The sequence below is a fragment of the Notolepis coatsorum genome (assembly GCF_963971535.1).
Source record: "Notolepis coatsorum genome assembly, chromosome: 4".
In the NCBI taxonomy this organism is placed as follows: Eukaryota; Metazoa; Chordata; class Actinopteri; order Aulopiformes; family Paralepididae; genus Notolepis; species Notolepis coatsorum.
In genome coordinates, this window is record NC_140168.1 from 98461127 (window position 1) to 98605305 (window position 144179).

Here is a 144179-nt window from a genome sequence, read left to right on the forward strand (position 1 = left end):
TTGGGCCCAGAACATGTCCTGGTGGTATGCCATCATCGCCATGGTTCCCTGGAGCCTGTTCGGAGGAGAAAGCCACGTACCTATTTGGTCCAGTCACAGTTCCTTGAGAGGGGCCCGTGGTTGGGAGGGGCCCGCCACCTGTTTCTGTACAAACACGCCCTGTTGTGGATAGATGGTCCCGCTCTACACAGTCCCGAGAAATGTGTCCGAGGGTCCCACACGTCCAACAGTGCACCTGCCGCACACGGTAGCCATTCGGATTCCTGCCTCTGCCTCTACCTTTTCCTCGTGGTTGCCACCTCGTGGGTGGTCTTATTGGGGTTTGTTGTTGTTCCGGCACGGGACCCCCTTGTGGCCCCAACTGGGCCTGTCTCTGGCCATCTGGTTCTCCAGAGGGAGAGGGAGAGAGGCGATTGGAACCTGTCTCCCCTCCGGGCTGTGTGGACTGGAGTAGGCCTTGGAGATAGTCCACTACCCGTCTAGCCTCGGCTAGCTGTTCTTCGAGAGGGAGGCACGTCTGTAACTGGCAGTCATCTGCAACGGACACTTCAGCGTGGATTAACTCGGGTAATACAGCTGTCTCTGGGTCGCTTGCTGCAACGACTCCCTGTGGCGGAGTAAAAGACATTATTTCCAGTCCCTCCGTCTCACTGGACACTAGAGGGGAGTCGATCAAATTCCAGTCAATCAAGTCAACGTCCAATTCGGTCAATGTAATGTCTGCAGAGGTTATCGGCATTATCTTGATTTGGGTACGCATTCTATACCGGCCTCCTTTAACTACAAGGTTCTGTAACGGCCTGAATATCTTTGGCCATCTTTTCGTCACTTTTATTGTGACATCTCCAGTCGTTGAAATAGACAGATTGTCTACCCTTCCTATGGTCAGTGCATCTAACCCTCCGGTTGCTCCTGTCTGTGTATTTTCCATTCTCACCTTACTTAAAACACTCGTAACGACACCGTTTGGAAAGCAAGTTTCTCTGTATTCAAACTATTTTTACCAAACTTGAGTTAATTTCACTCACACTTCTATATTGGTGTAAACAGGAATTGATCATTTCGGTCTTGTGATACTATACCCCCTGACTGTCAACAGTCTCTTTGATTTCCCTGTTGGGGTTCGGAATTGTCAGCGCTGGCCATTCGTCCTGGAGCAGCTGTGAAGAGAGAAGCAAAAAATACACTTAATTATCAGTGACATTTGCCATTCACAATCCATCATTTGTCTTTAAGCATGGAATGTCGGGCATCTCCTATACTAAGATCACTTGAGAGCATTTGTGCAATTTTCGTTTTTGATTTATCAATGACACAGCCTTAATCTTTTTCCAGTTGTCTCCATTGGAAACCCAGACTCTCAATCCTGTTGTCCTGATCCTCCTTAATACCACTCCGGGGAACTCATTTTCGCATCAGCCGTTTCCTTCTGTTGGTCAACCAGAAACTTGTTATTTACAGCCTATCATTTCTAAACATCTGTATCGGACATGGTAATTTAGGTGAATAATCTCACTTTTACTCTAATCGTTCTTTGCAAATGACTATGTGTATGTGTAACTATATTTATTTCTGTCCGTGAAAGCCTAGTATGCATTTCGCTCATATTACATCATACATATCAGTAACATACATATTTTCCATTCATAATCTCTCACACAGCTACTATACTTCCCCCGTAACACCTAACCCTTTAGGTGTTAAAATAACGCGCTTCTCACGGGAACAGAAATCAATTTTCAGTGCCTTATGTCACTGAAGTCCCCGTGCATTTAGAACAGTGTCACACAACCCGTTCATAACCACAGGCGGCGACACCATCCCCACATTGAAAATCCTGCCGACCAATGACATTCCACTGGCCAACTCGTCCTGTGGCCCACGGCATCACCCCCAGTTTCGAACCTGGAACGCGAAACCCCGGGCCCCCTACTCAAGGATAATCAAAGATCATTCCACTCACAACCACTGCCACACACATACAGCACCTCTGGCACCAGTCACCCAAATACCCACACACAATATAATTTGACGCGCGTAGTGTGGCAGCGAGCCTTTGACGAGTGCACGCATAGCGCACCCCCGTTAATGCGCGGTGGCAGACAGCGAGCCCACCCCCGCCACGACGTTTAGCAGTCCCCGTACCCCTGGTAAAATGAAAACTGTGCGCAGTGTGACAGCGAGCACCGACGAGTCGCACACAGCGCACAAAGCGTGGAGGCAGACAGTGAGCCACGACGAACTGTCTACCCACACCCCCATCGCAGGCGCAGCCGAGTAGAGTAATTATGCTCCGACTTACGGCCCACCAACATGAACTGACACGGAGCCCCCGTCCAAATGTAAGGAAAGAAGTACGAGCGCCTTGTCGAACAAAGCGTAGCGCCAACGCCAGCCAACACCACTGCCAGCACTAGAAATTCCCTAAAAATAACAATAAAACTGAATATGGAACAACATACGCATAATAAGTCCCAAACTCAGCCTACCGCCTTCGAAACCTTACAGTAAACAGCAATAAACAATATACCTAGCACTACACCAGCATTTAAAACCCATAAAAAAACCTCTATATACAGGCCCTAAACTAGGAGAGAAAGAGAAGCGTTTCGGGGGGGCCGAGGGGGGGAAACATATGGAAGAGAGGCGGTGTTGGAATGAGGGGAGTGAGCGAGAGGGGGGGGGGGGTAAGAGAGAGAGAGAGAGAGGGAGGGAGAGGGAAAGAGGGGGGGAGGGTGAAAGAAGGAAAGAAAGAGAGGGGGGGGTGAAAGGGAGAGGGAGGGAGGAGGGTGAGAGAAGGAAAGAAAGAGAGGGGGGTGAAAGAGAAAGAGAGAAAGGGAGAGGAGGGGAAGAGGGGGGAGGTGAGAGGGAGAGGGAGAGAGGGGGGAGGTGAAAGGGAGAGGGGGGAGGAGGGTGAGAGGGAGAGGGAGAGAGGTGAAAGGGAGAGGGAGGGAGGAGGGCGAGAGAAGGAAAGAAAGAGAGGGGGGGGTGAAAGAGAAAGAGAGAGAGGGAGAGGAGGGGAAGAGGGGGGGAGGTGAGAGGGAGAGGGAGAGAGGGGGGAGGTGAAAAGGAGAGGGAGGGAGGAAGGTGAGAGAAGGAAAGAAAGAGAGGGGGGGGTGAAAGAGAAAGAGAGAGAGAGAGAGAGGGGAGGCGAGAGGGAGAGGGAGAGAGGCGGAAAGGGAGAGGGAGGGAGGAGAGGTGGGGAAAGGGAAAGGGAGGGAGGAGAGGTGAGAGGGAAAGAAAGAGAGGGGGGGTGAAAAAGAAAGAGAAAGAGAGAGAGGGAGGGGAGGTGAGAGGGAGAGAGAGAGGCGGAAAGGGAGAGGGAGGGAGGAGAGGGGGGGAAAGGGAGAGGGAGGGAGGAGAGGTGAGAGGGAAAGAAAGAAAGGGGGGGTGAAAGAGAAAGAGAAAGAGAGAGAGGGAGGGGAGGTGAGAGGGAGAGAGAGAGAAAGAGAGAGAGAAAGAGAGAAAGAGAGAGGGAGAGAGAGGGGGAGAAAGAGAAGAGAGGGGGAGAGAGAGTGTACAATGAAAACGTTCTGTGAGCAGAATCCAAACATATTCATCCTGACCTCTTCTGCCCCCTGCTGTATTCCTAAATAAACTCCACCTTCCCCTTAACAATGGACGCTTGGTGCCCTCCCAAGATGGACGCCGGCGCCCCTCCCAAGATGGACGCTCGGTGCCCCCTACTCAAGATGGCCGCTCGGAGCCCCTACCAAGATGGCCGTCCGACCGCGCACCCTTACGACGTCACAACCGGCGACCGCTTTAGCCGTTAGCGTGGCTAGGTAGCATTAGCTTAGCTTCTCCCATGATCCCATAAAAACGTTCCCCAACGACCCATTCCGCCGCGCGGGCCGTCTCCTTGCAACGTTAATATAACCCCACATTCCCCACAACAGAATCCTATTTCCCTCAGAACGCCAGTGTAGTGATTTAAATAGAAATATAATAATATATAATAGCAAAACACTAGTTTGACCCCTCCGTCGTCACTACCGGCGAGCTTAGAACGACTTCCGGGTCGGGTTCTAGATAATCCCAATCACCTTAAACATTACACATCTATTTTATCCGCCACGAATATGAAAAAATTTAAGTGCCTTTCACATCCCCGTAATCTCAAGACACTATCGATCGACCTTATACATTTGAATTACGTCTACTTTTCCCCCCGTATTCTCCGGTGCCTCAGAGGCTAAATACAACAGCTAACGGCTGCTGCGTTCCACGGGCCTCGGAAAACCGGCGTTCACCATTACACTTCCCCATGGCCAACCGGTGACTTAAATTACATAATAACATAACTATACTCTCACACGTCCCACCAATCACTCCTAACCATAAACATTCGCCAACTATACATTCATACACGCTTCCTAACACAAAATAAAAAATACAAAATCAGCATTCACGCACATTACCGTCTCTCGAACGCCGCACAGCGGCGCGTAAGTACTATTTTTTGTTATAGCCTAACGCCGTCTAAATCCAACACGCCCGCCCGTGCCCAAGGCTAAAACCAGACCTACTTGTGCTAACTCTCTACTTTAGAAAATACTACGCACGCGTGCTTCAGCCTCTACTCCTAAGACATACAACGCACGGTGTTTACCTTGGTTTAACCCTGAGCACGAATCTAAGACATGTTCCTGTTCCCTCACTTGCTCCGACTGGCAGCGGCGCTCCGTTCATTGTGCTAAAATTTTACTTTAAAATATACTACGCACAGTGATTACAGAGCCGCCCTCCCCAGCCAGAACATTCAAATCAATTTTCCCTTACATCATGTTTACATGAGGTTAAATTCTTAGCAACCCCCTCCGTGGTTCGAATAGAGCACCCAAACATTATCACACTCACCTCCTTAGTAACTTCTCCTAGTTACTTGAAGACGATCGATCGATCAGCTGTTCTCCTCGTCGACCGGCGTGTAGAAAAAAAAATTTCTTTGTTGTGGTGATAACATGAGCGCCCTGATTCACTGAAGTACGGCACCAAAATGAAGTGGATTCCCAAGCTGTTTCGGTTCTGCTCTGATCAGAACCTGTTTGTTAGTACTCTGCGTTGTGATTCAATACCTTAAAGCTCTGGGAATCACTTCTGTTCAAACTGACTGAGCAGGCAGAAGGAATTAGGAGGAAGGTAGTTTAACAGTTGTTTAATCAAAGTTTAAGAGTGTATACAAATTACAATAAGAAAATGCTATAGTTGTAATCACAAACACTATGCCGTAAGTGATAACAACCAGACTAATATTACAGTATAAAGAATGATAGTTGATAAGTTGTTGATGGTCTTTGTCCCCTTGGCTAGTGAACAAAGAGTTGATTTTCCCTCCAAGAAGTTCCTTTGTCCTTCTGCTGACCTGCCCGCCTTGAGTGTGGATGGTGGAGAGGTCTGTCCTGTGGGCTGGTTGTTTCAGAGTCCCTCTCCCCCCATCACACACCCATTCTTATAGCCCAGGCCCAGTGTCTCGGAGTTGATGACATCATCACATTATTGCCCCAATCACAAGCCTGCTAAGCTTGTATTTGAAAAATAGGGGTTTGGCTTAATAGCCCAACCCCCTTCACATAATACTAACAGAGGCTGTCCTTACAGTCAACAATATATACTGTCCTTAAACATTGCATCATTTTCATTTCCATTTATCTATATTTCTTTATCACTAAGTCTGTTGACTTTAATCATTCTTTTAGAATAGAATATAAATCAATACCATATAGAACAAGCTTAATAGAATACAAATCAATACCATATAGAACAAGCTTAATAGAATACAAATCAATACATAGAACAATCAATTAATCATATTGAACATAAATGAAAACAGCACAGACACATTAACTAATTGTAGACATTTAAGTATGACCAAACCTAATTATATTTTAACTTACTTCAATGACTTAATTCAAGATTATAAGTACAATATACCAGGATTTCAATAGTGATCTTCTCTGTGTGTGTGTGTGTGGATGTGTATTTGAAAATGTGTGTGTGTGAGTGTGTGTGTGTGTGTGTGACTATGTGTGTGTGAGTGTGTGAGTGACTATGTGTGTGTGTGCCTATGTGTGTGTGTGTGGATGTGTATGTGAAAATGTGTGTGTGTCAGTGTGTGTGTGTGTGTCTATGCGTGTGTGTGTGTCTATGTGTGTGTGTAATCAGACCTTTGATGGTCACATGTAGCCATCAATATGTGACCTAATCATTGTCTTTGGCAGACCAGTTGGCTCTTTGATGTCTCCTAAAAGGAGACATGTTTCTCTAGAATTTCCTGCCCTTTGTTCTGACCCACCCCCTAAAGGGAAGTAAGTCTTACCCCAGCTGCCACTATATGCAAATGCCCTCCTGGGGTGACAATGGCAATCAGTCTATGTAAACACACACACAATCTATGAATTATTGTTTTGAGAGCCAAGTATTTCTACACATTAGTTAATCATGAGTCTATGTTTGGGAATTTACCACACAACATTATCGGCTTAGACCAGAGATATAACATCAAGGTACCACTGATAGCTGCTTACCTCTTATCATCCTCAGATGTACTGAAGTTTAAGCAGCGCGTAAAAAGCCAGATACCATACGTTGTCGCGCGAGAGAAAAGCAAATACGTCACTTGCTCCTGAAGTGACGATTTCAAAATAAAAGACCTATTTACAATAGCTGGTTGTTCCAAATCATTCAGAATTTACAATAAACTAAAACGGTAAACTAAAACAGCTGATCATTCTTCAAACCATTACACTTATTACAAATGAATACCTCATATGAAGAACCACATAACTATTTTCAGAGTGTTGACAGAGTCACCTGGGGAGCAAAATAACTGGTCATGACAACGAGGTCCTCTTTAGCCTTAACTGGCGTGGTTTATTTCATATGTACATTTCCACCACGAGACCTGCTCTCTGTGAGAGCTAGAGTGAGAGAGACAGAGGGGGAGGGAACATTCCCTTATACCTACCTGACGTCAGCTGCTATAGCTGCGTCTCCTTACACCTATAGCGCCCTCTTGTTGAACAGTTAAAGTGCAGTTATATTCAATCATATTATTACTCACATTTAACACTCCCACTTATGAATGACGTGTATACTGTACAACTTTTCCAAGAAAGAAAATACAGTTCAAAACATCAAAAGAACATGGCAGTCAATATTTTACACACCAAACATGACCCCTGCAAATATTTTCAATTTCAGTTTGGAGACAGGCTTGGTCATAGCGTCTGCAACCATGTCGTCTGACTCTGTAGGACAGTAAACGAGTGTCATCCTTTCTTCTCTGATGACAGATCTAATGAAGTGATATTTTATATCCACATGTTTACACCTCTGTCGGCACACAGGGTTTCTAGCAAGTGCAATGGTTCCCTGGTTGTCTTCATAAACAACAGTTTTCTTATATACATAGGTATCCATTCCTTCGAGAAGTTGTTCTAGATAAATACATTCCTGTATTCTCAAAGCTAGAGCCATGTATTCGGCTTCACAAGTTGATAGTGCCACTGTGGGCTGTTTCTTTGTTTTCCATGAAACCAGTGAGCTGTCTGTACCCATACTCACACAATACCCTGTGGTACTTCTCCTGTCTGTGGCGTCTGCCGCCCAATCTGCATCACTATAGGCTTGAAGCCTAAGCCCTCGCTGCTCTTTCTGAAACAAAGCTGTTTATCTGCTGTGCCTTTGAGATAACGAAAAACATGTTTTGCTGTAATCCAGTGCTCTTCTGTGGGATCAGCAAAATGCTGTGATAATTTACTCACTACAAAACATAGGTCAGGGCGAGTACATGTTGTCAAATAAATGAGGCTACCTACAGTTTCTCTGTACATTTTTACATCTGTCAATTTCTGAGCATCCTCTTTGTAGTCTAGCTTTTGATCACATGGTGTTTCCCTGGTTCTACATTCTTGCATGTCAAAACGATTCAGGATCTTTTCCACATATCTCTTCTACGATATTTTTACACAACTGGCAGACTGTTCGAAGTCCATGCCTAGAAAATCTTTTAACCTACCTAGGTCTTTCATTTTGAATCTGGTGGAGAGCATACCTTTCACCTGCTCTAGGTTTCTAGTGTTGTCTGCTGCGATGATTTAGGGGGCTTTCTCACTAACCATTCAGGGTCGAATCACAGCCGATCGCACCCAAAAAGGGTGTGTCCGTCCTACTGAGAACGCTCCCCCCCTTCCCCCGGGGACGCTGATTCGCTCCAAACCTGGACCGCTGAAATAGGTGGTTCCGGGTGCGCGCCAGTGGGAGCGGGGGCCGTGGTGTGCGAGCTTGTACCAAAACACAGGAGAGGCTTGCTGTATCAACTTGCTGATACACACAACGTCATTACTGTAATGCTTTCATGCTTGCTTGAATTTTGGGCAGATAAAAACATACAGCAACAACTGGACAATACCCATGGCAATTTGGCGAGTTCAGACCTCAACCAAACAAGCATGTTGAGCCTCACGGCTGAAAACATGAAGCCACGTTACAAGCTTCCCTGGCTCGCATTAGGCCTGGCAATTTTTTTTGCCATTGCTATGTCTACTATACATTGGTTTCTTGTTCGAATGCATTTATTTATATTAGACCAGTGGTGCCCAACCAGTTGGCCGTGATCGACTGGTAGATCAATGACATTCAATATAATTGCCGCGAGCGATGGGCTAATGTTAGCTGCTAACTAGTAATAAATAGGCTAAGCTAACTAGCGTTAGCGTAAGCTAACTAGCGTTAACCCTGGAAAACGCTCAAAGCGGACTCCACGACACCAGTTCCATTCGTGAGAAAAGGGGGGTGGGTTATATTGACAAGGCTTGACAACAGAGGTTCAAATATAACTTCATATTTATTGGTTATTTGTTTCTTTATATCAGCATCCAGTTTCCACCACTGTATGTTAACACTTTGATCGCCATGGTTAAATTCATAATTTACCATCCCTAGCCAGCTCTATTTGTCTATGGAGAAGTTCCCCTTCTTTGCAGGGCTATAACTTTTTAAATTCTATTGCTAAATTGACATTATTATGGCCCATTCAATGTCCTATATATATTGTTCAGGGTGTAGCAACGTTATACTTTTTCATTCACATATTCATACTAAAATATGGTCTAAAGTATAAGTATGTTTTTATCGTTTTCTGCAGCTTTCTCCAGAACTTGATTTATAGCCCCAAATGCATTATATTGATGATCAAATACAGTTTGGTAGCAATCGGTGCCAGATAAAAAATTTCAACTGGAGGTACTTCTAGAAGTTACTACGTATCATCTGATGTTGACCAGATGGGCGGGGGTCGTTTATAATTCCGTGGGCAACGTTATATCATTCATCTAGTGTGGGTCATATGATCATCAGAGCAGTTTATATGGAACACGTTAGAAAATAACGCTGGATCTTACCGTATCTTCCTCACGCCGTTGGACGATCAGCTTGGAGTAGACAGTTTTCGATTATGGGATGTTGATCTAGATCAGGGGTGCCCAACCTTTTTTGAACCAAGATCTACTTTTTAATTTGCCACCTAGCCGAGAGCTACCAGCCCAAATTTGTCCTACTCTCGGCTAAGATAAGATAAGATATTCCTTTATTGATCCCCTTGGGGAAATTCAGGCATAATAGCAGCATGGGGGAAGGGGGGGGGGGGGTACAGGTAGTAAAAACAACACAAATGTCAATATAATTTACTATCTAACTAACTGAAAAATATATTCAGTGTCATAAGGTGCATAAGGCTAGTATTAGTAGTAATAGTATTACCCATTCAATATGCACATGACAGAAAATATTATATGCCATATAATATTTTCTGTCATGTGCATATTGAATGGGTAATACTATTACTACTAATACTAGCCTTATGCACCTTATGACACTGTGAATATATTTTTCAGTTAGTTAGATTCTAACTAACTGAAAAATATATTCACAGTATTCAGTGTCATAAGGTGCATAAGGCTAGTATTAGTAGTAATAGTATTACCCATTCAATATGCACATGACAGAAAATATTATATGCCATATAATATTTTCGGTCATGTGCATATTGAATGGGTAATACTATTACTACTAATACTAGCCTTATGCACCTTATGACACTGTGGATATATTTTTCAGTTAGTTAGATTCTAACTAACTAAAAAATATATTCACAGTATTCAGTGTCATAAGGTGCATAAGGCTAGTATTAGTAGTAATAGTATTACCCATTCAATATGCACATGACAGAAAATATTATATGCCATATAATATTTTCTGTCATGTGCATATTGAATGGGTAATACTATTACTACTAATACTAGCCTTATGCACCTTATAACACTGTGAATATATTTTTCAGTTAGTTAGATTCTAACTAACTGAAAAATATATTCACAGTATTCAGTGTCATAAGGTACATAAGGCTAGTATTAGTAGTAATAGTATTACCCATTCAATATGCACATGACAGAAAATATTATATGGCATATAATATTTTCTGTCATGTGCATATTGAATGGGTAATACTATTACTACTAATACTAGCCTTATGCACCTTATGACACTGTGAATATATTTTTCAGTTAGTTAGATTCTAACTAACTGAAAAATATATTCACAGTATTCAGTGTCATAAGGTGCATAAGGCTAGTATTAGTAGTAATAGTATTACCCATTCAATATGCACGACAGAAAATATTATATGCCATATCATATTTTCGGTCATGTGCATATTGAATGGGTAATACTATTACTACTAATACTAGCCTTATGCACCTTATGACACTGTGAATATATTTTTCAGTTAGTTAGATTCTAACTAACTGAAAAATATATTCACAGTATTCAGTGTCATAAGGTGCATAAGGCTAGTATTAGTAGTAATAGTATTACCCATTCAATATGCACATGACAGAAAATATTATATGCCATATAATATTTTCTGTCATGTGCATATTGAATGGGTAATACTATTACTACTAATACTAGCCTTATGCACCTTATGACACTGTGAATATATTTTTCAGTTAGTTAGATTCTAACTAACTGAAAAATATATTCACAGTATTCAGTGTCATAAGGTGCATAAGGCTAGTATTAGTAGTAATAGTATTACCCATTCAATATGCACATGACAGAAAATATTATATGGCATATAATATTTTCTGTCATGTGCATATTGAATGGGTATATAATATAATATGCTATTTTATATATCATTGTAACAGTGTAGTGTAGGACTTACAAGAATGACAAGACTGTAACTGTAACTTCTCAAGTTTATTTCACACTCTGCATACACACTGACAACACACACACTCAGTTCAATGGGCATGAGAAAACATGTGTTTACATTGCCAAAGCAAAAGTGGAACAATACAATAAAAATATATGTACAATAAAAAAAGGAATAGGAATGATGTGTAAACAGAGCTGTCACATTGCAAAATGGAATACAATCAAAAAACAATTCCACAAAAAGGTCTGTCAACAGTCACTGATAGTTCTCCTTTATCTGTTTTTTTTTTTTTTTTTTTATGTCTCTACCTTAGTGAGAACGCTGGCACTGGGAAGAGGTAGCTAGTTTTTCAATGTCTGGGTTGTAGGAGCTGGTTGCAAGCCTCAGGCAGTCCACAAGATGGTCATCTGTTAATGTGGTTCTGTACTTGGACTTGATGATCTTCATGTGAGAGAAAGCAGACTCACACAGGTAGGTTGATCCAAAACATGCTGTTAAGTTCATGGCACATCTCCTGAGATTGGGGTACTTCTCAGGCAGCAGTAGCTCCCAGAACTCTGCCTTCATCCCTTGTGTTGCCCTGGCTTTAATCTCAATGTCAGTTTGAAGTGTGAGGATCTCGTTCTCCACAGCATGGCTGTCCAGATTAAACAGTGTGGCCACTTTGGATGTGATGTCATCCACATCTACAGTTCCAAATGGAAAACACATGTAGCTTGCAACAGGTTCAAGTATTGAAAAGTCTGTGAAGCGCTTATCAAACTCTGACAAGATGCTTTGAACTTGCTCCTCATAATGTGTGCAATCAAACTGTGCGGTGTCCTCACCCTGACGTTGAAGTTCTGCTTGCATGTGAGGAAAGTCACGTAGGTCACTGCGTTGCAGCCTTCTCGCCCACATGGTGAGCTTGCTTTTAAAAGCATTCACTGAGCTGATCATGTTTATTACACATTTATCCTTTCCCTGCAGCTCTAAATTCAGGTTATTCAGCATGCCAGTGACATCGGTTATGAATGCCAAATTCAAAAGCCAGTTGTTGTCCTCTAGATGTGTATATTCGGCATGTTTAGCAAGCTTGAGAAACTCTTTAATTTCAGGCAGCAACTCGCTGAATCTCTCCAGAAATTTACCTCTGCTCAGCCACCTTACATCTGTGTGCAGCAGCAGGTCTGTGTGCTCCGCCCCCGTCTCCTCCATATGTGCACGAAATAGCCTCCTCTGTAGGCTCCTTGCCCTGACAGAGCACACAATCTTCATAGCGATATCCATAACGTCCTTCATATTTAAAATCTTTGCACACAGCACTTGTTGGTGAATTATGCAGTGGTAATTAAGGAAGTCCGGGAAAGCGTCGCTTTTTTTGCACAGTCCGATGAACCCATTATTACAGCCAACCATGGCTGGTGCCCCATCGGTTGTAATAGAGATGAGTTTATGGAGGGGTAGTTTGCTCTGCTTAGCGAACTCCATGAAGGCTTGAAAGATGTCTTCACCTTTAGTGTATCCTTTAAGAGGCAATATGGTGAGCAGCTCTTCTTTTGCGCTCATGTCGTCAAAGGCCATTCTAATGTAAATACATAGCTGTGCCACATCTACCATATCAGTCGATTCATCGAACTGCAGGGAATAACACTCGCATGTATTAATGTCCCTCATGAGTTGCTGGTGGACATCTTCGGACATTTCCTCACAGCGCCGGGTCACAGTATTACGTGACAGCTGAAGGTCTTTAACAGCATCCATAATCTCTGTGTGATACTTGGAATTACCGAAGAGTGAATCGGCAGCGGCAGTCAATGCCTCTTTTACACATTCGCCGTCTTTAAAGGATTTTTTCTTTTTAGCGAGAATGTGACTGACACGATAAGAAGCAATTGTTGCAGCTTTTGCCTTGGTGCTGGGCTTCGTAAAAGTAGACTGTTGTCCCACTAGTGAAGACTTCAGCTGCTGGAGTGCTGTTCTTCGTAGTACTGTTTTTGGAGGAAAATCCGCGCGGTGTTTCTTGTGCATCGTTGTATAATGCCGCTCCAAATTACCCTTTTTCGGCACAGCCACAGTTTGTTTACAAATCAGACATACTGACTTTGCGTTGAAATAAACAAAAAAGTAAGCCTCCTCCCACTCTTCATGGAAATGATATGTTTTTGGTCTTTTGGCTGCTCCGGTTCTGCTTGCGGCGCTGACGCTGGTGCTATCCGGCAGCTCATCGGAGGCGGCGTTGGAGCTGCTCCCTGGCGGCGGCGGTGGCAGGCGCAGCTCGTCGGAGGGTCCTGGCGGCGGCGGCAGTGAAGTCTTGCTTGCGTTGTTGAAAACGAGCGTCCTCTGAATGAACCTCTTTTTAGCTGGTGGTGTTCCATTCATCTTGCAGTTTCGAGTGACTGGTCTCAGAGCCACGTTTATACTGTACCTGCCAGGTGATGGGCCCGACCCCCACTCATGCCACTCCATGAAAACAAAGGCATCGATTTGCATCCCTATGGTGAAGCTCGCTGTCCGGAATGTAGACGGTATCGATTGGCGCAGGCTGCCTTTTATACACAGGACTGCTCGAACGTGTATTGTCCTCCCCTCCAAATCAAATCAAATTAAATGATTTTCCAAAATAATCTCGCGGCCTACTTGAAACCAGCGCGCGACCTACCGGTCGATCGCGATCGACTGGTTGGGCACGACTGATCTAGATTAACCATTTCCAGGTTGTATAATACTATATACGTCCAAATAACGTTGTTTATTTAGTTAGGGCGAGCGATTGATTATCCAGTGTGTCGAGATGGAGTCCGGCTAACGATCGCGAGTGCCCGGGACGAAATATGGATGAGCACTTCCTGTTTGGCGCCTCACTTTCTGTTGGCCGATCTGCCGATCGGCCACCAGATGGCGCTCTTGAACCGTTAGACAGTTGAGTGGAGCTCAGCAGTATATCTCAGGTCCCCGGAGGAGAAATATGATTTCGATCACAGATTTTTGAAATATTGATATCAAAGACGTGTTACGGCGTCTTCGGCAGAATGAGCATGGCGGGGAAAGACGAGTTCCAGCGTTTTCGGCGATTAAAGTGTTAAACTCTTCCTGTGTTGACATTAGAGCGTGACATCATCGCTACGGCAGCTTACACGCTCAAAACGCAAACCGTAAACAAAACCCAGAGCGCACCAAGACTGCAGTGTGTACGCAAACTAGAGGGGGGAGAGGGAGGGGGGAAGTTCGCACCCAAGGACGGAGCGAAGCTGATTCGACCCCGAATGGCAGTGAGAAAGCCCCCTAAATCATCCACCCAAATCACAATTATCACTTTTCCTGACTCTTTTGACTCCTTTGTGTAAACACAGGGGTCTACTGGGTTCTGTATGAAGTGATCTTCAATTAGACATGTATGAAGCATCTCGTTCCAATTTCGCCCAGACTGTTTCAGGCCGTAAATGGATTTTTCTAGCTTACACACTAGCTACTCTCCTTTCTTCTCGTAACCTTCAGGTTGTTCCATATATATCTCTCTATCAATGGGTGCGTTCAGGTAGGCTGTCTTCACATCCATCTGGTGTAAAATCAAGTTGTCTTCAGCTGCCTTCTGCATCACTACCCGTACACTGGTCAGATTGGCTGTAGGGGAGAATGTCTCACCGTAGTCTATTCCTTCCCTCTGACTGTAGCCTTTAGCTACAAACCTGGCCTTGTACTTGTCGTGCCCTTCAATACCCTTCTTGATTGAGTACACCCATTTGCCTCCCACTGTCTGTCTACCCTCTGGTAACTTTGTTAGAGTAAAAGTATGATTGTCCTCTAGGGACCTCATCTCCTCATCCATTGTTCTCTCCCATTTTCCTGACTCAGGGGATATCATGGCCTCTTTAAAGGTCTGAGGTACACCACTCACTACTCTGTAGTAGTAATCTATGCTGGTAAGTGTACTGTCATCCTCGTCACTTTCTCTCTGGGCATAGTCTTTCAGATACTTTGGGGGTTTATGTTCCCGGGAGGGATATCTCCCACTGCATGAGGCACGTGACGTCACCCTAGGGTGCTTCTCGTCATCATCCTCTGGGGGTTGTTGACTGTCTGTCTGCATGTCTGTGCTCAGTACACTAGGCTGTGGTGTCTCTCTTTCCTCACACCCTACTCTGGAGTCCAGCTCTGGCTCCTGTGTCTGTGTCTCGTTCTCACATGTTGTCTTTGTGACAAACTTTACTAACCTGTGCTTTTGCACTTTCCCCTTACCGGGATAATAGACTAGAAAAGCTGGGCTGCCCTTGTCATGCCCTACAAAAAGTCCTTTTTCACACCTGGACTCGAGCTTTCCTCTGTCCTGTTGGTAAGCATAACACACTGACCCAAACTTGTGCATCCTGGCTAGATCACACCTTTTTCCTGTCAGTGCTGTATACGGGGTGGTGCCAGTGTGCTTGTTAAAACACAGATTTCTGGTGTAAGCGGCTTCTTGTACCGCATAGACTCTTAGATAAGTTACCATCTATTAGCTTACACCTATAGCCATTTCGAAAAGAGTGCGTCCTTCCCTCTTTGCTATCCCGTTCTGGTGCGGGGAGTAAGGACAGGACGTCTCGTGTCTGATCTTGTTCCTTCTCAGCAGTGACTGGAACTCTCTATTTGTGAACTCTGTTCCGTTATCGGACCTTAAGCATTTTATGCTGCCATACGGAGCTACATCTGCAAGGAATTTTTCTGTGGCCTAGAGTGTGTCACTCTTTGCTCTGAGAAAGTAAACAAACACTGCCCCTGTACACACATCTGTGAAAGACTGCACATATTTAAAGCCACCTATGGACTCATTATTTACTGGACCGGCTAGATCTGTGTTAACTAGCTCAAGTGGTGTCTTTACCTTTTCCGTGGGACCTCTGTTCCTTGTTTGAGTGAACTTTCCCTTTATACACACATCACATTCTTTGTTAGGTCTATGGTTTTCACCGTTAATGTGCATGGGTCACCGCCTGCAGCTTCAGTATATCCTCGTAATTACAATGACCCATGATCTCATGCCATGTCTGAATATCATGACTGACATTACACATATCATTTTCATTACATTCTGTTTGTAGATAATACATTCTCTTGTACACCTCAATGTTAAACCTCGTACCGTCAGGCTCCACAAGAACATCGTTACCTTCATTGAAGAATACTTTGGCACCGTTTGCAGTAGCAGATTTTACAGAGAATAGTTCTTGTGGGAATGAGGGTATAGGGCGTTCTTCAACGTCACTGTACACCGGCGCCCCTCACTGTCTATGAGGCATACCTGTGCGTCTCCTCTCCCCTGCGCCAACCCGAATGTGCGCTTCCCGTCTGCCAGCTCCATGCTGTGTCTCTCCGGCTCGAAGGTGCTGTCAAAGTTCTTGAATCGGTTCCTGTTGTTGATAATGTGGGACGACGCACCTGTGTCCACGATCAGTCCCTTCCTTTGGACCTGCTGCTTCTGCGTTGACTGGCTGACGTATGCTATCTGCGCCCCGAAGGTGAAGTCCTCTCTTCCCGCTGCTCTCCGGGCGTCGTCTCGACTCGCCTCACGTCCACCGCTGCTGCCATCTTACACACAGCCGCCATCTTGCACGTGCGCTCTGTTCGCACTTCTTTCTACACACTCTGTCCGCGTGTCCCGAAGTTCCGCAGAAACTACACCAAACGGTTTTTATGCACTTATCTTTTCGGTGACCCTTTTCTCCACATCGCCAACACGCCATCTCCGTCAGGGGTCCGGTCTTTTTCTTTGGCGCTGCCCGGGCCTTCATTACCCTTTCTCCCGCCTCTTTGGCGACCGGGTCTGAGTCTTCTGAGGCCTCGAAGTTCCGCAGCTTGGCCTTGAACTCCCCCAGCGACATGTCCACTGAACTGTGTGTCACCAACAGTGTGAATGGTTTATACATCTCCGGTAGTCCATAACCATCGCCATCATTAGTCCATCGCTCTGTGTTTCTCCTGCACTCTTGAGCGCCGTGATGATCTGTTCCGCCCTGATGACGTATTCAGTCACAGTCTCTGTTAGCTTTCTTCAGCGCGGTCAAAGTTATATACAGGGATACAATCCGGGGCCTACCTCTGCCGATGTAGTGTTCTCTTAACACTTTTAGACTCTCTCGGCCTTTGTCCTTTGTGTCCCGTAATATCAGCCCCAAGCTCGTGTTGTCTAGGAGTGGTGCTAGCTCGCAGTATGCGTCAGCATTCAGCTTTGTATCCAGGGCTTGCGCGTCCTCCGTTATTTCTCCCGTGAGGCCCGTCAAAATTGTCTTTTTCAGCCCCACTCCGTGCATACAGCACAACATCCGCTCTTCCCAGAGCTCGTATTCTTCTGCCCTTCCATTAAACGTGGGCCACTTGCTCCTTCTTCTGGTCGCTATCTTTTGATTGTAGCTTAGCTGCGCGTTAGCTTAGCTTTAGCATCTCGCGGTTCTCCCGCTGCTAAACTAGCCTAAACTTTTCAGCTAACTAGCTATCGTTATTTTGCTCTTCCGTGATCTGGGCCCATAACCTGTTGACAGTCACCTGGGGAGCAAAATAACTGGTCATGACAACGAGGTCCTCTTTAGCCTTAACTGGCGTGGTTTATTTCACATGTACATTTCCACCACGAGACCTGCTCTCCGTGAGAGCTAGAGTGACAGAGGAGGAGGGAACATTCCCTTACGCCCTGCTGCGTGAATGCCACCTACAACGGAACTGTACAGAACTGCGTTTCCGCAGTTGCTCTGCATCTCCTTACGCCTATAGCGCCCTCTTGTGGAACAGTTAAAGTGCAGTTATATTCAATCATATTATTACTTACATTTAACACAGAGGAACACCGTTTTCAAACTTTATTATCTAAAGATGGTGAGTTAATTGTGTTCATTCATAGTTAAAGACAGTAGAGGTTGAATACTTTATTATCTAAAGATGGTAAGTTAGTGTTGTGTTCATTCATAGTTAAAGACAGTAGAGGTTGAGTACTTTCAGGTAATATATCACATTCACACTCCCAAGTCATTTGGATTCACTTTACAGCTGAAAATACATGGGCTGTCCAAAAAAATATTCAAAATGGAATTATATGGTTCTTCATTTGAAGAGGTATATTCTAAACAGGTAATCTGTAATTTATAAAGAATGCAGGTTGAAGCCTTCCCAAACCCTCTTTATTAATGCTCGAGTCCTAATCAGTGTACGGCAGTGACAGTCATTCTCACAAAACTCAAACTCCATCTCAATAGATCCATAAACTCCACCATTACATCACTAGAGGTATTCCCAGTTTGACATGTGATTTTATTGGGGGGAAAAAAACAATAGATCATCTTTTATTTATCTTTGACGGCAGACAACTTGATTAAAAACAACACAAACAAGTTGGAAGAAAAACAAAAATCATCATCATCATCACCAGCATCATACCAGGGATACACCGATAGCGATGTTGGATATCGGGGCCGATACCAGGCTAAAACATATCAAGTATCAAGAGAATTCCCCAATAGTAACACCTGATCCATGCACAACATGTCAGAAATCACAACAAAGCCTCTCGGTTCTCTCTATTCTTGGCATTACAGAAAGACGTTGGATCTCTGTGACGGTGGGAAAATGGCTCCTATGATAAAATCATATTGTCCACTGACCCCAAACTAATTCAGTTTGACCGTTCAGTCAAAAGTAATGGATCGGATTGGAACGCGCTATTGGCCCGAGTTCTGGCCGTGACGAAGTGTCATCAGTGCATCCAGACGTCCTAGCGGGAACAGACGAGGAGGGAACACGCGCACAGAAGAGCGGCGCCGGGGGGCCAGCGCTACATCTCGTGCTGGTGGAGGATGAGTCAGCGTGGCCACAGAACCGTTCCCGCAAGGAGAAGCCATTTTGTAACAGTTCTATGACAACACTGACTCATCCTTGCCCTAGAATCCTAGCCTACATCATATTATACCATGTAGCAGGGCTTGGCCTGGAAGCCATAATCGCATCATCTCGGTAACGATAGCGCATAGATATAGCGACGGACAAATATCACATACTCCCATCATGTTGTTGTCCCTCTTGTGAAACATACATATAACATGTAAGTTAACATGTGATTGGTTGTCATACAATTAAAAAAAGGGCACAGAATCAAGCATGGAGGAACACCCGACACACCGATCACTGGCAAAAACGAGGTGATAAAAGATCCATAACGTCTGTATCGGTATGTTTTGGGTTCATCGTCCCATCCTGCTGTGTATTGTACCATTTAGTGCACAGAGCATCAGAGTTTTTTTAAGTATAAAAATAGTCACGGTAACAAACTGCATGTAGAAATACAACTAACAGCGAGACCCAGTTGGAGCCTGTGAAACCACCCAATAAATATGATCCGGGGCGAGCGGGCGTCGTTTTGTGTTCCCATTGGTTTTTCAGTCTTTTGTTTCTTCTTCTTCAGTGTTTTTTCCAACGTGTGCTTTTATTGCTCATCCAAGAACTCGTCGATAAATGAAACGACCTCCCCCTGTGGACGCACACAGACACACACACAAAATAAATTGTATTGAGTTTTAAAAACTTTTTAAACATACAGTTGAAGTACTCAATATTGTAAAGAGAATCAGGAGGTCATTTATAATAATAATAACTTTATTTCTATAGCACCTTTCATACATGGATTGCAGCTCAAAGTGCTTGACAGCAAATAGCATAAAATGAACATAGGCATACAATTTGCATACAGCGAGTTGACAGAATAAAAGCAATGCATAAAGTGCAGACATAAGAATGGGTATAAAATAAGTACAACTTCTTCCTGGACACTTAACATTTTTACACTTCTCACAATCTTCCTGGACACTTTACACTTATTACTGTACATTTTACTGTATATCTTTGGCTGGATAGTTTATATTTAAGATTTTAGAATGTATATACATAGCAGAATGTATCCCGGACCGTATTTTATTCTTATATTATTATATTCTTATTTTAGTCCTATTGACTACCTAAATGTTTATTGTTGTTTAATGTGAGCGATCTGTAGTGCCGAATTTCCCTCTGGATTATTAAAGGATTTCTATTCTATTCTAACAAGTACAGTGTTGCTCGAAAGCATGTGAACCCCGTTGTTCTAGAAACCTGTCTAGAGTGCATGAGGTTCAGAAAGTTGGTTGTCACTAAACGGCCAAGCTGCAAAGTTAAACTTTTATTTTGTATCCATCTCTATTTTAGGTCAGGGTGTAAAGTTCACTCCTTCATCCAAATGATGAGCGTTCTATGACATCATCCATTTGAAGGTGTTTAAAGGTCCAAGGTGTCCCGCGGGAATGGCTGTTCTATCCGTTCAACTTCTATGGCATGTGTGTGTGCCAAGTCCTGATGCTGGATCATTAATGCTGACTTATTGAAACCCTCGGTGTAATACTGCCCCCGCGTGGCCGTCCCCGGTAGTGCGGGCCTTGTAAACACAGGGACCACATTGTACTGCAGGGGGTCATGTGATCGTACAGAGGAATCTGGGTTTTGTACATTTAAGAGGAGCTGGCATCACAACCTGAACCAAACCATAACTGATGGGAATCTGGGTTTGTGTCGAGGCGCTAGATCACCATCCTCACTCCACTCATAACATTCATAACGTAAGATAACATTCTGAGAGCACCTCTCTCACACACACACTGATGGTAAAGGCCAGATTCCCTCCCTCTCCACCCTCTCTTCCCCTTTCCCTCCCTCTGTCTCTCCATCCCTCCCCTAACCCTCTCTTCCATCTCTCTCTCTCTCCCTGCGGGTGCTCGTTGGTATGCGTGACGTCCGCACGGGTGTCCGCGCGTGCCTGCCAGATTTTGTGCCCGCGCGGATAAACCCCATGGATATGCGCGCCGACTGCACACGGACCTACGTGTGGATCACTGGCCTGGAGGGTGATCCTAGTGCGCATGTGTGGATCACGTACAACTTAGACACCAAACATTTACTATAAACAGAGCCGCGTCTGCAGCCGTGTGCGCGTACGTGTCAGCTTTCGAGTATATAAGAGCCTTAACCCTTTCACTACCACACTACAGAAGGTTATACAACGGCATGCAAATTTCTCGATTCTGATTGGCTGAAACAGTCCATTTACACGTATGTATTGCGATCAGTCCACGCTTGCTGGCCCAGGACCCGCCCACAACCGAATCACATCACATCAATCCGCCGGATCACAAGAAGGTGGACAATAATCTTTACAAATGGATATGTTGATAGCGACTAAACGACTAAATATCAAACGATTCTGTCACAGCGAATGTCTTAGTCGTTTAAACAATGTTGGATGATGTAATTGATGGGTCTTGAATAATTGTGTAACAAAAGAAAAATCGCGGATTGATTGATGGATTAATTTGCAATTTTTTTTTCAATTTCTTTTTCTGCAGCCCTCACTCTCACACTGTCCTACGCTGGCTCAGTCTCCACCCACCCCAAGCACACACACACACACTCCTGTCCTGTCTGCAACGTTACGCGGGGGATAGTCAGACTGAGAGAGAACTGGGTGCTGCGCTGTTCTAAGTGAGCATGGCCTATTGAGTTGATTGATTGATTGATTGCTAATTTTATTACTTTACGCTTGGTTTCCAACTGGTTAAGTTTAGGCCCTCTACAGTAGGTTTAAAAAAATTAATAAAAAAATAGGGCGAAGAAAACTTTTTTTTCCTATAGGGCAAAGAAAACTTTTTAATTTGTTTTACCTACTTTCTATAAAAGAAGCATCGAAGAATGAAGTTCTATAGAAAGTAGGTCTGCATCCCCTTAACAATTGTGTGTATTGAGCCGTACTGTATTGTACCCATTCTGCATCTGGTAATAAAATGTTCAATCAATCATTCCAATAATACACAGTTGGATGTGTTAGTTTGTTGGATCCGTTTGATGCACTTCCGAGCTGCTTCCACATGAGGCAACTTCTCTCAATCATTCCAATAATACACAGTTGGATGTGTTAGTTGGTTGGATGCACTTCAAGCTGCTTCCACATGGAGGCAACTTGTCTTTTTTGTAGTTGTGGGAACTACTTTTTCTGGCGGATGGTTTTTTCAATAAATCTTCGATTAATGTGTGTTTATTGTATAGCAATAAGGTTGGATGAATATGGCAGTTGTATAAAAGCATTACACCACTTGCAGTCGTGATTTGTGAACAATAAACCATGCCTAGGGGGGTCTAACGACCACCCCTAGGCATGGTTTATTGTTCACAAACCATGTAATGCTTAATTAACACACACACACATGAATATGTAAATACAGGCAGCACATACCTCATCATCACTCTTCAAACGCAGTATGGAGAACTCCAACATCTGTAGCTGCATTGTGGTCTGATTGTAGTACCGTACAGCCTCCTGCAACACACACACACATTGATTGATTGAAAACTTTATTAACAGATTGCAGAATGGGTACAATACAGGACGGCTCAATACACACAATTGTTAAGGGGATGCAGACCAGAGAAAGACTTTCGTCTTGTTTACATCGGGGTCCCCCATTTTCAATTCATAGTGACATTTATGACATACACAGCATACAGATATATATCATGACATTTATGACACAGATATACAGTACTGTTACATTTGAGACATACAAATATACAGTACTGTTAAACAGAGATCCTAACAGAAAATATATACATATACGAGGGGGAGGAAACTGTACATTAGGATTAGGAGGGGGTGGGTGGGTGGGTTTGGACATTTACGGGGGCCAGTTTCACACACACAAAGATGTGCTTGTAAATGGCAAATGCATTTATATAGCAGATTTGATCCAAAGCGCTTTACAATTCGTTCCTCAGATGTGACCCATTCACTCACACATCGACGGCGGAGACGACCAGCTCATCGGGAGCAGTTAGGGGTTAAGTGCCTTGCTCAAGGACACTTCGACACGCTGTCCGGGAGGAGCGGGGGAAACTAACCCGGGAACCTCCGGATTACCAGACGACTGCTCTACCTCCTGAGCCACTGTCGCTCGTGTCTGTGTCTTGTCTTGTGGTGAAATAAAAAATATGGAATATACACCGTGTTTGTCGTTGTGTGGACATTGGCTGGACCCCCACACACAGTGAAGGGGCTATTTTAGGGTTAGGTTAAGGTTATAGGTCAAGGGTTAGGGTTTGGCATGTAGTCATTAGGGTTAAGGTCAGGGCAAGCGGTTAGGGAATGAATGTAAGGCCGTGTTCACATCTGAAAGTCCACGGATAGTCCGGACTTTCTGGTGGACCAAATGTGAGAATGATACATTGTTTGATTTTGGTTTGAGTTCACAGTACACTGTCCTTTTTTTGAGCAAACCTAATTTGTAGTCGAGTTGAGAGAGAGAGAGAGACTGTCATTACGCGCGCGGCGCGAGTCTGACTACGGAGCGCACACTGCAATGCACTGTAGGCTACTTTGCTTCCTAGATTAGGTACTATAGTTCGATTGTGTTCACACACCAGCAGCAAAACGCACCATGCTCCACTTTGAAACGGACCGAGTCCCAACTTGTCAAGAGGACCATGGTTCGGTTGTTTGGTACTCACAATAGTTTGGTTTGTGTTCACACCTCTCCAAAACGAAACGGACTATTGATTTAAAGGGACCATGGTTCACTTAAAATGGACCAAACAGGGTAGGTGTGAATATAAGTCTATGGAATGTCCCCACCGTACATGAAAACGTGGCTGTGTGCATAGACGCCTGCGCAATAGAGCACGCGAAGCATCTGCTCTACGACTATTGAACATGGGGGGGCAAACGTCTGATTTTGCTCCCCCACTTTTTGATCATATGAAAAATATGATATACCCCCCCCTCCCATATATAAATCTAACCATAACTACGTAATTTCAATCAAATTAATAATACGCAACGACACTTAATAGCAAGTTTTTAAGTTTCCAAAGATTGTGTGACCCCCCACTTTAATGGTTTGATCCAGTGCCCACGGGCCACGGTTCGTCGGCATGACGTATACGACATGTTGGGGGAGGAGGCGGCTTTTTCGAATGCCATTGAAAAATTCAGGCTGGATATTGGATAACATTGTGAGGATTATTCTTCAGCGTTTACATCAAAATGGAGCAAATCATCACGTAAGTCGAACACTGTGACTGTATACTAAATGCGCAAACAGATTGAAACTGAATATTTCTCGTATGGTGAGCCTCCGCGCTGCCTAGATTTACCCTGAAGGACCTAGATTTACCCTGAAGGACTGGTTTTGGCCGAACCGTTCGTTATACAAGTATCACAGAGACATTACAAAAGGTGCTCACAGTTGCACAAGGGGTTCGGACAGAGATACGGGATGGTTTGAAAGCTCGGCGTTGCTAATAAATATTTTTAATATTTTTTTATAAACTGCTCAAAGCGGCATTATTTCCGCCGTTGGGTGATCACAGCGCCTGCGCACCATCCGGTATCTCTGTCCGAAACCCGCGTGCAACTGTGAGCACATTTGTAATGTCTCTGTGATACTTGTATTACGAACGGTTCGGCCAGAACCAGTCCTTCAGGGTAAATCTAGGTTGGTTTCCCATTGAGGAGCAAGTGACTGTGGATTCACTCGGTGCAGCACAGTCACGAAAGGGGCTAGTATGGACCCTGATGTAAACCAGACAAACGTCTTTCTCTGGTCTGCATCCCCTTAACAATTGTGTGTATTGAGCCGTACTGTATTGTACCCATTCTGCAATCTGTTAAATAAAGTTTTCATTCATTCATTCAGCCGCCGCGCTCACTGGGGCTATTGATAGCGTCAATTAATTGTTGTTGTTGTTGTTGGTACTGCCGCTGCGGATGTGAGCGGGGCCGGAGGGGCTTTGGGAGGATGGGAAAGTTATTATTATTATTATAATAGTAATTGGCCATCATACGTGCCTAGCTAGCGTTAGCTAAAAGAGCCCTCGCAGTGAAGTTATTATTATTATAGCTATCATACTGCAATATAAACTTGAGTTTTATAGTGAAAAGAGCAGCTTTATTTTGGTCAAGATTGAAGGCTCTATATTGCAGGAAATTGCACATACAGGTGTTCATTAAATGTAAAAAAATCTGCCGTGGAGGGGGTCGTGCCGGACCCCCTCCAAACCACCCCTTGCAGAGAAAAAAAATAAAAATAAAAAATAATAATAAAAAAAAATCTTGCACCCCCACTTTCAACTATAACTAGGCGGCCATGGCTGTGTGTATACGCACGTGTCAGAATCAGAATCAGAAAAGGTCTTTATTTGCCAAGTAGTTTTCACATTTTCAATTTGCTTTGGTCGTTTTCGGTGCAACATTTAGCGGACAGACATTAACAGACGGATAATACAATAAAGAGGTGGAGTAAAATTAAATGAAATATGAACTAAGTTAAGCACAATAGAATAGAATAGAATTATGAAATAAAATAAAGGCCAGGGCCCTCATTCATCAACGTGTTCTACGCACAGATCTGTGCTTACCCTGTGCGTACGATCATTTCTAAGCAAAGAGTGGGATTCATCAATTTCGATTTGAACTTGACTCCGTGCTTACATCTACGCACAGGTCAGACCACACTTACCTGACGCCCAGTGGTAGAATATATTATTACAACAAGGAAATGAGCTTCTGTGCATAATAACACTGGCATGTTCTGTACGAACCGTAGTTCATTATAGTTCATTGTAAAATAGCAACAGTAGTGTAATTATGGTCAAAACCCTATAAATAGCATTTGGAATAATAGATCTTTCTCTCAGAATGAATGCAGCATGGTTTATATAGCGTTATCGGAATATACGGGGTGTAGGCTACTGACTGACTGCGCTCCGCGTAGCTTGATTGATTGATTGATTGAAAAGTTTATTAACAGATTGCAGAATGGGTACAGTACAGTACAGTACAGCTCAGTACATACAATTGTTAATTGGGGATGCAGACCAACTTTCGTCTTGTTTACATCAGGGTCCCCCATTTTCAATTCATCATAAATCATAAAGCTCAACTCGTTATTATTTTGCGCACAGACCGCCGAAACACGGGAACGTTTTGATTATATTTAAAAGGCTTTACGTTAAACGAAACAAGTGGAATTTCGAAGCTGTAAGCAGAATAAGTCATATGAATATAGTGTTCTTCCCCCTTTTTACTGTATAAGAAAGAATAGAAAACGCATTGCAATGACACTATAGTGGACAGACTATGTATATGATGGGATTCAAGTTCGCGTTTTTGTTGCTCATAGGCATGCTGTCAGAGTATGATATCTTAATCAAACATTCTAGAACATTTGTCGTCACAGATCATGTCCTAATAGAACATAGGCTATGGCATGGATCGTGATATTGTGTGGACTGTAATTATTACTGTACCGGTACCACCCATTGTGACAACAGCCTTGTGAGTCCCGCACACAAACATGATGGAATTCAAGTTCATGTATTGAAAGGCATGCCTACATCATACATGCAGTGAGATTCATTGTTCTTGTATATGCTCTCTATTATTGTTTATATAGGCTACCCAATACTGACATCAAAATAGATTGTAGTATGCCTCTAGAAATCATATGCAGCAGGTAGAAAATTGACGGGAGATCCATCGCGATTTGGAATAGAATTGAGGAGAACTTTAATCCCTGGGTATCAATCAAACAACACGGGAAAAGGCAGTCATATTCCAGCGCGGTCTTTATTAGCCGACAACAAAATAGATGCCTCTAAAAATCATATAGCCAATCGAACACAACTACCGTAATTCCTCTAATAGTAACCCCGGCTTGTATTTGTTTCAACTGTAGCGGGTACCAGGCTTGTATTAGGAGGAGGCCTGTATAAGAGGGAGGCCTATATTTCAAATTTTCAAACGGATCATAATGAATAAATCAACATTTTGTGTCAGTTTGAACCCAGTAAAATGTACTGGGTTCATTTATTGAAACCAAGTACTGTATGAAATAGTAAACAGTGCAATTACAGGTGGTCACTGGTCATTTCAACGTTTTCAAAGTGAAATCAAGTAACTAGCTCAGTATGCAGCTCAGTATATTAGTAACCCGGCTTGTATTAGGAGGCCGGCTTATAATTGCTTAGCTCAAGAGCGCACCCGGCCATTAATAGAGACCCGGCTTGTATTTGAGACCCGGTTACTATTAGAGGAATTACGGTAATAAAGGCATTCATATTACAGCACGGTTATAATGACACACAACCAACGCCAAACAGTGGTCAACGAACGGTCTTTATTAGTATTCTGAGCTGTCCAGGCAGAATTGCAGCAATGGTCTTAGGGAGCCGTTGATATCTGACATCACCGTTTACAAGTCCGCCTTTTATTATTTATCCCATAATACGCGATAGTGTCTTCTTGGTTCGACAGCAGTGAACAATCTTCGTGGAGTTTCTCAGGGTTCCGCTCGGGTCAGTCCATTATTTCACATCCCATGGGGGGTGTTTCCTCATTTTCATGACCATATATGGATAATCATGCACGAGCATTGACGGTAGAACAAAGTGGTATTCATCAACACGGAGGGGCATAGAGCCTGCGTACGCACCGTGTGATGAATCCCGACTTCCCTGTGCGTACACTAGTTCTACATTCCGTGCTTACGTGTGGAAATAGAAATGTTCTACGCACACTATTGATGAATGAGGGCCCAGGGCTGTACAACTGTAAATAAAGAGGTTGAATAAAATTATATGGGATGTAAACTAAATTAAATAGAACATAGTGTGTGTGTGTGTAATAGGCAACTGGCTGTGTTTAGCGGAGATGTTGCTCTTCATATCCTTAACCCTTTCACTACCACACTACAGAAGGTTAACCCTTTACTATCACACTACAGATGGTTAAACCCATGTGAAAGGGTTAAACCCATGTGTGTGTGTGTGTGTGTGTTAAACCCATGTGTGTGTGTGTGTGTGTGCGTGTGCGTTCATATCCATCTCACCGCTCTGGGCAGGAAGTCCTGGTCAGCCAGATCCCACTTGTCTCTATGGAAACGGTAGTACGCCACGTTGTTCTTCATCACCTCGTCGCTGGGGTCAAAGAGCATGTAGCTGGCCACGCAGGGCACCGCGTTCTTCAAGTCGTTCACTGAGGGAGGGAGGGAGGGAGGGAGGGAGGGAGGTGAATTCAGAAGGTGGGTTTTCTTTTGGCATCAATAGTAGGGTTGGGTACGGAGCTCGGTACTTTTAAGGGTACCGACCGAATTACATCGGTACTACTGAGTACCGATTCACACACTAGATCAGGGGTGGCCAACCCGCGGCTCGCGAGCCGCATGCGGCTCTTTGCCCGTCAATGTGCGGCTCTTCCATCCATAAAAAAAAATAAAAAAAAATAAAAAAAGAATATTTTTTTTTATTTTTTTTTTACTTTTTTTTTTTTTTTACTTTTTTTTTTGTATGTCACTCATTCCATAAGGACGTAGAATAAACATTTACAATTTTTTTTTAATGGTCCATTTGCATGTTCTTGGTATCTGAATCTAGGGACATATATGGATCAGTGTCAGAAATAGTGTGTCTGTTACTAGGCTTGAGTAAATTGTAATGAACCAAAGGAGAATATCAATTCTATTTAAAAAAAAAATTATCTTTGACTGTAAATAACACCATGCTAAAATTGACCAGACCTGAAAAATCTAAGCAAATGAATAAAGGGAAGATGATTAAACAGAAGGTTTTGTAGATACAGTACTGAATTCTGCCATCTTTTTTATAATGTAAATTTCTCCACCATTTTTCATCATATTGCAACACCGTTTTTTGCAAGACGTTCACAGAAAGGTAGAGAAACGAACTGCGTTCTGTTTTATGGCAATAACGTTCAGGTTTGTGGGAGATAATCCCAAAAAATACGAGAAATTAAAAAGTAAATCCAGAAGTCAGATGATTGACAGGGGCTGGTGTGAGCTGGGTAGGGTAGTTTTTTTAAATTTGAAAGCCCTGAGTCTCTTCCTTCAAAAGACTACACTCACTTTTGGCTGTGCCACTTCCTCCTGTCAATATGCGCCGGTTTCCGACTCAATGCCCTAAGATTTCTATAATCTTATATTTCACTAATAACAGTTAAAATAATTGGTAAACAAACATAATGCTAAAAATATACACTTTTACTGTATATCTCGGGCTTAAGAGGTTAACCCTGTGAGGCCCAAATTAAAAAGAAATTAGCAACTTCAGAGGCCAGAGGGTGGGACATATAAACACATTTACTATCAAATAGCATTGTGAGGCTGAACAACAGGACCAATTGACTATACATGTGCTTAAAGGGGAACTATCTTATAAATGGCTTTTTTCAGTGTTTACTATTGTTTCTTAGCTATGTGGACTTATATTAATAGGATATATGTCTCTAATTCTCATATTGGCGAATTCTTCCAATTCTCCTCTCACAATATTCACCCTCACTGAACTGAGTCATCTGAAAATGTGCATATCTGTGATGTCAGAGATTTCTCAGCTGCATAATAATGTGGCAGTTGATGTGGCAGTTGGCACCAGGCCACACAGTGGTTGGAGCCCAGCCTCAAAACGGCTTAAGATCTTGAGGTAGAAAAATGCGGTTTTTAGTACTTGATTAGAAATACAAAACAATGCATTTTTTTTGAAAAAAACCTAGGTGTTCCATAGACTCACAGGAATTGTGTAAAAGTGCCCAAATAGTGAAAGAAATAGTAAAATAGTTCCCCTTTAAAAATTTTTAAATAAACATTGTTTTTTTAAATGGCTAAAAGTGATTTTGTAATTTTGCAACCGTGGGTCTCACAGGGTACTTTTAACCCTGTGAGGCCCAAATAAAAAAGACATTAGCAACTTCAGAGGCCAGAGGGTGAGACCTATAAACACATGAAGGGTGCCGTGACTGAAAAAAAAGGTTGAGAAACGCTGGTATATGGTGTGGCTCTTTGTGGTACCACAGTCATTTTTTTGTGGCTCTTAGTCTCTGACTGGTTGGCCACCCCTGCACTAGATCAATCTGTACCACATTTCGGTACCTTTACATGTTTAGTATAAGAGTGTAATATTACTAGACAAGAGGGAGCCTTTTCCACAAAAACATATCTTCCTGTCCCGTCTCTTGGGTCTTTGGAAAGACCAGACGAGGTCAGAGGAGTTTGATCATATTTACTGAGGATGGCCAGATAATGTTGCTATTTATGCATTTAAAAACACAATACATGATCATGTGATTTATTTTATGTGGTGTGTTGCAACGATAAACAACAAAATGTTGAAATTGAGAAGTTTGGACTTTTTCTTTTTTAAGTTAAGTACCGAAAAAAGGCACTGTAGTGTTGGGTACAGATACCGAATTCCAGGAACTGGTACCGGTACCAGTATCGGTTAAAATGTGAACGGTACACCCAACCCTAATGAATAGGTTATATTATCCAACCTACTGAGAAGTATGTGAGAATCACTCGTTCTCATTGTTGCCATTTCTGTAAATCGAGACATCTGTTCAAAGTGTGAATTGATTGACAGAATTGAAAGTGAACCAGAGCAAACTAGAGAGAGCCGGTATAAACTAGAGAGAGCCGGTATAAACTAGAGAGAGCCGGTATAAACTAGAGAGAGCCGGTATAAACTAGAGAGAGCCGGTATAAACTAGAGAGAGCCGGTATAAACTAGAGAGCCGGTATAAACTAGAGAGCCGGTATAAACTAGAGAGCCGGTATAAACTAGAGAGCCGGTATAAACTAGAGAGAGCCGGTATAAACTAGAGAGAGCCGGTATAAACTAGAGAGAGCCGGTATAAACTAGAGAGCCGGTATAAACTAGAGAGAGCCGGTATAAACTAGAGAGCCGGTATAAACTAGAGAGAGCCGGTATAAACTAGAGAGAGCCGGTATAAACTAGAGAGAGCCGGTATAAACTAGAGAGCCGGTATAAACTAGAGAGAGCCGGTATAAACTAGAGAGAGCCGGTATAAACTAGAGAGAGCCGGTATAAACTAGAGAGAGCCGGTATAAACTAGAGAGAGCCGGTATAAACTAGAGAGAGCCGGTATAAACTAGAGAGAGCCGGTATAAACTAGAGAGCCGGTATAAACTAGAGAGCCGGTATAAACTAGAGAGCCGGTATAAACTAGAGAGAGCCGGTATAAACTAGAGAGCCGGTATAAACTAGAGAGAGCCGGTATAAACTAGAGAGAGCCGGTATAAACTAGAGAGCCGGTATAAACTAGAGAGAGCCGGTATAAACTAGAGAGAGCCGGTATATACTAGAGAGAGCCGGTATAAACTAGAGAGAGCCGGTATAAACTAGAGAGAGCCGGTATAAACTAGAGAGAGCCGGTATAAACTAGAGAGAGCCGGTATAAACTAGAGAGAAACGGTATAAACTCAGGGGAACTTGCGTCTTCAATATCACAAAGGCAAGGACAAATATAAAAAGAAATTGTTCTGTTAAAGGGGGTAAAACTATGGAATAACTGTGACAACGAATACTAAAAGTGTAGTGCGATACATACATTTAAGAAATTATTAAAATATAAGGTGATACATAAATATAAAACCTTATTATTATCCTAATTATATTTTATAATAACATAACTATTAAAATTGTGACAAATAAAATATATATACAAAAAAAAAAAAAACGTTTGTAACCTTTTGTTTTTGCTAAATTATGTACTGAATTATGTTTTTTTGTTTTGTTTTTTTGTTAATAATGTAATGTAAAAAGGGTAGGCAATTATAAGCCTCGGCTTCAGCCTACACCTTTTCAGTCATTTACCTTTTTTTTTTTTTATAAATGTCCTACTATAAACTCCCTCCCAGCAGAACTCCGCAAACGCCCCAACTCTGGACTCATTCAAAAAAACTCCTCAAAACCCTATATACAAAAAGCTATATAAAACTACGTTATTATTATTACTACTGTACACTGCTTTGTAAAAGAAGACCGAAATAAAATCATTCATTCATTCATTCATCCTGGCAGCAGCAGTGCCAGCGGAGCCCTTCAGCAGACAGACAGTCAGCGCTCACAGCCGCGGGGTGGAACTACGAGCATGCGTGGCTCTGGGCGTCCTGCACGCTGTGGCTCACGTCCTCCCTCCAGTCTGCCTCGCCAAGAACCAAAGCACAGGAGACCGGAGAACATTACACGGTGCTACCGTGAAATGAAAAGCTTGTTTGTATGTTGGAAAAAGGAATTACTTGCTCATACGAGTTAATTATATTGTTATATTGTTTAATGTTTACACTGCCTATTTTTATTTTATACTTCCCCACTGTACTATAACTGTATGACCTGTATCATGTCTTCTACTATCCCCCTCCTTCTACTATCTAACCTCCCCCGACAAATCAAGCTCAGCTTCTTCTATGCAACAGTTGCGTCTGTCCTTCTGTATGGCAGTGAATGCTGCACCCTGAAGCCCACCCTGCAGAAGTCCCTGGATGGGTGCTACACCATCAACAGGGATGAGCGTGTCGCTAATGCAAACTTGTATGGGGGGGGGGGGGGGGGTGCTAAGGGTGAGCGAGAAAGTGGCAGTCAGGAGAATGAGGCTGGCAGGTCACTGCCAGAGACACCAAGAGCTGCCAGCCAGCAAATTTGTGCTGTGGGAGCCAACACACGGGCATCGATCACGAGGACGTCCGACACTAACGTACGTGGACGTACTCAGGAGAGATGCGGGAGCAGGAAGTACCGGCGAGCTAGCCGGACGCACGGAGGATCGGGATGACTGGAAGCACCGATGGAGGGCCCGTCCGAGGACGACCTAGATAGATAGACTATCACCATGTACCTGTACCTCCCCTACCCCATGCTGCTATGATGTCTGAATTTCCCCAAGGGGATCAATAAAGGAATATCTTATCTTAAGTAGAAAATTCCTAGTTTGGCAGCTTGGCAGACAGAGCCATGTATAGGTAGGCTGGATAATAGAATTAGAAATCAGTAGAATGGCTATTACATCATCAACAGTGGGATATTACGGCTGCCAGACCTTTGGCCCAGATCAGACCCGACAGCTGCACTCCTTGACAACAGTCAGGCCAAACGGACTGGGCTGCACTCTGTCTCCCTCTACAGGTTTAACACTACGTAGAGCATTAATACATCAAAATGTTCAGCTTTTCACCATTTCACTTACTTAAAAGGAACACGCCAACATAACATATATGAAAGTGCTCGACTTAAACTTAAACATAACATACCGGTATATGAAAGTGCTCGACTTAAACTTAAAAGTCTCTTGTAACATACAAAATAACTCAAGTCAGAATCGTCATCATTTTTAAATGAGATCGCATAGGTCTATGAATAGAGTTCACATTTCTTTCTCTATTAATCGTGCAGCCCTAGTTTTAACAATCTTCTTCAACCTCTACACCAGGGGTTCCCAAACTTTTCAGGCCAGGGCCCAGAAAATAAGGCGTCAGAGAGCCGCGGCCCAATGGACATCGTCAGGCTTTTTTTTTCTTTTTTTTTTGCCATGTGACCGATTTTTTAAGCCAAATATCACTTCAATCCTTTTAAGTTAGTTCAAGTTAGTTATTCATTTATATGTGCTATTTATGAGAGGGCTAACTTGTTGCAAAATAATAATGATAATAATAATAGCCTCATTAAGATACTATTGTTGCTTCGGTTGTTTTCAGCGTTTTATGTGCATAATCTGTTATTTAGTTTGAAATGTTCGTTGAAATAAGTAGATTTTTCGTTTTTGTTTATTTATTAAGTTAATATAAAACCATATAGTCACATTTTAGAATACAATAGAATAGAATTTTAGAATACAACTAGAAACACTGTCCTGGCCTGCTTCTAAGTTCAGTGGCCTGAAAAAAAAAAAAAAAAAAAAACAAAAAAAAAATGTAAATCATCTCGCGGCCCACCCGTGGCTGCTCGCGGCCCACCTTTGGGTCGCGACCCCGACTTTGGGAACCACTGCTCTACACGACTGGGCAGTGACTGGTTTTAACTAGGGATGTTCGATGTTGGCTTTTTTACCGATACCGATATTGTCCAACTCTTAATTTCTGATACCGATATCAACCGATACCGATTCCCCCCCCCCCCCCCCCCAAAACACGGAAGAATTAAATTTTTTGAAAACCGATACCGATAATTTCCAATATCACATTTTAATGCCAATATCGGTAGGCCGATAATATCGGACATCCCTAGTTTGAACCCTTTATCCACATAAATGTAGTTCTACAACTTCTGGAAATGAGCTACACCTGGTGTCAGTATTTGGTTATACTATTACTATTACTATATATATGTGGTGTTGCCAGACATGTACATTGTACATGTACACAGGTACTTTATTGTATCTTTTATATTATTTATCTCCTCTGTTTGGAGTCAGTTGCGTCATGTCTGTATGTATGCGTCTGTGGCTGTAGTGTGGGTGTAAGCCCAAGACCAATTTCCCAGCTGATCGGATGAACCATACTGGTAAGTCTTTTCTAGTCTGGTCTTTTCATGTACATTTACATTTAGTAATTTAGCTGAACGCTTTTATCCAAAGCGATTTACAAGTTCTGTACGACAAGTCAGCAGGAAGGGTACAACTCTTACAGCTGAGTAACAATGTTCATCAAACAGTGCTGGAACTTGGGTGCTGCAGTGTTGAGTGAATAGGAATAGAGACATATTAGTATAGTAGGACGAGGACGAGTGCATGATAGTAGAAGACAGTAGTGTTGAGTGCATAGTAGTAGAGACTAGAGACATATTTATTAGTATAGTAGGAAGAGTGCATGATAGTATACGTAGTATAGTATTTTCATAGGCTATGCTGACAACAAGAAAGAAAATGTCATTACACTGTAATAGGTAGTGATGAAGACTGTGATGAAGTACTACTCACGTTTGTAATAGGCAAACTGCAGGTAGTGGTACATGGTGGCCACGAACTTGTCCACGACAAAACCACCGACTACTGGGGTCAGCTCGCTCTCACACCGGACCTTCCTCTCCAGGACCTCTGTATAGTGATCTAGAGGGAGAGAGGGAGAGAGAGATTTTACTACATTCAATCATAATATCTATAATGAGAATGAAAGCGAGAATGACAGAATGACACCGTTAGCGATAGAGGGATAGTGGGAGAAGGAATAATTGGAACAAAACAGAATAACTAGATATCTATTCGTTTTCTTTAGCGACACCTTAAATCAACAGAAAACATGTTAGCCATCCATGTCCTTCATTGGCTGCCTGTGCAGTTTAGGATTTTAAGATCCTGTTGTTTGCATATAAAGCAACACATGGTCTGGGCCCACCCTGCCTCACGAGATCCTGCACCCCTACACCCCATTACGGTCTCCGAGGTCTGCTGACCAGTGACCAGTCCCTCCTTCTGGTCCCCAAAAATCCAGGCTAAAGAACAGGGGGGACCGTGCATTTGCGGTTGCAGCCCCCAAACTCTGGAATGAGTTGCCCCCCCCCCCCCCCCCCATTAGGCTGGCCCCAACGCTCCCAATGTTTAAATCCCATCTTAAAAACACATATTTGTTCTCCCTAGAATTTAAAAAAGATTTACAGTCTGCTGCCGTAATTTGTTTGTAGTTCTGTGTGCACTGCATTGTATTTATGTGTTTTTTTTACTATATTATTGATTGATTGTAAAGCACTTGGGTCAACCTTGTTGTTTTTAAACGTGCTATATAAATAAAGTTGGATTGGATTGGATGTTAGTGGGGGGGCTATAGGGAGGTTTAGATGTTAGCCATCCTCTGCACGTTCTACCAGCAGGTTATGGTCAGAGGCACTTTGTTGCCGTGTGTTGGGGTGAAAGATCAGAGACACTTGGCCCCGTCACCGAGCAGAAACACCCTGGATGTCGTGGCAGAGAGGAGAGGATGAAGTACAACCTTCTCTCCCTCATGAACGCCGCCTGCCGGGCCGGGGGGGGGCCAAAGTAGGGCCAGTGGGTCAGATTTGTCCCTCTGCAACAAAGATCTTTGGCCCTCCGAAGGGTTCCGGAGAATGATAAACAATTTGTTCCTCACATTTTACCCATTCACTCACACAATCACTCACACATTCACTCACACATTGATCTCGCTTTGGTGTCCTGAGGCATGCTGATTTTAATGTCCACCAAAATACTTCTATGATGTATCAAGTTATTGGGCGGCTGGGTGGCGTAGCAGAGATTGCGCTCGTCACCAATGCAAGAGACTCCGGTCTCGACTCCCCAAGTCAGCGTTGCCTGCGGCTTGGGCCAGTCGTCATACTATCTCAATTGGGCGGGTGGAAAGTCGATGGGTGGGGATTTGGACGTCGTGGACAGCGACTCCTACAGGTCGGTTGGGTGACGCCTGCACAGCAGAGACAGGAAGTAGCGGGGGCAGCGTGAGCCTCCCACGTGTTACTCCTCGCCACTGAGAGTCCGCGCTGTTTAGGTGAAAAGATGCGACAGGCTGCCTCCTCGTGTACCGGAGGGGACACGTGATGCAAGGCTTCTATCCTCACTACAGCCGACCAGTGGGAGGCATAGTCTAGCAACGTTCAAGACAGGGGAGGGAAGAATTGGAAATACGAAATTGGGATGGGAGAAAAGCAAAAAATAAGGAGAAAGTGGATAAAAAGAAATATGATGTATTATCAAGTTGTGTATAACATGAATCAGACTGTCTGAGCTTGTCCCGGTCTGCCGTCCACAGCACATACTACTAGGAATAAAGGCATCTTATCTTTGGCAAGAGGAGGAAGCTCAAATGTGCAGCCTAAGTATAGCATGCCCGCAGATCTGGAACGAATAATCTAAATAGTAACCATACTTGGGAATATTATCTATGTTGTATGTATGTAAGTAGGTAGGTATGTAAGCCTATCCTTGTTATATGTTTTGTTTGCCTCGGTTTGTGATCAGGCTCCCTCCAAAAGCTTTAAATAGCTTCTTGGGAGACCTGGCACACGACACAATTCCGAGGATGATGATACCATGATGATGATATTTATTGTATTGTATCGTGTGTGTGAATAAATTCAAATTCAAATCTAAAATACATTCACTCACACACCGACGGCGGAGGCAACCATGCAAGGTGCCGACCTGCTCATCGGGAGCAATTAGGGGTTTAAGTGTCCGGGAAACCTCCGGATTACCAGACGACTGTCATAAGTCATTCTATATGGTCTATTTACACCTTTTTTATTATATTTGAGGAGGGATTTTGACAATTACGAGGTACAAACACACTGACATTAGATCTAAGACATTTAGACCCATTTACTTGGCCCTCTGGTGTCCCAGCGGACACAACTGAGGAGCTGCCCATCGTCGGTCTCCTGTGACGGGGGTCCGAGCCTCAGTCAGATTGAAGCTAGTTCACCTTCTGCCCTCTTCATACATCACAAGCTCTTGACATGCATTATTCTGTAACACACGTACGTCTTCTTCTCTGTGCACAATTCAGTACACAAAAATATCTTAAATAAAACGTTTTAATAAAAACACTAACCTTCTTACCGTCTTATACTATCATGCACTCTTCCTACTATACTAATATTCTACTAGGGGTGTAACGGTACACAAACACCACGGTTCGGTACGTACCTCGGTTTTGAAGTCACAGTTGGGTACAGGGTTTTGAAGTCACAGTTCGGTACAGGGTTCTGAAGTCACAGTTGGGTACAGGGTTTTGAAGTCACAGTTCGGTACAGGGTTTTGAAGTCACAGTTGGGTACAGGGTTTTGAAGTCACAGTTCGGTACAGGGTTTTGAAGTCACAGTTGGGTACAGGGTTCTGAAGTCACAGTTGGGTACAGGGTTCTGAAGTCACAGTTCGGTACAGGGTTGTGAAGTCACAGTTCGGTACAGGGTTTTGAAGTCACAGTTGGGTACAGGGTTTTGAAGTCACAGTTGGGTACAGGGTTTTGAAGTCACAGTTCGGTACGGGGTTTTGAAGTCACAGTTCGGTACAGGGTTTTGAAGTCACAGTTCGGTACAGGGTTGTGAAGTCACAGTTCGGTATAGGGTTTTGAAGTCACAGTTGGGTACAGGGTTCTGAAGTCACAGTTGGGTACAGGGTTGTGAAGTCACAGTTCGGTACAGGGTTTTGAAGTCACAGTTCGGTACAGGGTTTTGAAGTCACAGTTGGGTACAGGGTTTTCGGTACAGTGGGGGAAAGTTGACGTTTATTTATTTATTTGGCTTTCCATGTTCCCCTCAGGGGTGATGATGCAGTAACTGTTAAGTAGGGCTGTCAAAGAATATTCTATATTCAAATTAATAATCGACTTATATATAATATATAAAAATATGCTCGATATTGGCTTTTTTACCGATACCGATATTGTCCAACTCTTAATTTCCGATACCGATATCAACCGATATCAACCGATACCGATATATGCAGGGTTTCCCCGTCCAAAAAACGTAATAATTTCAGGTAACTAATAATTTCACTGGATATATATATATAACAAATATTGTTATTGTTTTTTTTTGTTTTTAAACCGATACCGATATTTTCCGATATCACATTTTACTGCCGATATCGGCCGATAATATCGGTCGGCCGATAATATCGGACATCCCTAATAAAAATATATATTTTAGATTGTGGGCCTGAATGCGCTGCATGACTGATAGGAGACACAACGTCATTGAACTGAATAAACCGCGACCACCATCCCTCAGGGTAAAACGTTATTGAATAGAGAAAGAAGCGTCATGCAGGTCCCTAATGGTAAATACTATTTCCTGTTTCATGCCAAGGAAAATATATAAATTCATGTTTATCACACCTAGAGCTGCCGCGATTACCGCATTACCGCGGTATCGCTGTTACATCACGCCCACCGCAAGAGTAGGTTGAATACCGCGTCACCGCTGTTTTTTTTTTTATAATAATAAAGTAAGAGCTTGCGGCTCTGCAGATATACCCTACTCCTCTATCGAGGTTCCAAGCGACCCTATTGGGTACCAGAAAAGTCATGTGAAACATTGCAGACCACTGATTGGTCAGAAGAGAGACGCGTCACACCTTGGATCGTCTTGCAGTGCTTTTACTTCCTGAATCTCAGCCATTGATCAGAGCTCAGTCACAACACGGCTAATATACGTTAGCTCCCACCGGAGACCGGAGTGGATTACCGACGTACCGTCGCTCCTCAGGGAACGAGGCATAATGATTTTACTGCAACGAAATGTTATAATAAAAGCCCTTCGTTCTATACACTTGTCTGATTGAAAACTTTATTAACAGACCGCAGAATGGGTACAACTCTGCACGCTCTGAGCAAAGAAAGGAACTGAGATATGAATTGAGTAACGCTTGCCTTGCTATGGTCCGGTAAATACGAACGTGTAACTATATAACGTAATGCCACAAAACGAATGCCTTTGTAATCATAAGTAGTAACGTTATAATAATAAGAAGAAGAAGAAACGGTCGGGGGGTAACCGGCGCGCGCGCCGCTACCACCCCTGCCCGCGACACAGAGGGGATACTTCGAATCCGTGTTTCACTTTTAACGAATGCGTGCTTGCCGAATCCCAAACAATATTCATGCTGCAAAGTCATCCTCTAAAGATAGACATTTAGACTAGAGGCAGGCTATATGCTATAAAGAGTAGACTACTACTAAAAAAAAATGCATTCAAACTTTTTTTTTTAATTTTTTGTGTGCGTGCGGTAATACCGCAGCGGTAGGAAATATTTTGCAAATTTGTGCGGTAAGGAAAACAGCAATACCGCGGCAGCTCTAATCACACCTTGTTTGGAGGCGCGTTGCTGTGTATGAATGTCCGTTTTATATGCCGCAAACTATCATTAATTTGATCTCCGAGAGACGGTCCCTTCTCAATCTAGCACCAATCCTCCTCACGCACTGAAAGAGAGAGGGTGTGTGTATACGTGTGTACGTGTGTGTGCCACACTATGAGGCTATGCTAAATCACAGGTAATCTTCTCAGTGTTGTGCGTGGGCTGAACGAACATCCGGCCCTTTGTGCAAGTTATATTTTGGGAAGGGGTGAACTAGTACAAAAAAAGGCTCTGCATGCGTTGGTGGTTAACGTACCGTTGCATTCGTTCAGTACACAGCACGTTCAGTGAGTTCAGTACGGATACGTGTACCATTACACCCCTAGTCTCTACTACCATGCACTCAACACTACTGTCTTATACTATCATGCACTCTTCCTACTATAATAACATGTCTCTACTACAGTATATGCACTCAACACTACTGTCTTATACTATCATGCACTTCCTACTATACTAACATGTCTCTACTATATGCACTCAACACTACTGTCTTGTACCATCATGCACTCTTCCTATTATACTAATATGTCTCTATTACGCTGCACTCAACACTGCAGCACCCAAGTTCCAGCACTGTTTGATGAACATTGTTACTCAGCTGATAAGAGTTGTGCCCTTCCTGCTGACTTGTCGTACAGAACTTGTAAGTCGCTTTGGATAAAAGTGTTCAGCTAAATGTAAAATGTACAAAGCTTTTTTGCACATCAGTCTGTAACTACCAATCATTTTCATACATCTGCCCTGACTGGATGACAGGTTGTTTGTTTTAGACACATCCCAGCTTCCTAATTGGGTACACATAATTCTTTGGCACAGCACTATGGGACATTTCCCAGTGGGAACGTTGGTAGCCTATATTATATACACCATCTGTTCAATGGCTGCATGCATTTGCTACGTACATATGCTCTCTTCCTCGCCCACACATTACTCTGTAAATGTAATCAGCCACCATGTAAATTAGATCATACGGCAGAGATTCCTAGTTTGTGATGAATGGGATCGGCTCCCTGAGAATGTGGACTATGTCTCTTTAACGATAGTCCTTAGGGAACAAGAAAAGAGGGCAGGGTTTGAGATAAGTCAATTACGAAATGAAGTAGATGCAGAGATCAAGACAAAGGAGGTATATAGACCACAGAGGCAGAGAGAGCAGTCGGACAGGGAGAAAGACGAGGACAGACAGACAGACATGGAGAAAGAGGAGGACAGACAGACAGACAGACAGACAGACAGACATGGAGAAAGAGGAGGACAGACAGACAGGGAGAAAGACGAGGACAGACAGGCAGACAGACAGACAGACAGACGAAGACAGACAGACGGACCTGCGATGAAGGAATAGACATCTGGGGAATTATTATATTTATTTTGAATGGAGTGATCAAGATAAAGGAGGAAAACTGATGAACACATTTCCCAGGAAATATACACATTTCTCAGTATATATATATATACAAATTTTTCAGGATATAAACATTTCCCAGGGTATGTGCACATAACCTGGAGGTCAATAGTCTGTTAATAAGCCTCTAATACAGTGAACACATGATGGTTCCTAATCTAACCTTTTTATGCACGTTTGTTTATAAAGCCAACCCTTACCTTAACTCAAATCGTAACCCGACTGGAGACGCCTAACCATGACCCTAAAAGAGATCATTGGTACACCTTCATTTATAAAGCAATTATTGGTCAGCTCCCTCACCATCACATCAAACCCATTTTACAGCTTACGATCCCAGGACTATTTATATGCCTCAGTACCCAGAAACCGCACAGAGTTTGGGAAAAGGGCCTTCATGTTCTCTGCTCCCTCTGCCTGGAATGGACTTAAAAAAAAGACGTTGAAACTGCAGGCCCTCACTACCATATCTGATTTTAAACTTCAAACTACAGGCATTTTGGGGGCGGCTACGTGGTGCAGTGGGCAAGGCGCTCACCACGAATACTGGATACTGGGCTCGAACAAATTCGTCCCCTGTTCGAGCCCAGCGCTCCACATTGCTTTCAGTTTAGCTGGTCGTCCGCACTAATACACATTGGCAGTATTAGGGGGAGGGAAACTGATGGGTGGGGATCGGGCGTTGTGGACAGCGACTCCCACAGGTCGGTTGGTGCGCCTGCGCAGTAGAATCAGGAAGCGACGGGGGCGGGGCCCCTCCGAAGCCCAGACCCCTGACACTGAAAGATCAAGCCGTGCAGGTGGAAAGATGCGACTGCCGTTACCTCGAGTATCGGAGGGGACTCGTGCTATGTATGACTTAGTCCACATTGCAGCCGGCTTGTGGGAGGCATGAAACAGCATTCAAAGACAGGGGAGGGTTGGACGATACGAAAATTGGGATGGGAGAAAAATGGAAAATGGGAGAAAAAGTGGATCAAATTTTTTTTTACAGGCATTTTAAAGAATGAGATGGGAGAATGTCGATGCTTCGCATAATGTGGTGTTATATTTTATATTTATTAACTTGACCTTCTCTCCCCAGCAACCTCCTGCAAAGCATCATCTTCCCTCCTCTTTCTACCTTTTTACCCTACCCTCCAATCTCCCCTAATCCCATTCAATCTAGTTTGCTGCAGCTCAAATGTATCCCCTTGCCCCACTTTGCCTTTTATGTCTCGGTCTGTGTATTTTGTATGTTTGTTTTTGTTTTGCTACCATTTTGGGCAGGTCTTGCTTGAAAAAGAGATCATTGATCTTAAATGACTACCTGGTAAAATGAAGGTTAAATTAAAAAAAATATATATACTGCAAACATTTGGTGGTTAATATCCTAATATTTTTCAATAACAAAAAACTAAATGTGCACAGACTACTATGCCCTGGACACGCGCACATTTACCTACCCGATGGGTAACGTACATAACAGCAGTTTTTGTACGTCATTGTCTGCATTTTTACTTCATTGTACTTAGGTTCTACTTTAGTTTGTATATTTGTATAGTGTTGGGACTTTATTCCTCTTTGATTCACTTTTTTTTTACTGTATGAAGCACATTCTCAGGGGCTCATACAGAACCAAGCATTTGACTGTAATGTACATGTACTTTATACGTGACAAATAAAAGCAAACTTGAACATAACCCGAGAAATGTTTAAGATCATCGCTCCCCCCCCCCCCCCCCCCCACACTTACCGTCACATATAGACAGGGGTGTAAAAAGTACCCAGAAGTTATACTTAAGTGAAAGTATGGGTACCGTCTCAAAATCGTACTCAAGTAAAAGTCAGAGTATCTGGCTAAAAACACATGTGAGTAAAACTAAAAAAGTGTCTACTTTTAAATGTACTTAAGTACTAAAAAGTAGAAGTAAAAACTTTTTTTCTGACCGTCTATTCTTCTGATAGCAGGTGTTTAATCAAAGATTCCCGCTTTCTAGACTTGCACAAGGACCAATCAGCATGGGTATGGGCGGGTTCATTTTCCATTGATGGGGATTTGATTGGCTGTTTTTAAATAAAGTGCGGCCGCAGGATTAATAATGTTAACGTTAGTTCGGCCAGAGAAACAAATATAATATTTTAATATAATTAAAATGGTTGGACCTGCAAGATTTGTACTTGGTAGGTCTGCATTTTAAATGTAAGGAGTAAAAATTATGTTTTTCTCTCTCTCTGAAATGTAATTGAGTAAAAGTACAAGTATACAAACCTAATAATACTCGAGTAAAGTACAAATCCCCCAAAACAGTACTTAAGTATTGTAACGAAGTACAATTACTCAAGTACTTTACACCCCTGCACATAGACCGCAGATTCATAGACGAGAGCGAGAATAAAAGGCGTAGACCAGAGAACGCGCGGACAGACGTACCAGCGATGGAAGGGTAGAAGTCTTTAAAGTCCTTGATCTCCCGCGCGCCCTCCGAGGCGGCCAGACACTCGTCGTACACCTTGAAGAAGTCCCGCAGGGCCAGCTCCATGTCGGACACAGAGGTGCGATAGTTGTCTCCGTTATAGGCCCGCACCGCGCGCACAAACAGAGTCTGGAACAAGAGGATGTAACAAACCATCAACTACACTAGTCACAGCACACACATCCACACTCACTTTAAATAAACTACACACGCACCGTAACACCCACTTTACTCACTTTAGACACTTTATATTTATTGGTAAAGAGATTTGCACTACAATTCATACCTCATTGCACCTTACCCTACCTAAGTTGTACCTCATCCCATTTCTGCACTGTACTGTATACTGTAATGTACTGTAACTCACCGTTACTCTTTTTGACTCTGTATTGTATATTGTATATTGACTGAACACTTTGTTTACGTACTTTTGACTAGTTTCTATTTTATACTTTTTATCTATTTTTATCTAGCACACACCCAGGGGCTCATACAGAAAAAAGCATTTCATGGAAAAGTATTCTGTATTTTACTATGACAACTAACTTGACAAGAGATTTAACGAGACATTTACACCAAGCGTTGCAGGGGCAAGGCTAAGAGAATAGTCAAAGACTCTAGCTACCCAAACAACTGCCTCTTTGCACTGCTGCGCTCAGGCAAGCGCATCCATCTACACTCATTGCACGCGCATCCACATGCACACACTCACTTTAAACAAACACTCACCTTAACACTACACCATATTTTTTATCTATTTATTAAAACGATGCACTACATCCATACCTAATTTTTTTTTTTTTGGTACCTCATTGTCTGCATTTTACTTCATTGTACTTAGGTTGTACTTTAGTTTGTATAGTGTTGGGACTTTATTCGTCTCACTTTGTTTACTGTATGAAGCACATTCTCAGGGGGGCTCATACAGAACCAAGCATTTCACTGTAATGTACATGTACTTTATAGGTGACAAATAAAAGCAAACTTGAACTTGATAGTAACAACAACAACCTTTTACCACCATACGAGGACACAGAGTACCGATTTACCTTTTAATAAATACGATACGGAGTACAGATCCAATCCATTACTTTTATGAAAACAATATTACACTCTTAGACCATTCATTTGGGGTCGCTGGACAGAAAGGATTGAGATTTATTTATTTCCAGTAAAGAGAAATACTGCAGAAAATACTGAAAATCTAAATGCTTTTCTTTGATTCCCCGACAGATTCTAGTATTTGGGGATATTTAGTATTCTCCTCATACCATTACAGATGTTTACCCTGGCATCAGCCCAATATTTATACCCATTTACCCTGGAATCAGTCCAATATTTATACCTATTTACCCTGGAATCAGTCCAATATTTATACCTATTTACCCTGGAATAAGTCCAATATTTATACCTATTTACCCTGGAATCAGTCCAATATTTATACCTATTTACCCTGGAATCAGTCCAATATTTATAAAGATTTACCCTGGCATCTGCCTAATATTTATACCTATTTACCTTGGAATCAGTCCAATATTTATACCTATTTAGTATTTACTGCCCTACAAAGGCAAACTAATAATATATTGTGATCATATTTGGTTGTGATTGTGTCACTTGGGTATGCGTGCCATAATTACTACACTGTGGCTAAAGAGCCTCCTCCTGTTGTATATTCAGAGAATTTCAGACAGAAATAAATGCTACTCGTTTGAACAATGAAGTTTAAGTAAATGTATTCATTTATTACCCAGGGACAGTGCACATCAATCAAATCAAATGTGCCAGAGTTAGCTAATGAGATAGTTAGTTTTCATTCGTAGTCCCTACAGGGTACCTGGAGGAAACCCACGCGAACACGGGGAGAACATGCACAAACTCCACCGGGGTTCGAACCCACGACCTTCGTGCTGTGAGTCAGTGGTGCTGCCCATGTGTGAAAGTGTTCATATACAATCCCTGCTTTCTACTAAACTATTCTATGAATATAAGTTTCCATACAAGCCTGACATCTTGTGGGTCAACTTGACCCCTCCCACTCTGTCCACATCAAACAGACATGCACCCGCAGAGAGCCAAGATTAGGGTGGTGGTGTGTGTGTGTGTGCGTGTGTGTGTGCAGATGCACGGTGCGTTATGGATCTTATATACATGTATGTGTGCTGCTCACCATGAAAACATAGCTTTGGGTCACGTGTGTGAGCTAGCAAGTAATTTAGTAAGTGAGAGTGAATGAGCGAGCTAGTGAGTGAGTGAGAGTGAGTGAGTGAGCTAGCGTATGAGTAAGTCTTAGTGAGTGAACGAGCATGTGAGTGAGTGAGCGAGCTAGTGTATGAGTAAGTGAGAATGAGTGAGTGAGCGAGCTAGTGTATGAGTAAGTGAGTGAATGAGTGAGTGAGCGAGCTAGTGTATGAGTGAGTGAGTGAACGAACTAGTGAGTGAGTGAGCGAGCTAGTGTATGAGTGAGTGAGTGAACTAGTGAGTGAGTGAGCGAGCTAGTGTATGAGTGAGTGAGTGAACGAACTAGTGAGTGAGTGAGCTAGTGAGTGAGTGAGCTAGTGTATGAGTACTGTAAGTGAGTGAATGAGCTAGTGTATGAGTGAGTGAGTGAGCGAGTAATGAGCTAGTGTATGAGTACTGTAAGTGAGTGAATGAGTGAGTGTATGAGTGAGTGATTGAGCGAGTAATGAGCTAGTGTATGAGTAAGTGAGCTAGTGTATGAGTACTGTAAGTGAGTGAGTGAGTGAATGAGTGAGTGAGTGAGCTAGTGTATGAGTACTGTAAGTGAGTGAATGAGTGAGTGTATGAGTGAGTGATTGAGCGAGTAATGAGCTAGTGTATGAGTAAGTGAGTAAGCTAGTGTATGAGTACTGTAAGTGAGTGAGTGAGTAAGTGAGCTAGTGTATGAGTACTGTAAGTGAGTGAACGAGCTAGTGTATGAGTGAGTGAGTGAGTGAGCTAGTGTATGAGTGAGTGTATGAGTGAGTGAGTGAGCGAGTAATGAGCTAGTGTATGAGTAAGTGAGTGAGTGAGCTAGTGTATGAGTACTGTAAGTGAGTGAGTGAGCTAGTGTATGAGTGAGTGTATGAGTGAGTGAGTGAGTGAGCTAGTGTATGAGTGAGTGAGTGAGTGAGTGAGTGAGTGAGTGAGTGAGTAGTGAACGTCAGCAAAACAAAGGAGATGATTGTGGACTTCAGGAGGTCGGGGGTCAAGGACTACAGCCCCCTCAGCATCGACGGGGCACCGGTTGAGAGAGTCAACAGCTTTAAGTACCTCGGAGCCTACATATCCGAGGACTTGACATGGACCACACACATTGACAGTGTTGTGAAGAAGGCACGACAACGCCTCTACTTCCTCAGGCGCCTAAGGAAGTTCCAAGTCAGTCAGAAGATCCTTAAGAACTTCTACTCATGTACAATAGAGAGCATCTTGACCGGCAACATCACCTCCTGGTTTGGGAATAGCACTGCACAAGACCGAAGCAGACTACAAAGAGTGACACGTTCAGCCGAACGCACAATTGGAGGGGGGCTCCCCACCCTCCAGAACATTTACAACAAGCGTTGCACGGGCAAGGCTAAGAGAATCATTAAAGACTCCAGTCACCCGAACAACTGCCTCTTTGAACTGCTGCGGTCAGGCAAGCGATACCGGAGTCTCAAGGCGAGCACAGAAAGACTCAGAAGAAGCTTCTATCCCCAGGCCATCAGGCTGCTAAACGAACAATGAATGAAAACTACACAACAACAACCACCAAACGCACATAGCACACACATCCACACGCACACACTCACTTTAAACAAACACACTGTAGCACCCACTCCACACACTTTATAGCACACACCCACTTTAAACAAACACACTGTAGCACCCACTCCCCACACTTTATATTTATTGATGAAGGATTGCACTACAACTCGTACACCTTACTGTAAATTGTACCTAAAATTAGTGATGTGACGTTTGAAGCGAGGCTCCGGAGCTTGTGTCGAGCAATCCAGCTTTTTTTAAGTGGAGCCTGTATCGAAGCGCGTATCAGGTGACGTACTGATGACGTCCGAAGCCTCGGTCCGGGGGGTACCGCCCCCGAAGCCCCACTCCGGGGGGTACCGCCCCCGAAGCCCCACTCCGCGTCACTGATTCAGGAAATGGCTTCGGGGTTGGTGCGCAACGCGTCTCCAACACGGGATCATCCCTATGTTCCCCGGAACATCCCCGCAACACAAGTGTCGACATAGGAATTCATTACGAGTTTCTTTGCGTTGGAGAATCCCGTGGAGTACTGGGAAAGACAAATAAATGTGTATCCTAATAATCCCAACATATATATATATAACAGATGGTAGCGCGAGGCACTGTCAGTCACGATGGACTTCAAGCGTTGTGAAGTGACTGGCGAGCAGCGGTACTGCGAGTTAAACTCACTCCACTTAAAAAGACACACTTTACACGTCATGAAGAGTGAATTCACCTTGGTGTAGCGGTCTGTGCTGTCACCTGTTGCCCGTGTCACGGCAGACCCGGGTTCTAAACTCCCTCGGGGCATCGAAGAAAGTTAAACACAACTCAAAAAAGGTGACCATATGATATCATCTCCGTTACATATAAACTTGCTGTAATGTCTAAATTGCTGTGCCTAATCTGATCACATCTGTATGATCCAAATGCAGGATGGCATGTCGATTTTGAGTTGCTTTTTCTGAATAAAAATTAATGAAGCAAGCACTTGTCCCTGCCATCATTCTGTTAGAAAAACACACTATATTAAATTATAGAATGTTGTAGTAACACAACTTAAGCACTTTCTCCTCTGTCCCTGCCATCATTCTGTTAGATAAACACACATTATTATTTGTTTATTGGCATCATCATCACTCTGCCTGTTCTACATTTATTGTCCACTTGATGGCACAGTAGAGCAAATGCACCATGAAGCTTCGACACATGTGTGGTACAATTGGATGGAAAGCCTCAATGCTTCATGAAGCTTCATCTCGCCATCACTACCTAAAATTGTACCTCATCCCATTTCTGCTTTGCACTAGATAGTACTGTACATTAGTACACTGCATAGTATTGTATATTATATGGTAACTCAGAACATTGTACATATGTCTATACCGAACACTGTGACCTCATTTTTCTTCTTCTAAATTACATGCTATATTATGTTATTTGATACTATCTTGTCTAGCACAGTCTCTGGAGCGTAACAGTAAGAAGCATTTTGTATGAAAGTATTCTGTACTTCTGTATGACAACTATTAAAGAACTTGAACTTGAACTAGTGAGCTGACCTCGTAGGACTTGGTCTCCAGGTCCTTCAGGTGGTCGTCTGATCCAGGCAGGCTCTTGTAGTAGGCCATGTTCCTCTTCATCATCTCGTCGTCTGGGTGCTTGAGCAGGAAGGTGTGGGCGGCGGACACTGCTTTGGCCAGGTTGTCTGACTGAGAGAGAGTAACACACACACGTCTTTATTTAGGCCACATCTGGGGACATTGCACTGACGTATATGCGTCCCCTGCCCCTAACAACTACAATGCATAACCCTAACCTTAGCCACTCTCTCCAAATTGGGAATATGGCTTTTGTCCCCAATCAACTGGTCTTTACTCTTGATGAATTGAAAATGGAGGACCCTTGTGTAAACAAGAGGAAAGTATTTGTCTGGTCTTCATCCTCTTAGCAGTTGTTTGTATTGAGCTGTACTCTATTGTACCCATCCTGCTATCTGTTAATAAAGTTTTCAATCAATACTCTGAAATGCATCCCCATTTTTGTTTTGCCACACACACGCACACACACACACACTGACACACACACAACCCTTTTACCCAAAGCCACCCAGCAGGCAGGACCCATGTTGAAGTAACAGCTGAGGTAACAGTTTGTTGGAAACTGGGTATTAGCCTGCTAATTGACTTTTAGTTTAATTCTCTCTCTCTGTTTGTCTTTGTCTTTACCTTTCTCTCTCTCTGTTTGTAGTTTGTCTTTACCTCTCCCTCTCTCTGTTTATCTTTACCTCTCTCTCCAAAGTAAGCAGCATAGACCCCCCCTCGTGCATCCGTGGCGTGTATGTGACGTCACTAACCAAACTCTTTATGGAAAAACTTTGTTAAATGTGAAAAAAAAAAAAAAAAAACACAAGACAGCGAAGCTCGCGCCTGGGTAAGACTCGAGGCCTGGTCGACACACACACACAGAAAGTGATTCTCCCGAAGACATAACAGACACAACAGGACACACACTAGTAAAAGCTCTCCAGAAGAGGCCCCCGCTCACCTTGAAGTAGGCGTACTGCAGGTACTTGTAGGGCTCGCGCCTCTCGAACTCCTCCACGGTCTCGCGGCTCGGCAGCGTCTGCCTGAAGGCGGGCAGCCCCTGCTTGCAGCGCTTCAGACACTGCGCGCGGCGCATCACGTTGCCGAACACCCGCAGCTCGCCGAACTCCACGTAGCGCTGCTCGTCGTCCAGCCGCAGCGAGCTGCAGTTGAGGTTGCAGAAGGCCTCGCTGTCCCGCAGCAGCCGGTAGAGCCGCAGGGACACCTCCAGGTAGTCCACGGTCTCCTGCCACTTCTCCCCGGTGTACTGGTCCAGCGCGTACTTGTACGCGGAGTCCAGGGGCATGAGTTCGTGCCTCGGGAAGCTCCTGAAGCTGTACTTCTCGTACTGGGACACGACCACGGCGACGCACAGGGCGAGGAGCAGTGTGGAGAGGAGGTGAGGGGACGGCGGGGTGGTGGTGGAGGGTGCTGCCATCTTGGAGCTGCTGCTTCAGTGGCGGGCGGCTGTGCTGCTGGCTGCTGCTGCTGCTACACGTCTCCGAGTGGTTCGTGTTTGCGTTGCGGGGGCCGCGGGACAAGGACCGCCTCAACCCAGCACCACGTATCCGGACACGGCCTGCCCTCCCCCGGTCACAGCGCGGCCCAGCTGTCGCTCCTCCCACTCGAGAATCACGGCTCTGCGCTCGGTGTCCCGCCGGAGCTCCGGAGACTTCAAGTGGCTCAGTGTGTCTGTGACTGACGGACTGGAGAGAGTTATTGTGCCTTTTTACTTTATTTAACCCACTTTGTTTGGTCTGACTCCTCACTCAGTGTCTGGTGTATAACTTTTAAGGCACTTTTAGGCTATGATTGATATGATATATTACAGACACGAATATATTTATTTTCAATACTTGTATATGTTGTATTTATTATCTCTTTAATAAAAGAATAAGAAAAAAGTAAACATCTCTTGGCCCCAGCTTGACCCCTGGCGGGCAGAAAAGCCTCCCTCCCCGTGATTTCAACATGCCACGTAGAGACATTCCATCCCCCTCCATTAACCACCAAATGGTTAACCCTTTCCTTTCACTACCACACACACGACTGTCTACAACATAAGGTTAACCCTGTCACTACCGTCTACCACACTAGTGGTAGTGAAAGGTTAACCTTCTGTGAATGAATTAATGAAAACTTTATTTAACAGATTGCAGAATGGGTACAGTACAGTACGGCTCAATAAACACAATTGTTAAGGGGATGCAGACCAGAGAAAGACGTTTGTCTTGTTTACATCAGGGTCCCCCATTTTCAATTCATAGTGTCACTACCGTCTACCACACTAGTGGTAGTGAAAGGGTTAACCTTCTGTAGTGTGTGGTAGTGAACGTACACTGTACATTGGAATACTGACAAAGCTGTAAAGGAATGTGAATCACTACCCACTTTCAAAAACACTCTCAAAGAACACCTACGGGAGACTGCAATTCGAAACTGGCCGCTACAAATGTCTTAACCCAGTTGTACAGTAAATTACCAAGTATGGCTTTGTCAGTATTCCAGTGTACAGTGTCCCCCTACCCCAACCCCCCCCCCCCCACCTCCAATGTACAGCCCCCACCCACCCAACCCCACCCACCCAACCTCCTCCAATGTACAGTTTCTATGTCAAATGTATATACACTCTTTTTCTGGACACTTTTTGTATCACAAACAGTACTGTATTTGCAAATCTGATATGTCATAAATGTATAGATGTAGCAGTACTGTCTATCTGTATGTCATGTATGTCATATATGTTATGATGAATTGAAAATGGGGGACCCTGATGTAAACAAGACAAAAGTCTTTCTCTGGTCTGCATCCCCTTAACAATTGTATGTATTGAGCTGTACTGTACTGTACCCATTCTGCAATCTGTTAATAAACTTTTCAATCAATCAATCAATCAGCCATACTTGGTAATTTACTGTACAACTGGGTTAGGACATTTGTAGGGGCCAGTTTAGAATTGCAGTCTCCCGTAGGTGTTCTTTGAGAGTGTTTTTGAAAGTGGGTAGTGATTCACATTCCTTTACAGCTTAACCTTCTGTAGTGTGGTAGTGAAAGGTTGATTGATTGATTGATTGAAAACTTTAACAGATTGCATAATGGGTACAATACAGTACAGCTCAATACACACAATTGTTAACCTTCTGTAGTGTGGTAGTGAAAGGGTTACACCTTCTGCACTGTCGCAGTGAAAGGGTTAACCTTCTGTAGTGTCGCAGTGAAAGGGTTAACCTTCTGTAGTGTCGCAGTGAAAGGGTTAACCTTCTGTAGTGTGGTAGTGAAAGGGTTAACCTTCTGTAGTGTGGTAGTGAAAGGGTTAACCTGTAGTGTGGTAGTGAAAGGTTAACCTTCTGTAGTGTGGTAGTGAAAGGGTTAACCGTCTGCAGTGTGGCAGTGAAAGGGTTAACCGTCTGCAGTGTGGTAGTGAAAGGTTAACCTTCTGTAGTGTGGTAGTGAAAGGTTAACCTTCTGTAGTGTGGTAGTGAAAGGGTTAACCGTCTGCAGTGTGGCAGTGAAAGGGTTAACCGTCTGCAGTGTGGTAGTGAAAGGTTAACCTTCTGTAGTGTGGTAGTGAAAGGTTAACCTTCTGTAGTGTGGTAGTGAAAGGGTTAACCGTCTGCAGTGTGGTAGTGAAAGGTTAACCTTCGGTAGTGTGGTAGTGAAAGGGTTAAACTTCACAGCTAAAATAAGCCTACAAAGATGGAGACTGCTGTGTGTGTTGTGTTCTCCTCCCGTGCAGCGCCGGATAAGTCACGGTTGATTGAGTCAAAGGCGGGGTTCCGTAGTGACGGGTTTCTTTGGGGGTCTCTAACTTCTGCAGGGAAGGAGGACCGGCCGACGTTACCACGTTTACACATCTGAGGAGCCCCACTGCGCATGTGCAATACGTGGTGCGCAAGTTCGAGATCCCCATTCAATCCCAGGCTGGAACCGGAGGAGGACGATCCGACACCACAGCTGCAGCAGGGCGACCGACTCTACCGGGAAGAAGGAGGGAGCAGCACTCGTTATATATATATATATATATATATACAGACGATACAGAGTTAGGTAGTATCTATACCAACGAGTCATAACCTAGGAAGATGATCCAGTGTTTGCACAGGATGTTATATCTGATGGCGGTTCTGGTGGCTTTCGCCGCCTGCGACGCTCCCCCGGTCCCGTTAGACGACATCATCGTGGAGAAGACCTTCGTGCCCGAGGCGTGCGTGCGCGCGGTGAAAGTGGGGGACTACGTGAGGTACCACTACAACGGCGTGTTCCCGGACGGCAAGAAGTTTGATTCCAGGTAAGTAGCTACTATACACGGCTAACTTTGTTTTCTCCCCACACACTACTACTGTGCTGGCAGTGCTGCAGACCGATCGTGCGTGCCGTGCGTTATAAGCCCGTGGTTCGTATGAGCGTGCGCGATGCGTAAAAGTCGAGTGCGTGTGGATGGGTCGGCCCTGTGAGCCACGCAGGCAGAGAGCAAGACGAGCTTCTGTGCAAAGAATCATTTGTGAGGATTCTCTGCGCCTCGTCTTTCAGATCTGATCTCCAATCGGCTGTAGGCTTCTATGATACTCATTTAAAACTCTTCTTTTTTATTTTCATTTTTTTATAGTTTAGTGATAGTTTGGGACATTTGTATACTATGATAGTTAGGATGGTGAGTATATATAACCTACTTTAAAGGGGCACTTCCCCCCCCCCTCCCCCCAAAAAGAGAATTTGCACATAATCTCACACACATCCCAAAACAGTTTTGCACACATTAATTTAGTTTGACAGTTATTGGAGATTAAATTAGTTTGAATATGGCCACCACCAGTGATGATGTCATCATCGGGGACATTGAAATCCTATGTTTTGTAAAATTACAGCTCAAATGAAATGAAATACTCAGACATTTGTTTTATACCGTGTGTATAACTGCATAAACCACTCAACTAAACTGTTGTGTACAACAAATAAAAGTAGAGTTTTCATGTATATTAATTCCCACTCATGATGAATGAGTTCAGATACTTTTGAATAAATGAATTCACGGAGGATGCGTGAGTGAATGCATGAACAGATGTACGGGTTTGCAAGAGTGAAGACTTTAGAAGTGTCTATAAACCTGAATATCTAACCCCCCCCCCCCTCTCTCTCTGTCTCTGTCCCTCTCAGCTACGACAGAGGCAGCACCTACAACGTGTATGTGGGTAAGAAACAGCTGATCGCAGGGATGGACACGGCTCTGGTTGGGATGTGTGTCAACCAGAGGAGTCTGGTCAAGATCCCCCCACAGCTGGCCTATGGGAAACAAGGATATGGTGAGTGTGTGTGTCAGTGGTGGAAGAAGTACAAAGTTCCTTTACTTAAGTAAAAGTGGAAATACTCAGATAAATGAGTAGTACCCTGGTAAAAGTAAAAGTCCTCTATTCAAATAATTCTACTTAAGTAAAAGTAGAGAAGTATTTGCTATTGAATGTACTTAAAGGAACACGCCAACTTTTTGGGACATTAGCTTATTTGCCATCTGCCCTGGAGTTAGACAAGCAGATACATACCCTTTTCTTCTCTGTGCACGCATTAGGCTTAGGGAACAGCCGCACCATTAGCCTAGCTTAGCGTCATTCACTGGAAGTAGGTGTGCCAGTGTAGCCTAGTTCCCAACAGTCACGAAATACACTCCAAATACAACTGCAAAACATTCCTGTAAACATGTTGTGACCTGTGTATTTACCACGTGGAGAAAAAAAATTGTATTGGACATTTCCGTTTTCTAAGCAGATATATACTCTGAACTATTTTTTGCCGGACCACTGCTGCCTGGACGCAGTGATTTCACGCATCACCTGAAAAGAAATCACTGCGCCCGGCAAAAAATAGTTCCAAGTATATATCTGCTTAGAAAACTAAAATGTTTAATACATTTTTTTAATTTCTCCACATGGTAAATACTCATGTCACAACATGTTTACAGGAATGTTTTGGAGTTGTATTTGGAGTGTTGGGCTCTAGGCTTCACTGGCACACCTACTTCCAGTGAATGACCCTAAGCTAGGCTAACGGTGCGGCTGTTCCCTAAGCCTAATGCGTGCACAGAGAAGAAAGGGGTATGTATCTGCTTGTCTAACTCCAGGGCAGATGGCAAATAAGCTAATTTCCCCCAAAATTGGCGTGTTCCTTTAAGTATCTAAAGTAAAAGTACACGTTTCTGTATCCATTGACCTCTATAGGTTATGTTAAAGTGGTATGTGGTCCAGTTATGCTGCTCTGCTTAAAGGTCATTGTTGGTGACGGGTAATAGACAACATGGGTTGTTATGGTTACGCCATTCACAAAGTGGTCACGTGGTGTCGTAGTAGTAGTAAAAGTCAGCTGTTCACCGGCGGGTTTCAGGTATGGAATGGTGAGGGGGGTGAACGGGGAAGTCATATTTTGCTGACCGCACGCTACACAATGTTAAATCAAGCCGTGATTCACTTTATTATGATGCTACTATATGAACTGTTTTAACTTCAATGAAATAACCAAACGCAGTATCCTGGAGCAGTGATTTCATGACAAGCAGCGCGTCTGGCAGGTAGAATTATTTCCCCGATTTAGTCTCTTGGTGACTCCATAAATGTTTGGACAGTCGCCATACAGTCATGTTAAAGTGGTGTGTGGTCCAGTTATGCTGCTCTGATTAAAGGTTATGTTAAAGTGGTGTGTGGTCCAGTTATGCTGCTCTGATTAAAGGTTATGTTAAAGTGGTATGTGGTCCAGTTATGCTGCTCTGATTAAAGGTTATTGTAGTGGCCGACTGTCATTCCTCTGTGTGCTGACAGTCGTCCACGATGCACCCGCTATTGCCTTTTTACACTGTACCAAAGTTGTTGATGTTAAATGAGTTGAATGTCCACAGTTGCTCCTCTTACGGTGTACAGGGTTTATTGTTGTCCAAATGAAAGTGATAGTGAATTAAAGGTTAAACAGAACAGTCGTCAGTTGCTCCGTGCTCGGTTCCAACAGTATAACAGTGAAACAGTGAAACGGTTCCAACAGTGAGACAGCAGCAGTTCCAACAGTGAGACAGTGTTTGAAGGTAAGTCCTCCGCAGGTGCATAAGATTCCGTTGATCACCTTGGCCATTTATAGGAGTGGGCTGCAATGGGTGGTGGGCCCTCTAGTGGCCAAACAGTCTAAACAGTGCATGGTTCCAATATATACATAATATATACATATAATAATAATATAATATATATATATAACATAATATACATAATAATAATATAATAGTATATAATCCACCAAGTCGGTTTCTGCCTCTACACACCGGCCCCTTAAATGTGTACCAAAACACAATTTCAAAATCATATGAGAGGCAAAGAAGCCGACACAACCTACATGCTAACGTACTCAAGAATAAACAATATGAAGTCACAATTCTAAGCATAAAGAAACCTGACAGGGTCCTGTGGTTTTCACCTGTCGTCCCTGAGCATGGGAAGAACAAATCAGTTAGTGAGTCAAGTAACAGTTAAGGTAACTCAATTTTTTTTTTTTTTTAACAAACAGAGCCATAGCTCCGACAGGCATACAGCCAATGTCTATTCAAAGTCCATTCAATGGCCATGCCTTATTCTGAGGCAGGGACCAGTAAGCATAGCTTACTGATCGGTCATTCCAACGTGTTAGTTCTGGTTTGTAGGAGCACGCTGCGCACCAATCCTCTGGATCCAGGGCGTGTCTCCAGGACTCTTGCCATGACCCAGGACCCACGGGGTGCATTGGAGTCTATGATCAGAACGATGTCCCCTTTTGTGAAGTTCCTCCTGGTTCTATTCCATCGCTGCCTTTCTTGGAGAAGTGGAAGATATTCCTTCACCCATCTGGTCCAGAACAGATCCGAGATGTACTGAACTTGCCTCCAACGGCGCCTAGCGTACAGGTCATCTGGGTTGAACACACCAGGTGGCAGAACAGGCTGGACCTTAAGCTGAAGAAGATGGTTAGGAGTAAGAGCTTCCAAATCATTCAGGTCATTTGAGACATTTGTCAGCGGGCGACTGTTCAAAATGGCTTCCACCTCACACATGATAGTGGAGAGCGCTTCATCATCAAGAGCTTGTTGCTTAGTGACTGATAATGGGGTTTTCTTGACCAGACGGATTAATCTCTCCCATATCCCACCATGATGGGCTCCATACGGGGGATTAAAAGTCCATTTCACATTCCTTTGCTGTAGGGCTTGTGTTATTTGATTCCACTCCTTCAAGGCTTTCTTTAGCTCCTTTTCTGTTGAGACAAGGTTGGTCCCATTGTCAGACCTTATTCCAATCACTTGGCCCCTTCTACTGATGAAACGTCGGAATGCGTTAATACAAGAATCCGTATCCAACGAATGAGACACTTCTAAATGTATCGCTCGGCTGGCGAGGCACGTAAAAATGACTCCATCTTTTCTGCGTAGTCCTTCCTCTCTTTACTTCAATCGGCCCAAAGTAGTCGACCCCCACATGCGAGAACGGTGGCAAATCTGGTATCAACATGTCTTTGGGTAAATCTGCCATCTTTTGCTCCCCACCTGTAGCGAGTAAACGTCTGCATACAGTACAATCAGATATGACTCTTCTTGCCAGAGCGTTGGCTGAGGGAATCCAGTACTTTTGCCTCAATCTTGACAACATGTGGTTTCTGCCGCTGTGACCAACCTTGTTATGGATACTTCGGAGAATGATATGGGAGACATGGTGATTCTTGGGAAGAATTACTGGGTGTTTCGTTTCTTCTGGCATTGCCATTTTGTTCAATCGTCCCCCAATTCTCAAGATACCATTTTCAAGGACTGGATCTAGTCTGTACAGTGAACTGTTCTTCTTGACAGAACCATTGGCTTGCAGTGCTGTCAGTTCCTCCAAAAAGCTTTGTTTCTGACAGAAGAGTATTATAGCTACTTCCGCCTCTTCCAGATCATCAATGGTGAGTGTGATAACAGTCATCGTCTCTTTGAACCTTGTCATCTCAGCCTCAACCATCTGTTTTTGCTTGTCCACATCCTTCAGTTGTGCTTGCACAATGGTAAGCACTTCCTTTCGCTTTTTGCTCAATTGTAACAAGATGCTTTTCAAGTGCAGAAACCACGACGTTGCTCTCTTTAGTTTACCCCAATCTGAAAAATGAAGTATCATTTTGCTTGTTGCCTCTTGTTCGTGTTCATTGATTGCGTTCACGGTGACCTTTTCCTTCCTTACTTCACGGTCATCGGGATTGTCGATGGCAATTCGGTCAGGCTGTTTCGGCCATTCCTTTTCAGGTTGGTTCAAGAAAACTGGACCATTGCACCAAGTGTCGCACTTTAAGAACGCCTCAGAGGGAGCTCCAGTAGCTCACCACGTACCTCGAGCGCTATTTCGGCGCCGGGGACAACCGTGCTCGTCACGGATCTGGGGTTTAGCGAGTTCGAATCCCGGACTGCAGCCGTGCCTTTCCCAGAGTGTCTTCCCCCCCATCTGTACCCCTTCAGCCTGTTTCTGTCGGTCATTCTTGACCAGAATAAATGCGATAAAACGCTAAAAAGAGCCAGGGGAATGGCCAAAAGTAAAAAAAAAAAAAAAAAAAACGCCTCAGCATGGAGACCGCGAGAAGCGTGGTCTGCCGGGTTCAATTTGGTGCTTATGTACCTCCACTGCGATACATCTGTTGCTTCTCGGATGGCGCTCACCCGATTGGCCACAAAGGTGTGAAACCTTTGGTTTTCATTTTTTATATACTTTAGTACCGTCGTACTGTCTGTCCAGAACATGGAACTTTCAAGAGGGATTTTGAGCTCAGTCGTCAACATTCGGTCAATGCGTACAGCAAGGGCTGCTGCAGTAAGCTCCATCCTAGGGATCGTTATTTGCTTGAGAGGTGCCACCCTCGCCTTTCCCATTATGAAGACTGTGTGCGCATCATACAGCATAGCAACAGAATACTCCTGAAAAGGTCTATTCCACTGTGATGTAGAAAATATCTTAACCAGCCCCACCTGCCACCGCCACTAATAACATATCTATGCCGGGACCGTATTTTATTCTTATTCGTAACTTTAGTTTTTGACTACCTAAGGCCTAACAAAAATAATAGTTGGTTTCAGGTTGGTTGTCAGTTTGGCCATGGGTAGGTAGGGAATTTATTTTATTTTATTTTTTTATTTTATTCTTTCCCATGGCGACTATGGATAGGGAATTTCTTTATTTAATTAAAATGTTCACAACAACATGGATGCATGTACTCTGCCAGCATGTTTAATATCCATAATACTAAATGTTTGACTAAGATTTCTATGAAACTTTATTCTAAAAAAAAAAAAAAAAAAAAAACAGATTTTTTTTTTTTTTTTTTTATAATTTTTTTTAAAAACTCATAAAATATATTGGGTCGCACCTAAATCGGCAGGGTCGGTCGGCAACCTGAAACCAACTATTATTTTTGTTAGGCCCAAATGATTACTGTGAGCGATCTGTAGTGCCGAATTTCCCTCTGGATAAATAAAGTATTTATATTCTATTCTAACCTCAGACACTCAAACGGGAAGGGAGAGGCACAGCTACTTCACCATTCACTTAAAGGTGCTATAGATAACATTCAGCCACTAGATGTCGCACTAGGGCAATCGGGTGCATTCCACGTGGGGGCGGAATGGGAAATGGGGAGGGGATACATGCATGTAAACAACAACATTCATTTTGGACCCGCCACATTTCTTTTTATTATTATTATTGTTGTTATTATTATTATTTGTTTTTATATTTGGGGGGAGAAGCAATACTTTTATTTGGCACCTTTCTAAAAGCTCTGTGGATGTTTGGGGCGTCGGTCTGCCTTCCTCAGAGCACCTGTCACTCACCATGACCCTTGACCCTCTGGGGAATACTGTGCTCTGTATTGTGCATTAGAGCAGGTTGGTGTTTAACCCTTTCACTACCACACTACAGAAGGTTAAACCACTGCAGAGTATTCATAAACACACAGATGTCTGAGCATGCACACACACACACTTACACACACATGTGGCAGAACACGTATGCACACACAACACATGCACACCAAAGCACTTTGAACTGCAACCTCTGTATGAAAAGTGCTATACAAATAAAGTTATTATTAAATGCATGCTCTCACACACACACACACACACACATGGCACACTTGGCTCAACAACACACCATAACAGAGTGAGAGAGAAGTAGATGGTAGGGGAAGGAAGCTCGCTCTGTCAGAATAGTGTGTTGCATTATAGGATCCTCTCGGCCAGAGAGGAGGTGTGTGGTCAGATGTTACTCTCAGCCAGAGAGGAGGTGTGTGGTCAGATGTTACTCTCAGCCAGAGAGGAGGTGTGTGGTCAGATGTTACTCTCAGGCCAGAGAGAGGGAGTGTGTGGTCAGATGTTACTCTCAGCCAGAGAGGGAGTGTGTGGTCAGATGTTACTCTCAGCCAGAGAGGAGGAGTGTGGTCAGATGTTACTCTCAGCCAGAGAGGAGGTGTGGTCAGATGTTACTCTCAGCCAGAGAGGAGGAGTGTGTGGTCAGATGTTACTCTCAGACAGAGAGGAGGAGTGTGTGGTCAGATGTTACTCTCAGACAGAGAGAAGGAGTGTGGTCAGATGTTACTCTCAGGCCAGAGAGGAGGAGTGTGGTCAGATGTTACTCTCAGGCCAGAGAGGAGGTGTGTGGTCAGATGTTACTCTCAGGCCAGAGAGGAGGAGTGTGGTCAGATGTTACTCTCAGCCAGAGAGGAGGTGTGGTCAGATGTTACTCTCAGGCCAGAGAGGAGGAGTGTGTGGTCAGATGTTACTCTCAGCCAGAGAGAGGGAGTGTGGTCAGATGTTACTCTCAGCCAGAGAGGAGGTGTGTGGTCAGATGTTACTCTCAGCCAGAGAGGAGGTGTGTGGTCAGATGTTACTCTCAGCCAGAGAGGAGGTGTGTGGTCAGATGTTACTCTCAGCCAGAGAGAGGGAGTGTGTGGTCAGATGTTACTCTCAGCCAGAGAGGAGGTGTGGTCAGATGTTACTCTCAGCCAGAGAGGAGGTGTGGTCAGATGTTACTCTCAGCCAGAGAGAGGGAGTGTGTGGTCAGATGTTACTCTCAGCCAGAGAGGAGGTGTGTGGTCAGATGTTACTCTCAGGCCAGAGAGGAGGTGTGTGGTCAGATGTTACACTCAGGCCAGAGAGGAGGAGTGTGTGGTCAGATGTTACTCTCAGCCAGAGAGAGGGAGTGTGTGGTCAGATGTTACTCTCAGCCAGAGAGGAGGTGTGTGGTCAGATGTTACTCTCAGCCAGAGAGAGGAGGTGTGTGGTCAGATGTTACTCTCAGCCAGAGAGGAGGTGTGTGGTCAGATGTTACTCTCAGCCAGAGAGAGGGAGTGTGTGGTCAGATGTTACTCTCAGCCAGAGAGGGGGTGTGTGGTCAGATGTTACTCTCAGGCCAGAGAGGAGGAGTGTGTGGTCAGATGTTACTCTCAGCCAGAGAGAGGGAGTGTGTGGTCAGATGTTACTCTCAGCCAGAGAGGAGGTGTGGTCAGATGTTACTCTCAGCCAGAGAGGAGGTGTGTGGTCAGATGTTACTCTCAGCCAGAGAGGAGGTGTGTGGTCAGATGTTACTCTCAGCCAGAGAGGTAGTGTGTGGTCAGATGTTACTCTCAGCCAGAGAGGAGGTGTGTGGTCAGATGTTACTCTCAGCCAGAGAGAGGGAGTGTGGTCAGATGTTACTCTCAGCCAGAGAGGAGGTGTGTGGTCAGATGTTACTCTCAGCCAGAGAGAGGGAGTGTGTGGTCAGATGTTACTCTCAGCCAGAGAGGAGGTGTGTGGTCAGATGTTACTCTCAGACAGAGAGGAGGTGTGTGGTCAGATGTTACTCTCAGCCAGAGAGGGAGTGTGTGGTCAGATGTTACTCTCAGCCAGAGAGAGGAGGTGTGTGGTCAGATGTTACTCTCAGCCAGAGAGGAGGAGTGTGGTCAGATGTTACTCTCAGGCCAGAGAGAGGGAGTGTGTGGTCAGATGTTACTCTCAGGCCAGAGAGAGGGAGTGTGTGGTCAGATGTTACTCTCAGCCAGAGAGAGGGAGTGTGGTCAGATGTTACTCTCAGCCAGAGAGAGAGAGAGTGTGTGGTCAGATGTTACTCTCAGCCAGAGAGGAGGTGTGTGGTCAGATGTTACTCTCAGGCCAGAGAGGAGGTGTGTGGTCAGATGTTACTCTCAGGCCAGAGAGAGGGAGTGTGTGGTCAGATGTTACTCTCAGCCAGAGAGAGGGAGTGTGTGGTCAGATGTTACTCTCAGCCAGAGAGGAGGTAGTGTGTGGTCAGATGTTACTCTCAGCCAGAGAGAGGGAGTGTGTGGTCAGATGTTACTCTCAGCCAGAGAGAGGGAGTGTGTGGTCAGATGTTACTCTCAGCCAGAGAGGAGGGAGTGTGTGGTCAGATGTTACTCTCAGCCAGAGAGAGGTAGTGTGTGGTCAGATGTTACTCTCAGCCAGAGAGGTAGTGTGTGGTCAGATGTTACTCTCAGGCCAGAGAGGGAGTGTGTGGTCAGATGTTACTCTCAGCCAGAGAGAGGAGGTGTGGTCAGATGTTACTCTCAGCCAGAGAGAGGAGGTGTGGTCAGATGTTACTCTCAGCCAGAGAGAGGAGGTGTGGTCAGATGTTACTCTCAGCCAGAGAGAGGAGGTGTGGTCAGATGTTACTCTCAGGCCAGAGAGAGGGAGTGTGTGGTCAGATGTTACTCTCAGCCAGAGAGAGGGAGTGTGTGGTCAGATGTTACTCTCAGCCAGAGAGGAGGTGTGTGGTCAGATGTTACTCTCAGCCAGAGAGGTGTGGTCAGATGTTACTCTCGGCCAGAGAGGAGGTGTGGTCAGATGTTACTCTCAGGCCAGAGAGAGGAGGTGTGTGGTCAGATGTTACTCTCAGGCCAGAGAGGAGGTGTGTGGTCAGATGTTACTCTCAGCCAGAGAGGAGGTGTGGTCAGATGTTACTCTCGGCCAGAGAGGAGGTGTGGTCAGATGTTACTCTCAGCCAGAGAGAGGTAGTGTGTGGTCAGATGTTACTCTCAGCCAGAGAGGTAGTGTGTGGTCAGATGTTACTCTCAGCCAGAGAGAGGTAGTGTGTGGTCAGATGTTACTCTCAGCCAGAGAGGAGGTGTGTGTGGTCAGATGTTACTCTCAGCCAGAGAGAGGTAGTGTGTGGTCAGATGTTACTCTCAGCCAGAGAGGAGGAGTGTGGTCAGATGTTACTCTCAGCCAGAGAGGTGTGGTCAGATGTTACTCTCAGCCAGAGAGAGGGAGTGTGTGGTCAGATGTTACTCTCAGCCAGAGAGAGGGAGTGTGTGGTCAGATGTTACTCTCAGGCCAGAGAGAGGGAGTGTGTGGTCAGATGTTACTCTCAGCCAGAGAGGAGGTGTGTGTGGTCAGATGTTACTCTCAGCCAGAGAGGAGGTGTGGTCAGATGTTACTCTCAGGCAGAGAGGGTGTGTGGTCAGATGTTACTCTCAGCCAGAGAGAGGGAGTGTGTGGTCAGATGTTACTCTCAGCCAGAGAGGAGGAGTGTGTGGTCAGATGTTACTCTCAGCCAGAGAGGAGGTGTGTGGTCAGATGTTACTCTCAGCCAGAGAGAGGGAGTGTGTGGTCAGATGTTACTCTCAGACAGAGAGAGGGAGTGTGTGGTCAGATGTTACTCTCAGCCAGAGAGAGGTAGTGTGTGGTCAGATGTTACTCTCAGCCAGAGAGAGGAGGTGTGTGGTCAGATGTTACTCTCAGCCAGAGAGAGGAGGTGTGTGGTCAGATGTTACTCTCAGCCAGAGAGAGGGAGTGTGTGGTCAGATGTTACTCTCAGCCAGAGAGAGGAGGAGTGTGGTCAGATGTTACTCTCAGCCAGAGAGGAGGTGTGTGGTCAGATGTTACTCTCAGCCAGAGAGAGGAGTGTGGTCAGATGTTACTCTCAGCCAGAGAGAGGAGGAGTGTGGTCAGATGTTACTCTCAGCCAGAGAGGAGGTGTGTGGTCAGATGTTACTCTCAGCCAGAGAGAGGAGGAGTGTGGTCAGATGTTACTCTCAGCCAGAGAGAGGAGGAGTGTGGTCAGATGTTACTCTCAGCCAGAGAGAGGGAGTGTGTGGTCAGATGTTACTCTCAGCCAGAGAGGAGGTGTGGTCAGATGATACTCTCAGCCAGAGAGAGGTAGTGTGTGGTCAGATGTTACTCTCAGGCCAGAGAGAGGGAGTGTGTGGTCAGATGTTACTCTCAGCCAGAGAGGAGGAGTGTGTGGTCAGATGTTACTCTCAGCCAGAGAGAGGGAGTGTGTGGTCAGATGTTACTCTCAGCCAGAGAGAGGGAGTGTGTGGTCAGATGTTACTCTCAGCCAGAGAGAGGGAGTGTGTGGTCAGATGTTACTCTCAGCCAGAGATAGGGAGTGTGTGGTCAGATGTTACTCTCAGGCCAGAGAGAGGGAGTGTGTGGTCAGATGTTACTCTCAGCCAGAGAGAGGGAGTGTGTGGTCAGATGTTACTCTCTGCCAGAGAGGAGGTGTGTGGTCAGATGTTACTCTCAGACAGAGAGGAGGTGTGTGGTCAGATGTTACTCTCAGCCAGAGAGGAGGTGTGTGGTCAGATGTTACTCTCAGCCAGAGAGGAGGTGTGGTCAGATGTTACTCTCAGGCAGACAGGAGGTGTGGTCAGATGTTACTCTCAGGCCAGAGAGGAGGTGTGTGTGGTCAGATGTTACTCTCAGCCAGAGAGGAGGAGTGTGGTCAGATGTTACTCGCAGCCAGAGAGAGGGAGTGTGTGGTCAGATGTTACTCTCAGCCAGAGAGGAGTAGTGTGGTCAGATGTTACTCTCAGCCAGAGAGAGGAGGTGTGTGGTCAGATGTTACTCTCAGCCAGAGAGGAGGTGTGTGGTCAGATGTTACTCACGGCTCTGTGTTAAAATGGGGATAATGTACAAAAATAAAACGGTTTATCGCCCACTGTAGCTCAGAGGAAAGACATATCATTGATGTGAAGGTGTTTTAAAAAAAATAAAACTGCTTCATTGTTACATAGTCATATATACAGGGGTGTAAAGTACTTGAGTAATTGTTTATTAATATAAATTAATATGAATATAATTGTGTTATAAAAAAAATAGTTGAAGTCCAAGGCAGCTGCTCTACACATTTTTAAAAAGCCTTTATTTAATGGCTCACATTATTTAGATCATTTAAAAGAAACCGACATGTTTGGGCCTACATGTCTTTGCTGACCCCTTCTAACTATGTCATGTTATGTATAAGCTGTGCCTCCATTCGTTTAGCACCAGCTGTCTCTCGTTGTAATTAGACTCTCCCAGAGTTCTGGATTCTCTATATTATTATATTAGAGCTTTGTTTGGTCTTAGTCATCTATACCCTGATGAAGGCCCTATGTAGGCCCAAACATGTTGGTTTCTTTTAAATGATCTAAAAAATGTGAGCCATTAAATAAAGGCTTTTTTTTTTATTTGTAGAGCTGCCTTGGACTTCAACTTTTGTACTTATAACGGATCCTACCCCGGGTTTAATCCAAAGAGCAGCTACTGAAACACAACCAAGAACGCTGTAGCCCTCTCCATATCCTCTTTTGGATCATATAAATGTGTTTGGTTCTGCCGGGCTCAGACAGTGTTTGGTTCTGCCGGGCTCACAGTGTTTGGTTCTGCCGGGCTCACAGTGTTTGGTTCTGCCGGGATCACAGTGTTTGGTTCTGCCGGGCTCACAGTGTTTGGTTCTGCCGGGCTCAGACAGTGTTTGGTTCTGCCGGGCTCACAGTGTTTGGTTCTGCCGGGCTCACAGTGTTTGGTTCTGCCGGCCCGCACAGTGTTTGGTTCTGCCGGCCGGCACAGTGTTTGGTTCTGCCGGGATCACAGTGTTTGGTTCTGCCGGGATCACAGTGTTTGGTTCTGCCAGGATCACAGTGTTTGGTTCTGCCGGGCTCACAGTGTTTGGTTCTGCCGGGCTCACAGTGTTTGGTTCTGCCGGGCTCACAGTGTTTGGTGGTTCTGCCGGGCTCACAGTGTTTGGTTCTGCCGGGCTCAGACAGTGTTTGGTTCTGCCGGGCTCAGACAGTGTTTGGTTCTGCCGGGATCACAGTGTTTGGTTCTGCCGGGCTCAGACAGTGTTTGGTTCTGCCGGGCTCACAGTGTTTGGTTCTGCCGGGCTCACAGTGTTTGGTTCTGCCGGCCCGCACAGTGTTTGGTTCTGCCGGCCGGCACAGTGTTTGGTTCTGCCGGGATCACAGTGTTTGGTTCTGCCGGGATCACAGTGTTTGGTTCTGCCGGGATCACAGTGTTTGGTTCTGCCGGGCTCACAGTGTTTGGTTCTGCCGGGCTCACAGTGTTTGGTTCTGCCGGGCTCACAGTGTTTGGTGGTTCTGCCGGGCTCACAGTGTTTGGTTCTGCCGGGCTCAGACAGTGTTTGGTTCTGCCGGGCTCAGACAGTGTTTGGTTCTGCCGGGATCACAGTGTTTGGTTCTGCCGGGATCACAGTGTTTGGTTCTGCCGGGCTCACAGTGTTTGGTTCTGCCGGGCTCACAGTGTTTGGTTCTGCCGGGCTCAGACAGTGTTTGGTTCTGCCGGGCTCACAGTGTTTGGTTCTGCCGGGCTCAGACAGTGTTTGGTTCTGCCGGGCTCACAGTGTTTGGTTCTGCCGGGCTCACAGTGTTTGGTTCTGCCGGGCCCACATGGTGATGGTGTGCATTCTTTTCCGCTGACTGGAACATCATCAGTGTGACATCACAGATCAAGAAGTGGACCAGAACCAAGATGTTAACCCTGTTACTGCCACACTAACAAAGGGTTAACCCTTTCACTGCGACAATACAGAAGGTTAACCCTCTCACTGCCACACGACAACTGGTTGACCCTTTCACTACCACACTCTACCTCTCTATCTGTCTATTGTCTGTAGTGTGGTAGTGAAAGGGTTAACCTTCTGTAGTGTGGTAGTGAAAGGGTTAATTGGGCGATATTGTTCAGCTATCGGCGCCAGACAACTTTGTGTACTAAAATGTAGTTTTTTAGTGTGTGTACAGTGGTGTGTAGCGTGTGTACATGATGCAGGGACAGAGGTATTAGTGGCTGTGAGTCTGTGGTACAACTAAGGAGATCCAGAGTATGTTTGTGTCTTTTGAAAAGATCATGTTTTCTTTTTTTGTTGCGTGATTTGCATGATTACAGGAGGAATGCCAGGATTCTGTTTGCATGTAGAGACTAGTGTGTGTGTGTGATGCGTACACACACACACACACACACATTAATGACTGATACACGAGGGAGAGAGAGGGGCCTGATATATAGAGAGAGGGGCCTGTACAGACAGGTAAAATCAAAGGGAGTCTCCTCTTATGTTGGAGAGAAAAAGGGAAGAGAAAAGAAGAGAGAGAAAAAAAAGAAGGGAGGGATTGTGGAGGAGGCAGGAAGACTTTTAGACGGGCGGAGAAAAGTGCCAGCTCACCAGTTGTAAGGACCTAATCACAAACACCCCAGAAGTTTCCTACTGTTCCCTCCCCCTCCTCCTCCCCCTTCTCCTCCTTCTTGACTTGACCCCTCCCCCTATATCCACAACCTTGACGTTGAGCCTTTGGAACATTGTTAACTTCTGGGCACAAAAGCATCACTCATTACTTATGAATATACTAGCAAAATACAAGTGAATACGTAATCCCATTAGGCGAGTCAATCTATGAAAAAAAAAAAGCACTTAACCCAAAAAAAATTGATACAAAAGGTTTTTCGATGGATTCCGATAGTATTGGGCGTGCTAGATTTATAGAGGTAGAGAGTTATAGAGGTAAATGGCTGCTTTTTTATATAGCGCTTTTATCCAAAGCGCTTTACAATTTGTTACTCACATTTTTACCCATTCACTCACACATTCACTCACCGATCGCGGAGGCAACCATGCAAGGTGCCCACCTGCTCAAGGGGTTAAGTATCTTGCTCAAGAACACATCGACACGCTGCCTGGGAGGAGCGGGAATCGAACCAGGAACCTCCGGATTGCCAGACGACTGCTCTACCTCCCGAGCCACTGTCGCCCCTGGTAGACAGGTAGAGAGTTATAGAAGTAGAGAGTTATAGAGAGGTAGACAGATAGAGAGGTAGAGAGTTATAGAAGTAGAGAGTTATAGAAGTAGAGAGTTATAGAGTTATATAATAATGCAGGACCTGTCGCAGAGGTCTTTAATTGGCATGCAATTATCCTCAATGTTAGCGGTTAGCACAGACGGTTAGCACACACACACACATCCATGCATTGTTTTTGTAGGATCGCCGATGCGATACTCCTCTGCGCTTAACCCGTCGTCCTTCCCCCCCAAGGGCAGCCGGGAGCCACGCCCGGGGACCATCCAAGTGCTCCTGCCCGTCTTCGTCACGGACGCGACAGCGTTAGCGTTCTGTTGTTTTTCCATTGGGTTTCTCTTATCGGGGGGGGACTCTTGTGAGCACGGGGAGAACATGCAAACTCCACACAGAAAGGCCTGGGAGATACCCCACCTGGGTACCTGGCATCGTGGAAACCTGGTCCCCAAGCGGGAATCGAACCCTGGACCTTCTTGCTGTGAGGCGACTACCCCACCGTGCCGCTTCACTACCCCATTGTGCCGCTTCACTACACCACCGTGCCGCTTCACTACACCACCGTGCCGCTTCACTACCCCATCGTGCCGCTTCACTACCCCATTGTGCCGCTTCACTACACCACCGTGCCGCTTCACTACACCACCGTGCCGCTTCACTACCCCATCGTGCCGCTTCACTACACCACCGTGCCTCTTCACTACACCACCGTGCCGCTTCACTACACCACCGTGCCGCTTCACTACACCACCGTGCCTCTTCACTACACCACCGTGCCGCTTCACTACACCACCGTGCCGCTTCACTACACCACCGTGCCGCTTATAGAGAGTTATAGAGGTAGAGAGTTATAGACAGATAGAGGGGTAGAGAGCGGTTGACAAGGAGAGAGAGAGAGAAACTAATGGGGAAGAGGTAGGGCTGGGCGATTAATCGATATTATCGATTAATTCGAATTAATGATGTAGGACGATTTTGAATGATTTTTTTTTAAGAGTCACCTTTTATTTTACAAAAAGTGATGTTTGGTGAAAGTTCGATTTGCACTTTATTAATCCCAATAGGGAAATTCATTCTTGTTTGATGATCAAGATTCAAGAGGCACCTTTTATTTGTTTTAAGTGAAGTTTGGTGAAAAAGCATGTTATTGCACTATTAATCCCAATAGGGACATTCATCTTTGTTTGATCAAGAGTAACCATTTATATTATATATATATATATTTGTTTTAAGTGAAGATTGGTGCAAGTTAGGTTTGCACTTCAATCCCAATAGGGACATTCATCTTGGTTTGATAATTTTTTTGTGTCAAATAAAAACAAAGGTTATTTGAATGATTTCCTTGGCGTTTCTAGTTTTCAAGAGAAAAAAATCGATTAAAATCGTAAATCGGATTTAAAAAAAAAATAATCTGGGATTTTATTTTTAGGCCATATCGCCCCCAGCCCTAGGAAGAGGGATGAAAACAGAATGTGTATAATATACACTGTGTATAGTATGTTTAGTAATATGGAATTAAAGGGATAGTTCAGAATTTTGGACCCCCGGCTCTGTTTCCTACTCACCGATGATGTCCCTCCCTCCGCAGGTGGAGCTCATCAGCCCGCCTCCGTTCGTGTCTAAACAGCCAATTACGTCGTCTTACCTTTCTCCCATCTTCCAATCATATTAATTCATTTGCTCGTCCTGCTTCTTAAGCAGTGTCTCGACAGCTGTTCACTCGCGCTGCTGTCGTCTGACGTCTCGAGGACGACCTCAGGCTGACGTGGACATCCTTTACTTAAGTACAAGTAGAAATACTCAGATAAATGAGTACTCCATTAAAATTCTACTTAAGTAAAAGTAGAGAAGTATTTGCGATTGGATGTACTTAAGTATCTAAAGTAAAAGTACACGTCTACATGACGTTTGTGTACCAATTTACCTCGATAGGTTATGTTAAAGTGGTATGTGGTCCAGTTATGCTGCTCTGATTAAAGGTTATGTTAAAGTGGTATGTGGTCCAGTTATGCTGCTCTGATTAAAGGTTATGTTAAAGTGGTATGTGGTCCAGTTATGCTGCTCTGATTAAAGGTTATGTTAAAGTGGTATGTGGTCCAGTTATGCTGCTCTGATTAAAGGTGATGTTAAAGTGGTATGTGGTCCAGTTATGCTGCTCTGATTAAAGGTTATGTTAAAGTGGTATGTGGTCCAGTTATGCTGCTCTGATTAAAGGTGATGTTAAAGTGGTATGTGGTCCAGTTATGCTGCTCAAGTTTCAAGTTTCTTTAATAGTTGTCATACAGAAGTACAGAATACTTTCATACAAAATGCTTCTTACTGTTACGCTCCAGAGACTGTGCTAGACAAGATAGTATCAAATAACATAGTATAGCATGTAATTTAGAAGTAGAAAATGAGGTCACAGTGTTCAGTATAGACATATGTACAATGTTCGATGCAGAATAGACGTAACTGAGTTACCATATAATATACAATACTATGCAGTGTACTAATGTACAGTACTATATAGTGCAAGCAGAAATGGGATGAGGTACAATTTAGGTACAATTTACAGTAAGGTGTACGAGTTGTAGTGCAATCCTTCATCAATAAATATAAAGTGTGGGGAGTGGGTGCTACAGTGTGTTTGTTTAAAGTGGGTGTGTGCTATAAAGTGTGTGGAGTGGGTGCTACAGTGTGTTTGTTTAAAGTGAGTGTGTGCTATAAAGTGTGTGGAGTGGGTGCTACAGTGTGTTTGTTTAAAGTGAGTGTGTGCGTGTGGATGTGTGTGCTATGTGCGTTTGATGGTTGTTGTTGTGTAGTGTTCATTGTTCGTTTAGCAGCCTGATGGCCTGGGGATAGAAGCTTCTTCTGAGTCTTTCTGTGCTCGCCTTGAGACTCCGGTATCGCTTGCCTGACCGCAGCAGTTCAAAGAGGCAGTTGTTCGGGTGACTGGAGTCTTTAATGATTCTCTTAGCCTTGCCCCTGCAACGCTTGTTGTAAATGTTCTGGAGGGTGGGGAGCCCCCCTCCAATTGTGCGTTCGGCTGAACGCGTCACTCTTTGTAGTCTGCTTCGGTCTTGTGCAGTGCTATTCCCAAACCAGGAGGTGATGTTGCCAGTCAGGATGCTCTCTATTGTACATGAGTAGAAGTTCTTAAGGTTCTTCTGACTGACTTGGAACTTCCTTAGGCGCCTGAGGAAGTAGAGGCGTTGTCGTGCCTTCTTCACAACACTGTCAATGTGTGTGGTCCATGTCAAGTCCTCGGATATGTAGGCTCCGAGGTACTTAAAGCTGTTGACTCTCTCAACCGGTGCCCCGTCGATGCTGAGGGGGCTGTAGTCCTTGACCCCCGACCTCCTGAAGTCCACAATCATCTCCTTTGTTTTGCTGACGTTCAGGGAGAGGCTGTTTTCCTGGCACCATCCCTGCTCTGATTAAAGGTTATGTTAAAGTGGTATGTGGTCCAGTTATGCTGCTCTGATTAAAGGTTATGTTAAAGTGGTATGTGGTCCAGTTATGCTGCTCTGATTAAAGGTTATGTTAAAGTGGTATGTGGTCCAGTTACGCTGCTCTGATTAAAGGTTATGTTAAAGTGGTGTGTGGTCCAGTTATGCTGCTCTGATTAAAGGTTTTGTTAAAGTGGTATGTGGTCCAGTTACGCTGCTCTGATTAAAGGTCATGTTAAAGTGGTGTGTGGTCCAGTTATGCTGCTCTGATTAAAGGTTGTGTTAAAGTGGTATGTGGTCCGCGTGAATACTTTCGGCAAGCAACAAGCCCTTCCGCGTTGCTCTGATTGGCCGAGCATGCGCATGAGCCGCGACAACTCCTCAGAAAGGCAGGAATAATAAGCTCTGCTTAACGCAATTTATACAAATGGAAGTATTGATTTCGCCGTAACGAATCATTAAAAAAATATACCGTTGCGGTCATGTGGCGTAGCGGAGATTGCGTTTGTCACCAACGCCGTTCACACTGATACAATTGGCAGTATTAGAGGGTGGGAAAGCTGGCGGGTGGGTCCTGGGCGTTGTGGACAGCGACCCCTACAATGAACGGTGGGGCTAATCGAAAGGACTGGACATGGACGCGTTAAACAGCAATCAATTAATTTAATATAACAGTCCGGTTCTGTGTTTGTTTGTCTGTAGATTGTTGGTGAACAACTAACTTTAGGTTAGTTTAACTTGTCTGTGTCCAGTCATTTCGATTAGCCCCACCGTTCATTGTAAACAATGATGCATGTAGTTACTGTGTGTTGTTGTAGCCACCGGTTAATTCATGTTTTTTTTTATTGGTTTGTCATGACAAACCAATTACATAATCCAACATATGTGTAAAGAAACAACATATTCCAGTTAACGGTATATTTTTTTAATGATTCGTTACGGCGAAATCAATACTTCCATTTGTATAAATTGCGTTAAGCGGAGCTTATTATTCCTGCCTTTCTGAGGAGCTTGTCGCGGCTTATGCGCATGCGAGCGCTCGGCCAATCAGAGCAACGCGGAAGGGCTTGTTGCTTGCCGAAAGTATTCACGCATGTGGTCCAGTTACGCTGCTCTGATTACGTCCTCTTGAAGTTGACAGGCTTCAAATGTGAAAGTATATCATCCATACATTTTTTATTTTGTATATATGGTGTTTTCTATGCTAAATCCTTTTCTTCAAAGTAACTAGTAACTGATGGGTTCAGATAAACGTAGTGGAGTAAAAGTATAAAGTTCCCTAAAATGAAAATACTCACATAAAGTACAATTATACAACAGGTAGGTCCGACCGCGCATTGTGATGGGTCGAGAGCGTTCTAAGCAAACAAAGATATTCTAATCCCCTCGTCCTCCTTCAGGTGACCTCATCCCCGCCGACTCCATCCTCCACTTTGACGTGCTGCTGCTGGACGTGTGGAACCCGGAGGATGGCGTCCAGAGCAAGACGTACTACACCCCGCCGGTCTGCGTCAGGAAGGTGGAGGTGTCCGACTACGTCCGCTACCACTACAACGGAACCCTGCTGGACGGGACGCTGTTCGACTCCAGGTATATATATATTTATATTTATTTATTTCTTGGTCATGATTTTAATAGTTATGTTATAATCAAATAGGATAATAAATAATGTTTTATATTTATGTATCACCTTATATTTGAATACTTTCTTAAATGTATGTACCGAACTACACATTTTTACTTCGTTGTCACAGTTATTCCATAGTTTTAACCCTCGACTGTTTATATTTGTCCTTGCCTTTGCGATATTGAAGACACAAGTTCCCCTGAGTTTATACCGGCTCTCTCTCTAGAATGAATGAATGTTTGCATATTGCATGTGAGAAATGGGATCTGATCACAATGCAGACAGAATACAGACATCGAGAATGCATATAAATAACGGGTGTAAACGCAAAGGTAAGATCAGAATCGGAATCAGAAAGGTAGTTTTCACATACAAGGAATTAGATTTTTTCATTTTCGGCGTGACATTAACACAATGGACACCAGACCCGCGATAAGTCGGGTTAACTTGCCATCGCTTGAGTGCCAAACCCGAGAAAAGTCGGGTTTTAATCGTTATTTATTTTATTCGCTATATCCATTCATAATTCATCCATCCAGCCTGATGTTATCATTGGGAATGGCTCTGAGATCGCAAACGGCCAATACTGCCGTCTAACGCCTTGCCGCCCGCCCGTTCATGTGCAATGCTGGATAACGTTGGACACACGATCGCAATCAGTATTTGGAATGGCGATCAGATAATTTGATTATTGTTTTTGCAGTACATCATAGACAAGGTAAGGACTATGTGTTATCAATCTTGCGTTGATCCGATAATTATTTTCCTGCGATCGCAGCATGTGTCTGTAATGTACTGTGTAATGTATGCCGTTGGTGGCGATCGAAGCATAGAAAAACGACCCACCCTTTGGTGCATGCATGATGAAACATAATACCGATAATCTAGCGTTGATTTCAGATTGATTCAATAATCGGGCGAGAAATGGCACGATTTATAATGAAATGCAGTAAAGCGCTGTTTGGCAGAGTTTCCTGGGATTACACATGATCACTCTAAAACTATACTCAAATTCACCACGGTATAAAACGGAAATGTATTGATGAAAAAATTATCTGTTTTTTGCATGTTAACCGGAAGAAACTCACTGACAATCAACGTTGTTATTAGCTCCATAGCTATAATATTTAATATAGGTTTAGCACTGCAAACACCGGAATTTATCCCCATTGAACAGACCGCTGGCACACAGCGGCCCAACGCCCATAGCGACCCCTGGCGCTGAAAGTCTTAACGGACAGACATTAACGGACAGACAATAACGGACGGATAATAAAATAAAGAGGTGGAATAAAATAAAATGGGATATAAACTAAATTAAATAGGAGTACAATAGAATATAGTATAATTATAAGTAAAACATTTTTAAATACAAATAGACCAGGGCTGTACACTGTGGTCAAGTATCTGATGGTTTCGTTATCCAGATAAGATCCAGACACAGATTGCATGTTAACCCTTTCACTACCACACTACCAAAGGGTTAACCCTTTCATTGCGACAACACAGAAGGTTAACCCTCTCACTGCCACACGACAAAGGGTTAACCCTTTCACTACCACACTACAGACGGTCTCTAGTGTGGTAGTGAACGGGTTAACCTTCTGTAGTTTGGTAGTGAAAGGGTTGACCAGGTGTAAACGAGATGTTCAGGTCCCTTTGAACAATACCTCTCATCTAACGCAGACACACACACATCACACAAAACACTAGGGCTGTCCCCGACTAAGGATTTGGATGGTCGACTAGGATTGGCAAAAAAATTCCGTTAGTCGACTATTGGTCGACTTAAAAAAAAATATATATAATATTTTTAAACTTTTTTATTTATTTTTAATTTTGTATCATTCCATTTGGGCTGTGGGGGTGCTTAATGTCTGAAGGAGTCAACTGAAGGCTTCTTGTCCTCTGCAAAAGCATGCAATTGGTCCACTGATGGATACATCTTGATATTTGTCTAGTCTAGTGTGTTCATTAGATGGGTGAAATCCTCTTTCAGTGCCTCTGTGCCTGTTTTCGTAGGCAGTTAGCCTCTGGTATGCGTGCCATTAGCGTTAGCCACGCTTCTAGGCCTCTTTTCTTTTGGAAAGAATGATAAAAAAAATTATAATTTTTTTTTTGTATTCGACTAAGAGGTTGGCCAGTCGACTACGGCTCCTTTCGACCGATTCGTCAACTAATTGACTAATAGGGGTCAGCCCTATTGTATATTAGTGTACATAGGAACCAGTGCCTTCTTAGGAATTTAGCATGTCTATTTTTATCATGCACATCTTATGTCTTCTTATTACCTGTTTTTTTTTGTATGTCTTATTTTATTATTTTATTATTGCACAATCGATGCGGGCATGACCACCCGCATTTCACTGTATGCCCTGGTATGTATGTGACAAATAAACCTCTTGAATCTTTAATCTTGAATTTTACTTTAGTATTTAAATTAGTGTCCCCTCCCCCCCCCCCCCCCCCAGCCACACCCGCCTGCGGACCTATGACACCTACGTCGGCATCGGCTGGCTGATCGCCGGCATGGACCAGGGCCTCCTGGGAATGTGTGTGGGCGAGAGACGCATCATCACCATGCCTCCGTCACTGGGGTACGGCGAGAACGGAGACGGTGAGTGCCTTATGGGTAACGGAGTTCTGGAAGACACAGTGCCTTATGGGTAACGAAGTTCTGGAAGACAAAGCCATGTCTGGAGACGGTGAGTGCCTTATGGGTAACGGAGTTCTGGAAGTGCCTTATGTGTAACGGATTTCTGGAAGACAAAGCCATGTCTCAATTCAGGGGCCGTGTCCTTCGAGGGGCAGTCTACACATGTTTTGACTATTTTGGTTGTTGAAGTGGTGTTTTTATAGAAGTTTTAACATTGAAGTGAACCTCACATGACATCAAACTGGACCACTTGGCGGCAAAGTGAATAATTAATAATTACTCCAGGAATGAACCAGGTGCATGAAGGTCGGAGGTCATTATCCATCACAAGTGTTGACCTCGCCGGTCCCTCCCACAATGCAAAGTGTTGACCTTGCTGGTCCCTCCCACAATGCAAAGTGTTGACCTTGCTGGTCCCTCCCACAATGCAAAGTGTTGACCTTGCCAGTCCCTCCCACAATGCAAAGTGTTGACCTTGCCGGTCCCTCCCACAATGCAAAGTGTTGACCTTGCTGGTCCCTCCCACAATGCAAAGTGTTGACCTTGCTGGTCCCTCCCACAATGCAAAGTGTTGACCTTGCTGGTCCCTCCCACAATGCAAAGTGTTGACCTTGCTGGTCCCTCCCACAATGCAAAGTGTTGACCTTGCCGGTCCCTCCCACAATGCAAAGTGTTGACCTTGCCGGTCCCTCCCACAATGCAAAGTGTTGACCTTGCCGGTACCTCCCACAATGCAAAGTGTTGACCTTGCTGGTACCTCCCACAATGCAAAGTGTTGACCTTGCTGGTCCCTCCCACAATGCAAAGTGTTGACCTTGCTGATCCCTCCCACAATGCAAAGTGTTGACCTTGCTGGTCCCTCCCACAATGCAAAGTGTTGACCTTGCCGGTCCCTCCCACAATGCAAAGTGTTGACCTTGCTGGTCCCTCCCACAATGCAAAGTGTTGTTAGGATCTAGCATCCCAATAGGCCACTTTGATTATGGTTTGATTCTGTGGCATAAAATGACACATAAAACAATCATAAAAAGATAGCAGCAAGGTAAGGCAAATCACAGTTTTAAAATGACATAAAAAACATAAAACAAGCATAAAAAGATAGCAGCAAGGTAAGGCAAATCACAGTTTTAAAATAGGCAGTAATAAAAATAGAATTGAATAAAGTGCAGTAAAATAGTTAATCAAATAGAATAGACAGTAAAATGATGCAGTACTACAGTGCAATCAAATAGTTCAATCAAATAAAAATAAAATAGCCCCCATTTACAATACAATAACCTGGTGAAAGAGAACTTTACAGAACAGCGCCTCAACTTTGAGTTTATTTTTTGGTGGAATTTAAGCAGCTGGTGCTGTAGATGCACACCATGGCCACACGGGGGCAGTGCATCACACACAAAGAAGAGGCAATGAAACCAGACCATTGCTCACTCTCTGAATTATTTCTCCTCTTGCCCTCCCTTTCTTGTTTTATTGGTCTCTCTCTCTTTCTCTCTCTCTCTCTCTCTCTCTCTCTCTCTCTCTCTCTCTCTCTCTCTCTCTCTCTCTCTCTTGCTTATCAACCCTTTTCTCTCTTGCAAGTTCAAGTTCACTTGGCAGAGTCAGTGAGCGAGAATCATTCACAAAAACATCACCAAAAAACACCCACAAACGGAAAAGCACAGAAATGTATACTAAAACACATTTAAACACAGAAATGTATACTTAAACACATTTAAACACAGAAATGTATACTAAAACACATTTAAACACAGAAATGTATACTAAAACACATTTAAACACAGACATTTATACTAAAACACATTTAAACACAGAAACGTATACTAAAACACATTCAAACACACAAGACCTGGTTAAAAGGAAGATTCCGGTCCAATCTATCTGTTCTGTTTTACATTCCGCAGGCACCGTATCCGGCCTCTGTGTTTACTCTAGCGTGTGAGGGGTCATAGCAGGTCAGACAGTTCTCCCGCGACCTTAAAGAGATATTTCACTTCAGTAGAACTCTCAGTAGAACAGCAGTTTTACCGTCTATTTAAAGTCCAGTCCGCTAGCGACCACCCTGTTGTGGTGCCGTCAACACCACCACGTCTCCCTGGTGTCGGCTCCTCATTCACTTCCATTCATTTTGACAAAATGCTCACAATTCTGGACTAAATCATATCCAACAAGGACAATTCTTCATGTAATCAAATGGAGGCCCCTAAGATCACATCTAATCAAATGGGGGGCCCAAAGCTTAGTTTATATCTAAGTATATATGTGGGGCCCTTGACACAAAGATACGTTTGGAACCACTGATTTATGGTCGTATCATCATTCTTTTGGAGTATATTCTTACACACTGTTCTCCCTCTCCTACCTCCTCCTACCTCCTCCTCTCTCCTCTCTCCTACCACCTCCTCCTCTCTCCTACCTCCTCCTCTCTCCTCTCTCCTCCTCTCTCCTCTCTCCTACCACCTCCTCTCTCCTCCTCTCTCCTACCTCCTTCTCTCTCCTCTCCTCCTCTCTCCTACCACCTCCTCCTCTCTCCTACCTCCTTCTCTCTCCTCTCTCCTCCTCTCTCCTACCACCTCCTCCTCTCTCCTCCTCTCTCCTACCACCTCCTCCTCTCTCCTACCTCCTTCTCTCTCCTCTCTCCTCCTCTCTCCTACCACCTCCTCCTCTCTCTCCTACTCTCTCTCTCCTACCACCTCCTCTCTCTCCTACTCTCTCCTCCTCTCTCCTCTCTCCTACCACCTCCTCTCTCCTCTCTCCTACCACCTCTCTCCTCTCTCCTACCTCCTCCTCTCTCCTACCTCTCCTACCTCTACTTTCTCTCCTCTCTCCTCTCTCTCTCTCCTCCTCTCTCTCTCTCTCTCTCTCTCTCCTACCACCTCCTCTCTCTCCTCCTCTCCTACCACCTCCTCTCTCTCTCTCTCCTCCTCTCTCTCTCTCTCCTACCACCTCCTCTCTCTCCTCCTCTCTCCTACCACCTCCTCTCTCTCTCCTCCTCTCTCTCTCCTACCACCTCCTCTCTCTCTCCTCTCTCCTACCACCTCCTCTCTCTCCTACCTCATCTCTCCTACCTCCACTCTCTCCTCTCTCCTACCTCCTCTCTCTCTCTCTCTCTCCTACCACCTCCTCTCTCCTCCTCTCTCTCTCTCCTACCACCTCCTCTCTCTCTCTCCTCCTCTCTCTCTCTCCTACCACCTCCTCTCTCTCCTCCTCGCTCCTCCTCTCCCCTACCTCCTCTCTCCTCCTCTCCTCCTCTCTCCTACCTCCTCTCTCTCTCCTACCTCCTCTCTCTCTCCTCCTCTCTCTCTTACCTCCTCCTCTCTCCTCCTCTCTCTCTCTCTCCTACCACCTCCTCTCTCTCTCTCCTCTCTCTCTCTCCTAAAACCTCCTCTCTCCTCCTCTCTTTCTCTCTCCTACCACCTCCTCTCTCTCAACTCTCTCTCTCTCTCCTACCACCTCCTCTCTCTCTCCTCTCTCTCTTACCACCTCCTCTCTCCTCCTCTCTCTCTCCTCCTCTCTCTCTCTCTCCTCCTCTCTCCTACCACCTCCTATCTCTCTCTCCTACCACCTCCTCTCTCTCTCTCCTCTCTCTCTTACCACCTCCTCTCTCCTCCTCTCTCTCTCTCTCCTCCTCTCTCTCTCTCTCCTCCTCTCTCCTACCACCTCCTCTCTCTCTCCTACCACCTCCTCTCTCTCTCCTCCTCTCTCTCTCCTCCTCTCTCTCTCTCCTCCTCTCTCCTACCACCTCCTCTCTCTCTCTCCTACCACCTCCTCTCTCTCTCTCCTCTCTCCTACCACCTCCTCTCTCTCTCCTCCTCTCTCTCTCTCCTACCACCTCCTCTCTCTCCTCCTCTCTCTCTCTCTCTCTCCTACCACCTCCTCTCTCTCTCTCTCCTCCTCTCTCTCTCCTACCACCTCCTCTCTCTCTCACCACCTCCTCCTCTCTCTCTCCTCTCTCCTCCTCTCTCCTCCTCTCTCTCTCCTACCACCTCCTCTCTCTCTCTCTCCTCCTCTCTCTCCTACCACCTCCTCTCTCTCTCTCCTCCTCTCTCCTACCTCCTCTCTCTCTCCTACCACCTCCTCTCTCTCCTCCTCTCTCCTACCACCTCCTCTCTCCTCCTCTCTCCTACCACCTCCTCTCTCTCTCCTACCACCTCCTCTCTCCTCCTCTCTCTCCTCCTCTCTCTCTCTCCTACCACCTCCTCTCTCTCTCCTCTCTCTCTCTCCTACCACCTCCTCTCTCTCCTCATCTCTCTCTCCTCCTCTCTCTCTCTCTCCTCCTCTCTCCTACCACCTCCTCTCTCTCTCCTACCACCTCCTCTCTCTCTCCTCTCTCTCTCTCTCCTCCTCTCTCTCTCCTCTCTCTCTCTCCTCCTCTCTCCTACCACCTCCTCTCTCTCTCCTACCACCTCCTCTCTCTCTCTCCTACCACCTCCTCTCTCTCCTCCTCTCTCTCTCTCTCCTACCACCTCCTCTCTCTCCTCCTCTCTCCTCTCTCTCTCTCTCCTACCACCTCCTCTCTCTCCTCCTCTCTCTCCTCTCTCCTACCACCTCCTCTCTCTCTCTCCTACCACCTCCTCTCTCTCCTCCTCTCTCTCTCTCTCCTACCACCTCCTCCTCTCTCTCTCTCTCCTCCTCTCTCTCCTCCTCTCTCCTACCACCTCCTCTCTCTGAGCACTTTTTATAGTTCTTTTATTGAAAGCCTCCTAACTTTTTCTTTTATCTGCTGGTTCAGTGGCCTGTCCATTAAAGATAGGAACAGCCTACAGTATATTGTGAAAGTGTGCTCCAAAATAATTGGAGTAAAACAGAGAGTCCTATGTTCTCTCTGGACGGACCAGGTGGTCAAGAAGGGGACGAGCATCACTAATCAACCCCTCCATGCTCTGTCTCAGCGGTTTTCACTGTTGCCTTCTGGCCGCCGTTATGACGTCCCACCAAGTAGGACCAACCGCTACGCCAAATCTTTTGTCCCCTCGGCTATCAGACTTTTAAACACAGACGGTAGTCATTTTAAGTAGCCTTTTGCACTTGGTTGTCTGTTTTTACTTTTACTTTTATTGCTGGATTGTATTACATGGAGTGTTTCTCTTTTTATTTGCCGTGCTGTCGTTGAGATGTTTTGTTGTTTGTTTGTCTTTGTTGCTTGTTGGTGAAGCTGCAAATATGAATTGCCCCACTCGGGATCAATAAAGTTGTCTGAATCTGAATCTCCTCCTCTCTCCTCCTACCTCCTCTCCTACCTCCTCATCTCTCCTCCTCTCTCCTACCTCCTCATCTCTCCTCCTCTCTCCTACCTCCTCCTCTCTCCTCCTCTCTCCTACCTCCTCTCTCCTCCTCTCTCCTACCTCCTCCTCTCTCTCCTCCTCTCTCCTCCTCTCTCCTACCTCCTCTCTCCTCCTCTCTCTCCTCCTCTCTCCTACCACCTCCTCTCTCTCCTCCTCTCTCCTACCACCTCCTCTCCCCAGGTAGCGACATTCCAGGCCAGGCGTCTTTGGTGTTTGATGTCGTCCTGCTGGACCTCCACAACCCTCGAGATTCAATCGCAGTGACCAATCAACAGGTACCTGAGCCCAGCACCAGGAAGTACTCAAATGCTTCACCTTGGGTCAGGATCTTTGGATGGGTAGTGTAGCAGTCTAACCCTTTCACTACCACACTACAGAAGGTTAACCTTTCACTACCACACTACAGAAGGTTAACCTTTCACTACCACACTACAGAAGGTTAACCTTTCACTACCACACTACAGAAGGTTAGCCTTTCACTACCACACTACAGAAGGTTAACCTTTCACTACCACACTACAGAAGGTTATCCTTTCACTACCACACTACAGAAGGTTAGCCTTTCACTACCACACTACAGAAGGTTAACCTTTCACTACCACACTACAGAAGGTTAACCCTTAAGAATCAAGATGTTTATAGTCTGTAGGGATGCCCCCCGGACCCCGGTTTTAAACGGGAACCGGTACTATATTAGAAAATACCGGAGTATTTATAAGCTCCGACGTCCTCGGTACTGCTATCGATACTCTAGAGAAATTATTATTATTATTATTATTATTATTATTATTTAAAAGTTGCGAACGATCTCTCCTCTCTCTGTCTCTGCACGAGAAGCAGCGAGTCATTATTACACACACTCCTCGCGAGTCGCGCTACACATACATACGGGTACTCCTTAATGAAAGCGCTGTCAATAGTATGCAGCTGCAGCACGTCAGACAGCAGCGCTTACAAGCCCCGCACATACAAGCCCCGCACACCTGATGTGCTGCAGCTGGAAGCATCTCAGCGCTGTCTCCGTGCCGACGCGCGCTGCACACAGACACAGACAGCTCTGCATGGACTGAGTCGTGATGGCGGATAGAGCGAAGCGTTCACAAGTGCAACAAAACATTTGCCAGTAAAGGTGGCAATACGAGCAATCTATCAAAACATTTGTTTGCAAAACACTATATTAGTGTGCAGAAATGCGCCGTATTCGACTGCCTTGCGCGCAGTGGTCCATCTGCATCCACGTCCACTGCAGCCGGTAAGCCAAGATACGGAGTTTCCTAGGCTAATAACGAATTATTACAAATAGGCTAATAAACAAAATAATTGTTTAGCTACAAATACTACAATCTAAAAACTTTTTATAGATCGTCAAGCTGAGGTCAGCCACCAATGTGTCCCAGGCCAGTGAGCCCACCACACATCCTCCCTCTACCTCCACCACCCAAAGTCCTTTCTCCCTAGCAGCTAGAGGAAAGATGACAGAGGATAGGGTGAACGAGTGTCACAGGGCTGTGACAAAGTTTGTTGTCAAAGGCCTGCACCCGTTCTCTACAGTGGAGTCCAAGGACTTTAGGTAACAACTAATCATTCAGTGTATATCGTTTTTTTTGTATACATAGTTGTCTAACTTGTCTGTTGTTGTTATAAGTTATTATTGAAGCAGCTATTCCCACCACTCCACACACATTTACAATAATTCAATCATTTCTAATCTTTACTGTAGGGAGATGACCAATGCTCTCAACTGCAAATATAAAAATCATAAAAAAATTATCAAAAAGAACCGATAAGAGTATCGATAAAGTACCGAACCGTTAAGCAGTATCGATAGGAGTAGTAGTATCGATAAAATCCTAACGATACCCATCCCTAATAGTCTGTAGTGTGGTTGTGAAAGGGTTAACCCGTTGTCATGTGGCAGTGAAAGGGTTAACCTGTATTGTCGCAGTGAAAGGGTTAACCCTTTGGTAGTGTAGCAGTCTAAGCACTGGTGCAGCTGGGTGGTGTAGAGCAGCCTTTCTGCTGCCAAGGCACCCCTGTGTCCAATAAAATATTCCAGGGCACCCCTACATAAAATAAAGACTTTTCCGGTCCTGTCTTTTTTGCTACAATGATGACAAAAGTGCTTGCTTTCAAAATAACGTTTATTTAACCCAGGGGTGCCCAACTGTTTTTGAACCAAGATCTACTTTTTAATTTACCACCTAGCCGAGAGCTACCAGCCAAAATTGTATATTGTAAGTCGTCATTTGAGGCTTTATAAAAGCAGCATAATGAACACAAATCTGTCAGTGCCGAGTCCGACCTCATCTTAAATAACAAACAGCATTGCTTGTTGTAGTTAACAAGGAGAGGCAGAGTTGATTTTGCAAAAAAGAAAAAAAAAAGTTTTTTTATAATCTAATTTTATTAATCGAGATCTAGTTGAAATCAGCCCGCGATCTACCTGTCGATCGCGATCGACTGGTTGGGCACCACTGATTTAACCCATTGAAACCGGGAAACACATTTGTGTGTATATGCAGGCTATATAATGCATTATTAGCAGGCGTTTCAGGTCTAAATGTATAAATAAATATAGCAATAGTGTGACCATTTCTCAAACAGAAAATCATGTATTTTTTTTTTAAACAGAAAAGGATCACACAACATGATAACAGTCTGGTTTAGCATGAGAACACAACATGATAACAGTCTGGTTTAGCATGAGAACACAACATGATAACAGTCTGGTTTAGCATGAGAACACAACATGATAACAGTCTGGTTTAGCATGAGAACACAACATGATAACAGTCTGGTTTAGCATGAGAACACAACATGATAACAGTCTGGTTTAGCATGAGAACACAACATGATAACAGTCTGGTTTAGCATGAGAACACAACATGATAACAGTCTGGTTTAGCATGAGAACACAACATGATAACAGTCTGGTTTAGCATGAGAACACAACATTGCAGCTGCACTGTTTGACTGGGGCAATCTCAGCGGTCGAATTGGTACTGGAAGGTACTGAATTGGTATTGGTAACTGTAACCTGTTTCGATGGACGAGTTAAAAACAATTTTGTGTGAAAATTCAGCTTTGCGTTCACGTTGGAAATATTATTCTAGTGAGGTGACGATTGATTATGACATCACATCCCTGCAGAGTGCCTTTTACCGTTTATCTGTTAAATACAGTTTTCATTCATTCATTCATTTACATTTTGTATCATAATAATCATAACAGCGGCTGATACACTCACTTGTTCTGCGAGTAGACCATCGCCGTCGGAAGCGTGTAATTAGCACTTTTCAGAAGCTGTGTGGTCCGGTCTTGAACTTTCCATAACGTGTCTCGATAAAGCCATTTGATTAGATCCAGCACTGAATGCATTTAGTGATTATTATCACGACGACGATTGCGATAGCTGCTTTGCATTTCCTTGATAACGGACATAGGACCCGTGATGTCACACGAATGCGACTGCTCTGGAAATGCGTTGGAAAATCTGTTGGTAAAAGTAATGATGCCTGCCGCGGACGTTAAGTTGGTGAAGTTTCTATAATAACTTTACGAAACGTGTGATCGATTTCTTTTTTAGTTCATGTTATTAGATTAGGCAATTATTGTATACACATGAAGCACTAGATAGACTATTTGTTTAGTTAAATAGTTGCAGGGCTGTACGTTAACTTTTTTTGCACATAGCACTGGTGCTACAGAGGTTGATAGTTTTGTAGCACAGGCCAAAATATTGTAGCACAAGTATAAAACGTGTTATATTTGTAACAGTCACAAATGTGCCTATTGTATTTGTGTTATTTAGTTGCAATTGTTTTATGTTGCATGATGATCATGCATACATTTATTATGTATTGTATTTTTTATGTTTAAATATCAACATCATCTGTCTGTATCAATATAATATACTCGTCTGACTTCATCATATCTTTTAAAACGCACACACAGAGTGAGAATGCCTGCCCCCCCCCCCCTCCTCCCCAGTCCTCCTTCCCAGTCCCCACTCTGCTGTTCTGTCGCTCTGAACAGGGCTTTAGCTTGTTGTTAGCTTATGCTAACGGGACGTTAATTCCGGTCTTAAACACGACGTGGTCATAAAGGAATGGCAAGAATTGCAAAGCATGTTATATGCATTTGACCCGTTGTGGAATAAAACAGCAGGGATTTGTTTTGGGTCGTGAAAACACTATCCTTGCTCTGAGTCTGTTGCAATGTCCGCGTTCCAGACGCTACTGCTGCTACTGAGACGCTACTGCTGTGTGGAGATGCATCCTATTGGCTGTGTGCTGTAGAGCGGATATGAGTCACGACACCACGGATTTTCAAAATAAGAGTATCATAATCAACTGAACGTTGCTAGCTGTCGGAGCCTAGTTATTATAGTTGGAGCTGCACTTGGGCAGAAATGAGGCCCGCTACAGGATTTTCAAAATAAGACTGTTGTCATTCTATATTTTTAAAGAAACATTCCCAGGCGTCTCGCGGCACCCCTGTGTGCCGTGGAACCCCTGTTGAGAACCGCTGGTGTAGAGGCCTAAGCACTCCACCACCACAGACACCCGGGTTCAATTCCCGGCAGTGGTACCTCCGGCTTGGTCAGTCGTCCTACAAACAGAGATGTCGGTGTTGGCAGGTGGGAAGCTGGCAGGGGTACGAGTCCTGGTCGCGTGAATACTTTCCCCAAGGTGGTTGTCCTTCCGCGTTCGGGTTGCCTATTGCTTAATAACAGCGGAGCAGTGCTGCCGTTGCTTCCGCGTTTTCCCTGATTGGCTGCGACACGCCGCGCGGCAACCGCAGAGCGGAGCGGCAGAGCTTGCGGCATTATGTAACCGCCCTAATCCGCCATGATTTTCATTCGAAGCTCAGCTCACCTGGCAGCGCAGCGGTCCTGCGGTCCGTTGTTGACAAGTTCGAATCCCATCTAATTTTTTTTTTTTAACGTGTATTCTTTCGCCGGTTAAGGTTAGGCATGGTTAAGGTTAAGGTTAAGGTTAGGCATTGTTTCGGAGTTGGTTAAGGTTAAGGTTAAGGTTAGGCGCTGTTAAGGAGCTGGTTAAGGTTAGCGTTTGTCTTAGAGAATGGCAATAGACAGCCTATTTCCGCACTGCTGCTCTCCCGCGTTGCCGCGGTCACATGGTCAAATTGTCACATTCTTGCACTCCTCCGCTGTTAGAAAGCAACACGCGTTCGGGTTTGCGTGGCCTGATTGGCCACTGACGCTTCTCTCAGCGCCCAATCGCGTTGCGCCTAGCTTTCAGTTCCACAGCCCAAGTCCTTCAGTTCCACAGCCCATTTCCTCGTATTGTTTTCATCTCTCTATATTAACGTAACCCGCTATTCATATCAATCGACATCACATCAATATAAATAACGTATTGTTTTCATCTCTCTATATTAACGTAACGCGCTATTCATATCAATCGACATCACATCAATAGTTAGTATATTGATGCACGGTGGTAGTAGTTAGTGCATTGATGTGCTAGTTAGTTAGTATATTGATGCACGGCGGTAGCGAGTTAGTTGATAGTAGTATATTGATGTGATGGACTTGTGGAACTGAGAGAAGTTCTGAAAGTTAGGAGCAAGCGTTAGGACTAACGCGATTGGGCGTTGAGAGAAGCGTCAGTGGCCAATCAGGCCGTGCAAACCGAACGCGGAAGGACAACGACCTTGGGGAAAGTATTCACGCGTCCTGGTCGGTCGGGGGGGGGGGGGGGGGGGGGGGCGCCTGTTCAGCAGGGAATCTAGGGGAGATGGCGTGAACCTCCGCACATGTTACTCTCTCCCAGTGAAACACCTTGCTGTCGGGTCAAAAGAAGCGGCTGGCGACTCCACATGTATCGGAGGAGGCATGGGGTAGTAGGGCAGCGCAACGACTGGGGGAATTGGCATAGCGATGGGAGAAAAGGTGAAAAAAGGCAGGAAAAAAGAAGATGGGTTATGGTAGTCACCTGGAAAGACCTGCCATAATTTTCACGAAAAGGGTTGTTTAAAAACCTACTTAACCTTCCTTATCCCTAACCTTAATCTTATCCGGTCAGTCACAGTCACGGTCCTTTCGGGGGATGAGATCACAGTCATGGTCCTTTCGGGGGATGAGATCACAGTCATGGTCCTTTCGGGGGATGGGATCTAGTCTATGGCAGAGGTGGGCTGAACAAGAGTCAGTCTTTCACAATGCAGCTCTAAGTAAGATAAGATAAGATATTCCTTTATTGATCCCCTTGGGGAAATTCGACGCCATAGCAGCATGGGGGGGGGGGGGGGGGGGGGTGCAGGTACGGGCATGGTAATAGTAGAAGACATAAATATAGGCAATAAAACTATAGTAAAGATAATAAGCAGTGTAAGCAATATAATGAACTCTGAATATAAGAATATGAGCAAGTAAGCAGTGTAATCAGAGGTGCAGATGAGGGTCTGTGTGCCATATATCAGTTATATTATACGTTAGAATACATATGGGCAATAAACACTTAGAATCTGAATATATATACTATGAGTAAGTAAAGTATACAGTATTAGTTAATCTCTAATCTGTAAATGGGTTGTCGGTCCAGCGATGTGGCCTCTGATTAACTTCCTGTTGACGTCGGCAGACTGGAAGGAAACATCCGAGTGCTACTGTAATAGTTACCACCTGAGACAGGATACAGAGAGCCTTGTAGCTATTTCAGCCCCCTTTATGACCTTTATCCTTACATTTTCCCAGGCTGGACCCACAGCTGTTCTAACCTTTTATAAAATAAGATATTCCTTTATTGATCCCCTTGGGGAAATTCAGGCATCATAGCAGCATTGGGGAGGGGGGGGGTACATGTAGTAAAAACAACACAAGCAGTGTAAACAATATAACAAGTCAATATAATTAACTAACTAACTAACTGAAATATACAGTATTCACACAAGGTGCAGTATGCATAAGGTAGTGTTATTGTCCTTTTAGGTTCCTATTAGCTCTAGTTGGATGTCTGGCCGCAGTCCCTGCCCACTGTTGTGGAGCCTGATGGCCGCTGGTATGAAGGACTGGCCGAGGCGGTTAGTTGAGTGTCGGGGGGGGGGGGTATGAGTCTGTGACTGAACGTGCTTCTCATCTTGACTAGCTCGTCGTAGAGGGGGTGGAAGGGATTCTCCAGGATGGCAGCCAGCTTCATTCTCATCCCCCTCTCTGCCATCACCTCTAGTCTGACCAGCTTGACTCCCACCACGGAGCTAGCCTTCCTCACCAGCTTGTTCAGTTTGTTGGTGTCCCTCGAGTTTATGTAGCCCCCCCAGCATGCCACAGCATAGAAGAGGACGCTGGCCACTACAGACTGGTAAAATGACTGCAGCAGTCTATTGCTGCCTCCTGACCTGGCTGTTGGCGATGGTCAGGATTGGGACTGATGTCTCCATAGGTAGTGTGTTGTTGGCTGGGATGGTGGGGTTGGTGTTTGTTTGTGGGTGGTGGTGGTGGGCAGGCTGCTGCTGTTGGGGGTGGGGTGCCGGTGCTGATGGGTGTAGGTGGGGGGGGGGGGGGGGTGTTTGAGAGGTGGGGAGGGGTGCTGGTGTTGATGGGTGGGGAGGGGTGTGGGGAGGCCACTCTGGTGGTCAAAGTGTTTGAAAAACGTGTTAAACTTGTTTGCACGCTCTGGGGGGCCCTCCACAGATAATAATAATAATAATAATAATAATAATAGTAATAATAATAATAATACATCTATTTTATATAGCGCTTTTCCAGGTGCTCAAAGACGCTTTACATGGGCAGGAGAGACAAACTATGAAAAAAAAAAAACAGAACAAAATAATACATGACAAGATAAAATAAAATAAAACCGACAGAATTAGAGGTCAAAAGCAAGATTGAAAAGGTGAGTTTTGAGGGCTGATTTAAAAGATGTCAGGGTGTTTGCATCACGGATATGGCTGGGGAGGGCATTCCAGAGGGAGGGGGCAGCAGCAGCAAAGGCAAAGGGATCCGGTCTACAGAAAGTCACATTCCTCTCTTTACTGACACACACTATCTATTGTATACTGTAGAATTAACATTAGTAGTAACTCTGACATTTAACATTCTATCACTGTATTAACTTGTAATTCCTTATAAGCGGATTAATAAAAATATACCTCAGAGGTTTGAACACACTGAAGTAAAAGATAAACACCCCCCACAGCTCTCAGGGTTAGTTGAACCCCCACCTGTTGCTGGTAGGGTCGGCTCTGCCAAAACAAATGTCTTGTATGTGCAAACTTACTTGGCAATTTCTGATTCTGATTCTAATATAACCAAGAGGGCATACAGACCCTCATCTGCACCTTTGTTTACACTATTTACTTTTCTCATATTTCTATATTCAGATACAATTTTATTGCCTATATTTATGTCTTTCTACTATTACCTTGCCCATAGCTGTACCTCCCCCATGCTGCTATGACGCCCCCAATAAAGCAATATCTTATCATATTGTGGTGGAAACCGGATTCATCAATTATAATCGTAGACGGATCTTATGATCAAAATAGGTTTAATAGTAAAACAATTATAGATGAGCCTTGGCTGAGAAGTGCTCTCCTCTGTCAGCTAGGAGACACTGTAGAAGAGGAGTGCTCTCCTCTGGCCAGCTAGGAGACACTGTAGAAGAGGAGTGCTCTCCTCTGGCCAGCTAGGAGACACTGTAGAAGAGGAGTGCTCTCCTCTGGCCAGCTAGGAGACACTGTAGAAGAGGAGTGCTCTCCTCTGACCAGCTAGGAGACACTGAGGAAGAGGAGTGCTCTCCTCTGTCAGCTAGGAGACACTGAAGAAGAGGAGTGCTCTCCTCTGGCCAGCTAGGAGACACTGAGGAAGAGGAGTGCTCTGCTCTGTCAGCTAGGAGACACTGAAGAAGAGGAGTGCTCTCCTCTGGTCAGCTAGGAGACACTGAGGAAGAGGAGTGCTCTGCTCTGGCCAGCTAGGAGACACTGAGGAAGAGGAGTGCTCTCCTCTGGCCAGCTAGGAGACACTGAAGAAGTGGAGCGCTCTCCTCTGTCAGCTAGGAGACACTGAGGAAGAGAAGTGCTCTCCTCTGTCAGCTAGGAGACACTGAAGAAGAGGAGTGCTCTCCTCTGGCCAGCTAGGAGACACTGAGGAAGAGGAGTGCTCTCCTCTGGCCAGCTAGGAGACACTGAAGAAGAGGAGTGCTCTCCTCTGGCCAGCTAGGAGACACTGAAGAAGAGGAGTGCTCTCCTCTGGTCAGCTAGGAGACACTGAAGAAGAGGAGTGCTCTCCTCTGGTCAGCTAGGAGACACTGAAGAAGAGGCAGAGACACTTCATCTTAAGTATAGAGCGGGGTGGGGGTTGTAGCCCTTGGCCTCTCAGTTAGTGTGAATTGATCTATTGTTTGGGACCAAAAGGGATTCTCTAACATTAGTTTGGGACCAAAATGGACAGTATCTTACACTAATGTCCCGCTGCGTCATATTTGCCTTCATCCGTGTCGCCGCTGCGTCAGAGAGCCTGCATCACCCGTGCAGGGTCCAATCCTTACCGTATACTACCTTATGCAGAACACACCGTATGTGTATACTGTATACTCCAGTCAGAGCATATATTTAGCTTTTAGCATTTTTTGATTATATATTAGATTAGATTTAGATGATTGGATTATTCTATTATATATTGCATATATTTAGCATTTAGTTTATTATATATTAGATTAGATTTAGATTATATATTGTAACTATATTTATTGTAGGGCAAATATTACTGAGAGGGCATACATACCCTCATCTCGCACCTTGTTGCCCATATGCACATGTCCAGAGTTAATTATATTGTTTACACTGCCTTTTTATTTGTACTTCTCCACTGTACTATAATTCCGTGACCTGTACCTGTATGTCTTCTTTTCTTTTTATCTACTTTTCTCCCCATTTTCTATTTTTCTCCCATCCCAATTTCGTGTTGTCCAATTCTACCCTCCCCTGTCTCGAACGTTGCTAGACCATGCCTCCCACTGGTCGGCTGCAATGAGGACGAAGCCTTGCATCACGTGTCCCCTCCGGTACACGAGGAGGCAGCCGTTGCATCTTTTCACCTGCACAGCGCGATCTCTCAGTGGCGAGGAGTAACGGGTGGGAGGCTCACGCTGCCCCCGATACTTCCGGATTCTGCTGTACAGGCGCACCAACCGGCCTGTAGGAGTCGCTGTCCACAACGTCCGATCCCCACCCACCCGCTTTCCCACCCCTAACACTGCCAATTGTGTTAGTATGAACGACCAGCCAAGCCGGAAGCAACGCAGAGAGCTGGGCTCGAATACCAGCATCTCCTGCGTTAGTGGCGAGTGCCTTGCCCACTGCGCCACTTAGCCGCCCTCCTGTATGTCTTCTACTACCTGTACCCCCCCCTCCCCCATGCTGCTATGATGCCTGACTTTCCCCAAGCGGTTCAATAAAGGAATATCTTATCTTATCTTATCCAGGTATGTTACGCAACAGTCTCCAGAATGTCCTTGTGCTCCTCCTCTTCCTCTCCTCCTCCTCCTCTTCCTCCTCCTCTTCCTCTCCTCTTCCTCTCCTCCTCCTCCTCTTCCTCTCCTCTTCCTCTCCTCTTCCTCCTCTTCCTCCTCTTCCTCTCCTCCCCCTCCTCCTCCTCTCTGTTGACCTGAGACCATGTCCTCTCCTCATCCTCTGCAGGTTCCAGAGTCCTGCACCAGGAAGTCTGTCAGTGGAGACTTTGTTCGCTACCACTATAACGGCTCGCTGCTCGACGGAACCTTCTTCGACTCCAGGTGTGTGTGTGTGTGTGTGTGTGGGTCTCAGTCTACTTGGTGCTTTCCTAAATATTAATATTCAGTGAACTGGGCGACTGGTTGTTGCATCTCTCCGAGTAATTTTACACCGACTATTAATGATACAGACTAATATTCTGTCCACATCACGCTCTTTATAAAGCTGAGTCCGGGTATCTGCCCCCATTTTTATCTCTGTCCCCTTTTTTTTAATATATCTGTTAACCTTCTGTAGCGTGGTCGTGAAAAGGTTAACCGTCTGTAGTGGTAGTGAAAGGGTTAACCTTCTGTAGTGTGGTAGTGAAATGGTTAACCTTCTGTAGTGTGGTAGTGGAAGGGTTAACCTTCTGTAGTGTGGTAGTGAAAGGTTAACCTTATGTAGTGTGGTAGTGAAAGGTTAACCTTCTGTGGTGTGGTAGTGAAAGGGTTAACCTTCTGTAGTGGTAGTGAAAGGTTAACCTTCTGTGGTGTGGTAGTGAAAGGGTTAACCGTCTGTAGTGGTAGTGAAAGGGTTAACCTTATGTAGTGTGGTAGTGAAAGGGTTAACCTTATGTCGTGTGGTAATGGAAGGGTTAACCTTCTGTAGTGGTAGTGAAAGGTTAACCTTATGTAGTGTGGTAGTGAAAGGGTTAACCTTCTGTAGTGGTAGTGAAAGGGTTAACCTTCTGTAGTGGTAGTGAAATGGTTAACCTTATGTAGTGTGGTAGTGAAAGGTTAACCTTCTGTAGTGTGGTAGTGAAAGGTTAACCTTCTGTAGTGTGGTAGTGAAAGGTTAACCTTCTGTAGTGTGGTAGTGAAAGGTAAACCTTCTGTAGTGTGGTAGTGAAAGGGTTAACCTTCTGTAGTGGTAGTGAAAGGTTAACCTTCTGTAGTGTGGTAGTGAAAGGTTAACCTTCTGTGGTGTGGTAGTGAAAGGGTTAACCTTCTGTAGTGTGGTAGTGAAAGGTTAACCTTCTGTGGTGTGGTAGTGAAAGGTTAACCTTCTGTGGTGTGGTAGTGAAAGGGTTTACCCTCTGTCGTGTGGTAATGGAAGGGTTAACCTTCTGTAGTGCGGTAGTGAAAGGGTTAACCTTATGTAGTGTGGTAGTGAAAGGGTTAACCTTCTGTAGTGTGGTAGTGAAAGGTTAACCTTCTGTAGTGTGGTAGTGAAAGGTTAACCTGTGGTGTGGTAGTGAAAGGGTTAACCTTCTGTAGTGTGGTAGTGAAAGGTTAACCTTCTGTGGTGTGGTAGTGAAAGGTTAACCTTCTGTAGTGTGGTAGTGAAAGGGTTAACCTGCTGTAGTGTGGTAGTGAAAAGGTTAACCTTCTGTAGCGTGGTAGTGAAAGGTTAACCTTCTGTGGTGTGGTAGTGAAAGGGTTAACCTTCTGTCATGTGGTAATGGAAGGGTTAACCTTCTGTAGTTGGTTTAAGTTATGAGCTTAAAAAAAGAAAGAAATAAAGGGGGCCTCTTCCGCAGTATTCATTGGCTTGGTAATGGTAACATCCGAAGAAGAGATAAGAGCCCTTACTCGCTGTTAACCTTCTGTAGTGTGGTAGTGAAAGGGTTAACCTTATGTAGTGTGGTAGTGAAAAGGTTAACCTTCTGTAGCGTGGTAGTGAAAGGTTAACCTTCTGTGGTGTGGTAGTGAAAGGGTTAACCTTCTGTCATGTGGTAATGGAAGGGTTAACCTTCTGTAGTTGGTAGTGAAAGGTTAACCTTCTGTAGTGTGGTAGTGAAAGGGTTAACCTCCTGTAGTGTGGCAGTGAAAAGGTTAACCTTCTGTAGCGTGGTAGTGAAAGGGTTAACCTTCTGTCATGTGGTAATGGAAGGGTTAACCTTCTGTAGTTGGTAGTGAAAGGTTAACCTTCTGTAGTGTGGCAGTGAAAAGGTTAACCTTCTGTAGTGTGGCAGTGAAAAGGTTAACCTTCTGTAGCGTGGTAGTGAAAGGTTAACCTTCTGTAGTGTGGCAGTGAAAAGGTTAACCTTCTGTAGTGTGGCAGTGAAAAGGTTAACCTTCTGTAGTTGGTAGTGAAAGGTTAACCTTCTGTAGTGTGGTAGTGAAAGGGTTAACCTTATGTAGTGTGGTAGTGAAAGGGTTAACCTTCTGTAGCGTGGTAGTGAAAGGCCTGACCTAGCAGACATGTGGGGTCTCAGAAAGGTCAGCAGAACACATGTGAAATGATTTCAAAACAGTTACAAAATGAGGAATAAGAACTCAACTTGTGTCTCTTGACCCGTCGCTGAACTTCTGATGTTTGACCTGCGTCTGATCTTAGTCCTATTGACGACCGAAATGTATATTGTTCAATGTGAGCGATCTGTACTGCCGAATCAATCAATCAATCAATCAATCAAGACTGAGTTTCCACGACGACGTCCAGCTGACGCTCACGTTTCACTCTCCGCTCCGCAGCTACTCCCGGAACCGGACGTACGACACCTACGTGGGCCGCGGCTACGTGATCGCCGGCATGGACGAGGGTCTGATCGGGGTCTGCATCGGGGAGAGACGCACCATCACCATCCCCCCACACCTCGCCTACGGAGAGGAGGGCACCGGTGAGTGTGGGTGTTCATGTGTCTGTGTGGAGTGTGTTTGTGTTTGTGTGTAGTATACTGTAGTGTGTGTGTGGAGTGTGTTTGTGTTTGAGTGTAGTATACTGTAGTGTGTGTGGAGTGTGTTTGTGTTTGAGTGTAGTATACTGTAGTGTGTGTGTGGAGTGTGTAGTATACTGTAGTGTGTGTGTTTGTGTGTAGTATACTGTAGTGTGTGTGTGTTTGTGTGTAGTATACTGTAGTGTGTGTGTTTGTGTGTAGTATACTGTAGTGTGTGTGTGTTTGTGTGTAGTATACTGTAGTGTGTGTGTCTGTGTGGAGTGTGTTTGTGTTTGAGTGTAGTATACTGTAGTGTCTGTGTGGAGTGTGTTTGTGTGTAGTATACTGTAGTGTGTGTGTGGAGTGTGTTTGAGTGTAGTATACTGTAGTGTGTGTGTGTCTGTGTGTTTGAGTGTAGTATACGGTAGTGTGTGTGTGTCTGTGTGGAGTGTGTTTGTGTTTGAGTGTAGTATACTGTAGTGTGTGTGTCTGTGTGGAGTGTGTTTGTGTTTGAGTGTAGTATACTGTAGTGTGTGTGTGTCTGTGTGGAGTGTGTTTGTGTTTGAGTGTAGTATACTGTAGTGTGTGTGTGTCTGTGTGGAGTGTGTTTGTGTTTGAGTGTAGTATACTGTAGTGTGTGTGTGTCTGTGTGGAGTGTGTTTGTGTTTGAGTGTAGTATACAGTAGTGTGTGTGTCTGTGTGGAGTGTGTTTGTGTTTGAGTGTAGTATACTGTAGTGTGTGTGTGTCTGTGTGGAGTGTGTTTGTGTTTGAGTGTAGTATACTGTAGTGTGTGTGTGTCTGTGTGGAGTGTGTTTGTGTTTGAGTGTAGTATACTGTAGTGTGTGTGTGTCTGTGTGGAGTGTGTTTGTGTTTGAGTGTAGTATACTGTAGTGTGTGTGTCTGTGTGGAGTGTGTTTGTGTTTGAGTGTAGTATACTGTAGTGTGTGTGTGTCTCAGCGTTTCCGTTAGCCGGTAATTACCGGTATTTGACCGGCAAAATCTGTTGAAGTCCGACATATTTAATCTCTCCGGTCATAATGTCCGGTGAAAATAATTCCCTCTAAACACAATTAGATTATTTGAATTGTATTAAAATAGGCTAAAATTAAATAGCCTATATGATGAACGAAACAATCATTACATTTGTTTCATCGTTGCTTCACCAAGCAGCCGGTCTAATAATGACATCGCTGTTGTCAGCGCGAGCTGGCTGCTGATAGCTTTACGTGAAGCATCCATCTGCAGGCCGGCAAGGTGCAGTACTCCAATTCAGCCATTGGCAATTCAGCTGTTGGGTGGGGGGCGCTGCTGAGCGGTTTCCAGACCGGACCTAAAAACACCGCTGCTCTGTGGGTCTGCAGCTCCATGCTTCACGTAAAGCTATCAGCAGCCAGCTCGCGCTGACAACAGCGATGTCATTATTACAGGGCTCTACGCTAACCTTTTTCACTAGGGGCACAGGTGCTCCTAAATGAAAAAATTTAGGAGCACACAAAGAAATTTAGGAGCACCCAAAAATATTTAGGAGCACAGTGAAAATATTTCAAGTAACAGAGTTTATTTTTTTTTTAAATAAATGTATATTTGTGCTGTGCGTGCATGTGTGTAAATTAGCTCTTGCTACAACCCTGCATGTTTACATTTTGTATTTTGCACTTGACGTTCATTAACATGTGCTGTCCCTATCAAATAAACTATCAAATCAAACTACTGCTACAAAAGGTTCAGTCACTTAACTTTAGCCCCTTTTATGCATACAATGCTTATGTTTTGGCTGTGTTGCTCTTCTAGAAAAATAATCCTTTCAGGGTTGCCTATTGAAATACTGTACACTTTCCTACTGTACACTTTCCTGATTAATTGAAAATGGGGGACCCTGATGTAAACAAGACGAAAGTCTCTCTGGTCTGCATCCCCTTAACAATTGTGTGTATTGAGCTGTACTGTATTGTACCCATTCTGCAATCTGTTAATAAAGTTGTCAATCAATCAATCAATCACACCTCCAGTACAGAAACATTGTTTGAGTTTGCGTGTCAGGTAGACCATTGATTGACAGTCGAGTCTGCCAATTACATCACATCGCTTGCACTCCGGCGCTGCAGCTGGACCCATTGCCCACCTCTGCTGTTGATAACGCTAGCCAAGTTATTATACACACAGATACACAGTGGGCCAGTGACTTTGGTGTAGGGGTGTAACAATGCATCGATCCTAAGGGGGAAATTCAACTGCATCGATTTGAAAATGTTAGAATAGATTATCGCAATTTTAATGTGTACACGTTATGTTATTGTCATGTCCGTTACAGCCAACACACCGACATACGCTACTGCATCAACGTTATGATTAACAAAGCAAGGCATTCGTTTTGTTGCATTAACGTTATATTACTATTGCTATCGATAAATCTAGGTGTTCTAAAATCTATTGCTATTGGTAAGAGAGAGACTATAATAAGTTGGTGTCTCGGAAAACGAGAGCCCTGATCGCGGAGTTTCAGGAAGTAAACAAGCAAAACGAGAGCTTCCGAATCTTGGTCATTTGCTTTATTTCCCATGAAACCAGTCACTTCACTCTACTGTGATTGGACCGTTGGCTTGAGTGCAATGTGGGACTTGTAGTTTTTTAACGATCTCGCAGCGGAGGAAAAAAAAGACGAGAGAGGCTATAATCTGTATTCGCACAGCGTGCGCGTAATTGATTTTTACGGTTCGCATACAAATATTTTTAGGGGCATATGCGAGCAATTTGGTCGCACTGTAGAGCCCTGTATTAGACCGGCTGCTTGGTGAAGCAACGATGAAACAAATGTAATGATTGTTTCGTTCATCGCATAGGCTATTTAATTTTAGCCTATTTTAATACAATTCAAATAATCAAATTGTGTTTAGAGGGAATTATTTTCTTTTTTTTTTAAACTTTGACCAGTCAGCTGGTTCTTTTTTGCGTTTATCGCATTTTTTCTGGTCAAGTATGACCGACAGAAACAGGTTGAATGGGGGTACAGATGGGGGGAAAGACACTCTGAGAAAGTACGGCTTGTCCGGGAGTCGAACTCGCTACCCCAGATCCGCGACGAGCACGGTTGTCCCCGACGCCGAAATAGCGTTCGAGGTACGCGGTGAGCTACTGGAGCTCCCAGAGGGAATTATTTTCACAGGACATTATGACCAGCACCAAGTCGTTGGGAGGTGGAGTCGTCACGCAAACCCACGATAATGTTGCCGTCTCTCTCTGCCAAATTTCTCAGTTCTTCGCTTGATATAATTAATACAAATGTCCAATATAACGGATTTCGTTGGCTCATAAAAATGTGATTATAACAGACTGCTGTTTATTAATGTCGGGCAGACTGCCCACCGACACCTCAAGTCGGCAGCAGCACGCAGTCTCGAGGGACTTATTTTATTTGGAATATATTAATGACTGTATATACGCAAAAGTAGCCTAGTTTTAAGTTAAAATATTATAAATGCCTTGATGATGTCATTCTTTATATAGGCCTATCAATTGTTTTTAAGCTCAATAAACTCTGACCGGAATTTTTCCCATTTGTCCGGTAGATTGAAATCTACCGGACACTCAGACATGCAAAAAAGAATTGTAACGGAAACCCTGGTGTGTCTGTGTGGAGTGTGTTTGTGTTTGAGTGTAGTATACTGTAGTGTGTGTGTGTTTGTTTGTGCGTGCGTGTGCATACGTGCATGTTTGTTTGTTTGTTTGCATGTGTGTGTTTGTGTGTAGTATACTGTAGTGTGTTTGTGTGTGCATACGTGCATGTTTGTTTGTGTGCATGCGTGTGTGTGTTTGTGTGTAGTATACTGTAGTGTATGTGCGTGCGTGTGTTTGTGCGTGCGTGTGCATACAAGCATGTTTGTTTGTGTATGTGTGTGTGGGGGGGGGGGGGGGGGGGGCGGTAGGTATTCTTCACACATATTCAATGGGAGATTTCTTTATCATATTCCTTCCCTTCCACCCTTATCTTCACTGAAGGTCAAAGGTCAGGAGTGTTTTGTTACTCCTGAGGTTGTAAAAAGCTTGTTATCAGCCGTGTGTGTAAAACAAAGACCTGCGTTCTGAGGCCACGACAGTCTGAGGAAGTTCTGAAAAGCTTATTTTCAATCTACGAGTCGAAAAAGGGGGGGGGATTATGTTATGTATATTGTTTCGTATGTTTTAAATTTTTAATTATGTTGTTTGTTTGTATTTATTGTTTTGTGTGGACGAGCAGCTGTTGCCATTGTGGTTTTAAACTCCTGCTTTTCTTTTCTTAATTTTTTTTTAGCTTTATTGTAAAAGTTTGTGTTAAAAAATGTTGCTCTGTTAAGCACTTTGAGCTGCATTCTATGTATGAAAGGTGCTATATAAATAAATATTATTATTATTATTATTTGTAACAGCTAATGTCGATCCAAATAAACGTAAACGTAAACCCTTGTGTCTCCCTCCCTCCCCGTCCTCTCAGGGTCTAAGATCCCCGGCTCGGCGGTGCTGGTGTTCGACATCCTCATCGTGGACTTCCACAACCCGTCCGACACCACCGTGGTGACCAGCCTCTTCAAGCCCGCGGCCTGCGACAAGCTCACCAAGAAGGGAGACTTCGTCAAGTACCACTACAACGCCACGCTGCTGGACGGCTCCGACATCGACTCCACGTGAGTTCTTCACAGGCGCGTGCCACCTAGTAGACATATCGATACGGCATCGCGATACTTTGCGTGGCGATACTGTATCGATACAAGGACGCCAAGTATCGATATTTTATTATGCAAATTTTCTTTTAAATAATTTTTATAAGGAAGTTGCATTGTTCATTTCAATACCTGTAACAGTACAGTAGTCCACACACACACACACACACACACACACACGTGTGCATTCAGTTACGTTGGAATATGACTGTAATACAAACGGTTCAGTTTGTCAGGTACATGCAACACAGATTACAGTGTTTACATCCGTCTGCTTGAGAGAATACCATTTGCTGCAATAAAAATGATTGAAGTGAGATGAACAGACTGAAAACTTTATTTTATTAGATAAAACATGTTGACAAAGTTTTACTTTGCAGTTAAAAAAAAAGGTAATAAATCGCAATATATCGCAATATTAATATCGCAATACTCAGCATATCGCAATATATTTCTTATCGCAATACTATCGTATTGTGACTTAAGTATCGTGACAGTATCGTATCGTGAGGCCTCTGGTGATTCCCACCCCTACACACACACACACACACACACACACACACACACACACACACACACACACACACACACACAGAGATACAGGTTAGTGAATATTGAAATTCATTACAGGCCGGTAATGAAGGTCCCAGCACAGACTCTTCACTCTTTTGCCATCAGGCAGGCGGTACAGGAGTCTGAAGCCAGGACTACGAGACTGACTAATAACAGTTTCTACCCACAGGCCATCAGGCTTGTGAATGCTAGCCCACCCCCCCCCCCCCCCCCCCACCCGTCTTTTGATTTTGTGCCAGGCAGACACTCTGACCTGACTGCTGCTGTGACCTCAATGTCACCCTTCCCCCGAACTGTGATTCACTAAAGACACTTTTAACTGCTGCTGTGACCCATTGATTGATTGATTGATTGAAAACTTTATTAACAGATTGCAGAATGGGTACAGTACAGCTCAATACACACAATTGTTAAGGGGATGCAGACCAGAGAAAGACTTTCGTCTTGTTTACATCAGGGTCCCCCATTTTCAATTCATCAGTACATATAATGACATACATGACATACAGATAGACAGTACTGCTACATTTATGACATACCAGATTTGCAAATACAGTACTGTTTGTGATACAAAAAAAAGTACATTGGAGGTGGTTGGGTGGGGTGGGTGGGGAACACTGTACAACTGTACAAGCAAAACTGTACATTGGAATATTGACAAAACCATACTTGGTAATTTACTGTACATTGGAGGCAGGGGCGGGGCTAGGGGTGGCTACTTGGGCTCAAGCCCCGAATGTTTTCTGAAAAGCCCAGAATCTATTTATAAAAAAAATATATATATATATATATTTTTGACAATTCATCATTGTTACATGAAAATATGTTTGCACCAGATTTAGCAGAAGCTAATTTCCATCTGTAGTCTATCCAGCTGCTAACTGTATTTGAGTGAGTTAAGTCTTGGTGTTATGGTAGACTCAGACCTAAGCTTTAAATCACAATCAACAAGTTGACAAGAACATAATTCTTCCACCTTAGAAACATAGCTAAAGTACGGCCATTTATAAATCAAAAGGACGCTGAAAACCAGATCCATGCCTTTATCTTAAGCCAACTCGACTACTGTAATGCACTCCTTACCGGCCTCCCGAAAAAATACGATGATAACTATTTTATTGCAATGCACTATTGCATTATTTTATTCTATTTTACTAACTATTTTATTGCACTGCACTATTTTACTTTGTATCAGTGAATCATAGACGCCTGGCCATAAGAGCATTCGGAGCATCTCTGCTCTCCCACTATTGAACTTGGGGGAGCAAAGGTATGCTCTTGCTCCACCACTTTTTGATCATATGAAAAATATGATATACCCCCCCCCCCCCCCAATATATAAATCTAACCATAACTACGTTATGGTTAACTGAGTTTTATAGTAAAAAGAGCAGCTTTATTGGTCAAGATTGAAGGCTCTATATTGCAGGAAATTGCACGTACAGGTTCATTAAATTCAAAAAAAATCTGCCGTGGAGGGGGTCATGCCTGAACCCCTCCAAACCACCCCATGCCTGCCCAAAAAAAATACAAAATAAATAAAAAAAGAAAATTAAAAATTTTAAAAAATTAAAAAAAATTAAATAAAAGGGGCACCTATCTGGGCTAAGCCCCGGATCTCCTACAATCCTAAATCCGCCCCTGATTGGAGGGGGTTGGGTTAAGACATTTACAGGGGCCAGTTTCGAATTGCAGTCTCCCGTAGGTGTTTTTTGAAAGTGGGTAGTGATTCACATTCCTTTACAGCTTTGGGTAGGGCGTTCCACATTGATGTGGCATAATTGCGAAACGTGTTTTGTTTAGTCCCTTGTTTGAGCCGAATCTGGGTTTAACATGATTTGTGGAGCTCCCTCTGGTATTGTGATCGTGGTATTCACTGACCTTTGGGAAGTATTTTGACATGTACATGGGTACCTTGGTTGTGTAGTGTATCTTGTAGACTAGGCCCATTGCAAGTTGCTGTACTCTGTCATCTACTCTAAGCCATCCTAGGTTGTCAAAGTGGGCAGGGGTGAGGTGGGTTCTAGGAGTAAGGTCAAGCAGTAGTCTGACCAGTTTGTTTTGAGATGTTTGTAATTTAGTTTTTAGCGCCTTTGAGGTGCTTTGGTACCATGAGGTGCAAGCATAGTCGTAGTACCCTTGAATGAGTGCTCCTGCCAGAGTCTTCAGGGTATTCTTGTTTACCAGAGAGGAGATCCGGTACAAGAATAGAGTTTGTTGGTTGACTTTTTTTTATTACATTGGATGCCATTTTGTCACAGGAAAGATTAGCCATTGTCACCTCCATATTTATATTGTAAACACTGTGAATCGGAACGTGCAATAACGTCAATTGTAACTGAGGGGTACAATTCCCTGACTGTATTAATCAAGTATTGGTATCATTAAACCACTACCGTATTATGTACATTACTGGCCAATACCGTACACAGGTATATGATGAGAACTTCTCCACAATAACACGGTTTCCACACAAATACTCGTTTAGAATATTTATTACATCAAAGGTGGGATATTACATTACTTGAATGCGCTTATAAGGCAAATCGAATGTGCATAGGCAAATCAATAGTGAATATTAGTAATTATCTCTGGTACTCAGGGGAGATACTGGAAAGGGGTACTACCGGTTGTAAGCCAGCAGGGGGAGGCAATGCTCTATACAAAGTCAATGGGTTCAACAGGGGCTTCAACAAGGCACCTGGATACGGTATATTACTCCCTGCTCCGCGGGGAAAAGCAGCCGCTGTAATTCCAGTGTGCAGCAGTGCAGGTGGAAGCCGTGGAGTCTCTGCTCCAACAGAGACGGGCTCGAATGATGTCCTCACGGGCATGTGTAGATCCCACAGTAGCAGCGGGGTAGGCGGTTCTCTGCTCCAGTAGCCACAGTCAAAAGCAATAATCCTGCCGGAAGGTGGCTCTGCTGGCGCCGATGTAGATATCCTCCGGTGCGCGGTGGGTCACAGTTGAACTTGACGTTACTATCCTATTAGCACGCGGCAATAAGTGCTCTATGTAGACGCACAATTACTCACTTCACGTGGTCTTTGACTCGTAATGAAGGCTTACTACTAAATAGCGAACGATACGTTGAACAAACGCAGTAGGCTAAACACGACTCTATTTGGGGCAATACGAGCCCTCCGTCACCGCACGTTGCATAATGGGGTGAGGCGTCGCTTGGATAACTGGAACTGAACGAGACTGAACGGGACAAGGGACTAAGAGGAGTTCTACATTTCTTGCGCCCTATTTATATGCACGGTGGACAAATAGTGCCGCTCTGCTTTCGGTAGCCGTATTCCTGCGCGGAGCTGGGGCTAGTAAGGGCATGTCCCGTCGGTAGCTTTCAAGTCGGCTCTAGGGGGTAAGTCACTGGCGCCTGGTGGGCGCTGCCCCAATAGGAGAACGAAATATTATGGGCTGTACGCCACTAGGTTAAAGGGACATTCCGTGTATATGTACAAAGAATATACAAGGGATATCAAACGACATACAAATACTATTCAATATATATCCATAAATAAATATATATATTCGGTTTAATCTGACCCTTTGTAACATCAATGTTACTCACTGTGCCCTGTATATATCTAAGATCTATTTTTACCTAATTTCTTAGCACTCGCTTGTATTTAAATTGAAAAAAGAATATTAAGTATTGTGTGATTTTGTGTGAAGGGCGGACTAGCAAAGTAAGATTTTCATTGTACGTCAAACTGTCTAACTGTGCACATGACAATAAACAATCTTGAATCTTGAATTGAGCAAGACACTGAACTCCTCCTCGCACCACAATGGTGGAACAAACTTCCCACCACAGTTAAGACAGCCAAAACGATAAATGTTTCCGCAGTTGAAGAACACTTCTTCAATCAATATCTGAAATGAAAAGAAAACAAACACTAAACCTGTCTTATACTATGCTCCCTTCCTACTATACTAATATGTCTCTACTACTATGCACTAGGGCTGACCCCTATTAGTCGATTAGTCGACTAATCGGTCGAAAAGAGCCGTAGTCGACTGGCCAACCTCTTAGTCGAATATATAAAAAAAATATATATATTTTTTATTTAATTTTTATTTTTTTATCATTCTTTCCAAAAGAAAAGAGGCCTAGACGCGTGGCTAACGCTAATGGCACGCATACCAGAGGCTAACTGCCTAAGAAAACAGGCACAGAGGCACTGAAAGAGGATTTCACCCATCTAATGAACACACTAGACTAGACAAATATCAAGATGTATCCATCAGTGGACCAATTGCATGCTTTTGCAGAGGACAAGAAGCCTTCAGTCGACTCCTTCAGACATTAAGCACCCCCACAGCCCAAATGGAATGATACAAAAATAATAATAATAAAACATTTAAAAAAATATTATATATAATATATATATATATATATATATATATATATATATATATATAATTTTGGCCAATCATAGTCGACCATCCAAATCCTTAGTCGGGGACAGCCCTACTCTGCACTCAACACTGCAGCACTCAAGTTCCAGCACTGTTTGATGAACATTGTTACTCAGCTGAAAGAGTTGTGCCCTTCCTGCTGACTTATCGTACAGAATTTTGGATAAAAGCGTTCAGCTAAATGACAAAATGTAAATGTAAACTCCTAACTGCTCCTGATGCACAGGTTGTCGTTTTGTGTGTCATGCACGCACACGCCATCAGTCATATATATATATAATATATATAAAGATATTGTTTCTTTCTCTCAGGCATAACTATGGAAAGACATACAACATCGTGCTAGGGGCCAATCAGGTGGTTCCTGGGATGGAGGAGGGGCTTAAGGACATGTGTGTCGGAGAGAAGAGGCACTTGATCATCCCTCCTCACCTTGGTTACGGGGAGAGTGGAGTAGGTAAGTCACACACGTGTACGTGGCAGGTGTGCGGCAGATGTCATTCATGCGAACGTAACGAGGTAATTCTCCGATGTATTAGAACAGTTCTATTACAGCTGCGCTCCACTGATTGATCAGCTAATTACAGATACATTCAGTTAATTGCTTGTTATTCATCAGTATGAAATTATACATATGAGCTATTTGGTCTATCCAAGAACCTGTCCTGTGTTGAGCTAATTAGACCCAGGAGCAGGTGTGGCTGCACACTGCATCAAACTACCACACTACAGAAGGTTAACCTTTCACTACCACACTACAGAAGGTTAACCTTTCACTACCACACTACAGAATGTTAACCTTTCACTACCACACTACAGGTTAACCCTTTCACTGCCACACTACAGAAGGTTAACCTTTCACTACCACACTACAGAAGGTTAACCTTTCACTACCACACTACAGAAGGTTAACCTTTCACTACCACACTACAGAAGGTTAACCTTTCACTACCACACTACAGAAGGTTAACCTTTCACTACCACACTACAGAAGGTTAACCTTTCACTACCACACTACAGAAGGTTAACCTTTCACTACCACACTACAGAAGGTTAACCTTTCACTACCACACTACAGAAGGTTAACCTTTCACTACCACACTACAGAAGGTTAACCTTTCACTACCACACTACAGAAGGTTAACCTTTCACTACCACACTACAGAAGGTTAACCTTTCACTATCACACTACAGAGGGTTAACCTTTCACTACCACACTACAGAAGGTTAACCTTTCACTACCACACTACAGAAGGTTAACCTTTCACTATCACACTACAGAGGGTTAACCCTTTCACTACCACACTACAGAAGGTTAACCTTTCACTACGACACTACAGAAGGTTAACCTTTCACTACCACACTACAGAAGGTTAACCTTTCACTACCACACTACAGAAGGTTAACCTTTCACTACCACACTACAGAAGGTTAACCTTTCACTCCCACACTACAGAAGGTTAACCCTTTCACTACCACACTACAGAAGGTTAACCTTTCACTACGACACTACAGAAGGTTAACCTTTCACTACCACACTACAGAAGGTTAACCCTTTCACTACCACACTACAGAAGGTTAACCTTTCACTACCACACTACAGGTTAACCCTTTCACTACCACACTACAGAAGGTTAACCTTTCACTATCACACTACAGAGGGTTAACCCTTTCACTACTACACTACAGAAGGTTAACCTTTCACTATAACACTACAGAGGGTTAACCCTTTCACTATAACACTACAGAGGGTTAACCAGGGATGCGTTCTTCATGGGACGAGGCTGCACTGCGTGCAGCCAAAGTTTTGTGAGCAGAAGCGCGTGCACGCACACGCACGGATGTGCACGGCACGCGCGTGCACACAGGAAAGCGATTCACTCACTATAAGTACCCCACCTGGGCTACTTTGCATATCAATAGCGCCGGTCGTCAGGTGTGTTAAAGACGTTCTCAGATACATTCACACAGAACTTGTGAATGAAATGTGTTACATTCCATTCGTAGAGGCAATTAGGCATCGTCTTTAGTCTGTGCCAGAGCCTTATAATCTATGACTCTGGTCTGTGCTTAAGCGAGGGAACATTTATGCGCATGCGTGGGAGCGCGCGCACGCGCCAGGGAGCGTGCGTGCACGTGGCGTCATTAGCGTGCGTGCAGCCAATGTTGATAAGAGGAACGCAACTCTGGGGTTAACCCTTTCACTACCACACTACAGGCGGTTAATAATGTGGTAGTGAAAGGGTTAACCTTCTGTAGTGTGGTAGTGAAAGGGTTAACCCTTTGTCATGTGGCAGTGAAAGGGTTATCCTGCTGTATTGTCGCAGTGAAAGGGTTAACCCTTTGGTAGTGTGGTAGTGAAAGGGTTAAATCAGCCTTCTGACCTTTCAATGTGTAATAATCAACAGTATTCAAATTAAGGAAGTGTTTGTGTGTGTGTGTGCGTGTGTGTGTGTGTGTAGATAATGAAGTGCCCGGCAGCGCCGTGTTGGTGTTTGACATCGAGCTGATCGAGATGGAGGAGGGGCTTCCCGACGGCTACATGTTCATCTGGAACGAGGAAGTGGCCGCTGACCTCTTCACCGAGATGGACATGGACGACAACAAAGTGGTGGAGGCCTCTGAGGTAGGCCTTCCTGTCGAAGTCCCGCCTCCTCGGAGGTGGGCCTTCCTGTTGAAGTCCCGCCTCCTCGGAGATGGGCCTTCCTGTCGAAGTCCCGCCTCCTCGGAGCACCTTAGTGACTGAGCAAGCTTTCAAGTTCACGTTTTATTCGTCATACACATTACAAAGTACAGTCAATGCAATGAAAGGAGAATACAAAATAATCTTGGTATTGTTTTATCTATAGATGGAAAATAATAATTAATTAACTCATTGTAGATGGGAACACATATATATATATTACTCCAGGTTTAATTAACCTGTTTTTACCGCACATTAACCTCAAGTCTCTGCGCGTTGTCCTCCTCTCTCTTTTTCTCCTCTCTCTCTCTCTCTCTCCCGCTCTTTTTCTCATCTCTCTCCCGTTCTTTTCTCCTGTCTCTCTCTCTGTCTCTCTCTCTCTCTCTCTCCCCCCCGACAGTTTTCCGACTACATCCTGCGGCAGGTGAACGAGGGCAAAGGTCGCCTGGCCCCGGGCTTCGACGCCCATCGCATCATCGACAACATGTTCACCAATCAGGACCGCAACGGAGACGGGAAGATCACAGAAGAGGAGTTCAAGCTGAAGGCGGACGAGACGAACCACGACGAGCTATGATGACGTGGCTGGGGTCAGGGGTCAGGGGGGGACCAGGAGAGGGGGGGGGGGGGGGGGGGTGTTAGGTGGTAGGTGTGTGTGTGTGTGGGGGGGGGCTGGTTTAACAGTTGAAAGAGGTGGCACAGGGTTATATACGTGTCCCAGAGTATGAAAGTCAGTTCTTCTGTGTGAGTTAACTTTTTTGTCCTTGTGAATAGATTTTGTCGGGGGGGGGGGGGGTTGTTTGTATTTATGGGGCAATGTCATACCTCTTACGACGATTCTTTCAAAAGAGACTGTTACATTCCCCCCCCCTCCCCAGGAGCTCTTGTTGCCCTCAGTCCCTATTTCTGGGTCATTTTCTGAACTCTCTGGGTCGTTTCTGGCTCCACCCATTAATCTCCCTGCCTGTGTACAGCTAACTGAAGAGGAGGGTGCTGAGCGCCGGCATGTCCCAATCAATCGATCAATCAATCACATGAGTACAGCACGTTTCATACACAGTTGCAATACAATGTGGAAGTGGAGTGGGGGGGGGGGGGGGCTAACGCTGTGATGTGCTGAGGATCAAAGAGCTCCTCGTCGCCCACGACTCTGCGTCTTGAAGTTGGTCTCGGGGCGCGGTGTGAAGAGGAAGAGCGACAAAGACGATGGCAACGGATGATTTCTAGAACTGAAGGGGTTAAATGAAAGATCATCTGGTTTGATGACGGCGATGATGAACGATTGATTGATTCTCTGTTGTTTACCTTCTTTCACATCAAGTTGTTGGTCTTTTGATAAAAGAAAAATGTATGACGTTTTTTGTTTTTGAAGGGCGCTTCTCAAAGCATCTCGATCAAACCCACGCGTCTGAGAAACCGGTGCCTTGTTCCGGCGCCTCCTCTCTCGCCGACTCCTCCTCTCTCGTGACTCCTCCTCTCTCGCGTGACTCCTCCTCTCTCGTGACTCCTCATCTCTCGTGTGACTCCTCCTCTCTCGCCTGACTCCTCCTCTCTCGCCTGACTCCTCCTCTCTCGCCTGACTCCTCCTCTCTCGCCTGACTCAAGTCTTTTTTCACTCCTCGTAACCCTTATCATTCTCGTCATTCTGTGTTAACCCTTTCACTACCACACTAACCTTTCACTAGCACACTACAATGTGGTAGTAAAATGGTTAACCTTCTGTAGTGTCGTTGTGAAAGGGTTAACCCTTTGTTGTGTGGCAGTGAAAGGGTTAAATATTCATTTTGTCCCTTGGGTCTCAATTTGTCTGCAAACACTCGACCCGTTCTCACACGAGTTGAAGCCTTTCACTACCAAATGGTTAACCCTTTTACTGCGACAATACAGAAGGTTAACCCTTTCACTGCCACACGACAGGGTTAACCCTTTCACAACCACACTACAGAAGGTTAACCCTTTCAGTACCACACTACAGACGGTTAACCTTCTGTAGTGAAAGGGTTAACTTCTTACACAAAGTGCCTGTGCGCCCCCACCACTAGGGGAAGAGTGGCTAACCGTGAACGAGTGACTGAATGCGCAGATGCTTCACATCTGAAATGACATCCTTGCATGTGGGAAACAGAATTTAAAAAGTGTCGATTAGATAAACTGCTCAATTAGTAGAAGCCCTAGTGGACAAAGTCCTATGACCGTTTTCCCACTAAGAGTTGATTTAGTGGAGAACAGCCTATAAGCGTATCCCTAATGAGACCTTAACTGGGATGCGACATATGACCTGGAAGAGCGTGTGCATCGTAACGCACTCAGCGAGTCACTCGAACACACCTGTGGTTATTATGAGGAATGTTTATTTGACATCTCTGCCGTCGACTGTCCCTCCCGGGCCACCGTACCGGGTCGCTCTTTATTTATTGCAGTTGAGAGAAAACTAACGAGATAAGATCATTCCTGATTTGATTTCAGATTTCAGAGTTTTATTTGCCACATGGAAGTAATATAAATCATACAGTTCTCTTACAAAAACATAAATCCAGTTCTACCATGGGCAAAAGGAGAAGGAAGGAGAATAAATCGTATAATTACCTGCCCCCTATTCCTGAACTAAACAAGTAACACTTGATGGTCGGCGTACAACGTAATTTACACAAAATAATGTATACAATATACAAAAAATAAATAAATCACAGATTAAACGAGAAAAAATGAAAGAAAGGAAAATATCTCACTTCAGATTCATATTTGATAATGACTAAATCTTTAATTTTTATGATTCTTTTTGAATTGACAAATATTATGACACCACTTAAGATCGCTGTGGAGAGAATTCCACAATTCGCATGACTTCAAACATGAAGGAACTGTTTATGTTTGAACTGTTTATCATCAATTCCTTCAGTCAAACATGGAACTGATGATAAACAGAACGGCTGGAGCCGCGGAACAACGGTGCTACCGGAACAACAGCGGTGCTACCGGAACAACAACGGTGCTACCGGAACAACAACGGTGCTACCGGAACAACAACGGTGCTACCGGAACAACAACGGTGCTACCGGAACACCGGAATGCGTTTCCGTCACAGAATCCACGTCACGGGAGCGCGCATTTTTTTTATATCTCTTTACTTGAATGTTTGCACATTCGTAGACTCTTACAATTATTTACAATAAATGTCTCGTAATTAGTAGTTAGCACAATTGTACTTTCAATTAATATTTTGAATTGACCCTGACATCACTGAAACCTCCTGAATCCTGAAACGTTTATGACGCTATTTGTTTTTTTTATATTATTTGTTTGTTCAGCAAACTATTGCTTTCTTTGCCTTTGCCTCCCCCCCAAAAGACTTTGTGCGTGACTGCCATTCAGGATTATTGTGTGTGTGTGTGTGTGTGAGAGTATGTGTGTGTGCGTGTCTGTGTGTGTGTGAGACAGAGTATAGGTTGTTGTCAGTGTGCTGTGATCGAGTGTTTATTTTTTTGTATCGTTTCACGCACAAGAATAGTGAGGCTTGATGATAATGATGGCAAATCTATAAATGTGACACATTTTGAATAAAAGTCCATTCTGACCTACACACTTAATATTCTGTATTTGTCTTTAATGCGTCCGTCTACCTTTCTGTCTCTGTCTAGAGGTGGCAGCTGGCTCGCTGATAACAAACTATCAGTACACCTGGGTAAAGCAGAGTCCACTCTCTTCGGATCAAATAACAAACTATCATTACACCTGGGTAAAACAGTCCACTCTCTTCGGATCAAATAACAAACTATCATTACACCTGGGTAAAACAGAGTCCACTCTCTTCGGATCAAATAACAAACTCGGCTTCTCAGTTACAGTCGGTGACAATATTGTCACAAGGAAAGATTAAATTACATACCTGGGTTCCATCCTAGAGGCAAATCTTTCCTGTGACAAAATGGCATCCAATGTAATAAAAAAAAGTCAACCAACGAACTAGATTCTTTTTTTTGTAGCCACTTTTTCTCCTTATTTTTCTATTTTTTCTCTCATCCCAATTTCATAGCGCCAATTCTCCCCTCCCCTGTCCTTTTTTTTATCTACTTTTTCTCCCATCCCAATTTTGTATCGTCCAATTCTACCCTCCCCTGTCTCGAACGCTGTTAGACCATGCCTCCCACAGGCCGGCTGCAATGTGGACCAAGCCTTGCATCACGTGTCCCCTCCGGTACACGAGGAGGCAGCTGTCTCATCTTTTCACCTGCACAGCGCAATCTCTCAGCGGCGAGGGTCTGCGTGGGAGGGACACGCCGCCCCCGTTGCTTCCTGATTCTGCTGCGCAGGCGCACCAACCGACCTGTAGGAGTCGCTGTCCACAACGTCCGATTCCCACCCCTAACACTGCCAATTGCGTTAGTATGAACGACCAGCCAAGCTGGTAGCAATGCCGAGAGCTGGGCTCGAACCCAGCATCTCCTGCATTAGTGGCGAGCGCCTTGCCCACTGCGCCACTTAGCCGCCCTCCCCTCTCTTGAACATTGCTAGACTATGCCTCCCACTGGTCGGCTGTAGTGAGGATAGAAGCCTTGCATCACGTGTCCCCTCAGGTACACGAGGAGGCAGCCTGTCTCATCTTTTCATCAGACAGCGCGGACTCTCAGTGGCGAGGAGTAACGCGTGGGAGGCTCACGCTGCCCCCGATACTTCCTGTCTGCTGTACAGGCGTCACCCAACCGACCTGTAGGAGTCGCTGTCCACAACGTCCAATCCCCACCCATCGACTTTCCACCCGCAGCCGTCAACAAACTAGATTCTTGTACCGGATCTCCTATCTGGTAAACAAGAATACCCTGAAGACTCTGGCAGGAGCACTCATTCAAGGGTACTACGACTATGCTTGCACCTCATGGTAACAAAGCACCTCAAAGGCGCTAAAAAAAGATTACAAACATCACAAGTCAGACTACTACTTGACCTTACTCCTAGAACCCACATCACCCCTGCCCACTTTGAAAACCTAGGATGGCTTAGAGTAGACGACAGAGTACAGCAACTTGCAATGGGCCTGGTCTACAAGATACACTATACGACTATGGTACCCATGTACATGTCAAAATACTTCCCAACGGTCAGTGAATACCACGACCACAACACCAGAGGGAGTTCTACAAATCATGTTAAACCCAGAATCGACTCAAACAAGGGACTACTAAACACGTTTCGCAATTATGCCACATCAATGTGGAACGCCCTACCCACAGCTGTAAAGGAATGTGAATCACTACCCACTTTCAAAACCACTCTCAAAGAGCACCTACGGGAGACTGCAATTCGAAACTGGCCCCTGTAAATGTCCTAACCCAACCCCCTCCAATGTACGGTAAATGTCCTAACCCAATAATACACGAGACCCTCTTCTTGGGACCAAGTAAGGTTTCGTCGATAATCCAATGTACAGTACAGTTACCCCCCACCTCGCCTACCCAACCCCCACCCCACCACCTCCAATGTACAGTTTCCACCCCACCTACCCAACCTCCAATGTACAGTTTCTTCGTCAAATGTATATACTCTCTTTTTTAGACTCTTTTCGTATCACAAACAGTACTGTATTTGTAAATCTGCTATGTCATAAATGTATAGATGTAGCAGTACTGTCTATCTGTATGTCATATATGTTACGATGAATTGAAAATGGGGGACCCTGATGTAAACAAGACGAAAGTCTTTCTCTGGTCTGCATCCCCTTAACAATTGTGTGTATTGAGCCGTACTGTATTATACCCATTCTGCAATCTGTTAATACAAATGTTTGGGGATAGACAGGCTCACTGGTAACTGAAAGGTTGTTGGTTCTATTCCCGGCGACAAGAGGAGGGTTTAACCCTTTCACTAACACACTACAGAAGGTTAACCTTTCACTACCACACTACAGAAGGTTAACCTTTCACTACCACACTACAGACGGTTAACCTTTCACTACCACACTACAGACGGTTAACCTTAGTGAAAGTGGTAGTGAAAGGGTTAACCTTCTGTGGTGTGGTTGTGAAAGGGTTAACCTTCTGTATTGTCGCAGTGAAAGGGTTAGCCCTTTTGGTAGTGGTAGTGAAAGGGTTATGGTTTAAAGGCTGTGGCATATATCCTTTTTTTCATTTTCATTATTTCACAGAGCTGTAAGCCACGATTAGAACCCACTGAGTTAGTCTATGTCAAGGGTATATAGTTATGTACATATAGATAAGTATTCTTTAGCTATTTCAGAAGTAAAAACGTTTCTTTATTCCGGGGCAATGAAATGTTCCGTTTCGTCCTCTTCATCACTCGTACTATCGTTTGTGGCCATCTTCTGTAGCTTGTCACTCTGACCGTCTATTCTTCTGATAGGTGTTTAATCAAAGATCCTTGCTTTCTAGTCTTGCACAAGGACCAATCAGCATGGGTATGGGCGGGTTAATTTTCCATTGATGGGGATTTGATTGGCTGTTTTTAAATAAAGTGCGGTCGCAGGATTAATAGCGTTAACGTTAGTTCGGCCAGAGAAACAAATATACTAATTAAAATAGTTGGACCTGTGAGATTTGTACTTTGTAGGTCTGCATTTTAAATGTAAGGAGTAAAAAGAATGTTTTTTTTTTCTGAAATGTAATTGAGTAAAAGTACAAGTATACAAACCTAATAATACTTGAGTAAAGTACAAATCCCCCAAAACAGTACTTAATATTGTAACGGAAGTACAATTACTCAAATACTTTACACCCCTGCTGGTACCTGATATACAAATGCCATAATTCAAGGTTTCTCAGTGCTGGCCTGCAAAGTAATTAAAAAGTGTCTGGGAAAGTACAGATAACAGATAAAGGAGGTACCAGCTCACAGTGAATCTTTGTTCAATTGTAACTGAATTTTGAGTTAAAGACATTCCTGAAGAAGATACCAATGTGCTAGTTTCAGCCAGTTCTAGCCCAAGGTCCCAGCAACTGGCCATGTCTCCCGGAGAAGCCATGTCTGGAACCCAACTCTCGTTGGTGGAGTTTAAAACCATTAGTGGCTTCATGGAAGGTAGAGCAGTCGTCTGGTAATCCGGAGGTTCCCGGTTCGATTCCCGCTCCTCCCGGGCAGTGTGTCGATGTGTCCTTGAGCAAGACACTTAACCCCTAATTGCTCCCGATGAGCAGGTTGGCACCTTGCAACCTCCGCCTGTCGGTGTGTGAATGTGTGAGCGAATGGGTAAAATGTGAGGAACAAATTGTAAAGCGCTTTGGATAAAGCTCCTATATAAATGCAGCCATTTATCATTACACAGTGGGACTTACTGAATTAATGCTTATGTCCTGCTTACTTACTGTCATTATTCTCTCTTTTTTGCTGCATCAATTCTGTACTTTGGTTAATAAAACTTTGTTAAACTTAGTACTTTCCCCGGACAATCCCTTATTTGGAAATTACTTTTCTGTAAATACATTATATTTTAAATGTTGTCCTTAGGGCGGCTGGGTGGCACAGCGGTCTAAGCGCTCGTCACCAACACAAGAGACACCGGTATCGAATCCGGCTGTCAGAGTTGCCTCCGGCAATGAGAGTCCGCGCTGGCAGGTGAAAAGAGGTTGCTGGCTGTCTCCTATGTGACGGAGGAAGCATCTGATAGACTTCAGGACTCCCTAGACCGACCAGTGGGGGGGAACATGCAAGCAATGACCAGGAAGGGGAGGGGGGAATTGGCATAACAACAAAAAATTGGGATGGGAGAAAATCTGAGAAAAACAGGAGAAAAAAAAATGTGTCCTTTAGCTGACGCTTTTATCCAAAGTTCTTTATGACAAGTCAGCAGCAACTCTTTCAGCTGAGTAACAATGTTCATCAAACAGAAACTTGGGCGCTGCAGTGTTGAGTGCATATAGTAGAGACATATTAGTATAGTAGGTAGTAATATAGGCAAGGAAGATTATTTAGTAGAAGGGTGCATGATAGTAGAAGACAGAAGGTTAGTTAAAAAAAATTATTCTTTCATTTCAGATATTGATTGAAGTGTGTTTTAATTCTGGGAAATTAGCTTATTTAACATCTTCCCTGAAGTTAGACAAGAAGATACATACCTTTTTCGTCTCTCTGCATGCATTAGGCTTAGGGAACGCCTGGACCGTTAGCCTAGCTTAGCTTCATCACTGGAAGTAGGTCCTACATCAAGCCTAGTTCCCAACACTGAGCATGCGCGGGCAGGTACTCGTGGCGAGCAGAGAGAGCGTGTGTGTTAAGGCAGAGGAGAGATAGGAGAGGTATTGTATTTGGAGTGTATTTCGTGACTGTTGGGAACTAGGCTTAATGTCACACATCACTCCCATTCTGGTATCCCTGCACTGGCTCCCGGTACACTATAGAATTCACTTCAAAGTCCTCACTTTTACTTTCAGAGCACTCCACGGTCAGGCCCCTATCTACATCACTGAACTCATCCATCCCTACACCAACACCCGCTCACTCAGATCTGCCGATCAGCACCTCCTGGTGATCCCCAGGTCCAGGCTCAAAACAAGGGGTGATCGAGCCTTCGAGGTGACAGCACCAAGGCTCTGGAACGCTCTCCCCCTGGACCTGCGAACTGCCCCCTCTGAAAACTCTTTTAAAAAAACAACTAAAAACACATTTGTTTAGACAAGCTTTTGGTCATACATAGGCACTCTTTCTTGTCCTCACTGTTCCTATAGTTTCTTTTTTTTAATTAGTGATTTTATCTAAATTCTTTTATTCTACTTTTTTATCTGGTTCCACTGTTTTTTAACTGCTGTCTGTTGTTGTTTCTGTTTTTGTTTTTGTTTTTATATACTAAGCTGTAGTGTAAAGCACCCTGTGCATTCGTGCTGTGAAGGGTGCTATATAAATAAAAGTCATCCATTCATTCCTCCCCTGGACGCGTCTACGCGAAGCACAACAAATGTGTTTCCCCGTTCGAGTTTTGCGCTCTGATTGGCCAGGTCATGTGATTGATTGATTGATTGAAAAGTTTATTAACAGATTGCAGAATGGGTACAGTACAGCTCAATACATACAATTGTTAAGGGGATGCACACCAGAGAAAGACTTTCGTCTTGTTTCCATCAGGGTCCCCCATTTTCAATTCATCATATGACACACACGACATACAGATAGACAGTACTGCTACATCTATACATTTATGACATACCAGATTTTCAAATACAGTACTGTTTGTGATACTAAAAAAATCCAGAAAAAGAGTGTATATACATTTGACATAGAAACTGTGCATTGGGGGAGGTTGGGTAGGTGGGGTGGGGCTGTACATTGGAGGTGGGGGGGGGGGGTTGGGTAGGGGGGACACACACTGTACATTGGAATACTGACCTACATTTGACATAGAAACTGTACATTGGAGGAGGTTGGGTAGGTGGGGTTGGGTGGGGCTGTACATTGGAGGGGGGGGGGGGGTTGGGTACATTGGAATACTGACAAAGCCATGCTTGGTCTTTATTGTACAACTGGGTTAGGACATTTGTAGGGGCCAGTTTTGAATTGCAGTCTCCCGTAGGTGTTCTTTGAGAGTGTTTTTGAAGGTGGGTAGTGATTCACATTCCTTTACAGCTTTGGGTAGGGCGTTCCACATTGTTGTGGCATAATTGCGAAACGTGTTTAGTCCCTTGTTTGAGCCGAATCTGGGTTTTACATGATTTGTGGAGCTCCCTCTGGTGTTGTGATCGTGGTATTCACTGACCTTTGGGAAGTATTTTGACATGTACATGGGTACCTTGGTCGTGTAGTGTATCTTGTAGACCAGGCCCATTGCAAGTTGCTGTACTCTGTCGTCTACTCTAAGCCATCCTAGGTTGCCAAAGTGTGCAGGGGTGAGGTGGGTTCTAGGAGTCAGGTCAAGCAGTAGTCTGACTAGTTTGTTTTGAGATGTTTGTAATTTGGTTTTTAGTGCCTTTGAGGTGCTTTGGTACCATGAGGTGCAAGCATAGTCGTAGTACCCTTGAATGAGTGCTCCTGCCAGAGTCTTCAGGGTATTCTTGTTTACCAGGGAGGAGATCCGGTACAAGAATCGAGTTCGTTGATTGACTTTTTTTATTACATTGGATGCCATTTTGTCACAGGAAAGATTAGCCTCTAGGATGGAACCCAGGTAGGTAATTTCATCTTTCCTTGTGACAATATTGTCACCCACTGTAACTGAGAAGCCGTCGGTCTTGCTGAGTTTGTTATTTGAACCGAAGAGAATGGACTCTGTTTTGCCCATGTGTAATGATAGTTTGTTGTCGGCGAGCCATATGCAGATTTTGCCTAGTTCCGAGCTGAGGGTTTTTTCAACCTGTAACTTGTTCCTGTCAGAGACCAGCAGGGCTGAGTCGTCCGCAAACAGGAACAAGTTGCAGTCACAAGCTGACGACATGTCATTTGCATAAATTAGGAACAGTAGTGGTCCTAGTATGCTTCCTTGTGACATGTGCGCCAATCGTGGGACGTCAAGTTCTGCGTCTATTTCCGGGTGTAACAGCCTGCAAACTACCTAACGCCTAGTTTATCACTGGTTAAGCTTAGGCGACTCTTTTGCAGTTGGTTAAGGTTAGAGTTTGGAATCAGGGCAGGCGTTCTATCGCCCTGCTCTAAGACAAACTCTAACCTTAACCAACTTCGAAAGAGTGCCTAAGCTTAACCATCCATATTGATTCCTATCCCCAGTGTGGTAAGGCTTAGATATATATATATATATATCCATAATTATAAGTATGCAGTATCATAACTACATCAAAGATGTAGTTATGATACTGCATACTTATAATTATGGACTTTCATATGAAAATAACTTTAAACAGATAAGTAAAGCAATGGCTTTACACACACAGATAAGGTAGCCTATTTATATTACTTACACACACATCTATCTATATATATATATATATATATATATATACATACATACATATATATATACACATATCCATCCCACTTATTTTATTACATTGTCAATAGTTAAAGAAAAAGGATAAGGACAGCACTCCAAGTTAAAATAATTGTATTGCCACACAGCATCATCATCAATCATCAAACCTTTATTGTCAGACACTTGGTCCATAGATGTCACATACACATAGATGTCACATACACAAAAAACACGTTTATAAAATAGAGTCATACCAGAATTTCCACATTTGTGACTGGTATCTCACAGTGCTTAGCCCAGGATCAGTGAGCAGCTTGATAATGGCATTCTGAGACACATTTATTCTACAGATGAACCTGTACCTCAGTTTTCTCAGGAGTGCCTGGAAAGTGGCCACCCCCGCCTTACAGAACAGTTCACTTCACCCCCGCCTTACAGAACAGTTCACTTCACCCCCGCCTTACAGAACAGTTCACTTCACCCCCGCCTTACAGAACAGTTCACTTCACCCCCGCCTTACAGAACAGTTCACTTCACCCCCGCCTTACAGAACAGTTCACTTCACCCCCGCCTTACAGAACAGTTCACTTCACCCCCGCCTTACAGAACAGTTCACTTCACCCCCGCCTTACAGAACAGTTCACTTCACCCCCGCCTTACAGAACAGTTCACTTCACCCCCGCCTTACAGAACAGTTCACTTCACCCCCGCCTTACAGAACAGTTCACTTCACCCCCGCCTTACAGAACAGTTCACTCCACCCCCGCCTTACAGAACAGTTCACTTCACCCCCGCCTTACAGAACAGTTCACTTGCACTTGTCCATCTGGGCTTTTTCAGCAAGATGCGCATGCAGTGATTATAAGCAACCTGAATTTTATGCACGCTCGCTTTCTTAAACTTTACACACAAGGGGGCCGTATAGATGGGGGCACAGTAAGCCAGAAAGAGTGTGATCTTAACCTCATCAGAACAGGAGTGGAATTTTCGGACCAGCATGTTAGCCTGAATGTATAACACATCACATTTGTGTACCTCTCTTGTGTACCCCTCTTCCACCAGTAGAAAGTAGTAGAAACGGAGTACGACTGAGGAGAGAAACACCAAGTTAACGCTCGTACTCTCTTTGAAAAGGACAGTTTTGGTGAGCTTCTGTCTCATGTTGCCACTCTGTAAGCTCAGAGTATCTAATTTGGCAATGTGGTGCAGCCGTAGCTTGAAAAACAGGGACACAACTAATGTCAACAGCATATGGTGGTGACTGTCAATGCCATGCTGTGTTTCACCGATGTGCTCCCCGAGCAAAAACACATCCTCTGACCCTATCCTCTTGCGCACAATGTAGAGGACTTCCAGCGGTTTGATGGGCTGTGATCGTCTGGAATCAGCTGATGACTATCGAATGACCCACTCTGCTGCCCTGACAACCCTCACCGTGCCTTCAGATGGAATCACTAGGCCTCCATTGTTTCTTAGAGAGAGCAGGTGGTACCTCTTGTCCTGACAAGCAGATGCAGCGTCCGTCACCAGGCTGGCACGGCAGACATCAAGAGCTTGCGGCTCTTTCCCCTCTCTCCAGTGGTTCCCTGTTCCTTTGGCAAAATATATGATACATAAATAATAGTAAGAATTAATAACAGTTTATTTTTTTAAACATTTCAATGTTCACTAATCAATGCTGTGACCCTAAATTCATTTTTACATTCTCCAATTCTCCAACTCAGCATACTTTTAAGAAATTGATCTTAATAGGCTTGTCCCCTTAGAAGGCAAAAATATGTTTTGTGGCTCTGGATGAAAATGGCTGTTTTGATTGTAAGGGTTGCCTAACCCTGTAGTTTCAATGTTCGCACATGTTTATTCATCAACGTGTATGAGTGACAGTATGGATCCATATTGTAATAAATAATCTCATTGAACTTTAGGAATTGTCTCCTAATCATTCTGATATTAATTTACATTCAAACAGCCACCGCTTCTCTTCAGTATTTGAAAAGATGAAGCACCCAGGATAGATGTATAAAACGAGAACCCAAAGAGCAAAATGAGCGTTACTGTCCTGTATCTCACTGATTTCACCCGTATCACTGATTTCACCCGTATCACACTGATTTCACTCGCCTCGCTATATGGTATGATTCACTTTGAATCTGTTGACAAACTATTAGGGTTAACCACTTTAACCTTAACAATAGACTAGGGTAAGATAAGATAAGATATTCCTTTATTGACCCCCTTGGGGAAATGCAGGCATCATAGCAGCGTGGGGGAGGGGGGAGGGGGGAGGGGAGGTACAGGTGGTAGAAGACATACAGGTACAGGTCACAGAATTATAGTACAGTGGAGAAGTAAAAATTAAAATAGAATAAAAAAGCAGTGTAAACAATATACAATATAATTAACTCTGGACATGTGCATATGGGCAACAAGGTGCGAGATGAGGGTATGTATGCCCTCTCAGTTATATTTGCCCTAGAATAAATATAGTTACAATATATAATCTAATACTCCAATAACCTAAATCTAATCTAATATATAATCTAAAAATGCTAAATGCTAAAATGCTCAAAGCTAAATATATGCTGCCCACTGTTGTGGAGCCTGATGGCTGCTGAGATGACTGGCCGAGGCGGTTAGGTGCGATTCACTCTGAATCTGTGGACAAACTATTAGGGTTAACCACTTTAACAATAGACTACTAGGGTGACATCATTTGTATAGCCAGTGTAAATAAATAAACTTGTACTGTTATACTTTAATACTAGATCTGTTTAGTTTAACCCTTTCACTACCACACTACCAAAGGGTTAACCCTTTCACTGCGACAATACAGAAGTTTAACCCTTTCACTGACACATGACAAAGGGTTAACCCCAGTGGTGCAGTCGTGGTCACACCCGGTTACACGCCGTGTTACCAGATCACTGAGGCAGAAGTACGCGCGATCGCGCACGGATGTGTACTCGCGTGTACGCGCACACAAAAATGCGCTGTATCCATTCGTTGTGACTAGTACCCGGCCACCGTTTTACATAACAAAAAGCGCAGGTAGACTAAGTGTCTGGGTGTTGGCTATCTGAATGCATCTCCCCCTTCATTCTGTGTGACACAGGCAGTGGAGGTGAATACTAATGTGGCTCGGAATTCGTGATGGGGGTCTACCTGCTTATGATATTGAATCAAGCGTCTGTGCTGCGCGCGCCAGCTTTCCACGCGCACATTCACACAAATAGAGAGCAAGAAGAGCTTGTATGATAGAAAGATTGCACTTGCGCTTGTGTGTGTGTGTGCGTGTGTGTGTGCGCGTGCGTGTGTGTGTGTATAAATCAGTTCTGTGCGCATGCACGTACCCGCACGTGGCGTGTTACCAGTTCCCATATTACGACTGCACCACTGGTTAACCCTTTACTACCACACTACATACGGTTAACCTCACACCTTTACAGGTTAAACTCACACATTGACAGCACAAACATGTTGAACTCTGGTTCAAACTTTCGACATTCGATCCTTAGAACCAAACTTTCGTAGGTTGTACTTTAGTTTGTATATTGTATAGTGTTGGGACTTATTCCTCTTTTACTTACTCTTTCTACTGTATGAAGCACATTCTCAGGGGCTCATATACAGAACCAAGCATTTCACTGTAATGTACATGTACATTATACGTGACAAATAAAAGCTAACTAACTAAAACTGGCCCTTTTATTTTTTGTAAGTTATTGTTGTGGTGGAATATAGCCAATGACAGTGAACTGTAGAAATGAGAGAGTCAGTTGTAAACACATAGAACATAGTTTAATATCTGTGGTGCTTCCACAGAGATGTGTACGTAACCAGGCAAGTCAATTAGAACAAATTCTTATTTACAATGACGGCCTGGCAACAACAGGACATGAAGGCCAAAGGGGTCAAACACAAACCATGTTCCGCATCATAACCCCGCCCCCCCGGACGAGACAGACAGCAGCAGTCACACGCGTCTTCAGAAAGCCCCGCAGTTTCGAAACCACCAACATGGTTTCACTCCGCGACACGTGAAGACTGGAGTTACAGTTAAGAAGATTGGAGTTACAGTTACCATAATAACACAAGAAGAAGATTGGAGTTACAGTTACCATAATAACGCGATGGACTTTTCCGCAGAAATTGGCTGTAAGGTAAGTGACCGTTATGTCAACAACGATTCTTTGAAATAATAATCATGTGACGTTTAACGGTCCGCTGTATTATCTCCAGATGGTGCCGTTCACCGCTTCAGAGACCTGTATTGTTTATTATTATTATTACTACTACCATGATGTCTGTCTTTACCTCAAACAGAGTGAGCTGCCAAACGCAACCATGCTTGATTTCACAATTGCCTGTCAGGTGAGTTGAGTGACGAGAGGAATCAAACCTGTGCAGCAACTTTGGAGAAATTAATAATAAGAGTTTGAGTTTTCCTGCCCAACTGAAACCACTCTTCCAGCCACATGCAGCACAGCACAGGGTTCACTTCACACAGACTCTTAGTCTTGAGGCGCCAGCAGCATATCTGGTGAATTAATCAGCAGCTGAGTTTAATCATAATATTAATACAAACAAATATTTCCACGCCTCATTTTCCTTTTGGACATTTTCCCTTTGCCACATCGCCACCTAGTGTGTGGCGTGTCATCAATTGAGATGCTTCCAGCTGCAGCCGTTAAATTTACCGTAGTGGCGTGCAGTAATGCGCCTTTTATTTTCCGCCGCCCAGCGCCCAGGTCGCGCGGAAATAGGCTGTCTATTGCCATTCTCTTTGACAAACTCTAACCTTAACCAGCTCCTTAACAACGCCTAAACTTAACCGTTCTAACCTTAACCAACTCCGAAACAATGCCTAACCTTAACCTTAACCTTAACCATGCCTAACCTTAACCATAGAAATTATATTGCCATTCTCTTTGACAAACTCTAACCTTAACCAGCTCCTTAACAGCGCCTAAACTTAACCGTTCTAACCTTAACCAACTCCGAAACAATGCCTAACCTTAACCTTAACCTTAACCATGCCTAACCTTAACCGGCGAAAGAATACACGTTAAAAAAAAATCACGTTAAAAAATATTTTCGATGGGATTCGAACTCGCCAGCAAACGAGCCATAGGATCCACAGCCATGTGGCCTTGCCAATTGAGCTATTGCTAGATACTGAATAAGGGGCGGTGACTTATATATATTGAGCTCCGCTCGTGTCGAACCAAGGCGGGATCTCATGCGCATGCGCGGGCACCTCGCGCGAGCACGCCGGCGCACGCACGCACCTGAGCGAGCACGCCGCCGCCGGTGCACGCACGGTAGCATTTGTCTGAAAAGAAGGGCGCTTTACCGCACTGGCGTGCGGTGACGAATGCGGAAGCATTTTTGCACTGTTTGCTTGGCATTAAGGAAAACGCGCCCCGCACATACAAGCCCCGCACATAGCAACCCCTCGCTTCCATTGGCTGATTTTGGTCACGTGATTTTGGGTCACGTTGCACGTTGCACTGCGGGATTGATTGATTGATTGATTGATTGAAAACTTTATTAACAGATTGCCGTATGATTTGGGTCACGTTGCACTGCGGGATTGATTGATTGATTCATTGATTCATTGATTGATTGATTGATTGAAAACTTTATTAACAGATTGATTGATTGATTGAAAACTTTATTAACAGATTGCCGAATGGGTACACGTGACCACAGGCCCTGATTGATTGATTGAAAACTTTATTAACAGATTGTAGAATGGGTACACGTGACCTGACCGATTGATTGATTGATTGATTGATTGAAAACTTTATTATCAGATTGCAGAATGGGTACAGTGACCGATTGATTGATTGATTGATTGAAAACTTTATTAACAGATTGCAGAATGCAGTACAGCTCAATACACACAATTGTTAAGGGGATGCAGACCATGCAGTACTGTTACATTTGTGACATACAGTAAATATATACAAGGGGGAGGGAACTGTACATTTATGATGAATTGAAAATGGGGGACCCTGATGTAAACAAGACGGAAGTCTTTCTCTGGTCTGCATCCCCTTAACAATTGTGTGTATTGAGCTGTACTGCAGATATATTTCAATTGCCTTACTTATTTACATAAGTATTATAGGCCTACAGCAGTATTGTACAGACAGTCTGTGTGAAGTCTGTGTGGTTATCCAGCTGCACAAAGGCAGAGCAAGAGGCTCTACAGAGGGTGGTGAAGGCGGCAGGCAGGATTGTCGGGACTCCTCTATCAAACATCACCTCCGTCTTCACCTCCCACTGCCTCCACCACTCCAAGTGTATCATCAAGGACCAGTCTCACCCAGCACATCACCTCTTTCAGCTCCTTCCCTCAGGGAGGAGATACCGGTCCATACATGCCAAGAGTTAAAGATTTAAGAACAGCTTTTTCCCCCAAGCAGTCAGACTGTTAAACGCTCATTGACTGTCCCCTCACGTGCACCATGCACTTACCTGGACTTGATAATCACTGTTACCACTCATCATGCACTTTATTTAAAATATTCTGTTATGTACAGTGTTATATGTGTTTCATGTATGTATATATTGTACTACGGTCTGTGGGAGCTCCCCTGAAATTTCACTCACGGTCATATAAGAGTTTTAATGTAGAAGGTTTTATTAATGAAATGTTGGGTATAAACTGGGAGGAGGTATGTTGTGAGGATGACCCAGAGGTTGCACTGGACTTATTTATGTCAGAAACAAATCAGCCCCATGGATAGATAGTAGCTTTTAATGAATTTTAATGAATGAGAGAGACATACTGTAGCCAAAAAAGCATCAGTGTGTTCCAGTTCTGCAGATGACAGACAAAAGTACCGTTCCTTACGTAATCAAGTCACAAAGTTAAATAAGGTGAGAAAAAGGGAATATTTTAAACCATGGTTATATGATGTGAGAAATGATGGTAAAAATCTATGGAATGTTTTAAATCAAATTATGGGTAGAAAATCCAATGTCTGTACACCTTTTGTTGAGTCATATGGAATTGTCCTAACCAAACCATGTGATATTGCCAACCATTTTAATGATTTTTATGCAAGTAAGATATCTCAGCTCAGGCAGGGAATGCACATCTCAAACAATACAAAATCAAATGACATAATTAAGAATATCATAATGAAAGATAAAGGGTGTACATTTGATTTTCAACAGGTTGAGGTTAGTGATATTGAAAGGTTACTCCAGGCTCTGCAACCTCTGGGTCATCCTCACAACATACCTCCTCCCAGTTTATACCCAACATTTCATTAATAAAACCTTCTACATTAAAACTCTTATATGACCGTGAGTGAAATTTCAGGGGAGCTCCCACAGACCGTAGTACAATATATACATACATGAAACACATATAACACTGTACATAACAGAATATTTTAAATAAAGTGCATGATGAGTGGTAACAGTGATTATCAAGTCCAGGTAAGTGCATGGTGCACGTGAGGGGACAGTCAATGAGCGTTTAACAGTCTGACTGCTTGGGGGAAAAAGCTGTTCTTAAATCTTTAACTCTTGGCATGTATGGACCGGTATCTCCTCCCTGAGGGAAGGAGCTGAAAGAGGTGATGTGCTGGGTGAGACTGGTCCTTGATGATACACTTGGAGCGGTGGAGGCAGCGGGAGGTGAAGACGGAGGTGATGTTTGATAGAGGAGTCCCGACAATCCTGCCTGCCGCCTTCACCACCCTCTGTAGAGCCTCTTGCTCTGCCTTTGTGCAGCTGGATAACCACACAGACTTCACACAGACTGTCTGTACAATACTGCTGTAGGCCTATAATACTTATGTAAATAAGTAAGGCAATTGAAATATATCTGCAGTACAGCTCAATACACACAATTGTTAAGGGGATGCAGACCAGAGAAAGACTTCCGTCTTGTTTACATCAGGGTCCCCCATTTTCAATTCATCATAAATGTACAGTTCCCTCCCCCTTGTATATATTTACTGTATGTCACAAATGTAACAGTACTGCATGGTCTGCATCCCCTTAACAATTGTGTGTATTGAGCTGTACTGCATTCTGCAATCTGTTAATAAAGTTTTCAATCAATAAATCAATCAATCAATCAATCAATCAATCGGTCACTGTACCCATTCTGCAATCTGTTAATAAAGTTTTCAATCAATCAATCAATCAATCAATCAATCAATCGGTCAGGTCACGTGTACCCATTCTACAATCTGTTAATAAAGTTTTCAATCAATCAATCAGGGCCTGTGGTCACGTGTACCCATTCGGCAATCTGTTAATAAAGTTTTCAATCAATCAATCAATCTGTTAATAAAGTTATCAATCAATCAATGAATCAATCAATCAATCAATCAATCAATCAATCAATCCCGCAGTGCAACGTGACCCAAATCATACGGCAATCTGTTAATAAAGTTTTCAATCAATCAATCAATCAATCCCGCAGTGCAACGTGCAACGTGACCCAAAATCACGTGACCAAAATCAGCCAATGGAAGCGAGGGGTTGCTATGTGCGGGGCTTGTATGTGCGGGGCTTGTAAGCGCTGGTCTGAACGGCTGCAGCTGGATACTATTGACTATTGCATCAATTTGGCCCAAAGCTAGTGAAGACTGCCCTCTGCACTTCTTTTTATTTTATTTAAAAAAAATATATAATCCGTATTTTATTGACACACTTTGATTGATTGATTGAACATTTTATTAACGGATTGCAGAATGGGTACAATACATTACGGCTCAATACACACAATTGTTAAGGGGATGCAGACCAGAGAAAGACTTTCGTCTTGTTTACATCATGGTCCCCCATTTTCAATTCATCATAACATATATGACATACAGGTAGACAGTACTGTTGCATCTAGACATTTATGACATACCAGATCTACAAATATACATTACTGTTACTATTTATGGGTACAAAAGGAGTATAAGAAGAGAGTACATTTGAGGGGGAAGAAACTATACATTGGAGAAGGTTTGAGTAGTTTAACATGATTTGTGGAGCTCCCTCTGGTGTTGTGGTCGTGGTATTCACTGACCTTTGGGAAGTATTTTGACATGTACATGGGTACCTTGGTCGTGTAGTGTATCTTGTAGACCAGGCCCATTGCAAGTTGCTGTACTCTGTCGTCTACTCTAAGCCATCCTAGGTTGTCAAAATGGGCAGGGGTAAGGTGGGTTTTAGGAGTAAGGTCAAACAGTAGTCTGACCAGTTTGTTTTGTGATGTTTGTAATCTTGTTTTTAGTGCCTTTGAGGTGCTTTGGTACCATGAGGTGCACGCATAGTCTTACCCTTGAATGAGTGCTCCTGCTAGAGTCTTCACTGTATGCCGTGACAAATAAAACTCTTGACTTGACTTGAGGAAATTCTTGTTTAGTTTACCAGAGAGGAGATCTGGTACAAGAATCTTGTTTGTTTGGTTGACTTAGGAGGTCGTGGTCAGGGACTACACTACAGCCCCCTCAGCATCGACGGGACACCGGTTGAGAGAGTGAAACGTTTTAAGTACCTCGGAGCCCACATATCCGAGGACTTGACATGGACCACACACATTGACAGTGTTGTGAAGAAGGCACGACAACGCCTCTACTTCCTCAGGCGCCTAAGGAAGTTCCAAGTCAGTCAGAAGATCCTTAAGAACTTCTACTCATGTACAATAGAGAGCATCCTGACTGGCAACATCACATTCTGGTTTGGGAATAGCACTGCGCAAGACCGAAGCAGACTACAGAGAGTGACACGTTCAGCCAAACGCACAATTGGAGGGGGGCTTCCCACCCTCCAGAACATTTACAACAAGCGGTGCAGGGGTAAGGCTAAGAGAATCATCAAGGACTCCAGCCACCCAAACAACTGCCTCTTTGAACTGCTGCGGTCAGGCAAGCGATACCGGAGTCTCATGGCGAGCACAGAAAGACTCAGAAGAAGCTTCTATCCCCAGGCCATCAGGCTGCTCAACGAACAATAAACACTATGCAACAACCATCAAATGCACACAGCACACACATCCACACGCACACACTCACTTTAAACAAACAACACACTGCAGCACCCACTCTCCACACTTTAGAACACCTAAACACACTTTATATTTATTGGTAAAGGATTTGCACTACAACCCGTACACCTTACTGCAGGGTTCGAAATTAACCGGGGCTTGGGGCATAATGCCCTTGAAAATGGACAAAATGCCCTTGAAAATCAGTTAAGGGGGGCACAAAATGCCCCCGACAGTTTACTAATTATATATATATATATTTATCCGGTAATGGCGCGTCTGTGTATCGTACGGTTCAGATGACGCGCAAATAAAAAAAAATTCATTTGGCGGAGGTGAGCACTGGCTGCTGCTGCTGCAGCTGAGCCAGGTGCTAGTCAGTTTGTGTACAAATGGCAAGCACAATCTAAATCAGTCTTCATTACGACTTTAAAAACATAGCCATTAACATTACATAGGCATACACACATCTTGCCATAGCGTTAGCAGTTTGTACAACACAACGCACGTTTTAACTATAGAATCAGCCAGCGAGGTAATACAGTCAACGAAATGTTACCGTAGCTACTAGCTAGCAGAGGAGGAAATGGGAGTCTGAGAGGCGGGGTGTTTAAAGACAATGATAGGCGTTTATTCAACATCCAAGAAGGCTAACATACAACTGTGTTTTACTAACTCCAACCGGGACTATTGCCGCTTTCCCACTGCATGCCATCACCTCCTAACGTTACCGGAGCTACCGGAGCTGATAATAACATTGCCTGAGCTGAAGGTGCGTGACACTAAAATGTCCGTGGGGACCCGGCGCCAACCCATAGATGGTTCCAACTCACCGAATTACGTAATCCACCACAGTTGCACTCAATATTTAAATAATGTTAGTCTAAATAAATGTAGACAGATAATTTCAAGCAGAACACGAATCTTTCCATTACGAACTGACAACCAGGGAATTTAAACATGGTTGACATTGTTTTTTTGTGTTTATATTAAAGAAAGGAAAGTCTAGTGCTGGCTGAGCATATTGTTTGTTTGCACTAAGTTAATACTACAAATGTAGCCTATATTTTTCAGTCAGTTCGGTCTTTGTGTGCCAAACATTATTTAAGGCTGTAAACACTGTAACACTGTAAACTTTTTTATTTTTTTTTAATAAATGAGAAGCATGTTTAGATTTGAGTGTTACATTTTTTTTATAAACATTTACGTATATCGAACCGAACTGAAAACCGTGACCCCAAAACCGTGATACGAACCGAACCGTCCATTTTGTGAACTGTCCCACCCCTAAAATCAATTAAGGGGGGCAAAAAAAGCCCTTGAAAAAAAATTTTAATTTCTAACCCTGCCTTACTGTAAATTGTACCTAAATTGTACCTCATCCAATTCCTGCTTTGCACTATATAGTATTGTATATTAGTACATTGCATAGTATATTGTATTGTATGGTAACTCAGTTACTTCTATTCTGCATCGAACATTGTACATATGTCTATACTGAACACTGACTTCTATTTTTACTTCTATTTTTAACATGCTATACTATTTTATTTCATACTTATCTTGTCTAGCACAGTCTCTGGAGCGTAACAGTAAGAAGCATTTTGTATAAAAGTATTCTGTACTTGTATGACAACTATTAAAGAAACTTGAAACATGAAGGCAAGCAAATCAAAAGATACACATTAGCAATAGCAGTAAAGCTCACCTGGACAAGATATTCACTGCACTCATCACTATATTTATGCATCTCATATCCTACACAATTACACTCCGCCAGTAAAAAAAAAATCATTGCATTACAATCAGCCGCTTGCTGTCCTGCTCTCCAGACATCGGCCGCTGACAGTCCCACACACACTGACATGTCTCATAATAGTCTTCATAACAGGGTTGTTATCTGAGAGTCCCACAGCCCACACACACACTGACATGTCTCATATTAGTCTTCATAACAGGGTTGTGTTATCCAGGAGCAAGCTCATGATCTTTTCACATTATCTATGTATCTCCGATATTCTCCCCACTTCTCCACACATTGAGCGGTATTGATTGAGTTAAATGATATTTGTTCATATGAGGCACCTTTTGCCAGTTCTGTGAACCATTCCTGAAAAGAGGGCTCCCCAGGGTTCAATCCCTACCAGATCCCCTTCCAAGACACCCCTCGATAAAGCACGTCATGACAGAAGGAAAATACAAACAGCCCACGCGCCGCTCACACCGCCATGCATGGTGATGGGAATGCGGGGGTGTCATGACATTTTGGGGAAAGGTGGGGGAGGGTTTGTTGGTGTTAAGAATGAGGGATGGGGGTAGGATGGAAAGGATGGGTGAGGGAGATCAAAGAGAGGTGGGGGAAGGGAGTTTTATCTTCACAGACTCACAGAGGCTCCACTTCTACCTATGCCTGAGTTGTAAATATTGCCAGAAGCAACTTCTGGAGAGATTATATTCTTGTGCCATTTTATTTAACCTTTATTTGACCAGGTAGTCACTTGAGATCAATGATCTCTTTTTCTAGCAAGACCCTGGGCCCTGTTCCTCGTACGTGGCTAACTGAGTTAGCCAGATACTTTTCAGGATAACTTGACATAAGTCAGGCTTTTCGGTTTCACGAAGCAAGTTTGGCTAAATCACTATGGCAACAGATTGAAAATGTTTATCCTGCTCCAGCGCAGGTTTACTTGAGTTAGCTGGATAAACTGGCCACTCCCTCGCAAAAAATGGCAGCTCCCTTCCTCAGAGATCCCATTATAGTTATACCATTCTGAATAATGTTTTTGTGCTTAGTTTTTCTTGAGGGGTCGCGAGCACCCGCGGGGGGGGGGGGGGGGGGGGGTCGCGAGATGATTTCCAGAATGTATTGATTTCATAGAATGTGTGAAATAGGCCTATAATTAAAAACAATTAAAATAATTAATAACGGAGCATTGCAAATGTGAATCCCGCTGGGATATTTTTAATGAATGAAACTTGGATCCAAGGTTATTGTGAAAAGCATACCGGGCGTTTGGCTCTGCTCCGTTTCATATACTCTGCAAGCATAAATTGAAGCGTCTTTACGCGTGGATTGTGGATGTGAATTATGAGGAATCTCAATCTGTGGATTGTTGAATTGTATCACTGTCACACGTTATTGTGATATTGTAACTGGGATTAAAATGTCTGATGAGATGCGCAGTTTGACGGACTTGATGACGTGGACGTGGGAAAAGTGAACGAGCAATCGCAAGCCTTTGATGTTTTGATAAATTAATTTGGGAAAATGCATCATCCTGTTCAAGCACTGTTATCTTTTTTTTGTGATACAATTTTTTAAGCATGAAACAACACAGTTCACAACATAATAACAATAATACAATCCATACAACAATAATAATACATAAAGAGACACCAAAAACATCGACTCAACACTACAATGACTAGACAATAAATAAAATTGATTGTACGATTAACACCCCAAGCCCCTCCCTCACCACCCATCACAGCCACGGTCCCCCACCCTCGAGAGCCCCAAGTCCGGTACCCCGGCGAGTCAGAGCATCATGCCTCTTTAACACCCCGACCCACCGAGGGCCAGAACCAAGGGCCCCCCCCACCCCTAGCCCTTGACACTCCGACTAGGGATGCCCCGATCGATCGATCTTTTTTTTGTATTTCGGGGGCACTGAATTTTTATGATAAACGGTTATTAAACATCCTTATCATTTAAAAAATACAACTCAATTAATGACCAAACAGTTAACTTAATTTTATTATTTTATTCACATTCACAACACAGCTCATATTGTGAATACATATAAAACCAACCTACAAGAGATAAGCATACTGCAAAAAAAAATAGCTATAAGGGTTGTACATCATGCTTGCTCATTATAGAGATCATACCAATTGTTTTTGTTAAAAGTCAAAATCTGAAATTGAAAGATTTGGTTAAATTTAATTAAACAGATGTAACAGCCTGAACAACAGAGAGGTAACAGCCTGAACAACATAGAGGTAACAGCCTTAAATAATTAATAAATCAAATCAAATCAAGAGTATGAGGCATCTTGGGGGCCATAAGGCTTAATGTTGGGCCTCCTCGCCCTATCTCCTGCCTTGAACCACTTCGCAATGGCAGGCTCCAAGTTCATCTCCCCCTCAGGTGGGCCCTCAAGGTAAATGACCATCAAATGGTCTAGTGTGGATGTCTCCAGCCTGTTTCGCCAGTCATTTTTAACCCGGTTCATGAGGGAAAAAGATCTCTCCACTTTGGCTGTTGCCAGTGGAAGAACCTCGATTATTTCGAAGAGGTGAATGATATTTTTGAACTCCTCTTTCCAGGTTCCAAACAACCTTGACCGCCAGTTGCCCTGTGCGTATTTTTTCAGCACTTTTTTTTTTAGCCGTGCCCACTCAGCCATTGCTGTGTTGATCTCACAGCCTTTCGGGGTTACGATATCTTTGAAATGCTGGAGTAAAAGCCATACTTCATCATCTCCATAGCCAGCTAGGTCCTGGTCCTCTGGCCAGTTGCTGGGATCCACTGTGCACATGGCACTCAGTACCTTGCCTGAGAATGTGGCAAACCTTTCCTCCAGACGACATAGGACTGGCTCGATCAGCGCCTCAAGGGAGTCATCAAATGCAACTTTTTGTTCTGGGTTAGTTAATTGAACTCCCCTGTATGCTCCCATTCTGCACTCCCCTCTCACTGATCTCTAAAGAATGACATCCTCAAGGCATGTAGATTTATAATATTTTAACTTAAAACTAGGCTACTTTTGCGTATACAGTCATTAATATATTCCAAATAAAATAAGTCCCTCGAGACTCCGTGCTGCTGCTGACTTGAAATCAAATAGGTGTGGGCAGTCGGCCCGACATTAATAGAATAGAATAGAAATACTTTTATTATCCCGTGGGAAATTTGACACTGCAAATCGCTCAACATTTAAACATTTAGACAGGACAGGTCACGAATGAGAATAATAACACAAATCAATCAAGTTGCCTAGGATAAGAGTAGAGTAAAATAGAATAAAAATAAAATAAAATATACAGAAATAAATAGTTAAAATATACTGAGCATGGGGGAAGGGGGAGGGTACAGGTAGTAAAAAAACAACACAGCAGTGTAAACAATTTGGTCAATATAATTTATCTATCTAACTAAATGAAATATATATTCACAGTGTCACTTAAGGTGCAGTATGCTTTAGGTAGTGTATTGTCCTCCTTGGGTTCCTATTAGTCCAAGGTCAATATCTGGCAGCCGTCGCTGCTAGGGATGCCCCGATCACGTTTTTTGCCACCGATACCGATCACCGATCGTCGTGAGCCATATCGGCCGATACCGATCCGATACCGATAATTTTTGATTAAAAAGAAATTAAAAATTATTTTATATAAATTTTTTTTTTTTTTTTTTTTTTTTTATAAAATATATATATTATATAATTATACTTGTACTTGTAGTTGTATTATCTGCGAGACATCGCCACCACGCAACAAGTCAAAATGCTCGCTATCTGCAAACAGCTCCACTGTCTGTGTGTATACTGCTTTGGTCAATTCAGCTGCCCTCAGCCCAGTCAGAGCGAGTTCAACTTACTAACAGGGTGAAGCATTAGGCTAAGTTTCCATTTGTCCCTCCCTCAATGATATGTTATTTTCGTTATCATTATGTAAACAAATGCACATATGGATTGCTTGCTGCAACGTTTCTGAATGAATTGAAGCATTAATAAATAATACGCAGAGAATTTAATTAGATGAACATTTGTTTTTAATTAGTATAATAATAATAATAATAATAATAATAATAATAATATTAAGCAACTGCAACAATTACACATATATAAATATAATATAACTGGCTGCAAAAACAATTTGCGTTAATAGGCTAAAACAGTGCAAAAGGCAATATGCCTGGGGGCTATAGGCTTCTAAAACAAGGCCCGAAAGAGACCTTAGCCTAAATACGCCGCAACAATTACAAATAAATAATAAAATATAACAATATAACGGGCTGCAAAAACAATTAGCCTATTTAGGCAAAACAGTGCAAAAGGCAATATGCCTGGGGGCTATAGGCTTCTAAAACAAGGCCCGAAAGAGACCTTAGCCTATAGACTAAATGCCTATGGCGTGTTATTTATTAAGCATCATTGGCAGATTCTTTTTAATAAAGAGGAGCATCTCTGCCTTTTCGGACGTAATCCTGTTCCGGTGTTCATCCACGATGTTGGATGCAGCGCTGAACAAGCGCTCACTATCCACACTTGTGCAGGGCGCAGAGAGGTAAGCTCTTGCCACAGTGGCGAGGGCAGGGAAGCGATCCCTGTTTGCTTTCCAGTACGCCAGTGGCTGTGCACTCCGAGAGATGGGTGGCTCTGCCAGGTAAAGATTCAGCTGTGACGCAGCCGCGCTCTCGTCGTTGGCCTGCTGCTGCGGGGTTTCTTCAGCCATAATTTCGCCAAACATAGACGACAAGGAACCTGGTCGTGGCACCTTCTCGGCTGGCTCGCCTGTGTCGCTGGCTCCGGGTGCTGGGTCGGGGCCCGTCTGTAAGGCCAGCAGACGCAAAAGCAGTCCCCGTGTCTGTGCCTTGAGCTCTTCGGAATAAAATCGGTCCTTGTATCTTTTATTTAAAACAAAGAAAACATCACATTAATTTAGCATGGCATTCGTTCTTTTATACGATGCAGCATAAGACTGTCATAGTTAATAATATGATAATAATAAATAATAGAAATAATATGTTTGTTAGGCTAATCTAAAATAGATTAATATTAATAACATTTTGTTAATTATATTTTTGCTAAATGTATTCTGGCTAAATCACCTTGGGTCTATGATGGTTGCCAAACTGTAGAGGGGCTCTGTTTCGATGTCTGCGAATCTGCGGGTTACAGCTTCCAGCAGTGTGGCTTTTGTCGTCTTCACGCCATGATCTGACGCCACATCTCTGCCCAGGACACGTTTTAAAGCCATGATACAAGGTATGACATCATCTCTGCCCAGGAAACGTTTTAAAGCCATGACACAAGGTATGACATCGGCGGCAGATGCGGAGGATGAACTAATTTCCTTGGTGAGCTCTTCAAACGGTGCCAGAATGGACCGCATGTTTTCTATCAGTCCCCACTGGTTGGCAGTGAATATAGCGGGTAGTTCGAAGTCTGCTGCATAAGCACCCAGTGCCCGTTTTTGCCCAAGGAGACTTTGGAGCATATAATATGTGCTGTTCCATCTGGTGCTGACATCCTGCTGCAACCTTTTGATAGGCTGGCCGAGTTGCGTCTGCACACTCTGCAGTCTAGAATAAGCCAGGCAGGAGTGCTTGAAGTGGCCCACGATGCGTCTCCCTGTAGCTGTGATGTCAATTATGCTCCGCTGTGACAGCACTCCATCGTGGACAGCCAGCTGAAGCGTGTGGGCCATACACCCCAAATGTGGCAGTCCCGCGTCTGTCATGCATTTGATCATGTTGCGGGCGTTATCTCGCAGTATGACGTGAATCTTCTCCCTTGGAATATTCCACGTTTCAAACATATTCTCAAACGCGGTTGCCAGCGCTGCAGCGGTGTGGGAGCCTGAAAACTCCTGTGAATGCAGGACAGCTTTACGCAGTTGGAACTCTGCGTCAACCCACTGAGCTGTCAAACTCAGCATTGACATGGGGCTGACATCAGAGCTCCAAATGTCACTCGTAAAGCTGATTGAAGACACGTCTTCTTTCATGAGGCTGTCCACGTGCGCAAACACTGCCTGGTAGAGCTCAGGTAGCGCAACATCTGTAAAATACGTGCGCCCCGGGACAGTGTAGCGCGGCTCAATGTGAGAGAGTAGCCGTCGGAATCCTGTGTTTTCGACTACACTTAATGGCTGGTCGTCGAGCCCTATGAATTCCATGACTTTGCGTGTTATTGCCTTGGCCTTCTGAGTCCCACTGCCATACGCAGATGTGCTTACCATGGTGGTCTGCGTCAGCGCGCGCTTTGGTGGAGGCTCGGCTGCCTTTTTTTTTTTACTCGCCTCGATGAATTCTCCATGCTCCGCTAAGTGCTGAGTCTTCAAATGTCGAATTAAATTCGTTGTGTTGAAACTCTTGACAATGTTTCCCCCACGAGGTATTTTATTCTGGCATACATTGCAGATGGCAATTGTTACATCAGTCTCAGAAACCGTGAAATAGTTCCACACCACCGACATGTTTACAGGTGAGAAAATGCGACAATGAACACTGCCTCGTGTTTTTCGAGCGGTCGGCGGAGAATTGGCTCATGCTTTCCACGTCATCGATCGGGGTCTGTGATCGGCGAATATGAATAATTATCGGAATTCCCCGATCGCATATTTATACTAATTATCGGCCGATAACGATCGGTGGCCGATTGATCGGGGCATCCCTAGTCGCTGCCCCCTGTTTTGGAGCCTGGAGGCCGATAGTCGCGGCCTCCTGCCACTATTGAGCTGCCGCTCTGTGCTCAGTGATGCAGTGAGGCACAGTGATGCATTGTATAGTCTGATGGCTGTTGGAATGAAGGACTTCCTGTGCCGTTCAGTGCTGCATTTGGGTAGTGTGAGCCTGGCACTGAACCTGCTCCTCATGTCCACCAAGTCTGTGTATATTGGGTGGGTGGGGTTTTCCCTGATGGCCTGGAGCTTAGCAAGGCTCCTCCTCTCCGCCACCCTCGCTAGAGAGTCCAGCTCCACCCCAACCACGCTGCTGGCCTTCCTGACCAGCTTATCCAGCCTGGTTGTGTCCACTGCTCTCAGTCCGCTGCCCCAGCAGGTCACAGCGTACAAGAAGGCTCCCGCCATCACCGACTCATAGAACATCCTCAACATCCTTGTACAGACATTGAAGGATCTCAGCCTTCTGAGGAAGTAGAGTCGGCTCTGGCCCTTCTTGTATAGTGCCTCTGCATGTTTTGACCCGTTCAGTTTGTTGTCGATGTGCACACCGAGGTATTTGTACACCTCCACCATGTCCACATCAACTCACCTGATGGAAACGGGGGTCACAGGTGCACTCCTCCTCCTCCTCAGCTCCACAACCAGTTCCTTGGTCTTCGCCACATTTAGCTGCAGGTGGTTTTTATTGCACCATGTGACAAAGTCCACTACCAGTTCCCGGTATTCCCTCTTGTCACCGTCCTTTATACATCCCACTATCGCAGAGTCATCAGAAAACTTCTGAAGGTGGCAGGACTCTGACCGATAGTGGAAGTCGTTGGTGTAGACAGTGAAGAGGAAGGGAGAGAGGACTGTCCCCTGCGGGGCCCCGGTGTTGCTGACCAGTCTGTCTGACACACAGCTCCGTAGGCGCACGTACTGTGGTCTGCCCGTCAGATAGTCCACAAGCCAGGACACCAGGGGGGCCTCTACTTGCATCGCCTCCAACTTCTCACCCAGTAGCCCAGGCCTTATGGTATCAAAAGCACTGTAGAAGTCAAAGAACATGACTCTCACAGTGCTCCCAGGCTTGTCTAGGTGAGTGTAGGCTCGGTTCAGCAGGTAGATGACAGCATCCTCTAACAGCAGTCTGTTTATAATCACATTTTTATGAGCTAACGAATTCCGTTTTATTGGATATTTGTATTAATTATATCAAGCGAAGAACTGAGAAATTTGGCAGAGAGATGGCAACATTATCGTGGGGTTCAACGTTGCATGATCGCTGAAACCAATGACAATCTCCGCCTCCCAACGAAGCGATAAACTCACTTATTTTCACAGGACATTATGACCGGAGATATTGAAATATGTCGGACTTCAACAGATTTCCCCCGGTAAAAAATATATAATATATAAATATATATATATATAATTAGTAAACTGTCTGGGGCATTTTGTGCCCTCCTTAACTGATTTTCGAGAGCATTTAGTCAATTTTCACGGGCATTTTGCCCCAAGCCCCCGTTAATTTCGAACCCTGGCCTCCGGCAATAGTCTGCTCTAGTCTAGTCAGGGAACAAACTTAACTTTTTTACTTACCAGCCATTTGGCTGGTAGATTTTTAAAAGTACCAGCCGGGCAGATTTTTTACTAGCTAAAAATTATAAATAGCCTTTTAGTATATCGCCATGTGTTATTATTACATATAATACTCTCGTATGCTATTTTCAATTAATATCATAAACAACATAAGGAATATTAGCATAATTTTGAGTGGACTGAAGGAATGAGTCGGCGTTAATAGTTTTAAATGCAAATAATTTATTGAAACATAGAAGTGGGGTCGGGACACAGTCTAGGGATGGGTACCGAATTCGGTACTTTTGAGGTACCGAACCGAAACACGTCGGTACTACCGAGTATCGAATCAAGTGAGAAACCAAAAAAAATAAAAGTTTTATAAATATTTTTTTTACTTTTTTTTTTATTACTTTTTTACTTTTTTCTTTTCATGTCAACGTTCACACGCACAATATATGCTAACCTAGGATTTGACTTGATTCAACAACAAAGCAGTCGGAGCAATGACAAGCCGAAAACTGTCGAAATTGTAGTTATTTGAAATTTGGATTCTTTTTTTTACGACTGAGGTAGGTAAATTAAATTTCTTGAGACTAAAGTACCGAAAAAAGGTACCGTTGGGTACCGGTATCGATTCACAGGTATCGGTTCAAATGTGAAAGGTACCCATCCCTAGGACACACACACACACACTGTGTTTCAACTCACCACCCCTGCATCATATTGTAGTCTGTCTTCAAACTTCCACTCCTCTCAAAATTTTTTATATTTGAATATCAACATTATCTGTCTATCCTCCTCAGTAATCCTCAGTTTACTATAATATACTCCTGTCCTGAGTCCTGACTAGTGACTCCGTCGTCTTTCCAAACGCACGCGCACACACACACACACACACACACACAGGGAAGGGGAGAGTGCCCCCCCCCCCCCATTTCCCTTTCCTCAGTGCTGTTTATGGCTCTGTCTCGTCTGATCATCAGGATTAGCTTGTTAGCTTACGTTGTAGTGATTGGTACATAAACATAAACGTTAATTTCGGGCGATGTGGGCATAAAGGAATGGTGACGGTGCAAAGCATGTAGCTGCATTGAACTCGTTGTGAGAAGAAAAAACAGACTTATTTCGCGTCTGTAGGCGCACTGCTGTGTTAACGCTGCTCTGTTTAACGCTGCTGCTCTGTTTTTTTTTTTTTTTTTAACTTTGACCAGTCACCTGGTTCTTTTAGCGTTTATCGCTTTTTTCTTCGCATTCATACTTGGTCAAGTTCGACCGACAGAAGCAGGCTGAAAGGGTTCAGATGGGGGGGAAAGACACTCTGGGAAAGGCACGGCTGCCGTCCGGGATTCGAACGCGCTCAGCCCCAGATCCGCGCGAGCGCGGTTGTCCACGGCGCTGAAATAGCACTCGCGGTACGTGGTGAGCTACTGGAGCTCCCCCTGCTGCTCTGTTTTCAAGAAACAACACGGACTGGGCGGATATCATATGACTCGCGGAGTTGCTAAGGGTTTTTCAAAATAAGAGTATCATATGAACCTGAACGTTGCTAGCTGCCGGAGCCCAGATATTATGACTGGAGCTGCGCTTGGGGCGGCAATGAGACCCGCACAGGATTTTCAAAATAAGAGTATCGATATGAACTACACGCCAGCTGGCGGGCAGACTATTATTTGTAGACGCCAGACGGTAAATCTACACGCATTTGGCGATGGGCGTCTAGTTATTTTGTTCCCTGAGTCTAGTGCATGCAACCTCTGTGAGCTAACGTTAGCTACCTAGCTAATACTGTTTAAACAAAACGACCCAGTCAACTATTCACTTTTAGTTTAATACATGAGGCATTGTCTAACGGTATCTAGCTGGCTAGCTACTGATGGCTCCTGATATCAACAAATGCTCCAGCAATAGTCGAGTGCATGATACCTCCGTTAGCTAGGCAGCTCACATTAGCGCACGTTAGCTCACTGTTTACACGAAATGACCCAGTAAACTAGTCAGGGTTTCCGTTAGAAAAAATTGTTGCGGTCTCCGTGACCTGCAAGATTTCAATCTACCGGACAAATGAGATTAATTCCGGTCATAGTTTATTGAGCTTTAAAACAATTGATAGGCAGGCTATATAAAGAATGTCATCCTCAAGGCATGTAGATTTATAATATTATTACTTAAAACTAGGCTACTTTTGCGTATACAGTCATTAATATATTCCAAATAAAATAAGTCCCTCGATACTCCGTGCTGCTGCTGACTTGAAATAAAATAGACCGCGTATGTGGGCAGTCGGTCCGACACTAAACAGCAGTCTGTTATAATCACATTTTTATGAGCTAACGAATTCCGTTATATTGGACATTTGTATTAATTATATCAAGCGAAGAACTGAGAAAGCAGAGAGACGGCAACATTATCGTGGTTTGCGTGACGACTCTCTCCACCTCGCAACGACTTATTTGCAAAGAGTATGGCGCTGCAGAGCAGCTCATTTAGCTGTTATTGGCTCTTTTCTGGGAACCGCACAGCAGCGCCCCCCACCCAACATTGGCTGAAAATGGCTGAATTGGAGTACTGCTGGAATACTGCATTGTGCTGTTGTTGCTCTGGCTCTGCAGCTTCACAAAAGTTCGCACACCCAGCAGTAAGCTCTCGCTGACAACGTCGTTGTCATTATTAGAAGCAACGAGGAAACAAATGTAATGATCGTTTCGTTCATCGCATAGGCTATTTAATTTTAGCCTATTTTAATACAATTCAAATAATCAAATTGTGCTTAGACTCAGGGAATTATTTTCACCGGACATTAAGACCGGAGAGATTACATATGTCGGACTTCAACAGATTTTGCCGGTCAAATACCGGTAATTACCGGCTAACGGAAACGCTGAAACTAGTTCACTGAGGCGTTGTCTTAACGTTATCTAGCCGGCTAGCAGTAGCTACAGATAGCTCCTGATATCAATGTATCGGTATCGGCCGATATGGCTCATAGACTATCGGTGATCGGTATCGGTGGCAAAAAACGTGATCGCGGCATCCCTAACTCCAACACAATCAAAAGGGGCCCAGAACACAAACATAATGGTTGTCCTGAGCCCCCTCCATCTACAGGCCCGGCAGCCGCGAACCCCGACCCCGGGGGATCCGCAGCCCGGCGCCCCCACGAGCCAAAGCATCACGCCTCTTTAATGCCTCGACCCGCAGAGACCCCGAACCATGGCCCCCCCCAGTCCGAGCCCATAACCACCAGACCCACATCTAAAGGGGGCCCAGAATATATACATAATTAAAAATACAATAAAAAACAAAGAAAAAATGGACAATGGTCTTTGCTCGCTCTTCACCCCCCCCCCCCCCCCCCCCCCCACACACTCACCCCAGGACCCCAACGTGAGTTAACTACATAATATGGTAGATTATCTAGCAATTGATCTAGCAAAAGCTCTTTAAGTTTTGCAACCGCTGCCAACCAGATAACAATATTTGCTTTGTTAACCCCTAAAACTCATGCAGTGGATATCTCCAGATATATCACATCAAGGTAGGTAAGAATCCATACCTTCGGGCATAGCTTGTCTGGGTGTATCCACCGTGTCTTTGCGGCTGTGAGGCCGGCTAAAATGAGTCTCTTCACATGTGTAGAGGTCGGTAATTGGGAAACCTCATTCAGTAAAAGCAGTTATCTGATGATAAAAGAGGGTGATGAACATGACTGGTATAAACCAAAGGTTAATCAATTCAATGCATTTATGGATGATGGATGATGTCCGAAACACATTAAAACCTGATTAACTCATTGGACGCCATCGCTTAAGTGCGTGTGAGGGCGCTAGAGCGCCACCGCTTTAGTCAATGGGAGGACTGGGAGATTTTGCGAGTGCTTAAAATATATCTTAAATTAGGCCTAACAAAATTAATAGTTGGTTTCCGGTTGCCGACCGACCCTGCCAATTTAGGTGCGACCCAATATATTTTATGAGTTTTTAAAATAATTATATAAAAAAAAAGAAAAAAAATCAGATTTTTATTTAATTTCTTTTCTTTTCTTTTCTTTTTTAGAATAAAGTTTCATAGAAATCTTAGTCAAACATTTAGTATTATGGATATTAAACATGCTGGCAGAGTACATGCATCCATGTTGTTGTGAACATTTTAATTAAATAAAGAAATTCCCTATCCATAGTCGCCGTGGGAAAGAATAAAATTAAATAAATTCCCTACCTACCCATGGCCAAACTGACAACCAACAGGAAACCAACAATATATTTTACTTTGCCTTAGGGCTATGGGTCTAATACACCCGTCGATTATCAGTGAGTTGCTTCCAGTCAACATGTACAAAACGGATTGTTTTTTCATCGGTACATTTCCGTTTTATATTGTTTTGAATACGAGTATATTCTAGTATTTCTAGTAATTCCAGAGAAAGACGCGATAATAGCCCCTTAGTGGAATACACAAAACACGTTGTCATTTTTCGGCTGATTATCGAATCTTCCTGAAATCAACGCTAGATCATCATTATTATCCTTCCTCATGCATACATGAAATGGCCCTCGCAGCGCGGTGCCCCCCCTGCCCCCCCCCCCCCACCTCCTGCACCAACGGAAAACAGCCACACATACACACACAGATACAGCGTCGATCGGGGTAGAAATACATATCAGATCAACGATAATTTTTTTTTTAATATATAGTGTTCTTACCTTGTATCTGATGTAATGCAAAAGCAATAATCCAATTATCTGATCGCCATTTGAAGTACTGGGCGCGGAGGTCCGTGCCACTTTCAACAGCATTGCATATGAGGGGGGGGGGGGGGGGGCAGCCTCGCAGATGTATCGTCGAAATCAGGTTACCTCACCTGAGTATTTAAACCACGCCCGCACTGCTTGGATCGTCCCAGAAAATAAACTATACCATTCCCAGTGAAGTGCAATACCAGCTGGAAGGCGTAGGGGGTGGTATTTGCGAGCTCGGACCCATTTCCAACGATAACATCAGGCTGGATGGATGAAAATGAATGGTTATCGCTAATAAAAGAAATAACGATTAAAACCCGACTATTAGGGCTGCACGATTTTGGGAAATAATCTAATTGCGATTTTTCGGACAGATATTGCGATTGCGATTAAATTTGCGATTATAATAATTTTTTTTAACAGCCCTACAGAGGTTTATTGTAAAATGCGGTTTGCATCTGGCCTACGCGGTGGGTCTGAAATGTTTTTTTTTTACATGGGAATCGATACCGGTACCCAACGCAGGGTTTCCGTTAGAAAAAATTGTTGCCGGCCTCAGTGTGCGGTAGATTTCAATCTACCGGTCAAATGAGAGAAATTCCGGTCAGTTTATTGAGCTTAAAAACAATTGATAGGCAAAAGAATGACAACAAAACAAAAGAATGACATCATCAAGGCATGTAGATTTATAATATTTTTACTTAAAACTAGGCTACTTTTGCGTATAAAGCCATTATATTCCAAATAAAATAAGTCCAGAGACTCCATGCTGCTGCCGACTTTAAATCAAATAGGTGTCTGTGGGCAGTCGCCCGACAATAATAAACAGCAGTCTGTTATAATCACATTTTTATGAGCTAACGAATTCCGTTATATTGGACATTTGTATTAATTATATCAAGCAAAGAACTGAGAAATTTGGCAGAGAGAGACGGCAACATTATCGTGAGTTTGCGTGACGACTCTCTCTCTCTCCACCTCCCAACGACTTATTTGCGAGAGTATGTCGATGCAGAGCAGCAAATTCAGCTGTTATTGGCTCTTTTCTGGGGACCGCACAGCAGCGCCCCCCACCCAACATTGAATTGCCAATGGCTGAATTGGAGTACTGCAATGGCCGCTGTAATGGCCGCTGCTGCTCCGGCTCTGCAGCTACACATGCACTCGCAAAACCCAGCACTAAGCTCTCGCTGACAACATTATTATACCTGCTTGGTGAAGCAACGATGAAACCAATGTAATGATTGTTTCGTTCATCGCATAGGCTATTTAATTTTAGCCTATTTTAATACAATTCAAATAATCAAATTGTGCTTAGACTCAGGGAATTATTTTCACCGGACATTAAGACCGGAGAGATTAAATATGTCAGACTTCAACAGATTTTGCCGGTCAAATACCGGTAATTACCGGCTAACGGAAACGCTGACCCAACGGTACCTTTTTTTCTGTACTTTACTCTCCCTCTCTGAAGTCTAAACTTCACAACACACACAACACACAATCTAAAACCCCTTACCTCCCTCTCCCAAACCGATCTTGTATCTCAATGGGACTTCCTGGTTAAAGAAACCAAAAAAATAAATAAAAAAATCTATATATATATTGCGTTTTTTTTTTTGCGATTTGATTTAGATTTAAAATCGATTAATCGTGCAGCCCTACCGACTATACTCGTGATAATAATAAAAAATT

General features: G+C 44.1%; 3 protein-coding genes across 3 annotated transcripts; 1 reads left to right on the forward strand and 2 right to left on the reverse strand.

The window, feature by feature from the left end:
• Window positions 1-17839: 17839 nt before the first annotated feature.
• On the reverse strand, window positions 17840-50745 carry crtap (cartilage associated protein). The gene is made up of 7 exons (XM_084311785.1): window positions 50082-50745; window positions 49097-49246; window positions 43754-43925; window positions 35022-35150; window positions 28126-28271; window positions 22479-22562; window positions 17840-19694 (listed from the first exon to the last, which is right to left on the reverse strand). Exons 1-7 carry the CDS (start codon window positions 50556-50558, stop codon window positions 19650-19652), a joined length of 1203 nt encoding a protein of 400 aa, XP_084167911.1. The 5' UTR covers window positions 50559-50745; the 3' UTR covers window positions 17840-19649.
• Window positions 50746-53042: 2297 nt separating this feature from the next.
• Window positions 53043-107497, forward strand: fkbp9 (FKBP prolyl isomerase 9). Its single transcript, XM_084313485.1, has 11 exons — window positions 53043-53408; window positions 54275-54420; window positions 73024-73213; window positions 75722-75867; window positions 81372-81466; window positions 91857-91951; window positions 94346-94491; window positions 98997-99186; window positions 104535-104680; window positions 106686-106849; window positions 107307-107497. Exons 1-11 carry the CDS (start codon window positions 53203-53205, stop codon window positions 107481-107483), a joined length of 1701 nt encoding a protein of 566 aa, XP_084169611.1. The 5' UTR covers window positions 53043-53202; the 3' UTR covers window positions 107484-107497.
• Window positions 107498-133914: 26417 nt separating this feature from the next.
• On the reverse strand, window positions 133915-135741 carry LOC311226625 (zinc finger BED domain-containing protein 4-like; the record flags this gene model as incomplete). The annotated part of the gene is made up of 2 exons (XM_084312043.1): window positions 133915-134404; window positions 134609-135741. The coding sequence occupies 2 exons, from the start codon at window positions 135739-135741 to the stop codon at window positions 133915-133917; spliced, it is 1623 nt and encodes a 540-aa protein (XP_084168169.1).
• Between the last annotated feature and the right edge of the window lie 8438 nt (window positions 135742-144179).

Bases quoted from the DNA above. Each gene is read 5' to 3' on its own strand.
- crtap (XM_084311785.1), bottom strand. From the start codon at position 50,558: ATGGCAGCACCCTCCACCACCACCCCGCCGTCCCCTCACCTCCTCTCC. The intron at 49,247-50,081 runs GTGAGCGGGGGC...ACTCTCTCTCAG, and splicing joins TGCAGTACGCCTACTTCAAG to TCAGACAACCTGGCCAAAGC. The intron at 28,272-35,021 runs GTGAGTAGTACT...TCCCTCCCTCAG, and splicing joins GCAGTTTGCCTATTACAAAC to TGAACGACTTGAAGAACGCG.
- fkbp9 (XM_084313485.1), top strand. From the start codon at position 53,203: ATGATCCAGTGTTTGCACAGGATGTTATATCTGATGGCGGTTCTGGTG. The intron at 54,421-73,023 runs GTGAGTGTGTGT...GTCCTCCTTCAG, and splicing joins CTATGGGAAACAAGGATATG to GTGACCTCATCCCCGCCGAC. The intron at 81,467-91,856 runs GTACCTGAGCCC...CATCCTCTGCAG, and splicing joins TCGCAGTGACCAATCAACAG to GTTCCAGAGTCCTGCACCAG.